We start from the raw sequence: 144,179 nt of genomic DNA on the forward strand, positions 1-144,179 counted from the left end.
CTCAGTTTGTGAGCCTCCATCCTCTGCATCACTGGGGCTGAATAAAATCCACAGGCACCAAATGACAGAGCTTCAAGTAAGAACACAAAGTCATCTGTCATTTGACCATATTTACCACATTTACTGATGGCAGGAAGTTGCCCATTTTGGGTATCTTTTAAAAGACCCTGGCAGGCAATCTCCAGTGGTCACATGCACGTTACCTTTCTTATTGGAAATAAGAGCATCATCATCCAGATCTTCATCAAAGATTTCCCTTCCATCTTCTACATAACCTATTCCATCTGTAGAAAAATTGTTTAAAAACTGTGGTTTAAATTCTGTCTTCTGACATTCCTGAATTTTTTACATATTAAGCACTTTCCTCCCTTTAATACAGAGCAAAAGTTACAAAAGCAAGTATTAAATACAGCACTCTCAGCTGTATCCTCTATTAGACTAAATATATTTTTACATGTTTAATAAGAAATTATCAATAACAGTGCTTTTTTTTTTGGTAAAACTGTAACACTGATGACTGGAAATAAAATTTCAACAACAGGTCTTCATGGGAAAATATTTTCATTATCATACTAACAGACTATTATGAGAACAATCCAAGATTAATTTCTATTAAAAGAATGCCTTTCTCTTGTCTCCTAAAACAAATTTTAAGAATATACTAACAATAATTTATCTCAAAGCATGAACATTATGAAACCTAATTGAATTATAACACTAGAACCAAAATAACTCTCCAAATTAATTTTAACTTACCATCATCAACAATCCAGTCATCATCCTGACGGTCTCTGACCATCTTGGAGTATTCATCCTCATCTATTTCATCATAAACACCTGAGAACTCTTCAACCTACAGTTAAGGTATACTGAGGATTAACAGTTTCCATACCTTCAATATTGCAGATCATCAGGCAGAATGTAAAAGTTCCCAAGAATGCATGTAGGGTTCCTACACTGCTACACTGTTCACAACTTTTGGCAGTGATAAAAGACAAGTTATCAATTCTTAAAATGATCACAGTATACTGAAATTCAAAATCTACTGAAGCACTGGCAGAGTTTTATTTGAAAGCTACTTGCTTTATTGCTCATTTCATTACCAAAAACAATTTTTAAAAAATAAAAAACCTAGCAGTGAAAACTTGTGGCCTTGGCTCTAGTCTCAAACTCCAATCTGAGCTCAACAAAAAGGAAAGGGATTTGATGTACCCAAGCAGAGTGTTCACAGAAAATTTGCATGTTAATGATCTAAGGACTTCTGGTTTCTTTACATTTATTCACCTCAATGAGGAAGTCACTTCCTGTTGGCACCACGACTGGACAATGTTACAGTATAAATGTTACACTGCCAGGTTTTACTTCCTCCACTTAAATTGAGGTCTATTTGTGGAAACACAGCATATAAATACTAATGGATTTCAGTCATGTAAAGTTCTGAAATTAAAGTTTCATATCATTTGAGATTTAAAAACAAAATACTTCCTCTCATACCATTAATTATGTAATTTTAAGAATTGGCCCTTCCCTGTAGCATAGTTCTCAAGCAATGGCAGTTAACAAAACTGGGTTGGTTTGAAAACAGAAAGAAACAAATAAATTATATTAGAAAGCAGAAAACTACAGCTACACTCAGAAAAACATACACTATTAAAAACACAAAAGCTGATCTGAAAGGCTTATTTTGTTTCCTCTAACTTTTACATATCTATAAACAGTGATTAAGCTGCTCAGCTCACATTCACTTTTAATTAAGAAGAAAAGATGAGGAATTTTCACCTCATATTTTAATTTTTCCCCAGCTTTGGCTTTTTTCAGACGTTCAAGTGCTTCTTGCTGGCCTCTTCTATTCTTCCTCTCACGTCTAGAACGTGATGCTGCAAAACTTCCAGACTCACTCATAGCTGTAATTAATTAAAAACAAGAGAAATCAGTTTAACAATGAGCTGTTAGCTTTGGTGCTTAAGTGTCAGTGATGCATTAATAGATTACTCCAGTTTTGCTTAAAACCACAACTTACTTGGCTAAAAGCTCAGTCACAGATGGCTAAACCAATTCTGGAATGATACTGAGGGCATGGCCTGACAGGGAGCTCAAACAGCCCTCTCATGCCGCTCACATTCAGCATGAAGCTATCACCTAGATTTCCAAAGCACCTCTCGAATCCCATCAGCCTCTCCCTGTAAGAAATCCCTCCACCACTCTTTCCTTGGGAATTTCCAGCTCCTTTTATTTTGCATGTCTCCATGACAACTCAGGAACACCAGACCTGGAGAAGGCCTACACTGCTACAAAGCAGCAATGTTTTTAGGCGATGTTTTTAGGCGGTTTCCACAACGTTTGAGTGTGACCAGATTGAGACAAACTAGAAATCTGTTGACAGCTGACACCCCATTTCCTCTTCCACTTCCTTCCCTCCCAAATGCTCTCCCCAGAAAGATGCTTTCTACTTCTCCAGATCTTTTTTTCTTTCCCTTAATTTGGAGAGGAACACTTATCTGACCAGAGGGAACAAACGGGGCCAACCCAAGTCCTAGCAGCACACAAGCACCCGGGGACAAGGCTGCGGGCTCGGTGTGAGGAGCTGCACACCCCGTGCAGGCACAGGAGACCCAGGTGGCCAGAAGAGCAGGGCACTCCCCTCCTGGGGGCAGCAGGACATCGCCCTGTGACCGGAGCTGCACCCCGGCAGCGCGGCTGAGAGAAGGCCGGATCGGCATTGCTAAAAAGGGCATTTGCACTGCCTGCTGCCCCGCGGGGGAGAACAGCATAGACCGCTCTGGACGCGTTTATCTCTGTTAATGCTCCGCCTTCACTGCCAGCGCCTCAGGCAACGCGCTCCTCTGGGACACGCGTGCTCCAGCCCCAGCCGGGGCCACCGCTGCCCGCCGCTGCCGCCTGGGCTGAGACACGAGCGGGCAGAGCCGCCCCAGCCCGCGGGGCTGCACCGCCGGCGCGGGGCCGTGCGGCCCGAGCCCGTCCCCGGGCGGATCGCCCCGTTCCGCGCCCGCCCGGAGCGGGTCCCGCCGCTGGGGCAGCGCGGGCGCGGTCCCGCCGAGCCCCCCCAGAGGGACGCGGGACCCTCGCGCGGCGCTGTCCGCCCCCACCACGACCGACCGACCGACCGACCGACCGACCGCCGCGCACGCGCGCCCCCGCGCCCAGTGCGCGCGCGCTCGCCCTCGCCCCGCCGCCGCTGCCCGGTCGCCCCCCGCCTGACAGCGAAACGCCAGCGCCTGCGAGGGACGAGGACAGGCAGGAGAACAAGGACAGGAGCCCAGGCCGCCCCGCCGCCCCCGGGTCTCACCGTCCGGGCCCCGAGCGCCGCTCTCGGCCATGGCGCTCGCGCCAAAGGCTCCCGAAAGTGGCGCGAGACGCGAGCCCCGCGCGCCGCCGCCGGGGCCGCAGCCAATCAGCGGGCGCGGGGGCGGGGCCGCCCCGGGCGCGGAGGGAGCGCGGCCCGCGGAAGGGCCCGGCCCGGCCCAGCCCGCCCCCGCGGGGCCCGCAGCGGGAGCGGCGCTCGGCGCCGGGCGGAGCCGCTTCCTGCGGGAGGCCTGCACCGCCGGGCACGGGCCTGGGCTGCGCTGGGCCCGCTGCTGCGGCCCCGGTTTTGCCGGCGTTCTTTTGGCGCCAGGGCCCGCAGTATCCCGCGAGTCTGAAGGGTCTGAGCAGGGCTCCATGTGCTGCAGGGCCCATAGCCCGTACGGGTCCGGTGCCGCAGTTGGGACAAAGCCATGTTTAAATGCTTTGTCATAAATGTATCTCGTCTGAATGTCACGTATAAAATACATCTCCTGAGCTCGGAGAAGGCGGTGGCCGATGCCAGTTGATAAAGGCTGCAGCCAGGCTGGAGCATGAAGGTGAAGAATCACCTGCAACAACGTTAAAAACGGGGATTTCCCACACGATTTCCATCGACCTGTAACCCCTGAAGGGCGAATAGTGATCATGACAATATTAACTTATGTAGGAGCCATGGTCTTCTTTTTGCATATTTAGGTATGATGCTCTATCACAAGTTTCAGGAACTTCTTCAGTAAATGACTAGAGTCTTTCAGAGGCTGGTCAGCTTAGTGACAAAATATGTTTGTTTATATATATATATATATATATATATATATATATATATATTTGTGTGTGTGTATGTGTAAATTTAACATGTAAATATAGTTTACGTATATAAAAATACATCTTTTTATATAATATATATAATATATATATTATATATAATATTGGATGCCCTCCTATTTTCCAAACCCTTTTTCCTTTTTATTTTCTTCTTCACTACAAATGGAAAGGAAAAAAAAATGTAGATTCTGACTGGATTTCTGATATCTCAAGAGGCCAAGTGTGTGTAAGGCTCTGAGAAAAGACCCACCAGACTTTTGTTCTTGCATACCCCTGACTTGGTCAGGGTGGGAAGGTGGGGTATGTTCTCTTCCTTTTGATGCTACAGAGATGCCTTCACTCAAATGTGTCAAGAGTACTTACATAACAGCCTTTAGCTGAAGAGCAAGGACTGTGTCCAGAAAATTACATATTTCAGTTTCAAGCAAAGATGGGAAAAGGTTTTAGAAGCTTCAATTAAGACAACTGAAGCATTACAAGTCCTCTCTTCTAGGAGTGTTCACATCTGTCTGTGTGGGCATTCAGAAACCCAGGGAAACTGAAACCCAGGGGTTCATGCTGTTTCACCACAGATTAACCTCGATATTTTGTCCAAAAACATCAGTGCTGGCTAGTCATTACTCAAAAAACCTACCACCATCATTTGTAGAATTTTGTGGAGAAGCATTTACTGCTCATGAAAATATGCAGGCAGTGACTCCAGCTTCTGGCAAAGGCAGGTGGCACCACAGGGCTCTCTCCTTAGGGCTGATATGCTGTTGCAGAAATGTGAACCAAAATTATTGGGTCTGAATATACTGATTGTTTTCAATGACCTGGAGATAATTTATATGGTTCTGAAAATGAAAATTACTTTCCTTCCTTCTCCACCGGGACTCCTTTGCTTTGGTAAGAGAAATAAAAATCCTCCCAATCCTCCAAACTTACATACCCAGGTGCTAGTACAACATTATCCCACTGCTGGACCTAGTCTAGGTAGAAGCAGAAGAATGACCCCAGCCACCTGTGGCAGCTCCCTGGTGCCAAAAGAGGCTGGACACTGACAGCCAGAGTGCCCATTGCAGGGAGAGTGACCCCTCTCAGCTGTACCCAGTTAACAGGCTTAGCTGTAGCAAATGTGCATCCTTGGAAACACTGACAGCCACATGAAGAATGCCTCTCATCTGCTGTCCTGGTTTCCACCACAATCGAGTTAATTTTCTTCTTAGTAACTGGTACAGGGCTGTGTTTTGGATTCTGGGAATACTAATGCTGATAGCACACTGATGTTTTGGTTGTTGCTGGGCAGTGTTTACACTAAGCCAAGGGTTTTTCAGCTTCTCACTCCACCCTGCCAGCAAGGAGGCTGCAGGGCACCAGGAGCTGGGAGGAGGCACAGCCAGGACAGCTGACCCCAGCTGATATTCCATACCATAAGATGTTGTGCCCAGAATATAAACTGGGGGGAAACTGGCCAGAGGCCACCGCTCAAAACTGTCTGAGCATCAGTCACTGGGTGGTGAGCAATTGCACCGTGCATCACTTACTCTGTAAATTCTAATTATTGTTGTTCTTATTTTTTCTCCTTTTTTCTCCTATTAAACTGTTTTTGTCTCAACCCTAATACTTCACTTTTGGTTTTTCCCCCAATTCTTTCCCACATCCCACTCAGGGGGTGGGTGGGAGAGTGAGTGAGTGGCTGTGTGCTGTTTAGCTGCCTGCCAGGTTAAACCAACAACACCTACACACAGCCTCTCCTTCACAGGAGTGTGGCACTATTTGCTTTACTTCTTTTTTTAAACATGTGCACAATCACCAAGAGTGATGTGGGGCTCAAAATCAGAAGTTACTCAATTTTTGAACCACAATACATAAACATTTATAAAATAAAAATATTTCTAAATTCTTCAGTTTGAATAAAAATAGAATGCCAGTGCATTTCACATTTACCTAGCCTTCAGATGCTTTGGATTTCTGAATTGGCTGGATTTTATTGCTTTTGATTACAATTAAACAATACCCTTTGTCAGCTGTCATGTGAACAGTGGCATGTTTGTCGTTCAGGTGGTGCTGTGCTTTGAACACAGTGACACAGTGAATTTCCCAAACGGAAGTTGTTGCCACAGCTCCACTGTGGGACAGCGCAGACCAAACAAAAGACTTTTTCATGGATGCTCCCTCAATCCTGACATTCATCTCTGGCCATAACAAAAATGCATCTGTTTCCCACAGCACAGCATAATAAGCATATTTAAATGTTGCAGGGAGAAAAAAATAAAAGATGGGGGGAGCAAGGGACGGGCTTTGCTTTGGGAAGGAAAAATAACCCAGCAAGATTTGGGACTTCCTCTGCTAAAGGGTTTATCACAGCAGATTGCTTTGAGCTGATCTTTACCCTCCCTTTGGCCAACCATACAAGAACAACTTGGCATGACCTTTGCTCAGTTGTCTTTTAAGAACAAGAAGTGGGAATTCTGGTGGTCCAGAGCCAACAAGATTCCCTTGAGGCAAGTGTGATAGCTACAGAGAAAAGTGCAAGACAAGCATAGTAACGAAGATGGTAGGCAGCAAAAAACACAGTACAGAAGAAGAAGCTCAGGAAACTCCAAGATTTCAACAACAGGTGACAAAGATGTATTTTTTGTTTTGTTTTCTCAGAGCTGTAATTTAAATATGTAAGTTATTAATAGTAAATCCTGTAAACTCATTGCAAGCGTTCCAAGATAATATAAACAGCAGTTTACATTAGCATAGGAAAGTACAAATGTAGTATCAAAACTAAGTTAAAAGGACAAAATAATTACTGTATTGAAGATTATTTTTTTCTTCCTTTTAATGACTAGAGTGTGCTTGATCTGCTGCAAAAACAGTAGGGCAAAAAGTTAAAACTTTCAGATTCAGACATGCACATTAGTTTATGGTAGATAACACTTTTGATGATGAAAAAAATCTGTTAAAACTAAGAGTAGTGGTACAAAAACAATGCCAGTAAATCATGAATGACAGCAAAATAGCAAATTCAGCTGTACTATGACTACCTCAAAATGCTTAAATATTATTATATTACTTAGTTAAGTCTGTTAAGTACAGACTACCTTTGTGGAGAATTGTGTGTGTGTGTGCATGCTACTCAAGATATGAGTGTATATGTTCTATGTGTGTGTTTCCTACAAAAATGGAGTATTTAATTATCTTACTTTTAATATTTACATTGATCTGAATTAATGAACATTATCACTAAATTAAATTAAAGTTTTACCTTCTAATTTCATCCAGCTCTGACCACTTCTGCAGCTGCTTACTAAACTGTGCTATGCATGTGACATTTCAACAATAATTATTTAACTGTTCAGGGTACTAAACTCCTAAAGAAACTAGTTTTATAAATCGAAATGAAATCTCAAATTACTACCTTGCAAGACGTCTTTCCTTCAAAACTCTTCACATATAGTTAATTGACAGAAGTATGAAAGAATAGATGCTTCTCCTTGTGTTTATCAATAATAATAATGCAGACATTTATGTTAAAAGGGTAAATTCCTTACTTAACAGGCCTCTAAATGCCTTTTGTTCACTGCACAGCTCTTTTTAATTTCCTACCTGAGTTACTTGCTAACAACAGGATGAAGAGAATAAAGTTGTTATTAGGATGTTAAGGCTCTGAAATGAAAATGTGAAATGGAAAAAAGAGCACACACTAATCTCCATTACAACAGAAAAAGTCTATGGAATGAACATTCAGAGACACTTTTTTCATTTTTAAACAAACACAAGTCAATTCTGATTGCAGTTAAATTACAGCAAATCCTAGTAACTGGACCAGAATTGGTGAAATTATGCTAACTGGAACAGAGAACAGAATCTCATCACCTGCTTGCCTAATACAATATTCCTATTCAAGCCTAGAAGAAAAGTACAAAATATTATCATGTATATTAAATAGGGAAGACAAGTGAGAGCAAACTCACAGAAAATGAGCCCTCACATAATTATAATGTCTAAGAATTAAGTCTGATACCAATGGTATTCAAGAGCATACAGTTATTGCCACAGCATGAAGGTCTCTGTTTTAACTGCTTTCAGCACTCTCTCTTTACAATTGCACAGAAATGAACAATTAATGTATAAGCAGAACATTATTGCAGAGAGGCTGTTACATTTCAAGACCTGGCTGAAGATCAAATGTGCTTCCATGGGTGAATATTCTCAGCATTCACTATTTCAGATCCCTTAGGCAGAAGGGAGGACAGCATCATGAGATGCTGCAGAGTCTTGTTGTAACCCTGACAGCTGTGGTGCTGGCCTGGTGCTGGGGAAGGCTGTGCTCACACTGTGGGGAAGCAGCAAGGGCCCTTGCAGCAGGGGAGCCTGGCAGGAATCTGGGGCCTTTTCCCCAGCCTGAGGACTGTGAGCAGGGCAGCCTGGAGATGGGAGTCAGGATCAGCTGGGACAAGTCCACGGTATTGAGACTGGTCTCAAAACAAACCAGAAACGCAACTCAGAGTCAGGTCCAGTGATGGTAGCCTGGGTCAGATGCAGCCCAGTGATCACCAGGCAAGTTGCAGAATGATCTGGGTTTGAAGGAACCTTAAAGGTGATCTAGTTCCCACCCCTGTGTCACAGGCAGGGACACCTTCCACTGGAGCAAATTGCTCAAAGCCCAATTCAGTCTGGCCTTGAACACTTCCACTGGGGACTCACCAAACAAGGGCATTAAACAAGGCAGGTTCCAGGCCCGGCTAGGGAGGCAGGGGCATGGCTGTGGCTGAGCTGGATGGAGACCAGCACTCCTACAGCTCAGCTCCAGCAAGGACCAAGAGCACAGGCCAGAACTCAGAGCCGTGAGCAGAGGGCAGGGGACCCAAGTGAGGCTTGGTCAGGACTGTCAGTGCCCTCACAGCCTTGACAGCAACTCCATTCCCCACAAACAAGGTGTGTCCTCACACCTGAGAGCTCAGAACAGGAAGAGGGATTTAGTTTGTGCAGGCTGTCAGTGGATAACTTTAAGGACACTCAACCAGGGCAGGGACAATGCCTGGAAAGGGGCTACAGCAGATAGACCTAGAGGGTGTCAGAAACCCTATAGACCAGCCCCAGGGGGCTGCCAGGTGGGTTCTGAGAGGAGATTCACTCAGGAACGGGGGCTGGACAGGGGGCCAGTACAATGAGGACACCAAAGCCAGTCAGGCTGATGGCACAGGAGGAATTGCAGAAGATCCCACAGCCATGGGCCAGGCCCCACTGTGTTCAACTCAGGAAGGCCTGATCCAGCTGTGTCAGGGTGTAGCAAGGGGCAGCTGCTCCATGAGGACAAGGAGACAATGACATGATAGGGCTGGTGGGGGTGGGGGACTTGACACCCAAGGCTGTGTCCCACAGACCCAGGCAGGGCGAGCTTCAGGCCCAGCCAGGAGTCCCCAGATCATCATAGAAGATTCTGGACCTGCCTCATCATTGCAGGCAAGGTAGAAACACAAGTTAGGTCAGGCCTAGTGGTGGTGTCTCCTTGTGTGTCCCTGTTCCAGTGCATCTGATCTTGCTTTCCAACACTAGCGAGTCAAAAATTTTTAATTTCTTTCAAGTCCAGCTTTTGACTCTTCCTGTGGACACTAGCAGGAAAGTAACTGTGAACCTGAGAGAAAAGGTCTTTCCAGTTAGGTTTGGTACTTGGTCTACCTTAGGTCAGGCAAAATGGGAGAAGCTGTTACAGGAAGAGGCATTCAGATAATAACTAGTAAAACTATACTAGCTCCCAGATAGCCATTTTACAGTGCATAAAGTAGTGTTTGGCTTTAAGTAAAGTGTGTGTCTTTACCCAGATTATGAAACTCTCCAGTTATTAAGTTTTTGGTACCCAAAATATTAATGTGAACTCCTAACAATCACTCAAATGCAGTTTACAGTATGATTTCTCATGTTTCACTTGGCAGAATTGCATTTGGAAGAGTATGGGCAAAAAGCTGTGAAGGCCCTTGCATGAAACATTGACAAATGGAAAGATAAAGGTTGACAGGAACAGTGGAGAGGAAAAAAAAGTATTGGAGACTTGTAATCTTGGAAAAGATAGCATGACAGAATACTGCTGATCAGTCCAAGAAGTTTGAAATTGAGCTGGTGGTAAAGGAAGGCACCAGAGAGATTGAAAATGGATAGAAGTGAGTGCAATACAAATATGTTCAAGAAAGGTAGTCTTAGCTTTGTGTGGATTCAAGGAGATTGGAGTGCTTATCTGGGAAGCCAGAAGAAGAGAAAAAGGGATAGAAGGGATAACAACGCAGTTTAAATGTAAATATTAAAGAGATTTTTCTTAAATTATATTTTATCTGTAACAATAAAAGGAGGGCAGAGAATATGAACCATTCAGACAAAGTTCATACTGAAATATGTAAAGTAGAGAGATCTGTAGCATTCAGCATTATATTTTTTGTATTTCTAGCAGTAAAGTTGCAGCTGTAGTCCTGTGCTTGCACCACTCTGTAAGAAATCTACAGAAAACCCAAAACAGAGCAGGGAGGATAATGGAAAGATTATAACATGGGACCTATGAGAAATTACTGCAGCTGGGACAGTTTAGTCTAGAAAAGTCAAGAGACATGTAACAAAAGTACCAGCCTGCCTGCTGAATATCAGCTCTCTGCTCCAAATCCTCAAACTATTGTTTCAAAATCTTAACCACAGTAGTCATACAAAAGCCAAGGAGAGGAAATCTGTTCTCTGTGTCCAGTAGCAAAAGCAAGCAGTGGCATTAGTTTGCAGCAATGGAGGTTCAGATTCAATATTGAGAAAACCTTTCTGGTAAGAGTGAACAGTGTTGAGTGGATTAAATAGATAATTTGGGCTCTGGGAAGGGAAGGACCAACAGAGGTTAGCTAATCCAGTTGCTTTCTAACCTCTGAGCATCCATCAGTAAAGTGTCACTGCTGAGAATCCCTCAACCTCCCCTAACATTATTTATTCAATAAGTAAAACCTCGATTATTGAAATTAGCAAGGACAATCTAATAACAGGACATTTCCCACACGAAGTGACCACCTCTCTGACTCAGGAAGAGTGAAATGAGGACAGATACCCTCTTGGTCAAAACCCAACCATGATTTCTCCCCATTTTCTTCAGAAGTGCTTATAAAAGTAGTTCATGAAAGAGCAAGAACACAAAGAACCTCTACCAAAGTGGATAACCCCACTTATTCAAAGCAGTGCTACAAAGCACAGATGAATGGCATCACCAAAGGCCACTATTTTAAAGAATTTGTGCATTTCAGATGATTTACATGTCAACTATATCAGAATTAATATGACATTTTTAGTTATACTCTTATATAAGACTGACTAATTTGATTCTATACAAGTATCCTGAGAACATAGATTTTATTAAACATCACATCTTCACTAAAGAATTGAGGGAAAAAAACAGGTATAAAATCACACTGTACCAAATACTGTTTTTACTTTTCATAATTTATGGACTGTTATTGCATATAGAAAAAATTGGTGGATTTAATCAGCATACATTTTATAAGACTATTTCATAAATAGTAAAAAAATTTTATTTATTCTGACAAAAAGAGTATAGTTTATAAGCATTGTGCATTCCACTGGAATGATGAACTGCTCTTAAAAATTAATTAAAGCTACAGTATCAGCCAACATTATATGGAAGCAGCCAAGAGATTGGTGTTGGAGGCAATGAAAACCTATAGGTTTTATTTTAATTCATATCTTTCATTCTCTACCTTTTTTTCCCACCTACACAGGAGGGAAAAAAATATCAACCATTGTGGTGTTTTAATCTCAATCTAAAAATATGTGATTTAACTAATTGATCATCTCAGCAATAAGGTATCTTTTTCTGCTATTTTTGACTATTAATTCTAGGATGTCTAGAATTAGCATGACATCGATGGATACATAGATACATAAATGCAGGGATTCATGCATGCACATATACATACATAGAAACACAGAATTTTAATAAAGCTGGTCCAGACGTAAACCATTCCTTTGTCTTACAGTCTTGCAGCTGACCTTATGAAGTCTTTCAGTTAAAACCTTCAGTATCCAAAATATATCCATTGAAGCAAAATTTATTCAAGCCCATCAGTTAAATATTCAGTAATTTATTCTGTTTTCTTTTAGATGCTTGTCTTTGAAGTCAAACACTATTTAACCATACAGGGTTTTTTTGTTTCCTGACGACTTTTGAACAGAAGTTATGTGAGGGTCTGCTTGTCTTCATTTTGACTCAATTATAAGTAAGAAGACTTTTTCAGCCTCTCTCAGGCAAAGACCATTTTAAATGCAACTTCTGCTGTGCTAACTGGTGCTTGAGATCCATGTAGCTCAGAGAGGGATCATAGTTTCAGTTTGAGAAATGAGAGGATTTAAATGTAATATCTAAACAGATTTTTTTTAATCTTTTATAATTAATTGTTGCAGTTTGAGAACTGAAGTTCTGTATTAAAAAACCCCAAACCACTATGTATCAGGTGGAACTGGAACCCTCCTAATAACTGAAGTTTTTCCCTGTTTGGTGCTTATTCAATTCAGACCTTGAAATTAGTGGAAGGAGGATTGGGATCATGGTTTCCTGGCTTGTTTGCCTGTAATTTGTACACCCTGGGACAAGATTTTGATGCACCAGATGTCTATTAAACCCAAGCCGCTGTTGCAAAGGGCTCAGTCATTAAAGCCTACGGTGATATGTCCCTGTAACTTGTGAAGAAGTGGCAGGAGGCTGCCCGGGAGACCATGATCAGCCTGGCACAGGATATTGATTACAGAAAAGAAATTAGATGCATGAACCTCCCCACTCATGCCTCTTGCTCCACTGTTCTTTTAAAAGCTGGCTGACTTGTAAGGATTCACAGAAGACCATCTGTTGAGCTTTTCCAATCAAACCTAATTTGTATTAATTTATTTTCGAGAGCAAAGAAGACACACTCCAGCCTTTTGAAAGCTCATTTAGCCCCAACAGCTAGAAGAAGCAGTTTAGGATATGTTATTCAAGATATCCAATATGTTGACTAAGATTTTTAGACAATTCTATTTGGACAGACATGACAGACCCTACATCCTTCTCTCTGCCATTATTTCAACTTCCTCTCTCTCTTGTAATAAGGTACACAATATTTCTTTTCATGCTCTTCAAACAGAAGGACAGAATACATGAAGCATTTACCAGAGATAGAAATTAAGTAAGCAGCATGAAAAGTATTCCACTTCCACTTTGAAATTCTGGCCTAGCTTAGATAGGTAATAACACTACTGCAAGAGAGACATCACATGTATATGGAAAAAACTATCATTCTGTAATGGTACATGTATATGGAAAAACCTCTCTGTAGAGAAGATAAATCAAAATGCATCTGGAGTGAATAGCACACTCTCAGCATGAAAGCAAAGATGAAATTCATCCTTTCAAACTCAAAAGAAATAGAAGGCAAGGGAATTTACATTTCCAGTATATTGGCAATCATCCAACTTGAAGAAAGTCTGCTTTCCTTTCATCTCTATTCCCATGCACCTGCCTGATCAGGGAGGGCTGAGCACTCACCTGGATATGTCCATACCTGGTGCTACACCTTCAGGACACCAGCACCAATCCCTGAAGAGCTGGCATATGTGCTTGGGTTTATAAAAGGGCTGCCTGCTACCTCTGGCTGCTCCAGTCCTAGCACTGCTCATCTGTGCTGTCCAAATATTCTTCTAACAGCATAACACTCCTGCAAATATTTCTCCTAAGAAAATGAGCTACAAATTTCAGGCCGAGTGCTGTATTAATCATGGTTTAATCATTTCCCTTGAGTATGCTTTCCATAATGTGTGAGTAGTTCTTGCAGAATCACTGATAAAGGAGCTTAGTTAATAGGGAAAAGATTCAGCTGTGAGATTTGCTTAGTTTGGCTACCTGTTTTTCTTGCTTAGCCACCTCTTTTGACATGTATTTGCCTTTTTTCTTGACAGCTGTCTCATTCTTTCTTTTGACATTCTCTTTTCTTTCTACTTTCTTTCTCATCTCCTCTTATTTACTTATCTACCCCTTTCCCTTTCACCTAGTTCATACATTTTTGTATTATACTTGGTTTTCTTTGAAGATGTGCAGAAGATAAATTCACTTGAAATTTAGGTCTCAAGGGGAAAGACCCTGAGGCACAATTCTCTTGTAACTCCTCATGGTCTGGATGGCCTTAGATGCTCGTGTCCTCTGATGAAGTCTGATTTTTAAAAACAATACTGACAGTGCCCACTGAAGCTAAGTATTACTGAAATCTACTTTTGATTCTATCAAGGTTATCAACAGCCAATGGAGCCTCTCTGTTCTAAAATTTTTTTGCTTTATATTATCTTGGTCATATTCTCATGCTATTTAGGAGAAGGAAGTATGGTAATTTCACTTCAGCAGTGTAAAAGCTACACTTGTGTGTGTTGAAGCAGCTGTACATCACAACCAAAGATGTAGCCGTGGCTCCTGGGCAGGTGTCAGCCAGGTTCCATGGGAAGGGCCTGGGAACTCTGAATTTGCTATGATTAGAGCTGCTACTATTACAGCCATGTTCTTTATCCATCTCTCGGCAGAACAGAACGACGCTTTCGCCAAAACTGTTATAATAGCTCTCACTAAAAGGCAATTAATGTTTTCAGCACCAAGAATTTGGTACTCCAGCCCCGTGCTCCTCCCCGGGAGCGGAGCGGGCAGGCGGGAGCTGTCCGGTCAGCACCGCCCCGCCTTCGCTGCTTCTGAACCCATCAAACCTCACCGCGGGTGGCTCTGAGGGGTGACCGAGGCCGCAGGGCCCGGCTGTGCAGCCGCGCCCGGGCTCGGGGCGGACACAGCGGTGCCGGCTCGGGGTGCGGCGCTGCCCGCCCAAGGCGCCGGCCGTGCTCGGAACGCGGTTCGGGCTGGAGCCAGCAGGGCCCTGGGGCCGAGAGGGCCAGTGGGATCCTGGGGTGCATTAGGGACAGCAGTGCCAGCAGGGCAGGGAGGTGATCCTGCCCCTCCACTCAGCCCCAGTGAGATGAGTGTGTCTGGAGTGCTGTGTCCAGTTCTGGGCTCCTCTGGACAAGAGATCCTGGAGTGGGTCCAGTGGATGGGAACAAATATGATTAAGGGACGGGAGCACCTCTCTAACAAGGAAAAGATGAAGAAATTGGGCCTGTTCAGCGTCTAAAAGAGTCGACTTACAGGGAACCTCATTAATGTGTATAAATATCTAAAGGGGGGACGCCAAGAGGGCGGAGGCTTTTGGAGGCTCCTCTGCTTAGAACAAGAGGCAGCAGGGAGAAACTGATGCACAGGAAGTTCTACCTGAACATGAAGAAGAACTTCTTCAGTGTGCAGGTGACCGGTCAGTGGAACAGCTTGCCCAGAGAAGTTGTGCAGTCTCCCTCACTGGAGATGTTCAAGAACCTTCTGGTGCCATGTGCTGTGGCACGGCACGGCCCTACCCGAGCCGCTGCCCGCGCTTCCCTCCGGCCGGGCCCATTCCGGCCCCCTGAGACCCGCGGGGGCGGGGCCCGCCCGCGGAGCCGCCGTGGGCAGCGCGCGGTGGCGCGGCGGGGCAGCAGCCAACCAGGAGCCCGCATGCAAATAACTGGCCCCGCCCCCGCGCGCGCAGAGCGGGGCGGGGCCCGCCGGTTGCCGTGGCGACGCGAGCGGCCGAGCCCCCGGGCGGCTCCCGGGGAGACCCCCCGCGCCGGGCGGGCCCGGGCGGCGGCCATGCCAGTGCGTGCGGCCGGTGCTGAGTCAGGAAGAGGCATCCCCAAATCCCGGTCCGAGACCATGGAGGAGCTGGAACACACCTGCCCACAGCCGCGCCTGGTGAGTCGGGCCCGGCCGCGGCCCGCCCGCTCGAGCCGCCCCGGGTGCTGCGGGGCCGCTGGGCCGGGGGCGAGGGAGGGAGCCCGCGGGCGGCCGGTGCCGCCTCACGGCGGGTCCCTTTGTGCCACGCCAGGGAAAGGGCCAGCGAAGGCTGTCCGAGGTGGGCTGTGCCGTGCCGTGCAGGAACTCGGGGCAGTGCGGTGACAGCCAGCCAGGATCCTTGGTCCGCCCGTTAGAAACCCGGATCCCCCGCGCTCCCGGCGGGTCCGGGCGCGCCCGGGCACCGGCGCGGCTGCCACATGTGTGCGGGTGGCGGGAGCGGCGGCGGGAGGCGTGCGATGGCCGAGCCGTGCTACGATCTCGAAAGCTGCCAGTTTCCAGTGGTGAATGCAGAGGAGCGGCCCGCGCTCCAAGGAGCCGGCGGCGGGGAGCGATGGCCGGTCCCGGCCGCTCCGGTGCCGCTCCCGCTCCCGCCGGCAATGGCAGCCCCCGCGGGCTCCCCACTGAGCGCCCGGCCCCGCGCTGCCCTGCGGGCCGGGTCCCGCACGGGTTACTGCGCTCAGAACGGCAAATCCCGCTTTTCTCAACTTTAGGAGTCCGGTGAGGAGTTGCCGGTTCGATTCAGGATGTGTAAGGAAGAAGAGTCTCGGAGAGCTGCGGTTTTTGGTGGGACAGGAGAATGAGGGAGGGCCGGGAGAGTGATACTTAAAATAACTCCTCTGATGTTCATTGCTTAAAGACTCCCTCAGACCATGTAGGCAACTTTACGAGGATGCTGTACCCCAAGAGTTCGGGTTCTGAGAGCTGTCCTTCTTTTCATGTGCTCATTTAAAATTTGGAGTGTTTCCTTGCTTCTTGTTTAAATCTGTTATTATTCCCACCAGGAAAGATCTCTCCTTACCTCAGCATGGTATGCACCATTGGCAAGGTGGTAGAAAGTTAATAACAGCAATACATAAATGCAACCACAGAATTGTGGAGGCAGTGTCAAGATGTGAGAATGCATGATGTATGCAACAGTTTAGTACTAGAAATTAGATCACTTAACACCAGAATTCAGTCGCAGGGCTAATTAAAACATATTTAAACATCAAACTTCAGTAATTAAATTTAACACTATAGTTGAGACATTGTTCTGATTTGACAAGAAATAGCAACAGTCATTGGAGCTGACCTAAATTAATGTTTTCTTCTTGCTCATGTTATAATTAAATTCAGCTTTAAAGAAGACTGTTAATTTGTTCATGGAAGGCTTTTGCAGCTGTTTTAATAGGGAAAGTTAGCTCAGATGTAGTTGCTGCAGTGTGTTCATACAGGCTGTCTGAGATTTCTCTGTCAAAAGCTCAGATATAACAACCTGTTTGAATATATTACCCTGTATAGTCTGACATTTTAAAAGATTTTAAAGAAAGGAGTGACAATATGATACCAGTATTTACAGTATCATGCATTCTGGTATAATTTCTGTGGAAATTAAGGTGACAGAGTACATGAATGAAACAGGAATTCATTATGATGTTTTAGATCTTCCCGAGTACCAATAATGGACAATGGAGGCATTTTCAATAAATATTTGTGGAAAGTGTGTCCTTATGAAGTGATACCACATCAGTCATCAGATCTGTGTTATCTTCAGGCTGAAAAAAAAAAGGTTGCCTGGTGAAGTATAATGCAGTACATGAAGTCAGAGTATAGCAAGTGAGGCCAACAAGTGTAGTCAAGCAGTGTCTGAAGTGAGAAAAATTAAGGCTGGGTGTTCTGAAGAGTTAAAGTGAATCACCCCTTGACAGACAGTCTAATAAATGACATGGACATCAAGTTCCTATGAGATCTTTTTTAAGATCTTCAGTACTTGATCTGATCTCATCCTGTGAAGGCAGCATGTGCAGTGGTGGGCCAGTAACCTTGTCACCTAGATTATTAGTGTAAAGGAAAAAGGGTGTCTCAGGTAACATTTTAATATTGTTTGGACCTCAAGGATGGCTTTGGTACTTTAGAATTATATAACTGGTGGCAAGTCTGTGATATTTACAGATGGCTTCTTAATGCTGTTCATTGGTTCTCACACATCTCTAAAATTAATTATCTGGGCTTTCAGGTTATATATAGGCTAAGTTGAAGGAAGCAGTTTTCTTGAGAAATCACCTCAAATTTTAGAAGGTGAAAAGGGGCTGGTTCTTTTCTGAAACTCTTGTTGTCCTTTTCATTTGAAAGAGGAATTATTTCTTTAAAGCTGTAAAACTGTGAATATTTTTAATGGATATGTGCCATTAGACCTCTGATTTTAGGCTATGAAGTCTGCTAGCTTGTCAGGAGCTGTCACATTAGCACTAAAGAACCTGTGTCCTTCAAAGATCAGGAAATCAGGGGACATTGAAGGCAATTCTAGGGTAAGTTTCAATGTGTATTGAAACCTGATATTTTCTAGTGCCCGGTACTGTTGTCATTATAAATTGCCATTAATTTTTTCCCAAGACACTCTGTGCATTTTCTTAACCAGCTGGAGCATTAATGAGCATTTGTGTTGCTTCAGTCAGTTCCTCTGCTCCATCTTTGACTTAATCTTTGCCTTCTTTATGCTCTCAACTTCCCTGTATCTTAATGCCAGGAGGATGTCTCTCTGAATGACCCCACAGGTCTTGGTCTCAATGCACAGCAGAGAAACAAACCCATCAGAGTCACAGGCTTTATCCATAGTGGTGACTTTAGGAGTTTTGTGATCAAGAAAAAAGCCCTCACAAATAGCCTTTCTCCAATCCTGGTTTGCATCCTTTTGCATTTATCCCTTTTCTCATCTGGACCAAACTGCTATGTTAGGCCACGTTCTCATCTGCTGCAGTCCCATTCATATTTTTAATCCTCGGAATACCCGTGGTCATGAGGGCCTTCGCTGTTTTCAGTGGGATAAACATGACCCCTGGTCATATCATGCACATATTGATGGCATGGCAGTTGTCCCTGGATAGCTTTCAGTAGGCTGCAGAGTGCTGCTGGGCTGTGGATCTCAGCCTGGGAATCCTGCCCTAAGGGTTTGCCCACGTGCATCAGTACTAAAAAGGAAAGCTCTTAGTGTAACTGAGAGATACTACAGCAGGAAGTACCAAAGAGGAAGTACAAAACCTTGTGAAATGATTTGCTCATTTTTTTATAATTTATTTATGTCACTTGGGATCAAGAGTTTCACTTTGGTCCCAGGTGTGTGTAGCTCTTGAAGGATTGGTGTGTCCTTTGAAAATTACTGATCTTCACGTGAAAGAGACAAACAGGCATTTCAACACTTTGTTCAGGAAGACAGTTCCATGCAACATCTTTCATAAAAGAAAACAATGGCAACTTATAAGGACAGTGCTGCAGATAAAGCAAACCCAAATAGACATTGAAACTTACTTGAAAATAAACTTCAGAATGCACTTCTTGGTCTCATCTTTCCCTTGAACACACTGAGAGCTTCTTTTCCTTGTATTTCATGTCTCTGTCTTCCAACACAGGCATCAGTGGAAATGTGATAAAGCACTCTTAGGACCAGGGAACCAATGTCTTATTTTCAAAACTGTCAGAGCCTAACTGAGGGTTAGATAAGTTGAGGGAATGCAGGGCAATGAGACATACATTTCCATTGCAGTACTTAATTTAAGAAACCAGATAAGCAGAAACCCACCTGAGTTAGCTGGGGTGCATTATAGGGGAGGAGAGGGAGTAGCTAGGTAGGTATGTGGTTGATTTGGCCTGTGCTCACAGGTACATCAGGGGGTAGAGGGCAAGGCAGGAGGAATTAAGCAGCAGTTTGCATTCATTTAAAGTGACTCTAAGATGATGTAAATAAGCAGCTAAGTGCTTTTTGTTCTGTCTGCTCTGCCCTAGGTAGTGCTATCCCCAAAATACTGGGCTGTTCAAGGCTATGTGACATCCATACTACCCTTGGATGTCTGTTCTCAGGCTGCTGAAGCTGTGGCCAGCTCTCATTTCTTGTGCAGGAGGTGGCACTGGGGCCCTGTGTGGAAGTACCCACATAGTTGATTGGGGGCTTTTTTCCATCATCATTACAAGGACAGACTAGCTGGACACTTCATCTATCCATATGGCAGATAAAACGTGTTCTGCCAAGGCACTGCAAGTGCCACAGCCCCTTTTGGTTCACCCTTGCAGTCCCAGCACTGCTCCAAAGCCCACATTTACTTCTGTAGTGTTGTGAGATTCAGAGGCTACAGCTTTTACAGGTCAGTAGGAATTAGGGATTTAGTATCTTGGGGCCACTGAATCTACAGTACTTGGAGAATGAGACTCAGGTACAGCTGAATGTGACAGATCACACATAGTTTTAGATATCAGCTGCTTCAGCCATTTTGTTTATTTTCTTGATTTTTTAGGAAAAATGAGACTACATTAATTCAATTTTTTTTCACTTATTCAAGTACATTTGGAACACTGTTATTTTTTTATTTTATTGAAGAGAAGAGGAGAACTTTTAGTGTTTACACACACTGGACCTGTATAATAGTTCAAAGAGTCACTCTGCTTCTTTAGACAATTTCTTGTTGCTGCTGTTAAGCAATGAACTCAAACGCAGAATCTGAAATAATTGCAAGGAAAGTGTACATGCCTTGGATTCCTGTATTTTCATCCCTTCATATTTACAAAGAAAGTTCTAAGAGGTTCTGATGCCATCCCTAGAATAATTGCAATATTTTATTTCCATGAGCTTTCATAGATCTTCATATTCATCTTTCCTATATCACTGGAAGGCAGTTTTAATCAGAGGAGCCAATGATTAATGTAGGGGAAGTTTATTGTGGTTAAAAAGTGTCCCATGCATCTGTTTCTCTCTCACGTGATGATATGACAGGGGGTCTGCCATCTGTTTTCTTCAGTGTGGAATTAAGCATAAATAAATATGTAAATAGCTTTACATTTAAGGAACCCAGAATTGCTTTATTTGACTAGATATTTATTTGGTCCTTTAGAAGTTTGGCTTTTGCTCTGGATTAATTTTCATTTTCATAAATGTTGGCCAGTATATAAAACCACAAACCCATAAAAACGTGCCAAGTGAAGTTTGTGCTTGAGGACATGTAGCAATTTTTTCTGCACTTAAAAAAACCTAAATTGCTCATAGACATGAAAAATCTGCTTAGATTTCCCCCTATTACATCAGAGGACTTGCAGTTTATATACCTTCTGAAATGCTACATTTTCTGCAAAAAAATGTTGCAGTACCTATTTGTCAGGTACACAGAACTACAGATACCTTTTCAGGAATCAGAAATCATTCATAAATACAGGGAGAAAACACTACATTCTATATATTGCATTCTCTGCTTGAAATGCAATGATATTTTAGAAACAGGTTTTATTAGGAGAATATTGCCAAGTTCTTAAACTGTGCTGTTGCCATTACAACAAAGGTTTGTATCATACCTTTAAAAAGGAGTGGAAAAATACTGTAAATAGATTCTCTCTGCTCCCTCCTCAGGAGCATAGACAACATTATAATATAACATATGTATAAAGTGTAAAAAGAACTCAGCACATGCGTGGATATGGAGCAGAAGAAATACAGAATTAGGAGGCAGATTGACTACACAGGCAAGACTATGTGTAGTGTATACTCACACATCCACAATCATGCACAGACATTCACTACAGCCATAACTGTCTGTCCCAGTGTGTCCTTTGTTTCCATGTAATCTGCTTCCCTGTTTTACACACATACAAACAGATGGTATAAGGTGAAAACCTCTTGAAAGGCACTGGATGAATCAGGGATCTTGTAAAGAAGCCCATCACCCTCCCTATGGGAAAATAGATCTTCCCAGAGTTTTTCTGCTGACAGCTGAGGAACTGCAGAGTATGTGTCTCCTGTGCAGGAGGAAAAAAATGTTTGGGTTTTTTTTGCTTCTTCGTAGCTCTGTTTCTGAGTAATGGTTTATACAAAATGCTGTTCTATGTCTGACATTAAATAATTGATAAATGTAAAGTATCTCTGTAAAGAAGCACAAGTAGAGATTGATTATTTGGCCAAATTCACCCAATAGTTTAGCAATATAACTGAGTTGCTTTCAGAAGATTAACCCTTGCCTGTGTTAGAGCAGAGTTGGGTTCTTTTAGCCATATATCAGGTGAATTTGCAGATGACACTATGTGAGGTAGGAGTGATGTTCTGCTTGAGGGTAGGAAGGATTTACAGAGGGACCTAGACAGACTCATTAATGGGCTGAGGACAGTTGCAGGAGCTCAGTAAAGGAAAGTGCCCTGTCCTGCACTTGGGTCACAACAACCCCATGCAGCATTACAGGCTGGGGGAGGAGTGGCTTGAGAGCTGCCCAGCAGAAAGGAACCTGGGGGTGCTGGTCACCAGCCAGCTGACAATGAGCCAGCGTGTGCCCAGGTGGCCAAGAAGGCCAATGGCACCTGGCCTGTGTCAGCAAGAGTGTGGCCAGCAGGAGCAGGGCAGTGATTGTCACCCTTACTCAACAATGGTGAGGCCACACCTCGAGTACTGTGTCCAGTTCTGGGCCCCTCACTTCAAAAAAGATACTGAGGTGCTGAGTGTGTCCAGAGAAGGGCAGTGAGGGTTGTGAAGGGTCTGGAACGTGTCCTGTGAGGAGTGACTGAGGGAGCTGGGTTTGTGTACTCTTGAGGAGTCTCAGGGGGAAGCTCATTGCTCTCTCCAGCTGCCCGAAAGGTGGCTGTGGTGAGGTGGGAGCTGCTCCCTTCTGCTATGCCTAGAGTGAGTGCACCAGAGGAAATGGCCTTCAGCTGAGACAGAGGGGATCCAGATTAGATATTAGAAATTTTATTTTTTCAATGTTAGGGTGGTCAGACATTAAAATACGTTGCCCAAGGATGTGTGGAGTCGCCATCCCTGGAGGTGCTCAAGAGGCATCTGGATCTGGCACTGGGTGATGTGTTTTGGTGGTTTAGGGGTTACAGTGGTAGTGCTGGGTTGGAGTGGATAAAGCTCTTTTAAAGCTCTTTTCCAACCTTCATGATTCTGTGATTTTATACAGTACAAGTAAAAAGAAATGTGTAATAGACATTGAAAACACAGGAGCTGACGTTGTCTCCACTGAATTGATCAGTAAAACACAGAGTGGCATTAGAGCAATGGTTACACGGCTCTGGTCTGTTGACCGTGGCCAACTTTCAGCATTCCTCCTGGGTCAGCAGGCAGTTGCCACTGGTCATTGAGTTGCAAATGCTCCACAGCCAGTGTGGTTCTTGGTGATGGTGTCTGCAGGCTGATGATTGACAACTGGTGCTCCTTTGAAGGAGCCACAAGCTTCTTTATCCTGGAATGCTGTGTATCCTTCCTTGGTGCTGGGATGTCTGACAGCTTTCCTGTCTGCAGCCATCAGGACAGGAGAACATCCAGGCTCAGGGGCTGCACAGTGCCCTTGCTGCAGTTTGCTCTTCGAGTGAGTCCTGCCTGGATCACTGGCATGCAGAGCTCCTCCCATCTCCTTCTGGCTGTGCCAGGGGAGCAGGCTCAGGTGGATGACTTCCCAAGGGTCACATTTCACTTCTAGCTGGTGTTCATGGAGGTTGAGGTGCTTCATTGGCAACTCTTTCACTTGAACTCTGCTTAACTTGGGGCCCATCCTACCTCTAGGGATGATTTTGTTTTCTAAATAATGTGTTCCAGTTCAGTCAGAAGTCATGGCTGTCATGCAGGAATCTTGTCACAAAATTCTTTGGCCTTTTGCAAATATTACACTCAATTACGTAATAGTTGTTCTAGTTTCATAATCTATGAATCTCTACATATATACATCATTATGCTTCTTGAAAAGGCAGTGGAAGCTGCTTTTCTTCTGCAGTATCTTCAATTTGTAATTACATCTTGCACTTAATAATTACTTAATACTAATGATGAGCAAAGTATATTTGATTGAAGATTAAGCCCAGAAAGAGCAACAAAGTTAATTTGAAATGTTTGCAAACAGAATGCTGAAGTTACTGTTCCTATGAGGTTAGTTTGCCATATTTTAGTTTACATCCACCTTCCTGAGTCAGCAGAAGTCTGAGAGAAGAGGATAGACTTTTTTCTATACTGGCATTGATAGTAGAATAGTTTGTAAAAAGTTTACTAGGAGACAACCACCAGTAACATTCAATTACAACTTAAATGCTCATAAATTTAGGCTACTGACCCAAAGAGGTAGGAGACAACATAGTTTTCCTTTTTGACAGTGTTTGCTCCCTGAACCTTTAAGAGAAGACTTGGCAGGTCCTTAACGTGGCCTTTCCACTTACAAAAAGTGTTCATACCTCAGAAACTTGGCACGTATACTTACTTTTCAGTAGTTTTGATTGGGCTTTTTCTTAAATATTCCTTGAACTGATGTCATTGTTTCCTGCTCTGTAGTTATTGTTTCCCAACATCAGGAGCAGGTTCCCAAAATAATTGTTCCTCATATGAGTAGACCTTACCCACGTTATTTGTTCCAGTGAAATCACTTACCTGTTTTAAATCCTGCCTCTGAGACAGAAGGTGGTTACAGCATCAGACCTCCCACAGAATTTCCCTGCCAGTTTCATTCTTTCATTAGCACAGGCCCAGCCTGCTTTATCAGGTGTTGCCTCTGTAGCTGTGCATGATTGGAAATTTCATTGATCTTTGTTGATGGCAAAATCTTAGATGACAATGCAACTTCACCAAGAGGAGGAGAGAAGGTACTGTAGTTGCATGAATTAAAAAAAAAGCAGTAGTCCCTTCCATTAGATGTATTTCCTGCAGTCACCCTGCAGGCAGAGGTATAAAGGCAGGTGCATTATGTCTTGGATGGGTCTACATTTACCTACTTAAAAGAATGTTTCTGTCTTCCTTGCTTCTGTCTTCCTTGCTTCTGTGTAAAAAACCCAGCCCAACTACCAAACACAGAGAAGCAAGCAAGCAATAACACAACAGGTTGTAATCAAAAGAGAGCGTGTGGAGGTGCTTATGTCCTTGACCTTGTTATTTCAGGACTCCTCTTTCTCTACAAATCACCATCAACTTTCCTTTTAATCATTAGAAAGACAAGCATGAGTGTTTATCTTATTCCTAGGAGCTAAGTTAAAGGGCTACAGTAACTTAAGAGACTGTGAAGAGAGATAATAAAAAGGCAGCTTCAAGATACACCTGAAAATAAGGTGCTTCTAGCTGTCATGTGGGGTTTCTTCATGAAGTGTCCTGGCCCCAGAGCCAGCTCAGGGATGCCAACCACACTGTGGTCTTCTCACCAGATAGAGCTGTGGGTTACAAAGACATTGCTGGTGCATGTGGGGCTGTGAGGTGCTTGCTGGGAAAGCCCCCATTATCCACCTTACATCTTTTAGTGTTCTGATGTTTACTGAGTATCATTCAGTTCTTCTGCAAATTTCCTAGAAAGCAAGTAAGACACTATTTAAACTTCTCATAGAATGAACAGCTTCTGATATGCAAGGGTTACCAAATATGATGATTTCCTGTACCCTCATTTTACTGAATGCTGTGTCTTAATTTCCAGGAAACAATACTCTTATTGCAAGAGCTTTTTATCATCTTCTGAAGTAAATATCATTAATAAGTCCTAGTATAACAATGACTTCTCCATTTGTGACATGTGATAAGCTTTCTCTCACATATTACTACAGGATGATGCAGGTCTCAGGAGCTTACCTTGGTCCAAAATACAAGGCTAATTTCCCTTGCTTGAGTAATTGCAAAATGTAAATGCCTAGAATATGAGGAAGGCAGAGATGAAGGGAAAACCTATCAGAGAAAGACAAAGTCTTTGTCTAACCATATGATTGTTGGCAAAACTATAGCAAACTTCCAAAAGAAATTTAATGGATTAACCAAAATGAAAAGCTGCTATATACATTATTTGCTGTTTTCTCACAATTCTAATTCTTACCATCAAGAAACTGGAAAGAATACAAGTAATTATATATACAAACTGAAAAGGTTTGATAAATTATTTCTGGGTTTTAATAATTTCTTGAAATATTTTCTCTTATGGGCTTTTATACAAACCAAATGGTCTCATTTTACTCATAAGATGTTTTTCTTAAGCTTAGCAATAATTTTTCTAGGACAGATAAAATAAAATAGTAGTGAGTAGTCATTTGGAAGCTATTGCTATAGCTTTCATCTGTCAGCACATGGTGTTTATGCTTTTCTCTGTTCAGTTTTGACAGAATATGGCTGATTTTAATATATTGCATGTGATGTATTTTCATATCTAGTAACTGTGAGATCAGAGAGTAGAGGGAATATTGACAGGTCTGGTTCTAAGCCCTGATCTGTAAAGTGAGCTTTAATGACAAATATTTATAAAAGCTGGACCGATGGGAAGCTGATAGAGGTTGTTCTCCATTGAGCAGAGACTGAAAGAAAAATCTCAGTGTTACAAAGGTGGTTACATGGATGAAAAGCACCACTGTGTTTGCCTGAGGGGAAAAAGAGATATCTTCCTGCAAACCAGGTCTATTTTCTTCAAATAACCTTCAAGGAAACAACCTCTGCCAAGCTAGGAGCTGATTACCAGTTGCAGGGCTCAGACCATAGCCATTATTGTTTTAACATTTCTGCCTTCCTCTTTATCTCAGCAGGAACCAGGCTGTATGGACTGCCGTGTAACTTGACTTTTCTTGGAGATATAAAGACAGATTAGCACCCAGCAATAGCAAAGCCAGAAGCAAAAAGACAGTATTTAGAAAATAAAGGAAAGAGCTGGCACTGTATGATTATGTGTAATGTTCTACACTGTGCAGCGTGGGTGGCCTGATGAACAGTTCCCCTCCATGAAACCCAGACAGAAACTTGGGCTTGGTAATAGTTTCTCCATTTTTAACCTTGTCTATGCAGAGGTGCTGTGATTTTCATCATGAAGATGCTAATGATGATGATTTCCTTTAACATTTGAGAGTATGGGAAAAAAATAAGGAAAGAAAAATGGAAAGGAAAAGAAAGAAACCTACATAAAATTGCCTTACTTGTAGTAAACAAAATGAATAGCAAATCAGCAGAAAGAACTTGATCTGAATCTTTAAGTCTTTGTTGTTGTTTTACTACTCTAAACTTGATCTGAATCTTTAAGTCTTTGTTGTTGTTTTACTACTGTCGTCTGAGCTTTCCATGCAACAAACCAGTGAGCCCAGAGATCAGCCAGCAATTAGGCATGACATGCCCTAAAGTCTCTCAGGGATACTAAAGAATGCTAAATGCTCGTGATTAATCATTCAGCATCAAAAATCTGAAAAACTGTGTAAAGGCAGAAATGGATGCTGTTATGATCATCCATGGGTACTCAAACTGGTGTGACAACTGTACATCAAATGGTCACTGTCAAAACCCAATCAAGCCACAGCTGCACAGCCATGACCTCCCAGTTAAATCAAGTGACAGATTTCCTTCTCAACCACCACTTCATTTCAAAAACAAAGCAAACCAAAACTCAGTTATGTTTTTGTAAAGATTTCAAGCCAAAAGCTGTAGAAGCTGTTTTTCCTATCAGACTATATGGCAGATAATAAATACCTGAGGGTCTGATGGCTGATAACTTCCTACATAGACATGGGCAGAAAATACAAATTCAGTAATCAAGTTTCCTGACAGATAATGCCATGTCAGTCTTCACACATCCTCACACTGTCTCATGTATCTTTAGGTTATAAGCTCCTCAGAGCAAGTACCCTTGTGGTGCTCTGATCACAGGTAGAGTGTTTTAGTACTATTACAGAATGTGTCAGACCAGAAAGGAGTTGCAGCTCAATCAGCTCTTGTTAAATGGGACTTAAGGTTGCATCCTTGCCTTTATTTTGAATGGCTCCTCAAAATTATAGGAGATTCTGACTAAAACCACAACAAAAAAACCTCCACTGCCAATTATTTGTACTGATGCCAATGGCAGGAAAGGGTGCTTGTTAAGAGGTGGCTCATTTGCAGCTTTCTAAGTCCCAAGTAGTTTTTCCAGCTGTTACTTACAGGTAACAGAATACATTTTTCCTTAGGCCTTCAGAGTCACTGAGAAGTGTTAAGCTGCTCACACCATCCAACCTGACTTTGTTCTGCAAACAAAAAAATTGTGTGCCTTCACCCACCTCAAAGATGACCAAGCTTCTCTAACAAGAGACAAAGAATTCAGTCACATGACATGTTTAAAAAGCTTTATTTTCCTCACCATTGTACCTTGTGTGAATTGTGTGTGCTCAGGGGTGGCCAAAAAGCAAAAATCCCCAGAGAACAAACCGGCATGAAGTCTGGTTACAGCATTCTGCCAGAATGAAAGGGTTCTTTTATAACTGCTTGGTGGTGAAAATAAATTTAATTTCTTTGTGCTTTTTCCTCCTCCCAGACTCTGACGGCACCTGCTCCATTCGCTGATGAAACAAGCTGTCAGTGCCAAGCACCCCATGAGAAGTTGACCATTGCACAAGCGCGCCGGGGAACACCAGGTATGTGGAGAGAGCTACATCCACAGGCCATGGGCACTCCCAAAGCACTGCTTCTTCCATACAAACATCAATTAATGATTATTTGTGCCTTCTACTCAAAAGCAAAAGCCTAATGTCTAGTGCTATCAGGTAATGGAGAAGAAACCAGCAACTACAGTTCTCTTAGAAAAACAACAAGAAAAAACATTTCAAGTTAGAGTTTGATGTATTTGTGGATGTTGGTTGGAAGGAGGGCTTGCCAGCCCACTTCAGCCAGTATGAAAATTGTGTTATGTAGTAGCTACCTTCTGGATTCTCATCTCTGGAAAACTTTTCTTTCACTGATGTTCCTGATGATCACATCAGACCTTCAGTGGCCTTAAAGGTTACTTGCCAATTTCTTTGTCTGGGCATCTGTGATTGGACTGGGAAGCAGGATGATTTCACATGAAGTCCCAAATGTATTCTTCAGCCCCCCCCATATTTGAAGAGCTTATTTTTTAAAAGGCTCTGTTGACTTACTCTACTTATTTAAAATAAGCTTTCAAAGTATGTCCACATTATAGGAGTAAGCTGCAGCTTTCCAGTCAGCTGTGCAAGGAACAGTGCTCTCTCTCCCATGGACCCTTGGATGTCCTGACTGCAGAGACATCTCTCTGCTGTCACTGAAACACAGTCCATGGAGGTTTGAGCTCTGTTGGTTTCATCTCCACTGTGCTTTTGCTTGGAGGTGGCAAAGCATGTCATTTGAGAAAGCAAGTCCTTTTTCATTCTGGAGGCTGCTGCTGAAGGTGCTGTACAGAAAGATTTATAAGAGTGATAGCATGAGAAAGAGAAGTTATAGGCTCATTAGAGAGAAGAACTTGGGGAAAGTCTGGAAAAAGTGAAGTAAAAGGTTTGCATAGAGGAGGTAAGCAATTGATTTTTATAGCAGTAAGCTGTGGAAAAAGTCAAGGCAAGAGGGAAGGAAAGGGAAATGATGGGAAAAATCCATAAGGCATATCTGATTAGAAAGGCAGAGAGAAAAGAACAAGACATATGGTGGAACTCTGAATGAGGTAGAAAGATGACATTTTTGCTAAATTAGAATATGGGGATGATGGATGATAATAAATAGGGTAAGTCTGAGAGAAAACAGCAGAGAGTACAAAGAACAAGTAATGTGCAGTATCAAAAACTGCAGGTTCACCTGTGGGGCTTTTGAATATCAGAACTGGGGTAAATCTGTGCAATCATCTGATCTGGGAACAAAATGCCATCCAGGAGAATTAAGTGCAACTTGTTTGAGATCTGAAAAATCACTGTTGTGTTTCTTTTTCCACAGTTGACAGACCTGTCAGAGTGTATGCAGATGGAATATTTGACCTCTTCCACGCTGGCCATGCTAGAGCTCTTATGCAAGCCAAAACTCTATTCCCAAATAGCTACTTATTAGTAGGAGGTAAGATCAGAGTTATTTATTGCACTGGATTTTTGCTTCTGTGCTTCACTATCAGAAAGTTATTGCTGTGCTCCCACCCCCAGCTGTTTATACACTATGACTTGAATGCTGCTTTCACTCAGGGGCTTTCTATAGGTGATTTGCCTTGAATTACATCTTACAATTGCATCAATTAAAGTAAAAGTCAAATTCTGCCCTCAGCAGCACAGGCACAATTCCCATTCTAGTTAAAGCAGGTGCCTGCATGGGCTCTGAGCTTAAAATAGCTCCATATGAATAATTTACCTTTTTCAGTTATTTGCTCAAAATTGTTCAAAGATGGAGATGAGTGAATGAGAGCAACCATTATTTATTTCTGGCTCATTAGTCCCTTTGCCAGCCAGGCACAGACCATGACCTCTGCCTGCCAGGCCCAGACCCAGTCTTCAGCATCATCACAGAAGCTAAGTCTGGCCCATTGTCATTGAAGACCCAAATGTAGGTCATGAGTGGAATGTCATTTCAGTTCACAGGTGTCCCCAGGCAGGTTACTTTCTTAATCCTTTTTTTTTTTTTTTTTTTGGCTAAGAATATCTTCTTTTCTTGGTGTGTGCCTGGCTAACAGCTGTTCAGCAGTTGGCCTGTGCCAGAGGAGTCACTGGAGGGTGGCTCTTTCCTACCTAGTTGGCTGTGCACGCCCTGCTCTCATGAAGCCTCATAAATGTGCAGTTTGGTTCCATTTTCCTTGCCCCTCCAGGGTTGAGATATTCCTCGCAGAAACATTTCACAGCAACCTTCATTCAGCTGCTCAAATGCTTTACAGTGAACATGAGTGCAACCTTCAGGTACTATAAGGTGCATTATTTTGCATATTTGTCCCAAACAGTTGCGGGGGCGGGGGGTGGGGGGGAAAGACCCAACACAGAGGAAAACCAAAATCTCTTTATAAACATGTATTTTAGTTTTACTCAAGTTTATGAAATGTGGCAATTCCCACGGAGCTTCCTGTGAGGTAAAGGACAAGTCCCTTTGTTAGGAAGGAAACATTAAGGATTCTCTGGTTTCCTGCTGAGCCAGACAACTTGCAGAAGCAGCAAGTGGAAGCACAAGACTGTGAGGTTTAAAAAAACAAGCAAGTTATGTTCATTTTGTTGTTGTTTTCAAAGGATATGGGCTTGCCCCAGATAAGAGAAGGAGCTTTGGGGAAAAAGCCTGGCTCCTTTGAAATTCATGGCATAGCTTCACTTTGCCCCTATTTTTGGTGTGAAGGACAAAGCAGCCAGCACTCATCAGCACCTTCTCCCAGCAAGGCACTGTGTGTTAGCATGTTTAAAAAATGGACACCTTCCCACACCCACATAAAATTTGTGCTGCAAAAGCACCGGTGTCATATGTCTTTGTGGGCATCACAACAAGCCCCTTCTATTTTTCTTGTGAAGACAATTATTTAGACCTAAGATCACTTTTCTTTTTAAAATGGACATTTATACCTTCCCAAATCAGTTATTAGAGCAGGATGACAGATTCAAAAGAAGTACAAAGTAAGATATTGTGTCTGCATTGTACATGAACAAATAGTAATCAGAAAATAAAATCAAACCTTTCTTCAGAATTCAAGCAAAAATTACTATTTCCCAATAATTTCAGTAGACTTTTTCTTCCAGGAGAGGGTTGCCTAAAGATGTCATAAAGGCTGTAAATAAATACAAGTACAGTCTCTGAAGGGATTTTTCTCCTGAAAATGCTTTGATCACCATTAAATTTCTTGTCAGCAGGCATCAAAACTGACATAATAGGACAGAGTAGCATTTTGCTTGCTGAAATTCATACGTATATTATTATGTGGCTTTGAATTTTGCACAAGCTTCAGGGCTATCTATGCCTTTCTACATTTTTCCTACTTTGAAAGTCCTTAATGACCATCACAGCAAGAACATCCATTTCACATCTCAGAAAAGGCTGTATCTTTGCCAGCACCTTGCCTGATAGGTTGATGTTTTCAAATTAGAAAGAAGCAGCAACTGTAGGGCTGCTCTCACACTTCACTGCGGCACTGGTAATGTTACATCTATCATTTGTCAAGTACATTTACAGACAAAGATCCAAAGGCACAGGTTTGACCTGTGGTGAAGGACAACCACTGGCAACCCAGCTATAAACGGGTATCACATTATTCCATGTGGGGTGTCAAATGACTGTTGTAGATGTAATGTTGGAAAGAGGTGGTGGTGGAGAAGGTCACTGGTTTTTACACAATGTTATGTGGGTAGAAAGACAATACCTAACTTTTACAGTCCTCTGGTAATGTGGGTCTTGCTGCCCCTCATTTTAAAAGCAATGTGACAAAGTATTGGTGCATCCAGAGTTAAAGGTGCAGGATTTCTGGACCTTTAATCTGCTCATTTCACTAGAGTATATGGCTTCTCCCAGTCCTTTCCTTGGGGCTTCCTTCAGCAGCTTTCCATTTGAACATGGCACAAGCCTTACTCTCCTTTCTGTGAAACCTGCTGAACTCAAAGCTAAGCTTGGAGACAGATTCCTATAAAGTTTTCTATTACTTGTTTTCCATCAGGATTTATTTAATGAGAAACTGTCCCACTGTGATTTTGAGCTTTGTTGGCAAATTTACCTTTTAGAGTGTTGTTTATATAAAAATAAAAAGCAGGAAGTGGAGGCCCAGAGAGGCTGAGGGGTCTCCATCTTTGGAAACCAAACTGGACATGGCCCTGAGCAACCTGCAGTTGACTGTGCTGGGAGGAGGGGGTTTGGATTAGGTGATGTCAAGTGGTTTTCCTGCCTCGACCATTTTGTGATACCTGAAGTTAGTAAGCACTCTGTGATTGTGCTCACAAAGCACGCTGTGTTGTTTGTTTGGTTTCAAAGCATTGGCCATCACCCCTGGAATATCACAGCCCATGAAATCTCCATTTAAGAGTGGGATTGGTTTACCTTAGCATGTAAAGGATCCCACCTGAAGTGTCTTAAAATACCATACTTGGCCTCTGGCTGCAGCTCCAGAAGGAGAAGATTGTCTCATTATTACACAGTTGTATCTGCCAACTCCAAGCAGAACTCTTAGATGCCCTAGAACACCCCCCAAAATTGCTAAGCTAATAACTAAGTGCTTGATGGATTTACCTAGAATAATCAACTCCTGGTCATGCTAATTTTACTGAATGTGGAGCCATTTTGCTCATACTTCTATATTTTAGTTTGCAGTGATGATTTAACTCATAAATTCAAAGGCTTCACTGTGATGAATGAAACGGAGCGATACGAAGCGCTCAGACACTGTCGTTATGTGGATGAGGTCATCAGAGATGCACCCTGGACATTGACACCTGAGTTCCTTGAAAAACATAAGGTACCTTTGTTCCCTTGTCTCCCCCTTCCCCTTTGTAGACTGACAGTTGAGAATGAGCAAGTCTGAAATTCTATTAAGTGGAGCAAATTATTTTATTCAGTTAATTCCAGTTGCTGAAATTAGGTACCTAGCATTCCTTGCCTCCATCTCTGTCAGAAAACATGATGTTTATTTTGCCTTTTTTTCTCAATATGCTGAGATGATTTCTCTACTGTGATTTTTGAAAGGTAAAATAACACTGAAAAAATTACTGATAAATTGACTTTCAGAAAAGGAGATGGTAAACCAGGAAAGTTGTCACCTAGTGACTGAAGTCCTAAATTAAAGACATGATTCTTATTAATGGCAACAGGTGCAATATGTAAAAATACCATGTGCCCTCTAAAAGGCAGGATAGAGTGTTTTACATGCTATTGATTGCCTTGCAACACATATGAATCTTAACAAAAGCATAATTAAGTGGGATGTATTTTAGTGTATACATCACTGGGTGACAGAAGGACAGCATGACAGTACTAGGTATACATGTATATATGCACAGCCCTAAGGACCCAACATCAATTATCCTGCCTTCATGGTTTTGAAAGCCAAGGCTTCACCAGTTACTTTTGCAGTAGGAATAAAAGCAGGAGCCTGTGTCTTGGGTTTTGTACTGCATATCACACTGAGCCAGTCAGAGTGATGAGGTAGTGGCAGTGCTTTTGGAGAGAAGATTTCTGGTTTTTTATAATTGATCATACAACACAGCAGTTGCAGGCCCAAATCTAGTACAATCCACTAGGTGACGGCTTTAGGATGAGAATGTCAAAAGCAAGTTAGCTAAAGTCAAGAAAAGGGATAACTCTCTGTAACAATCCCCCAGTGAACCAAAATCTGGTGCTGGTGATGTGATTCCTCTTCTGTTCCCTGGCAGATTGACTTCGTAGCACACGATGACATCCCCTACTCTTCCGCTGGATCGGATGACGTATACAAACACATAAAGGAGGCAGGTAAGGGCAACTTCACATTTTTAGCACCTTCCTTTTCAGCCTCAGCTCACATTCTTTTATTGCCTTTTAACCAGAACTGCTGGGAGAGGAGCAATAGAGGTAGTATCACATTGTCTTACACCCTAATGGTAGGTACTGCTGACTTGAGCAGAAAGAAAACCTCAGAGGACATCCTTGGCTGAATTCCTGCCATAACCCCAAGAAAACCATTCAGATCTAGCACAAAATAGACCCATCTGCATTTTTAAAACAGTTTTTGACAATTGTTTTTTTTAACTATTTTCTTGACTAAGAATTTTGAATGGATGAAAATGAGTTCAGTTCCCACAGCAGGCCAGCCAACTTTATTCAGTTCTTGATAACCACAAACTGACACCTCCTTGACACATCCCAGTCCTAAATATGGGTAAGCACAGGCAACCTTCAGGAGCCATTAGGATCCACTTGCACTGAGGGTTCTTTTCATTACACTGGCAGAGTGTTTAAATCAGTATCAGAGTAATTAATTTCCCATGACCATTTAGCAGTTTGGTTGATACCATTACATTGAACATGAAGATGCTGAACTCATTAGGAATTTGTGTCTCTTCAGTTGAAGGCAGATGAATTTGAGGAGATAACATTAAGCCACTGCTTGCCAGTAGTAGCTAGCCTAATAGAGTGAACAGTGGAAAGAGGAGGAACAAATCACATCCTTCTGCTGCTGCTCCCTCGAGATCCTGCTTTGAGCCTTGGCAAATCCAGCCTCTCTGTTCTGCATAAACATGTATATTGGAGGCTTGAAAAAATTCCAGAGCAATCTGCCTGATGGTCTTATGCCATGCAAAGTGACCTCAAACTATACTATGACAGCCATAGACCAGCTATTGACCTGAGCTGAAGGAATAAGCTTTTTATGGCAGCAGTTCTTGATCTTTTTCCACTTGTGAACCTCCCTGTGGTATCAGACTCACAGCCCTCCTTTGGGAATGACTGTTCTATAGTTTCAGAGCCAACACCAGCTTCCTTCAGTAGGCAGTGAAAAAAGGTCCCTCCGGTAAGAATGGGTCACCAGGAGACATACTGAACATGTGCTGGATAGGCAGCTATTTTACTTTTCTTCTGTAAGGTGCTGAGTGCACAGGACAGCACAACAGGAACTCTTGGTGTCACTGGATCATTACCAGACTTGGTGTGAGAGTGCCCAAACCTGACACACCCTTGTCTGCTGTCACTGAGCATGGGCACAGTGCACACACAACCCAATGAGAAACTCCAACTTGGCAGAAGAGAGTACAGACTTGCAGCTTCAGGGAGCTGTGGTCCATTGTGTCTGTCACCATGAGATACCAGAGAAGCATCTTGGGTCTTGTATGGCTGAATTTTGCTATGTATAAACTGGGAATAATGTTAACTTATTTGTGATGAGTTTTGAGATCTAGTGCTGTTAGAGTCCCTAATGCTCCAGAGCAGCATTATTACAATAATGAATTTCCCCTTTCTCCCAGGGGTTTTGTTTGAAATAGACCAGGGCTATTGATGCATTTGCACATTTTTCCATAGTTCCAGTACTCCCATTTTTCCACATCAGGTTGTTGGAGAGCAGAAAAGTAGATGGGAAGCAGGGAGCTCCTTGGGTAGATTCTCATGGGCTCCCAATTCCCCACTACCTTCAGTGGATGGGAGGGCATATGGGCACTGGTGAGCTGGGTAACAGTGCACTGACTGAAATTGTGCACATCTGTGAACAATTAGCTTGGAAAACATGGATCAGTCCAACACATGAAGCAGATGAAAGCAAAGTCAGTGACTAAGGATAATGCCCACCTACAGTTCCACTTTCAGCTTAACAAAGGTGGGGTTTGGATTTTGTCCATGTATTCTTGTAACTCTTATCTATAAAGGTTTCTGGCCCAAAGTGGGTTTCATTGCTTCCAAAAATAGTTTCCTGAGTGACTGGTGGAAGCCTGAAAACCAACAGTCAGGGAAGCATATCTGCTCATGATTAAAGTAATCTATTTTTTTAGCAGAGTATTAATTAGAGATCAGAAAGAAAAAATATCACATAGCATTTAGTCACAAGAGGCTGCTAAGCTTCTTGGTTCCTTCTCTGAGTCTTTTTCCAGCCCTGTAAAATTAGGTACCAATGCCTGCTTACTTTAAGTGAACGTGTGAGGATTAATTTGCCAGGAGCTATAACACCATTTTAAGACAAAGCACTACTTTCTTTTCCCAAACCATCTCCAATCTTCTCTCTCTCTTTCATCAGCAGCTTCATGTTGCAATTACGTATAAGTGAGAGTAGCAATTTTTTTTGTAGCCCTAAATAACTACTAAACCAAGGTGTGCCTGCACTCTGCTACTATTCATTTGTGAATTGCAGTAAGAGTTCAGGTGCTCCTCCTTTGGAGGGGAGCAATTAGAAAGCTACATATATCTCAGTTGTGTTGAGGAAAACATGGGCAGTATTGATAAATGGCCAGTTTTCTTAGGGACTGATTTGTCAGAGCAGGGAGGATGGTTATGCAGCCACTGGCATGGCTGGATGGACACGAAACACTACACTTCATACACATGACACTTCATCTTTCTGTTACAAACCACTGGCACCTCCAGGGTGTTTCCAGTTAACTGTAATGCATCTTTTTCCTGGCTTTTGTCAAGGCCAGAGGCTGGTCTGTTCTACTCAGCAGAACAGAGACTGTCAGGTAAAGCACAAGAGTGGAAATAAAGGAGAGCAGCAAACGTCCCTGCTCCTTTATATAACATTAAATAAGGGCTGTGCTTATGGAAAGAACTGCTCAGTGAATTGGCCACAGCTGTGAAGCTTGGCCTTCCTGGCTCAGGAGCCCCTGCCAGTCTAATAACTTCCACATCACAGCTGACACTGTACAGAGGGAAATTTTAGTCTTTCTAAAGACTTGAGAGAAAAATGAGTAGTATAGCAACCTTGCCTTCCCCAAACTCAGACAGGAACAACAGGAGAGAACTCGGAATAAGGCAGAATTGCAAGCCTCTTACCTTTGTCAGGCATTTTTAAGTTCATCCTCAGCTATGTGCCACAGTGCCTGGTCCTGCCAAGCTTTATCAGCAGGCTCTCTTTTCCCACTTTGCTCAGGAATGTTTGTACCTACGCAGAGAACCGAAGGCATCTCCACATCGGACATCATCACGCGCATCGTGCGCGACTACGACGTGTACGCGCGGCGCAACCTGCAGCGAGGCTACACCGCCAAGGAGCTGAACGTCAGCTTCATCAACGTGAGTGCTCCTCAAACACTCTCAATGTAAAGGAAAGGTTAAGAAATTATATCTTCCTCATGCTGCTTTTAAAAGAGCTGGAAAGAACTTAATTTAAAAGACACTGGTAAGCTGAGAGTAGTTTTAATTGCTCCTATTAATTAGCAGCTTAGTTTTCATCTTACACTTCTAACAAAGGTGCTGCTCCCCTTTCCTCCTTGAGCTATAGGTGACAATGACACACTAGGAAGGAGCCCACCCTTCCACCAGAAGCTTCTCAACCATTCACCCAAGACATGGTTTCTTTCTATATTCCTATTCCAAGAAGGCAGCCCAGAGAGCATGGATTTTGAGATCCAAAGTTTCTCTACAATGTGATAGGATTAAAAAACCAACAAAACAACAAACAAACAAAAAACAAAACCAAAAAAAAAAAAAAAACACCAAAAAACCAAAAGCCCTAACAAAGCCAATCACAGAGCAGCAGTGAAATTACTAGGGAAAGTTAAAATGGTTTTCAAAAGCCAAGGAAGTATGCTAGGAAGCTGGTACATAAATGATGCTGCTGTAGAGCTCAGAAACCACAATGGCAGGAGAGCCATGTGAAAGGATGGCTCAGATTATTCATCTTCCACATACAGACCTGCCCTTCCAATGAGAAGTAAACACTTCACGGAAATCAGACTTCACCTCCTTCATTTTCTGTTTCAAGTCTTGACTTAAGACCTCAAGATAACCCATGTAACTGAAAACTCTGTTGTGATCTCTGAGATGGCTCACAGCAGGACTTCCCACCTCCCTCCCTGGAGCCTGGAAACTCCCTTGTGAAGGACTGAATTGTGTCATTTCATTAGAGTTTATCTCTTTCTTATTTTGAAGCTGGCAGATAAACCCCAGATCACAGGGCATAAATATTTATTTCACTGTGCTTTTTTTGAGTCTTCTACACCTGTAGAAAATCTTGCTTATAAGTACTCCACTCAGAAAGATCACTATTGCAAATATCCATTAAATTAAGGCATGCTGGATGCCTTGGAGATTCTCAAATTTATCCTAAATTTATCCTTGAGCAGCTGTGAGGTTAAGATACTGTTGCATAAGTCATGCTTGCCCCCATCTCACACTATGATGTCTCCTGAAGAACCTCCTGGAATGATTGTTTAGCTTGCAGTAATTTAAATGCAGAAGTACTGATTTGTACTGGAGGCTGTTCACCTCAAAATGAAATCCCCAGGATTTCACAAGAGCACTGGTCTTGTTTGCAGAAGGGCACTGGTTTCCTCATTAAAGAGCTGATCATCCTTTAGGTACAGAGGAAGTAAGGTTTCTTTGGACCTTGGGGATATTTTTTTGTGCTTGTGGCTTGCAAAGACAGTTCTTCTAGTGATTTGTGAGCTAGAATAAACCCCCAGTGCTTGCTTTTTTAAAATAAATTCAAGTGGCCATTAAATGGAGTTAACAGAAAATTAAAAGCCAATAGTGATATGCGCTTCTACACAGACCACTACACCTTCAAGAGCACAGCCTTTGTTATTTGCTTGTACCAAGCACATAAGCATTTCAAGACAAAAGCTCTTTATTCCTGAAGTATTTCAGAAGCTTTTTCCAGGAGCTCCCTAATATTATCTTCTCTCTCTTTTTTTCAGTATGACTTAGCAATTAGGAGTTCTCTCCTTTCTGTGAAGTTTGCTGGCCACAAGCCATTGGCCTACACACATCTCTGTTGCAGCCAGAAGCTCCTGTATAAGCCAGGCTCAGAATTTATGAGAGTTTTCCTTCTGCTCTGCAGAAATCCACCCAAAGAGACATTTTAGTCCAAGTAGACATCCAGGCTGGCAAGTCAGCAGCATTTGCTAGGGAACATAGGGAGATTTACCTTTTGCCTACTCTTAAGTTTGAGCTGTTAATTTCCCACTCACGTCCTTCACAAGATTCATATCAATTTCAAAGTGCATTCAGTTTGAAAATAGACAAAGATTCAGGTAGTGGCTTTAACACAGTAATCACGCTAGAAACCTTTTCAGTATGTACCTTCTGCATTTCATTCCACAAATGATAACCTTGCCTTTATAAAAATAATGTGGGAATAGCTAACCAAGGCCATATATATTAGGATGCATTAATGCAATTTTTTTTTCTTCTTCTCAACTGTCTGTAGCTAATTATTTCTAAGTTTTTCATTAATCATTGACCACACTTTTAAAACAGGAGAAGAAATATCGCTTTCAAAACCAAGTGGACAAAATGAAAGAAAAAGTCAAGAATGTGGAGGAAAAGTCAAAAGAATTTGTTTACAAGGTGGAAGAGAAGAGCCATGACCTCATTCAGAAATGGGAAGAAAAGTCCAGGGAATTTATTGGCAACTTTTTAGAGCTGTTTGGACCTGATGGAGCTTGGGTAGGTATTCTGCCATCCCAGGAAGTCTGAGTGTTTTTATTTCTCTTCTCTAACACAGGTGAAGAGCAGATACTTTTGCTGCAGACTTTGTCTCAAAAGGCAGCACAGCAGGGTAATGGCAAACCTGGCTGCTGAAGCCATTAATGCATACCAATACTGCAACAGCAGGATTTGCTGCTTCTGGCTGTTGCTTGTTTGGGATATCTGTATTTTGTGAAGGTGTGATGATGAATTTAATACTGCATTCAGCAGAGCTGCATCGCAGCACCACACAACACAGTCTGTTGGTACTGTTAGCATTAAATGCAACCACTCCTACATCAGGGATGTACACTGGAGGTAGTGAGGAAAAACAGAACCACTGGAAAGGTTTTCAGTAGTTCTCTTCCTGGTCTGTATGCAGCAGTAGAAGATTATAATTTTCTAACTTCAAAAACTGCTGATAAAAATTCCAAGAAGTTATTTTACTTGTCAGGTTCAGGCTCCTCTAACTGATAGCAGGGAAGGTTGAGGTGGGACTGTAGCACTTACAAAGCTCTCCTTGGGATGTGCTGCCTTCACAGAGCCGTTTACTAAAGGTCCCCAAGTGCCTTGGAAAGGCAGTTCAGAATTTGCAACAGCATCTTTCTGGAGAGAAATCTGCTCAGACCAAACTCATGCACTGAGTGGTGAGCTGGTGACACTTCAGAGCCCCAGAAGAGTCCTGGCCCCCATCTGTCAGTTCTGACAGCTTGCCAAACCTCAAGAAGCTTTGTTTGCTTCTATGACTTTTCTTTGCTGCACTGAAACCAGTAACAAAGCTGAAATTGAATGTAGAGTTTGTCTGTGTTGGGATGAAAGCCCAGACCCTCCAGTGCAGGCACCATCTCAGACACACTGCTCTGGTTGCAAACTCTGAGTGAAAAAGGCACCTTCTGCTGGAAGGAACTCGGCAGGTATTTTGTTTGTAAACAAACACGTAGCAAGAGTCACAAAGCTTTTGTGAATTAAGTAGCTCACATCAGTGCTGTGTCACAACTCAGTGCTACCAAGTCATGCAGTGCCTGCCTCTTACTGCAGTTCTCATCTTTGCACTGACTTGCCATGTTGATTACCACTCTGTTGAGAAAAACACAAAATTAGGTTGTGGAGGCTTCAGAACAGAGGCTGTTATCATACAGCTACTTCTGTCCACCCAAAGGCAGTGATCACTTACCAACACGGGCCCCAGCCACACGAGCAGTGAACTTATAACAGATTGTTCAGTGACACTGGCATGTTCCTGGGGGAGGGCAAGAAGGCAACTCTTCTGGTTTACCTACATTGTCCACATCCAGATGAGCTTCCTCTGTGAGTTAGCCCACAGAGCTTGGTGTGTGTTCCCCCTATGGGATGGTCCTTTGGCCATATGTGCTGAATAACTAAAGCTGATGCTAACAGAGTATGTGAAATTCACAGGAGGTGAGAGAAGTTTAGCTGTGCAGAGACAGGGAAGGAATTCAAAAGCATTGATCCTATTTCCTGGCTCTGCCCACTCAACAGTGCATACTAATGGCATTTTTAAAAACCTTTGCTGATAAAACATTTTACCAAATTGAATTAAGGAAAAGGTGCTCTGCATATGTCTTTTAAAATTAGAAACTCTTGTTCCCTGAGTAGTGTTTGACCACAGAGTAGGAAGTCTGGCACAATCACAGGGACCTTTGCTAAGAACAAGAGGAGTGAAATCTCTTCACAGTGTTGTCGGAAAAGCATCAGTGACAGCAAGCTGAGAGGTGGTGTAGCTTTTTAAAAATCAGTTTGAGCCTTGGCAACAGGAAAGACTTTTAAAAAAATGATAACTTACTATTAGTGTCAAAACTGTTATTAGTGCTAATTTGCCTTATCACTGTTAGTTAGAAGTTGCTTTTAATGTTGACATTAAAAGTACAGGAATCGTTATGGGCATGCTGGATTCCTAGATCAGTAATTTGCATGCCATTAATATGCTATTATTATTTCACAAATAATTATTATAATATACTTTATGCTAGCATCAATTTTCTAAAAGTAAGGGCTATGTAACCCACAGAAAAATGCCTGCTCGTGAAAGAGGTCAAAATGTCAGTTTCAGATGTCTGGATGTCTGTAATTCATTGGCAATTTTGCCCACCTGTGCAATCCCCCTGTGCATATGTTTTCTGCAAGAGAGTCAGAGAGGTCAGAAACAATGATTAGTGTGGCATGAAAGTTCTCTGTGATGTGAGACAGGACCACCACACAGTCTGGCACACAGGGCCTGATGGCAGAGACACCACTCCAGGGTGCAGGAATCCATTCCAGCTCCTCTCAGACATGTACAACAGGCACCTACAGCTGAGGGCAGAGGAGAGAAAGCACAGCTCACAGGGCAGGGTTTCTGTGCCAGTCTCTCTCAGAAGTGTCCCTTCAGATGAGGTGTCCCTTCAAGGGGCTGGCTTCCCCCAGCTCAGCACACAGGGATATTTGGGGAAGGTTGCCTTCCAAACAGCTGACACACCTCAGACATCATCAGGGGCTCAGGTAAGACAGGTTGCAGCTGGAACTTGGGGATGGTGTTCAGGCCACACCACCTGTCTGCAGCCTGGACCTGAAGTGGCCTTGGAACCATCAGAAGCTCAAAAGCAGACACCCAGCTGGTACTTGCTTTGTAAAGCCAAGGGGTATCAACATACAGGCAGTAAAATTCAGAAACAGGCAAAGTATTTTTCCCAGTTGCGAGTTTGCCAAAGACAAACCCTAAACTGGTTGGGTGTACCTGAACTTGCTTGAGTCAAGGCTTTGGAACTATTTCCCTACCTGTGGTAAAGGACCACAGTGCATCCAGCCTTGTCTAACCCTCCAAGGAAGCCATTAACACTTGTTCTACTTCTTCAGCACCCAATGGCCCAAGGAGCTCCTTGCCTGCAAAGGGCATGGCTTACTGACCCTGCTAGGGCACAGCTGGAGAGAAAGGTGTTCTGAGGCAGGTGAGTGACACCACCTCCTCCTCCTGCAGAGCTGTGCTTTTAGCCAGCAGCCTGGTGGTTCCAGCTCTAATGCAGGAGGCAACGTGGAGGGGCTGGGCCCTTGCCCTGCTCAAGGTGTGAGTGCATCAGTTGTTTCAGCAACGAACTCTTCCCTGAAGGCCTGGGAAGCAGGTGTCCTGCAGCCTGGCTGAGGGACTTAGCAGGAAGGTGGGATTCTCCTTTCCAGACCTGGCCTCTGTCACTAAGGCACAGTCAAGTACTCCCTGCCACGTGGGATGGTGCAGGCCAAGCCAGGCTGGGGCACTTGGGTGTCCTCCAGCACTGCCACCACACCGCCACAAAGCACCACTGTGCCACTGAGGTGTTAGAAGTGACAACAGAAGGAAGTCAAAGTATTTTGATTGGCCAGGAAAAAAATATATTTCATATCAAACATGGGTTTTTTTTTGTTGGGGATTATCTTCAGTGAGAGGGTGAAACAAGCCAGCAGAACCTCAAATTTATGTGATCTCAAGAGAAATTTTGCACCCCTACCACTGAATTACAAACAGGCTCTGGGGCTTTGCCAGCCCTGGTGACATCCTTGCAGCTCTCAGCTGCAGAAATCCTCCCCCAGCCGAATGCTTCCTGGCACCATTTATCAGGAGCAACCACCATCTGCTAACTATTGAGATTTTAGAAGTCTTGGACCTAGCAGTAGTTCAGGGGTAGGTTACACACCATGGGTTTTTTGCTCAAGAGCCTTGAGAAGTGTAGCTCCAGGCAGGAACTGTTCTGCCACTGTGTTCTGCAGTGAAATCCAGGCTCTAAAACTAAGTCAATAAAGGCTAATGTGATCAAGATGTAAATTAGGAAAGGGAGCTCACAGAGGAACAGCTAAGTTCAGTATTTGTGCTTGATTTTTAAGCCCTGGGATTTAGCAAACACCCAGAAACCTGAGGGAGAAACCAGCTTCTGCCTCTCTGCTGGCAGGGAATACTGAGTTTCAAAGAGGAGGAGAAAGAGCAAGATGAGCAGCCAGATACTGTGTCAGCACAGGGCAGAGTCACTGCAGAGGGAAGGGGAATGGGAACAGGATGAAAACTGGGCAACTGCAAGCTGGATCTCAGCTAAAACAGGCAAACCCATACATTTTGCACAAGTATTTTCCTCTCAGACCTGAGTGGTAACTTAACTTTGTCGGGGCTGGATCTTCCTTTCAGCCAAGCATCGCCTGTGACTCAACTGCCAGTCCTGCAGCCAAGGTTGAGGCCTCTTACTCCCCATGCCCAGGAGGAGCAGCAGGGCACTCGGATTTGGCACTTCCCATGTGAAGCCTGCAGCAGCTGCACAGCACACACCATGTCTTCCGTAACCCAGCGTGATGCAAGGCCACATTGCTGCTAAAGACTAGAGGCACTTGCTTTAGTGTAGCAGATTGCTTGACTGCAGAGGTGGCTCTTCCACCCCACCAACTCTGGCAGGTCTCCACTCAGCTTTCCAAAGCAAAAGTGACAATAAAGCTCCAAGCAAAACATAGAGCCTGCAAGTGTTTTCTCTTTTCAACAGACACCCAAATTCTGACACTCCCACCCTCAATTTATGGGTTTGGGTCTTGCCTGCTCCAGGAAGCTGGGGAAGTGGCTGCCAGTACGTGGCAGGCACCAGGCTGTCTCCCTTAAGAAGGGACAGAGGAATAAAGGCTAGGAAAGCCAAGAAGCTCAGGAGGAGAGGGGTGGCCCTTCCCAACATTCTAGAAGGAAAAGGCTGTGGGAACTGGAATACTGGGTGTTCAGGCAGAAAAGTGACCTTTGGAGACAAGAGCATGACCAATACATGCAAAAAACACAAAGGGGGTCCCCCGTGCGTGGCTCAGGCCAGTACACATGGTGTTCCCACACTGGGGGTGGCCCAGCTGAGGTAAAAACTTGCATGCAAGGACCAGGTTATCATGAGCACAGCAGAGCAAACCAGCCATGCTCCAGGGCTCTGGCTCCCTGCTCGCTCCCCGGTGAGAGGCACAGTGCAGCCCCTGCCTGCCCCCAGCCTCCCCCTCTGTGCAGTACTCACAGAGCATCTTTTCACTTTGCTTTTGCAGAAGCAGATGTTCCAGGAACGAAGCGGCCGAATGCTCCAGGCCTTTTCTCCCCGGCAGAGCCCCAACAGCAGTCCTACGCGAGGCCGCTCGCCGTCCCGTTCTCCATCTCCACCCTGGGTCATCAATAAGACCTCCCCTCCCTCTTCTCCAAAAGCTGCCTCTGCCTCCCTCAGCAGCATGAGCGAGGGAGACGAGGATGAAAAATAAAATATCTATTTTTTTAACCGTGAGACAGAAGAACAAGCTATGAACTCAACCACCGGATGGGGAGAAGCGTGAGGAACACCAGGGGTACCTCTGGCAGCAGGGATCGTGCTCTGGGAGATGTCAAAAATGAACTGGAGCACTGCAAGGGAGATCTCAGGAAGAGCTTATCCCATCCCCACTCCCTCACGGGGCTGGAGGCCCAGCCAGCAGCACTTGCCAGGCACAGCCCCAGGGACTGGCAGAAAACCACCCATGTGCAAGTTCCTGCCCCTGTCCTGCTGCTTTCCAGCTGCTGCTCCAGGCACCGAGGGGGGCTGGCAGGAGGAGCCCAGCTGGCTCCCGATCCAGACCCAGCACACAGGCAAGGGCTGGCTGCAGCCTGCAGAGAGAGAAGATGCAGTTGTACCCTGCTGACCTTGAGCTCTTCTGGCACGTGAAGGAATGGCATTGCTGCAGCAAATATCTTGAGAAACTGGGAATAAAGATGGGGTTTTTTTTTTCTTTTTGAATAACATCTACCCTGGAGCCCAAATCATGCACTGAAATGAAGAGATCGCCAGGCAAGTTGGTGGAAATCCATTTAACATATTCAGTGCTGCTTGTTGACCAAGCCTCTGTGTGGGGTGTAGGTATGGAGTCAGGCTTTTTGCTTTATCAGATCACTTTTCATGTTCCTAGTGCCTGAACAGCTGCCTAATCACTTCTGGTTTGCTCCCTGGCTTTGCACTTTGAAGGCAAGAAAGTAAATGAAAAGACAGCCATAGCTGGATTGTGGTGGTGTAGGAAATAAGACAGTTTCAAGATGCTGATGGTTTTTACTGATGAATTGTAAAAATATCCCAAGGCCTTTGGACGTGGCCTCCTAGGAAAACCTGCTGCTCCCAGCTATGTATCAGCAATGACAAGCAAACAGTGCTGCTGTGGTACTCAGCCAGTACAAACTTCTCATCAAACTTTAAACAAGATGTGTTCACAGACACACTGCCCCTGCAGAGGATCTCAAGGCTATTCCTCTACACTAATATGGAGAAAAAAAAATGAAGAAAAGAACAAAGAAACTTTTTGAACAGGATTAGGCACAACTGTTTTCTTTCTCTGTCCATGACAGGTGTACAGCCTCAAGCAGAAACACAGGTGAAGCTCTCCCCTCAATGCTGATCTTCCTAGCTGGCAAAGCCGTCCTGCCTGACATCTGGTTCCACGTTCAGTCCCTCAGCTGACACCTGCTGGGGTGGCTGCAGGAGCTGGCAGGATTCCTGAGCCCTGGGGCTGCTCTGCCCCACAGCTGCAGGAAACCCCCAGCACTGTGGTGGGGCTGTGCCACTGGTGCCACTTGGCTCCCCAGCTTGCCTGGCACAACTGCCTCAGTGCACAGGCACGTTTGAGGCTCTCCAGCCCAGCAGCAGCTTTGGTGCCAGGCCAGCAGGTGACAGCTGCCACTGTCCCTGTCTCGCAGGCAGCCTGCTGGGCACAGCCTCAGGCAGCCTGGGCAGGGGGCTGCAGCCACAGCAGCACTCCTGTGCCACCACTGCCTGCAACTGCAACCCCACCAGGACACGCTGGCTGCTGGGGGCAGCACCAGTCAGCATTTGCTGGATCCCTGCACAGGCAGCACAGGAAATGCTGGAGGAGGGAGGGTTCCACGTCTCTCTTGGGAAAAAGCGGAGGGACCCAGATGCCCAAGCATGTGAGGTGGCTGTGCTTGCTGGCAGCAGCACCCCCTGGCTGCTGTCCTTACCTCCCTGGGTGACCTGGTTGATAGGTAGAAACCTTTCCAGATACTCTCCTGGGCAAGTAAATTATAAACCTTGGTACCAGGCACCAAATTAGCCCCACACTCTGCTCACTCCCTACAGCTTTCATCCCTCCTCCACTACAAGGTAACTGATTTACTTTGGCAACGTTTTGCCAGACCACCACAAGACCAAGTACAACATCTCATGCATTTTGTCCTCTGGAGTCAAGCTAGTTCCTTCACAGCTGCCAAAACAGGTGAGCAGGAAATAGGGTGGAATGTGCAAAGGGACAGCCACAGATATTTCAGCTGCCACCAGCTGTGTGCCTGATGGGACGATGCAATTAAGACCTTTCTCAGCCTTAGGCAACCTGTTACTGTAATTTCATACCTGGGATGCACTTGTTAGTTTTTCTGATCCTTTGCAAGTCTTAAGTCTTCCCATCACAAACCACTCCTCCACCACAGGAACTGTCTGCTTCTACTGGTGCTGTTGATAGACGAGCCATATCCAAATGCAGTGGAGGTGGGCAAGGATTTGTTGTTCTTGGCTTTTACCGTTGTTTCTTGTTCGTTTTACTTTCCTAGCAGTTCCTGTTCAGCAGCCCTTGCTCAGTGGGTTAAGTGGAGACAGCACCACGACTTGTACATGGGAAGTAGAGAAAAACTCAGCAGTGACCTGTTCTTAACAGAATGTTTGTCAGGGTCACAGGTGGCTACCCAGCCACAAAGCCATATTCTGTACCAGGTGTCTTGTTTGCATTTAGGATATCACTAAGCTGAAGCCTTTGCCCTGCTGGTACATTCATGTGCTGTCTCCTGCAAACCAGAACCTCATGGTGTCTGGACACGTGGAAGACAATTTTGCACTTCTGAGTCATGGTTGGGTTTTCCTTTTCACAAGTATTGCTTTAATTTAGTCCTATTTATCAGCCAAGCTCCACATGAACAATAAAGTGTATGACAGACACAGCTGCCTCTCCCCTTCATTTTACAGCATCTTTGGACAGGTGAACACAACCTGCAGAGGAAACCCCAGTGGTGGCACAGTGACTGTCATCCCCATCCTTGGTAGCCCAGGGCTTTAGGCCTCTACAAAGCCACGAGAGCAGCTCTGCCAACATGCCCAAAAAGCTGCTGCTTGTTCTGCTGCTCTCTGCACTAACAGGATCACCTCTCCTTGCCTTTACCTTGCAGCCAGAAAAGTGTGGGGGAAGGTGAGGAAGTGCTTGTCCCAGCTGGAAAGGTGCAGCATTAGACATGAGCAGACTGATACCTTCTTTACCCTGCCCCAGCACAGTGGAATCAGGAGCCAATATTTTAATTCTTACTTCAAAGTGGAAGAAAGAAATAATGCTTTTGCAGCCATTCTGGTTCCACTGCTGAAAACCATCCCCAGCAGCAACTGAGTTGCTCTCGTGGGTGCCAAGATGATGTATGGCTGTGCCAGATGGAAAATGGCAGCAGCAAACATGAGCCACAGGGACAAATCCTGACACTGGCTTTTGGACTTGACTCTTCGCTGAACCAAGTCAGTCTGGTGTACAAATATTCCTGCTTTGCTCTTTCCCATTTGTCCTTTCTGTAAGAAGTCAGTACCTGCAGCAGCTCTAAAGATTATTTATTCAACAGTCCTGCCTCAGGCAGGGAGCAGCTGAAACAGCAAATGGAGGCTCAGGACTTCCCAGCCAAGACATTTTTAATTACAGAGTAAGCAAATTTCAAAGTCATTGAGCATAGGAGATAAACTATTTAATGGCACAGAGTCTATACCAAAACACTCCCAGATAATACAAATTCCCTGTATCACCTGAGATGGATTTGGGTCTGTTCCCAGCAGTGCCTTGGTAGCCCTTGGGAGATGTGTAAGAACATCCCTGGGAGTGAGCTTACAGTGTGCAGCCCAGCCCAGAGGGGAGCCTTGTTCTGGCTGGTGGCAAACCCCTGAGGAACAAGGCAGTCCCTGAACCAACATCAGGCCTGTCAGCCCAGCAGCAAGGAAGGTTTGAGGCTACAGTAAATCTCCTTGTAAAAGGGCACCAAATCATCATGGAAAGTCTCCTGTGTGATAGCACGTAACTCCCTGACCTTCTCATGAAACAGAGCTGAAAATGAGGCAGAAAATGGAGCCAGGGCTTTGCCTCTTGCATGGAGACCCTTTCAAGTATCAAACCATCTTACAAACTCCTCTTCTGTCTGGATTTTCACAAGAGCTCACTTTCATCTGGCAACACAATGTGTGTTCCACAAGCACACACAGGGTGTTTTCTGCCCTTTTCTTTCCGAAGGGAAGGCCCTTTCCTGGTGTAAGGAGAGACAGCATCAACATTTCTAAACCAAATGGAAATCAAGGCCACTGCCTCATGGCTCTTCCTGAGGGGAGAAGAGACAGACAGACTGAAATAAAAATAACTGAAAGCCTTTGGACAGGCACTTCACTGTGCTAAGTGGGGAATGTGGGACTGAGACTCCAGCAGACCCTGAGGTGCTTGCCAGGACCAGCGGAATGCAGCAGGTTCCTGTGTTACACAATTCCTCAAATGTGACACCTGAGCTCCCCTGCCCCAGCAGGTACTCATGGCCAGGTCAAACGGTTCTTTCACACCTGGTATCTCCATCTCCTTTTAGAGGCTCTCTTCAACAACATCAATCTCTGCTTCAACAAGAAATGGGAAGTTCTGAGCCAGGTGAAGCAGTTTTGCCTTTCACAAAAACACAATTTTTTTTTATGTTTAATGGGATTAATGAAGACAAAAATGTTCCATTATCTCAAAACAATTATTCCTGTGCCTAAGCACGTGACAGCAGGAACACTCAAAGGGAAAATCCTCCCTGGTGGCACCAACCAGGCTGCATGTGCACATCAAGTCTCACGCATATTTCAAATTCTAGAAATAGCTTTGAGAGAATAAATTATGTCCTCTTCAGCACATTTTGTGGGTATTTTTTTTACCATATTCCTGTGATTCTCATAATTAATAATTTCATTAATTATGAGAATCACAGGAATACGGTAAATGAGATTAATAATATCTTTTTTTACCGTATTCCTATGATTCTCATTATTAATAATCTCATAATAATATTTCTCTACAAACACTGGTTTTCCATAAAATAAAGTGACTGTGAACTGCAAAGGCATCAGAGATGCAGTCAGAGCAGATTAATTATAACCTGCTCTTTACAAGTGACCACTTCTGATTACCAACAGAGGATGTTATTTTAATCTTCTACACACCATTCTGGGCTCCAGCTTTTTCATTTCAAAACTAACACATGAACCAGTAGGGATCCAGTTACTCTGCTACTTGGCCATACTTAAGATAGTTTATATCATCATCAGTGTAAAAGTTAATGAGCTTCATTTTTACCAGTGTCCTGAGCTTGCACTTCTATGGTATGTCATTAAAAGCCAAAGGCCAAAACAAAACGGGAAACTATCCCTTGGGGGAAATTTTCATTTGTTCCACTCATCCCCCCTTGGTTATCTAAAAGGCCTCTCACAAATGAGTGCATTTATTCTAGAAAAGAACCAACCTAGCATTTTAAATATTCATATTGTTCACATGCAAACAAAACTGCATAAAGCCATATCCTGTGTAAGAATTAACAAAATGCCCCCAGAATAGCTGGTTCCAAATTAAATATAATTCAAACAGCATCACAAATCTTGGGTGGCTTGTTTTAATTTCCTTTTTCCTCCACAAGAGAGCCTTTTCTTCAAATGACCCACAGCACTAACCTGGTACCACAGCCAAGAGAACATGAAGAACTGTCAGAAAACCCATAAGCTCACAGTCTATATCTTTTAGAGAAAGGGAAAAAGAAATAATGCTATGAGGTCAAACACCTCTATTCTGACACCTTTAAACTTCCACTTGGGGAAGTCAAATAAATTTGTCCTTCAGAATGTAGAGCTAAACCACACAGGAGCTAATTAAAACCCAGCCATTATGCAATGAGTGGTGGTGGTACCATGCCATCAGCAGAACTGACTCCAGCCAGTCTGACCTGAATGAAATTGCCCCCACAGAGAACCACCCAAGACATCTTGCATGTTTTACCCAACTGTTTACCAAGAAGCCAAAAGTTGAGATGCATTATGTATTTCAGCACTAACAGCAAAACAAAATGCATTTCAAAGGAGCAGAATAAAGCATAAGTCCAGCCTCTTCACCCATGACAAATGGCTATTTGTGAAGCAGTTTGTGAGTGGCAGCTGTGTCCATTACAACCTGCAGGCCCCAGCAGTTTTATACAGGCAGTTCTCAAGTGCTGCCTCACACTGACACTGACACCCATTCACTGAAGGGACACCCAGATCTGAAAACCAAGAAGGAAGATTTGTTCCCCTGGGGGGAAAACTTTACCTTTAATGCAACAACAGAGAGAAACTACCCCACAGCTGTGACACACACTTGGCACACACAGAGCCACCTTCCTTTACCTCAGTGCAAACCTCACCATGCCTCGAGTGCTGGGCCTCCACCACCCCAGGACCCCCTCTCAAGCATTCCATGCACACAAAGAGATTTATTAACCAAATAATAATTTATTGACCACCTGGATCAGGCAAGGGAGGCGCTCAGGGGCAGCCATGCACACCCACAGGCCTGGGTCTGCCAGGACAGCTCATGGCACAATGTGCAGCATCAGCTCCCACAACCACAAGCACTTCAATCAAACTCCTCTGGAAATTTCCAAATACCAGAACAGTCACCATGGGACCTTGAAAATGGGAAGAACTGAAGCTTTCTTCTGAAAATGATCTTTTAAATCAGTGTGTTTGCAGGTACCTGCACATTTATTAATTTCAGGAAAAGAATCCACAGTGGCAGATCAAAATGGAAAATTGTTTTACAGTGTTCAAGTGCTGGCTCCAGCTGCAGTGGCAGAAGCAGTGATGTGTCTACTGCCTCTGGACTAGGAGACACGAGGGGAGCAGCTTGGGCCAAAGAAATACAAAAATTAAGCAAGTCACTAGGACAGAAAAGGACTTTGGGATTGCTGTGGCACCATTTCTAAAGGCTGCTGCTCTTAGACAACACAAGCAGGCATTATTTACTACACTCCTTGTAACTCCCAGAGAAGATAGTACAAAAGCTTCAAGTAAAAACAGCCTCTGAGTTAGATCATGAATATAAACTGATCAGACATTTTAAAAACATTTATTTTTTCCTATCAAGCATGCCTGACATGTTTTATATGTCTCACTTCATTTAAAAACTGTCTACTGCAAGACTTCTTTCCACTGAAAACAACAAATTAAAGTACTTAGTAAGTCTGCAGCCATCTAAAAAAGGCATGAATTGTATAACAAGAAAGAGATCCCTTATTACAAATTGTTCTCCCACATATGCCTGTGTCCTAAAGCCATAAATCTTCATTATACTGCTGCTGCAACTGTTTGCTTTATCTTCCACAGGCAGCAACTGTCAAATATGCAGTACATGCTGACACATTTTGCAATTTTGAGCTACTTAATTAACTACTCAGCTCCTGTGAATACCCTGCCATGGCAAATGGTAAGCAGTGAGAAAGTACAACACACAGATTTCTTCTCAGCTGAAGTTTTAAAATAAATTCTTAATCTGAAAGAAAATTATCTCAGCTCTAGCAAAATTCTGGCCATCTGGAGCCTCATTTATTACTTAATAAGAAAGCTAACGAGCCAAGTAAGATGGGTCCCCAAGTCCCCAAGCATTTTCCTGCTCTGGAACTGCTTGGTAACAAACTTTGGGTTTTTTCATTTTCTTGAATAACTTATGAATGCATATAAAATGTCATGGAATGCTGAAGAAATTTCGAGGTAGAAGCCTTGGGTGTTATATATCTGTTTCCAACAGCTATTTTGGCTGTCAAGAACAATCTGAGAATTAGCTTTTGGGAGGTTTATATAGCAGAAAAAACCCCAAAGCCAAAAGGTGCTCATATGCTAAAATTCCTCTGAGCTCCCAAGTGAGCTGTCTGAGGATGCTCCTCTGTAGGCACGTGAGAAATTGACCTCGGACTGCCAAATCACAAACTGAGCTCCATATTGTGTGAAACCAAACCAGGCCCTTAAAAATGTCAACATGTAGTTTTTATGTAATTTTATTTGTCAACCACGGAAGGAAAAAGGAAAACGAGTACACACAAGTCAAATACACAGGTAATAGACTAGAAACAAGACAAGTATCATAAGATTCCAAAATAAATTTAAAATATCACCAAGTAATCTCATGAAAAAATACCTTCTCACCCCTCCATTACAGGTTTAGTAGATTCAAACAATGCCACACCTCAGAGGAAAGGCACCACAAGACCACTTTCCCTCGTGGATGCAACCCAGAGCAGCTCACCAGGAAGAGCTGTCCTGTACCTGACCCTGGGGACAAAGGGATTTGACTTCCACCCACATGACAAACTCATCACAGCCAGTCAGGGTCAGCACAGCCTGCAGCTCCCTGAGGACAATCCCTGCCCAGAGCATCCAGGGCACTGCCTGGCACCTGCTCTGCCTGATGTCACCTGCAGAGGGTGTGGATTTCAAAGGACTCTGTCCAACACCTCTTGGCAGTTTCAGTTCCAAGGAAAAATTCAATAAAACAATTAACACCAGAAGGACAATGTCAATTATCATACACTCATCAATCCTTCTAGTACCACATGAAAACCCCTCTGGATTTAAGAAGCAAACAAGTTCACTATGCTGATTTCTGAGGACTTTTAAGGCAACATAATGCTTCAATTAAAGCACATGAACTTTAAATTTTCTTATTTATTTTTAATTAGAAAGCCACTTCAATTACACAAATCTTCATTTTTTTAAAATTAATATCAACAGCCTGAGTCCTGATCCTGAGAACATTCATTTGAGTGGCATTCCTCTCATACACTGTTGACTTGTGCAAGTATTTGCAAGACTCAGCCCTGAAGTCACTGCACAATTTATAGCTACGTTCCTCATTTGTGAACAAACTCAACCTCTGAAGTCAGTAACACATTGTTCTGTCACGTGCCCTCATATTCTCTTAACTTCAGCAAAAACACATTTACATATGTGAATCCATAGGCAGGTGTGGATGCCAGGAAGAAGCAAGGAAGAGCTACCAGAAAGCACAGCAGCCTGGAAACAAGCAAGGAAAGGGACCACTGTCCAATGGGGCACGTTATCCTCAAGATAAATACTAACACTGAACATTGAGGCTGTTTTCTACAGAATTACTTCCATGAATCTTGACCACTTTTGCAGCACCTCACACATAAGGATCTAGAAGTACCCATTAATAAGGTGAGGAGGGAGGAAACCTCTTCCATGTCAATGAGGTCAAGGTATCACCTTAAATACATTGTCTGGGTGGAGGTGAACAGGAGATTGCACTAAAGATCACTCTTGCTCACTTCTTGGAGAAAATGAACAGCTGTTTCAGAGCAAATGCTACTGAGGACAAAGAAAAGAATGCTACCCAGTTGTAGCAGTAAATGCAGCCTTTCATGGCCAGAAAGTAGCCTGAGTTTTCCAAGAACACTATAATTAATATCCATGTTCTTTAAGCATGTGCCAATGGACCTGCTTTAAACACTGCCCAAGAGGTAGCACAGACTGCAGCAGGACAAAGATTTCTCTGTGCTCTCCTAGGTCATCATAGTCAATTACACAGGCAAAGACTGCACCTGAGTTGCAAAAGAAGCATTTTGGTATCTTCTGAATTTTTCTCTGAAAGACCCCTTGCTGCCTTGAAACAAAGCCTAAAGAGCAGGGAGCATATGTACACAATTTGGAGAGACTCCTATTAATATTAAACTAGGCAGAGGATTAATAAAATTACATTCAAGACACATACACCAGAAAAATGCACATTGGACAAAAAGTAAACTATTTGTTACACTATGACATACAGAAGTTGTTTGTAAATTCTCAGGAAGAATCAAGGAGCAAACATCTCTCATTCAGTTTGCTAATCATAAACACAACAGGTAAGGAACATTTTCACTGAAAACTTTTTTGTATTTCTGTGTCCTGTAAGTCAAGACAAGCAGGTTGCAATGACATCAGCAGGCCATAACTCTGAAAATCATAAAAATTGTGTATCATCAGAAAGTTTGGAATTAACAGCCCCAAGATATTAAAACATAGTTATTATAAGAGATTCCAATCAAAGGTGGAAGTAACTGAAAAAAAATCAGTATCTGTAATTAAACCAGCCATATTAAAAACCCACCCATGCTCATTTTTCAGGCACAGCTATTGAAAAACCCTCTCCTAATTGAAGGTCTGCTGTTGCTGCTTCCTAAAACAGCTTTCAGACTAAAATCCCTATGTAGAAACATGGCATAAGGACAATGGGTGGGGAACAACTGATGGCACTCCTGGGATTGCCATTAAAGCACAGGCTGCCTGGACAGGGTTGGAGAGAAGTTCTCTCTTGTATTCATTGTAATGCCCCCATAAAGACCTTGGGGAATGGAAAGAAAATTAACTCCTTGTGCTCCAGCTGTTTTGAGGTGTTTGTACAAGCTCAGGGTTCTTGGAAATGGGTGCCATTTCAGGGGAGTTCCGTTTTCAGGTACTGGAGCACTCCAGTCCTGCAAGCAGCCAGATGTTTTTGTGGATCAATGACATCACTAACACAGCACAACATCCTCCACAGTAACTTCAGCTTTTGTTCAGTTTCCATGGTTTACATCCCATGGCTCCCATGGCCTACATGGAAACAAGTCCAGTGTGTCAGCATCCTTCCTTTGCTTTCTGTTCCCTCTCCTCATCATGTATAAGGAGACAGCCAAAAACAAGTACCAGGTCAGGATTTATACTTCAAAATACAATTTCTAACAAAAGCTGAAACTCAATTTTCTTATGAAGACTACCTCATTCCTTGGAATGTTTTGGGTAATGTTCTATAAAAAACTGACCACATGCAACCAAGGAAATACTAGTTTCATCACAGGTTTCTATCTTTAAGCAAAATCTCCTCTGCAATTACTATAAAACAAACAACTTGAAATAATTTTAAAAACAGTATGAAGTTACAGGTGGGGGCAGAAGATAAATGACTGAATTTTAGTAGATGTGACTTGCAACCAGTGTTTCAGTCAAACCATTGCCCTGGTTTCAGCACAGCTGTATTGCTTGAATAACCAGCTGCCTTCTCTGCAGCAGTGCCTGCAGTGCTGGGAAGCTGCTGCTCTGGAGGCCACACATGTCACAGCCTCACTGTGCCCTGCCAGGATCCTCTGGCCAGGCCCCAGCAAGTCCAGTTTGGATCAGGAGGGCCCCATCAGCCCCCTCCTCTTCCTGCCCCTGGCAGAGGGGGCTCTGGGGGGCTCTGAGGGCAGCACTGCCCAGCTGAGCACAGGGAGAGCCTTCAGCAGCCGCCCTGCTGCCCCTGATCCGAGGGAAAGGCAGCAGCCCATGGACACAAGGAGCCAGTGCTCCAGGGCCTGATCCCATCCCTGTGTGAGGAACAGCCACAGGACCTCCAGCCCTGGGAGCTCAGCACTGGCACACAGGTCTGGGAACTCTCTGCAACAGGCAAGGCAAGAACTTCCACTGCTCAGAAATGGGGCTCTATGGAGTTTATTGCTCAAAGCACTTTATAATCCTTCAATGAGATGTGCTATGAAGTGCAAAGTACTATTGTAAAGTCAAACTAAGATTCATTTTGTTTTTTTAAAATACCTAGGAATTTCTCAGCATTTCCCTAATAAATCAGTTCTTTATAAAAATAAATACTGGGAGGACAAAAGGGACAGTTCCCCCACAATTTTAGCAAACAAGTTTCATTTTTCCATGCTAAAATCTCTATTATCTTTCCAAAAAATATCAAAACACCTAAGAGAAATTGAGGGTGCATCAGAGCTGCTTACAACTCATCTTCTTTATTGCCACAGCTAATGTATCACCAGAGCTTCTAAATTTCACAGGTTTTTCTGAAAGGCCATAGTATCAGAAACAGCATTTGGCAAAGACTTTCTGAAGAACAGTTTTCTAATAGTCAGCAATGACCCTTACGATAAATTTAAGGGGAAAATACTTGGATTTTTTTCATCTTTGATATTTTTTAACTTAAATCAGGTACTGGCCACATTTTGTCCCTCCCATTTCTACTGTATTTCCAGTTTCATGTACTTAGACCAATAACATGTTCCAAAGGCTGGTGTACAACATCTTTATATACACTACAAATTCAGATTACCAGACTGCAGTCAGACATTGAATGTATAAATAACTTTGCAAACTATTTACAGGTTTTAAACTAATCAGGTTTCAAACAACCAACACTCTTAAGGCAAATTCATTTGTGTGACGGCTGTCTGGCCTCTCAGCATTTCTCTCCCCTCCCCAATTCCCCTAAAATGATAAGCAAATAGGAACTTGAATTACCCCCTGCCCCTGTATTGACAGAATTTCTTGTATGAAGAGATGATCTAACTACTTAGGAGCTTTCCTCAAAACAAGGAAAAATGCATAGAAATGCATTTCTGTGTCAAGAAAATCATTAAGTTGCATACCAAGGAGTGGAAGTCCTACCATCTTATAACAACACAACTTTTGTATGCACATGACAAATGGGTTTGGGAATTTGGAGAAAGCATCAGTTTAAAGCTGCACAACCCTTTTTAGAACTATGCATTTATAAACTCACTAGAGATAAGATCTGAAGAGCTCAAAGGGATTTTCTCTTAGTGGTGACACTGTGCAATACAAATGCTGCATGAAGCACACGTTTAACTAGGTCAGAATTTTTCTCTTACACCATATTGCTGTGCAAGATACTATTCACCACTCAGGGGTTCTGCACACCTTACCAATCCTTACATTGGAATAAGAATTGGCCACTTCAAATAGTATCTTTTTGTTACAATATTGTGTTCCTAAGTGCAGTCACAGTGCAATCCCTTTTGTCAATGCATGACTGAAGCAACCAAGCATATTCTGGTGAAGTACACAGGATTCACATACCAAACGTGCTCAGTGCCCTCCTGCAAGTCCCAATCATCACTTTGTTCTTAGTATTTTTCAATGCCTTGATCAGGTCTTTGTTTGGAAGTAATTAGCTACTGTGGTTTGAAGGATTTTGGAACAAAGCAGAGACTTTATACTGAATGCAGAGGTCATCTCCAACAGAGACAAAAGGTGGCAAATTATCGATTGGCTTTGTATTTAGAAGCATCCCTTGGTTCACTGCTGGGATTGCTCCAGTCATCTGCTTCAGGTGTGGTCTTGTAGTGCCGCCATGCTGACTTATTAAAAACAGGAAGTCTTTCAAATGATTCACTTGAAAGGGCCTATGGAAAAACAAAAGGAAGGTTAGGTATCACTGGAGATACAGAGCAAGGTGATACTCTGGGAGTTCTACAGTTACAACTTCTGCACCCAATAAGTGTCACAGTTATCCCAGTGTTACATGTCACAGCACTACTTTGAAAATACTTGAGCTGGGACTAGTAGCTCTAGTTATACTCAAAGTCTCAGTCAAAGTTAAAAGAAAATAACAGCATTGAAAATTACTTCCCTTCTTTCCAGGGAGTGATGTCTACACAGATGGCAAGAAATAGATTTTTGGTCAGAAACATTTTAGTGGATTTGTCACTGACATAAAGCAGACAGCTACTCCAACACTTCCCCTCCCCAGAGCACTTGGGCTCTGCCAGCACACTGACCTGTGGGGGCTGAGCCAGTTCAGTGCCCTGGGCCACCTTTTTCCTCTGAAAAAGGCCAGACAGTTTTCCTCCACACATACATGCAGAGGATCAAACCCATCAGAAGCAGAGGAGTTCACAACTCACTTGCCATATACAGCAGGGCACAGTGACAGTGCCAAGCCAACAACCTACATGAGCTATACACTCTGTTCTTTTAAACTCCCTGATGGAATTCAAGCAGTGTCAACCTTTAGCCCCTGAGTAGCCTGGGCTGTCTCAAAAAATGACAACAGGATCAATAGTCTATTGCATCAAGAACTGCATGGAATAGAACATATTTGCTAGTCAGGAGCTGGCCAATAGCCTTGTCATTTCTATTGTGGCCAAAACTTAGAATCAAAAAGCATTAACCAAAATTATCTCTTATCACAGCTCTTGTAAGATTCACTACTTATGACAGATTAACAAAATGCAGCAATCCAACATAGGGACTGAAAAAAAAGCAAACTAACAAGTGTTAGTGCTAGATTACTATATATAATCTTGGGGTTTAGGATTTTATGTAACTGACTTAGGTAAAAGTGTCAAAGATAGCAAAAAGAAATTTGAAAACAAGCTGAAGAGTGAAGAGAATCTGCTACAAACAACCTGCACTGCATTACTAGTTTAAAAAAGGGTGAAATTCATACCTTCAAATAAATAACAGCATCTGAACCCACGCCTTCCATTGAGTAGAGTTTAAGGTCACCTTGAAAGTACCTCGCGTACAGACGGGAAATGGGCAATCCATAGCCAAACCCAGCCTGCAAAAGCAAGAGAACAAAGGTAAAAACATGATGAAAAGTTAAAAAAATGCAACAGACCTCTGCATTAATTTACAAGAGAGGATACCTAAATATTAGATTTGTATCAAATTCTTTTTGAAGCTTTCCTTTATGTCTCAGCTTATACTCTAAGTCCATATTCAGCCTTTTGAGCAAACTCCTTTTTTCCTGGGCATTAGTTTTTGGTACAAAAAGGGCTGAGTCCTTTGCTAGAAGTCCTTTGTCCATTTGCACTTTCTCAGAGGCAGGCAGGTACCAGACATGCTGTCAGTAACCAGCAAAGCAAACCAATGCTCTGCACAGCTTCCTCACTGTGAGGACCATTGCATTCTTTCTTTGGAAAAAATCAGAGTTTTGAAAGCAGATTTTTTCTCCCCCAAGCCTGCAATCGTTCTCTCAAATGTCTCCAGACTTAAAAACTACACAAGAAAGCCACAGACAACTCCTGTCTGCTTCATCTGGGTCACACTATTAAGTGACTGCTGATGCCCCAGTGCCACAGAGATCAGCAGAGTCCTGCAGAGAAACAGACTGACAGAAGGCAAATTATCCTCTCTGTTTAACAAAAGATCAGGATTCCACAGCACTGAATGATCTCCTGAGGACTGACATGCAGTACCATCCACACAATTTTCAAAGCATAATGGACTTGATGGGTCAAAAGTTTAGATTTTAAATTGACAAAACTAATATTCATAACCATGCCTGCAACAAGATCAATCACATGGCACCTCTTCCAACCCTCCCTTGTCAGAAAAGCTGTAAGAAAACCCTCCAATTCTCTCTCACTGGAGCCAGGGAGTAAGATTTTGCTTAACATGACTTTCAGATGACTGGCTGTGTGCTGAGAACCACAGAGGGTGGTTATGCACCCAAATCCCACCTGAACTTTTCAGGATTATCCAGTGCAATAAAGGAACTATTCCAAACACACAAGCATTTGGAAAAAATCCCCAAACATATACAAGGCAAGGTAGTATGGGTGGACTATGAGAAAAAATAAACACTTGAAGCTTTCAAAAAACCAATAAATTCATTCCACAATAATATTTCTACAAAAGCAACATGACAGAAAGTGATAAACATGCCCTGAATTTTATAAACAAAGGCCTAAAATTACACCAAAAAGAGAATGCTAAGAAGAAGGATTTGCAAGCATTATGTACAGCTAATATGTGGTATCACTTTATAGGAAATCCTTGAGGGAAAAGTGAACATTAAAGAACTTGTACTACAGTGTCCACCACAAATTCTCTTGCTGTCATCTACTACAATATCTTTAGGCCATTTTCCCCGTGTTTTTACAGAATTCTAAATTTAATATAAAATTGGTTTACAGTTGCTCACTTACTTCTCCTGAGCAAAATGAGACACTGAAATGCCCTTTTCACACTGCTTGTCATACCTATTAGTGTCCCTTAATAGAGTTAAAACAGTTGTTTAGCTGAACTTTTCCCAACATCATGTTTTAAATTTCTCAGAGAGAAATTTCATCTCCCACTAGAGACGCATCACTTTCAAACATCTGGCCTTGAAACTTCAGAGATTTCTTTCTTAACCTCTAAAAAATTTATTTGGCTGTCTTAGAAAGTACTAAAAAAAAATTAAAAGCTGATTTCCTCCTCTGGAGACTGGACAATAAATACAATAAAGAAATTATAAAGCACAGCAGCCAAAAGGCAACTTGTGGACAGTCCATAGCCCAAAGACCAGCTCAAGTAAAGGGCTGTATCAAACAATACTGAAAACACGTTATACTTTTCTCACTCCAGAACTACCCCTCCTTAAAAGCCAATTCTGTTTGTCTCCTGTTCCTTTATGCCCTGTGCTAGCCCACATCATTATTTCATACAGCCCTCTTTCACACATCTACTGTCAGCTCTCTGCACTGCCTTTAGGGTGCTGTCCAAACCAGGTAACTTACAAGAATTACAGACAAGAGACCCCAGATGAGTACCTTGTTAAATCCTGGCCTTGCAAAGGGTCTATTTTGCAGAAGAGAATTAACAAGAGGTGTTTACTACATAGATCTGTGCTTGACCTAGGGGACAGAACAGTCTGTGATGGCACACCTGCCTTGAGAAAGGAAAACTCCTTAGAGTAAATTTATCATTAAATGTTATGGTATGCATTAAACAAAAAGCAAGTTATTACATTTCTGTGTTACTAGCATGGACAGATTTTAATTAAAACTAATTTAAGCCACATTTCTCCTACTATAAACAAATGCTGTCAGAGAGAGAACCAATAAATTCCCTAAGAAAACCCACTATCATTACACGACCATGTGTTTAATCTCTACTCTGTGCAGTGGAGATGAACCTAAAACCCACTAGAATCTGAATGCTGCCATGGTAACAAGGTTTCTCAGCAGGATTTAAACAACATTTGCAATGACAGGGAGTAAAAAATTTTCCCCAATCAAGAGAAGGATACCTCTCTTCCACTGCCCAATTCCATGTATGTTTCATAAACTAGACAGGGGATCATATAACAACGGGAAAGAAGTTAGAACAGAAAAATAGGTCTGTTTACACTTCACCTCAGCTTAGCTTAGAATATTACCTAAATCAAGGATGACACACTATCAGCCTTCTGCAGCACTATAATTCTTTAGTGGCTTGGTCTTTGTCCCTAAAGAGACTCCTTCTGCATGGACATCAAAGAGGATTTATGTGGAACCTTTCTGCTGAAGGATTTTTATTTCCAGACTGACATACAAAGCACTGCGTAACTGTTTTTAACCGGATCTGGGCCATAACACATAACATGTCAAACTTCACTGGTGAGCCCTTGTTAGTGGCAAGATTTGGCACAGACTCAGAGTTTATGACTTTTTTCTTTCTGCACATACATATAATAATAGAACTGAACAGCTTTTCTCAACTTTCAGTCCTGTGCAGGCATTGGTCAGACTCACAGGGCAAAAGCTGCCAGACTCACAAGAGAGGGGGATCCTCTGTAGGTTTGACTACAGTGGCATAGACTGGGAAAGGAAAATAAAGCCAGAAAATGGGATATAGAAGAATAGCAAAGATAAACGCCACAGAATCAAAGTAAGCAGTTTTAAAAATGAGGAAGTAAATATAGCAATGCATTGCTAAAGATGCACTGAAAAAAAGAAAAAAGAATTGTGTCAGTCCTAAGATGAACACATTTTACAATCAGAGCTACAAAGGAAGAGACAGTTTAATAGTGAATACAAGTGGTAATCAAGGTGTAAGTTTATCCTGAGTATGGGTTTCAGGAAATCCTTGTAGACTGATAGGGTAAATTGCTGATCAAAAGTGAGACAGAACAAAGGCAGATTATGCATCAAGAGAGCTTCTACCATTTGTGACAAAGAAAAAAGCTTATATTTGAATTAAGGCCTGTTGCCTCTCACCACATTCAAGAAGATTTCCTATGAAAAAGCAGAAGCTTGAAACATGAGACTGACATGTGCTGTAGAGGTAGGAGCTGTGAAGGATCAGTACCAAGTAGTGCAGACACAGGACTGGGTTTCACACCTCCCACAGTGCAAAGGGCAGACCCAGTGCAATGCACTGCCATGCCACAATGGGGTACCCACTGTGGACCAAGGCAGCACCATAAAGACTTTCTGCTCATAAGCTCAGAGGAACTTTATTACCTCTGAGTCACTCTGAAGTGATTTTACCCTCAGTTTACTGTTAAATATTTTATACCCAAAATAGTCACATGGACAAGAGGGAACAGCCCCAAGCTGTGCCAGGTATGTTCAGGACATCAGGAAGAATTTCTTCACTGGAAGGATTGTCAAGAATTGAAACTGGCTGGCCAGGGAGGTACTGGAGTCAGTCACCATCCCTGGAAGCATTAGGAAACAACTGGACATGGCACTTGGTGCTGTGGTTTAATTCACATGGTGGTGCCTGGTCAAAGGCTGGACTCGGTCCTGGGAGGTCACTTCCATTCTTAATGATCCTGTGATTCCATACCCTGCCCCATTATCCATCTGAAGGCACTTGAAGCACAGAAGGATCAGCAGGGGAGAAAAAAACCCAACTACTTAGGAACATGCTAGATGAGAATGTTCCTAAGCAGGGAAAGGAAATTTCTTAGAGAATCAACTTCTCAACAAGCTTAGAGAGAAAGGATTGCATCAGCAGCAACAGACATCAGAAGAGGCAAAACACAGTATCTGTATTAATCCACTTACTGAAACCAGACAAGTGGAACAATAGCTATACAATTTTTATCACAATGAGCCAATATGCAATTTAATAAAACAATTTAGAAATAGTATTTTAATATTTTTTTAAATCATGCTTGCTAAAAGAATCTACACATTCAACACTGAAATAATTTCCCTGCTTAAAAGAAACTATGGGGAAGTATTTTTTTATTTGAAATATGGCCCTGATGTATCTGAGAAAGCAGTATCACAGAAGATATTTCCAATTTAATAGGAATATACCAAATATGTTCATACCATATGCAGGATTTGGTATGTTTTTTGATGTGTTTAAGTCCATAACTTCGACAAAAATTATCTTTAAGCTTCAGTATAAGCTTATGCATTGCCAGAAGGTGCTTCTCAAGTGCTGAGCAGTGTGGCCCATCTTTTTAATCCATTTATGATAGGAAACTTAGATTAAGAGTAATTTATACATCAAAGAGGAGCTCATTAGGTAATTCACCTGCTCAGTAACATAGCACTAATGATCCTGCCCATTAACCTGTGAAAACACTGTGCTTGTGTAGATTTTTTATGCTTGTTTCCAAGAATGTAATGTCAAGACAAAGCAAAGTAATTTTCTATTCTGTAGACTAAGTGATGATAACAGAATACATTTTCTCCTGTTCTACCTGGAAAGATTTGCTAATGATAAAATATTTCCTCAATGAAAACCTGATCCAGCAGATTGCAGTGAAGGGCACTGTAAAATCAGAGTATTGCAAAGGGACATTTAAACACATATTGCAATTGCTTACCAAAGGCACAGCCCTCGAGGGCTCCAGACTGGGCCTGGGTGCTGTTGAGTACATGTAGTTAAACAATCTGTCTATTTTTCTTAGAGGGACACCTCCACCTTTGTCACTTATCTGAGGAATGAAAATTGAAGAGTTTCAAACATTAGATTCTGGAAAAAAACCCACAAAACATCAAGAAGCATTATATAAATTACTTTAGAAATTAACTAAAGGAGCAGTTAGGGACTTTGGGGCTGTCTGGTTTGGAGAAAAGTAGGCTGGGAGTGACCTTGCCATGGTCTACAGCTTCCTGAGGAGGGGAACTGGGGGGGTGGTGCTGATCTCATCTCCCTGGATCCACCAATGGGACATGTGGGAACAGTTCAAAGTTGCAAGCAACATCAGGGGAGGTTTAGAGTGGACATCAGGAAGCATTTCTGTATGGGAAGGGCAGTGAAAGAGCAGAACAGGTTTCCTAGAGAGATGGTCAATGGCCCAGGTCTCTCAGTGACCAAGATGCACTTGGACATTGCCCCTAACAAATGTGCTTTGGCTACTGGTGAGCCCTGAAGTGGTCAGGCAGGTGGACAAGATGCTCCTTGTAGGTGCTTCCCAACTGAAAATATTCTGTTCCAATGAATATGAAGCAGGTGATACAATAATTAATTTGCTTTTTCAAATTAAAAGTCATTCTACTCTAAACCTAGCAGGTTTGGAATGTGTATTGTTTTTAGGCATTTACCTTAATAGATAGATCTTCTTTCCCCAAAGTGACTAAGGTTTTGATCGATGGATACGCTTCTTTCTTACCTTCATGCAATTCCACTGTGGCTCTCATTGAATTCTGAAGATAAAAGAAAACACAGTCTCTTTGATTCTAACTTTAACATAGAAGATTTTTCTGACAGGCTAGAACTTGAATTTATTTTGTAGCATCCACTCTGTCCTACAGTTGTGTACAAGATAGAAAAGCCTGTATTTAACACAAATTCAATGAATTGCCCAGTTAAATTTTTACATTTCAACTTATTATACATACCTTTATTTATTTGATATAGTCAGAAAAAAGAAAGCAAGGCTTTTTTTTTTTTTTGGTCCTGTGTGAAATCAAGTAAATATATCCACAGGATGAGAACATCCTTCACCTCCATCATCACCACACCAACAGTGCCATTCACCACAGAGAGCTAGTTTTGATTTTCTCAGCCTGGGTCATGTGTAAGTTACCATCTGTCCATCTGACTTCATGTTAAGAGTTTCCAGTGCCAGTCTCAGTTCTTTACAGCTACAACTTACTGGCTTCAGCCTGTTTCATGAATTCATTTCAGCCTGTTTCATGACTTGGACCAAAAACATACTCACATGTACTGTACAAATTCTCATCTGTTCTGCTCCAAAACTAATGTTACAAATGGCAAAATGGGAGAAGACCTCAATGAACATAGTTGACAAATTTCAGAAATCAAACCCCAAAAAACAGTACTTTGAAAAAGTTTCTCTCTGGCCAAATACAAGTTTTCCTCTCAATTTCTGGCATTCAGCTGCACCACCTAGAGACCTCCTCTCTTCTTTCAAATGATCTGGCAGCTCTCACATGTTCCATTTGCACTCTTGTTCCAATTATTCAGAAAATATAAAACCAGAACAAAGCATGTAATCTTCACCATTCAAAGATACAGGGCCTGTTTTCACAAAAAAGACACTGATCCTAACCTCAAATAGGTTAGGATCACTGATCCTAGTCCTCAAATATGCAATAAAGAAGCAAGCTCATAAAAACTGCAAGGTTATGAATATTCCATCACTGCAAACCCAGACTGTCATGAGTGTTCTAAGTTAATCAAAAAAGCTACAAAAGCACAACAGGAGAAGTGGGAGGCCAGGCAGTTTTTAAGTACACAGGGTCATAAGAGAGGGACTGAAGTCTGGCTTTTGAACAAGTGAAGAGTGTTTGAAACTTAAGGATAAGCTTAAGAAAGGAAAACTGAAATAATATTTAAGAACTGTAACTGAAAGGAATCAATTTCAACAGCAATAGGGTCACAACCCCCCCCCCAGCATTATTAAGTGCAACCTACCTTGAATAATTCAAATAACATATGAAACAAATGAGAAGGTACATAGACTACTTGAATAGGCTTGTTTGGAGCTTTAGCTAAAAAAAAAGAGAAATAAAAGCATCAAATATTTTTCCTTCAGAACAGTATTTTGTAGCACTGCTGTTTACCAGAATAACACACACATGTAGGCACAGACAAGTATGTAAGCATGTTCCAATTTTCCCAGTGCAAAATTAGTTCCATGAAGTAAAACCATAAGTTTTAGTCACTGCTATCACCTGAAAGACCACATTATAATTATGATCTTCAAATCCATCCAGTCAGCAGACTTTGTTTAGATATGAAATTTCACTAAGTAATGGTTGGTTTCCTACAACAATGTACACTAACCAAGAAAACATTCCTAATTAAGTAGGAAAATTTGACATGCTCACATAGTATTTAAGCATATTTGCTGCACAGAAAGATTCTTAAAGTAAAGAAAACCCCACTGTTTAAATATTCTGAATTCAACTACATATTTTCCCTTCATTAAAACACACAAAATACAAGTATTCACAAAAATTTTCAATTTTACTTCAAAAAATATCCCAGCTTGCATATTCCAAGCCATCACTGAATTGTTTGTCCACTGCTGTCCCACTGTGAGTGTTCTAGCAGAGGGGTATGGCTTGGCACAGGTCTGAATGCCAGAGTGCTCATTGATTGATTGGGCAGGAAATAATACAGCTGCATTTAATACATTCCAGGACACTTCAGGGGCTGAAGATGAAGTCATCCCTGAACATTCATGTATCTACTGGCATTAAATTATGCAGTTACAGAGAGTCAGACTGAAGGGAAGTCTCAAACTGTCTGCTTCATACAGAAAAATCTTCCAGGAAGATTTAAATATGCACAAAGAACATGACTGGAGTCAACGTCATTCCTTTTGGCACTGAGGGCTGGTAACAATCCCAGTCATTATTTTAAGAAACATGGTAATGAAAACTCCTAGGAAAAGGAGAAGACCAAAACAATGCTCTGCAAGGCAACTTGATATTTTATTCTGTTATTTTTGTCTGTCCATACTCCCATTCCCTCATGCTTCACTGAAACCAAGGCAAACTGACTCACACTTGTTAGAGGCACAGAGATAGAAAATGAGTCATTGTTGCTCTTGCAAGGTAATTTGCAAAGCTGCTTTCTTCATGTTGATAAGCTGATTTAAAGGAAACACATAATTCTTTATTCACTTTTTTTTTCTTTAAAGCTCCAGCAACTTGCTTTCTCTACTGCTGGATCTTTTTACTTATGCCTTCAGATGAATTTTGCATTGATTGAGTCCTCTGCTGCAACACTCAGTACTTCTATCTCTAGAATCACTCAGTTTAAAAGGGGAAGGCTGGGTCCTTTGTATTTAGGAGAGATGGGTGGCAATGCATCATTGCTGACAGCATCACCTTGTGTAGAGAAATATTTCTACACTGCTCAGTAGTACTTTGAGCAACACACATTCCAAGTACCACACTCTCCCATTGAGTGTTACCTATTTCTGAGACTTTTGCAATTCTTCTGCTGAAGTTTGGAACCATCTTAGTCTTATGTTTGGCTGCTGTCCAAAATCTGGGAGAGGATCACTCAGGAAATTTTTTTTAACTAAAACAAAATAAGCTCCCTTTTGTCAATAAAATAATGAACAGAAAGCAGCCAGTATGCTGACACAGCCTGTCTCATCAGTTTGGTGTCATCCAATTATCATCTCTGCAATCAACTTGAAACAGATTTCCATGTGAGAGATTTATGATAGGATTTAAAGTATAGACTACCTAATAAAAATCCCAATTTTGCCATCTTACACAGAAGGGCTCACTACTGTGTTGAGAATGCCAGTGGAATTCATGGGCTTATAAGCATATTTTGGAATAAAACAAGTTTGAGTTCTGTTAGAAGATGAGACAGCAGGCATATTTCCTTCTCAGTTATGAGGAGTCTTGGTTTATTTTCTTTAAAGTGATAGTGAAATTAGCAGATAAAGCTCTGCTTTCAGCACAAAGAAGTACACATCATGATGATAAACTATAGCTCAGGTGCCTACGTAGACACATTAGAACAAAAGTAACTGCATAGTTCAAATTATAATTTACAATTAAATAACAAAATTAGGAATCACAGATACCAGAAATTTATTTTCTTACACACATCAGTTAAATTAATTTCATAATTACCATTGAATTCTTCAACTTCCAGATCAGGTGCCACTGTATAGTACTGTTCACATAACATCTTAGCTGTTTCATAAGCATCTACAAAACAACAGAACAAACACGGATTTATCAAAATCAAGCAATGCCAGCAGTGTCCATCCTCCCTGTGAAGGACCACAAACAGAACACTCACTTTGAGCACCAGTTTACAAGCATAAAGCTGGTATCCAATCTAATCCCTTTTTTCTCTCTACACTCATAGCCCAGTTGCCAGGAAAGGGAAAACTCTATCTAAAGCTCTACAAAGAAAAGCACAGTACTGGAGAGAAACTATTTTTCTTCTTTGTTCAGGGCTTGAAAACCAGAAGGATGTAATCTTAGGCTGACCATAACATCTACTTATTTTTTATTTCCTAATCACAATTTAATACTTGTTCTTTCCATCCAAAATAAAAAGAATGACACTGCAGCCACAAATTCAGGTTCTCCAAATAAAATAAGTATTTACAATACTTAATTTTCAAGGTCTCTTGGGGGAAAAGCTGGAGAAGATTCTTTGTTTCTTCTCACTGAACCAAAAATGACTCCCCCTGAAAATACCTCCCCATAGACCAAATCAGGCTTTATGTATTGTTGAAACACAATCAGAAAGTGTAAGTTACCCTTTGTCACTAGAGGTGGCCCCTAAGGTTCAATACCAGGCAATATTGTTTAATTTACCCATCTATGACTTGCAGGAAGGGGCAGAGGCCTCCTCAGTGATCTCACTGCAGGCCCAGAGCTGGGAGGAGTGGCCAACACCCCCGAGAGCTGGGCAGCCCTTCAGAAGGGCCCTGACAGGCTGGAGGGATGGGCAGAGGAATGGTCTGGAATTCAGAAAAGGCAAATGCAGGCTCCTGCACTGGGGAGGGACCAGCCCAGGCACCAGCACAGGCTGGGGGTGCCCTGCTGGAAAGCAGCTCTGCAGAGAAGGGCCTGGGGGTCCATGGACAATGAGCTGTCCATGAGCCAGCAGGGCCCTGGGGCCAAGAGGGCCAGTGGGATCCTGGGGTGCATTAGGGACAGCAGTGCCAGCAGGGCAGGGAGGTGACCCTGCCCCTCCACCCAGCCCCAGTGAGGCGTGTCTGGAGGGCTGTGTCCAGTTCTGGGCTCCTCTGGACAAGAGAGACAGATTTCCTGGAGCAGATCCAGTGAAGGGAAACAAGGATGAAGAGATTGGAACATCTCTCTTATGAGCAAAGTCTGAGGGAGCTGGGCCTGCTCAGCCTCGAGAAGAGACAACTGAGGAAAGCCCATCACTGTTTAAAAGTGTCTGCAGGGGAGGTGCCAAGAGGATGGAGCCTTTTGGAGGCTCTTTTCTGTGATGCTGAGCAATAGGAACAGAGGCAGAAATTGATGCACAGGAAGCTCCACGTGAACATGAGGAAGAACTTCTTCCCTGTGCAGGGTAGGAGCACTGGCACAGATTGCCCAGAGAGGGTGTGGAATCTCCTTCACTGAAGATGTTCAAGAATCACCTGGGCAGAATTCTGTGCCAGGTGCTCTGGGATGGCCCTGCTTGAGCAGGGAGGGAGGTTGGACCACATGATTTGCTGTTCTCCCTTCCAACCTGACCCATTCTGTAATTCTGTATTTGAAAGATTTCTTATTGTTTTCTTAGCAAATCTGGGTCAAACACTCTGAGTGCAGGCTAACATTTCATCTTCCTCTAGAAGCCAATTCTCTAGCAGAGTCCTATGACTGTGGAAGAGACTGTGAAGTTCAAAGCATGCTTCATGGTGTGGATGGAGATTAAGCAGCAATAGCAGTGAGAGATTTATTGGTAAATCTAAAATCCTGGCTCCAGAAAAAACCTGAATTTGCTGTCAGCTCAAAAGTCTCATTGCAGGACAGACAGCGAGACAGAGAGAGCCAGCTCAGGCAGCACAGACACAGCACTTGGTGCAGCTGCTTGAAGCAAGATGTGGCTGTTTAAATCATTTCTACATTGTCTGAAGGGCACACAGGGCTTATAGCTGCCACATACATTACCAAAATCAACATTTTAACTGATCAACTGCTCAGAAGGCTGCCTGTGAACCAGAACATTTGGGAGCTAGCACAGCATACAGAACATAAATTAACCCTTCCACCAATTCTAGAAGGAAAAGGCCTCGATCACCATGACAGGACTGTACAGCCCCTGTCTTTAAGCCATTTTATTTTTCTGAAAGGCAACACTGGACACTGTTTGGTCAGTTTTGTGTATGATCTAGTTTAGCTACTTGTTTGAAAACTGGACTTAGCACTGTCTGACACTGTGCACTCCCCTGTCAAAGGCAGCAACTGTGAATCTGATGATCAAAATTGATTCAAATATTGCTATTAGAAGGCAAAGCTAAATAAACAACATGGCTGTAACCTACAAAATGCTGAGGCCAAAGTGGAATAAGGTCAATCAAAAGGAAAAAAAGCTGATGAAAAAGACCACCTCAGGAGCCAAGAAGGGGTAGAAAAAAAGCTGTAAGAGAGCTGTAAAAAGCATTACAAAGTGAGCTATCATGCAGGTCAGACTTTGAGATAAGAAAGGCTTCCCTCTCACTTCACCAAAGGTTGAGAGAAAGTGAAGAAACACATTCTACCCCCCTTTGCAGCTGCACAAACAGCAGCAAAGGACAGAGCCTGCAATTCTCTCCAACAGCACGACCTGCATTTGCAGACAGACACTCCAGAGTGTGAACCTTCCATGGAGATGTTCCTGAAGCAGGAAGCATTGCCTCATGCCTCCTTGCTAACGTTCTGAAAGCAGGTAAACATTCACAACACAGAGCAAACAGGACCTGCAGTGTGACTGTGCCAGGCCAGTCAGGTACAACCATCACATCCATGTCTTCTGCAGGAGACAGAACAGGCTGTGTATGATCAGGTGACAGAGCAATGTGGAGCTTCACCGGGATAGCTGCACACCTGAGGACATTTTACTAAAAGGCCTAGCTAAACAAAATTGAAATTTCACTTACTCTTAGTTTCCTGTAATACCTCATGTGATACAAAAGCAGTACATGAGAACCTGCTTCTAAGTATTTCAGGAAGAAAACACCTGAAGTTTAACAAAACATTTAGACACTTTATCTGATATTTCAAAGTACAAGTTAAAGCTATTAAAAATCAAATTGTGTTCTTAGTTCTGTTAACAAACTAAAAGTTTCTCTCTTTTCAATAATGAAAACATTAGAAAGGCTCAATAAGCCCCAGGCTTTATTGTGAGCAGTACTTTCATTTAATAAAATAAGAAAAGAAGAAATGGATCTAAATCACCTTCAGTTGCTTGTATGTCAATAAATTATTTCTGAATATTTTAAATTAGGGGATTTCAGTAACAAAAATATTAACTTCATCTTACCTTTAACCACCTCTGCCACATCACAATTAGGATCAATACTTCCAATATGTTTGGGATGAGCAGGATTAATATCTCCACCAAACAGAAGTGCTAAAATAAAAAAGAAATGGTAGTAAATTATTTATTACCCTTGAGGCAGGCCAGAAAGTTGGAATCTGATGGTATCTGAGATTTACTGGATACTGCATCATTTTGTAAAAAGATACTCCAGCAAGTTGCCAGAATCCTCCTTTAAGGAGACTACTTGTCTAACTGCTCATCTTCCCTCCCTTTTCTTTATTTTCAGTTTTTACAGTCAAGACTAGTTAAAACAGAATTCATGATGTGGGAGGGTTAAGGTGAAAACCTACATTTCAAAGCAGATCACAAAAATTAGATAAAATTAAAATATAAAACACTCCATTCATACTGTTATGTCAGAACAGAAGCACTCACAACAATGAAAACATTACAGTAAAAAGGACTGTGGAGCTGTAAGGCATCATTAGAAGCCTTTAACACTCACCTAAGCTGCAATTTCACAGCAGGCACAGAGGTCTCACTCACTCCACTCCCTGGATCTCAGCAGTATGATCCCCACTCCCTCTCTGTACAAGGGTCTGCTACTCACCAGACCCTTCACCAAGAGTTTAAAGAAAACTCCCAAAGTAGAAAGGTTTTGTACTTTATTTCAGGAGTGATTTTCTGCCATTTTAGCAAGTAAGTGAGCTCTGACATGAAGCAGGTGCAGCATGAGGTGAGCAAAAGTCTAAATCTGAAAGCTTTTCCTACCCTGGGCACAGCAAGCTCACACACTGGGCACTGTGTCCTGCAGAACAGTTCTGGAGGAAACAAACAGTCTGCCAGGAATGTAGGAACAGAAATGCAAACCATGCAAAAACCTGGATTTGCATTCTGCTTTCCAATTATCTTTTTCTTCAGTGCTTCAAGATTAATATTTGCCATTACAGACAGACCACACACTGCTAACACACAGACATTATACAAGGTTAACTAAACTTTAAGCATCTACAAGCAGTTCTAAGCTCCAAACAATTAAAGAGGAGGATCCACAGGAAAAGCTAGTTCAGTTGAATGACTCAAGTTTAATATTTTAGGATTACTGCAAATTACAGTAGCACTCAGCCCAAGAATTATACTAGGACAATGTTTGTACTCTATTGCTAGAACTCTTCTTTGAAAGCCTTTTAACTTGGTTTTATGTCTGTCATTTCTCTGCCCAGGTGCAAGTAAAGAAAAAGCTGTACATTTCTCTCATTTTCTGTGCTTTGCCACATTCAAGTTATCTGTACACCCACAGCAAGGCATTTGGTTAATTAGTCACATGAAAGGTTACTGGAAAGACACACAACTTGTAGTAAAACACCTCATACTCCAGCATTTGCATTATCTGCAGCATACAACAACTTCTAAGAGCTCAGAAAAGCAAAAGACTGAGCAGAGAATGAAGTTCTAGAGCTAGAAGGCACAAGACACACTAAAGCAGATCAGAAGACTGTCCTTAACTTTACACAGATCACTTTCTGCATGGTTACACATACTGGTTAATAGGAGCTGTGCAAGTAACTCCCTTCACTCTGTAATATGAATATAAAAAAGCGAGTTTATTAGTAACAACAAATGAAACAGAACCTAATGACAAAGGATGACTAATTCCAGCATTTATTCATAAATAGGAAATAGGAAGTAAGGGAAGACAAGAGATGGAATTTAAAACTTCAGTTAGAAATACTCAACCTTCTTTAGAAGGCAAGAAAGTCTAGATAACTTGCTGGAAAAAACAGGATGTATAGTACCTAACCTATTCAAAATGTATAGCATCTTTGCATTTCATTATGAAATAAATGAGCTCTACAAACTATGTTGAAAACTCTGTGAGCAGAAGATACAGCTACTCTACTACTACCTAATAATACTTTATGTATCACTTCACAAGCCATCTCAGCCAGTAAGACTAAAAAGCAACACCACACTAACAAAGACTGACAATTCTAAAAGAAAGCATACTGGTGTTTTGGATTCATTTCTGATCATTGCAAAGTACCAAATCAACAGCTGCCAGTATAGCTTTTGCCACAATTAGCTTTTGCCACAGAACAGTCATGAGTAAGGAAAAAAAAAATATAAAACAAAGCTTCATCTTCAGGTTTACAAGCAATAACTGAGTTTCCAAGGAAGAGAAAAGCAATTACTTACTGTGTTGGTTAATAAGCATACGGAAAGAGATGCGGTTGGTGTAGAATCTATCTAGGAAATACTGGATGTTACTGCTAACAAATGGATCAAAGCCATATTTTTCCTTGTACTCAATCACCCCTTGTGCCATGGTTGGAACCACGTCATTGTGTCTGTTCCTAACTTTAATTAAAACATCCAAAAAGCTGGAGGAAACAAAATTAGAAACAGATTGTTAGAAATAAAATTAAACTCAACAACAGCATAACCATATTATCTGTTTACTATGCCTCCCAGTCAGTAACAAATATCAGAGGGAAAATACAAAAATATAATACCTAAACAAGCCTATTTAAAGACAAATATTTGATCAACCTCTCACTCACAAGACCTGTGAAGCATTTAGAGCTCCAAATAAGTTATTTCTCCCACAAATATTCATTGAAATTAAATTAATCTCTCTTCAACACTGATGGATAGCAAAAGATTCTCTTTCACCACAATCATATGTACTACCATAACTGTCATCCCCTGTAACTCCTAACAGTAGCTGAGAGACTGGAAAGGAAACTCAGGGAAAAAAAAACTGACCCCCCTTTATTATTTCTTAGAAAAAATTGTGTTTTCTTCCCAACACCTGAACCCATGCAGTGAATTTTGAATGCATTTCCTTCACCTTCCATCTCGTGGGCTAAGTTAGAATCTCAGGACAGGTAATCGTGTGTGCGACTCGTGTTCAGTTTCCTCTGCCACCACTGGATGGCAGAGCGAATACAACGGAGCTCTCGTCCGGAGCTCGGCAGCTTTTAGACAAAACTCCCATTGCTTTTAACGAGCATTTCCTTTCAAACAGCTCAGAGGATTTCTGTCTCTCCTGCCAAGGCTGCTCAACACCTATGACCTTCAATGTGCTCATCCTTTTTTCCCCCACATGCAAACCCATACATACTTGAAATATCAATTAATAATAGCTTTCTAAAGAGGAACAGGTGGAAAATCAGCACTACTTAATCCTGCTACATTCTCCAATGTTAAATTAATGTTAAATTAATGTTAACACCACAATGTTTATATAATGCTGTTATAGAAAGTACAAATGGTGAAATGCAGCTTTCCAAAGAAAGCAGAGCTGGAACACTTGTTCAACCATGCCTGCGTCTACAACTCTACAGATCCTTTTCCAAAAAACATCAATAGAACATTCTTTGTAGATTTGTAACAAATACTGAAAATAAATGTATTTTATTTTTATCAAAAGCAGAATATACATTAGCTAATGAAAGAATCACAGAAATCACTGAAGGGTCATCTAGTCCAATCCCCCTGCAAATGAACAAGGGAAAGAACCAAGACCACAAAAAGTAAAAAAACCCAGCCATTGGTCACCACATATAAATAAGATGTTTTCTTCCTTTTCAGCACCACTTAGTCAAGACAGCAATTTTTTATACCATTTTTAACAAGTGATACACCTTTAAAATAATTGCCCCCACTCTACACTGCCATCTGCAAAGGAATGTAGGATCCCTTTTTACTAGTTTTTTCCTGATCCCAAGTCTAGCTAGCAGTTTTTGCCTGTGTGTTAACAAACAGTTCAGCAGTCTTTCAACAGTACTCTGTTGCATAAAAAAGGGGAAGTTTTAACTACCTAATTCCCCATTCTAAATACTATCACAGTACAGAATGACTGTTCTCTTACTTACCAGTCTTGCTGACTGGGCAGCTTAGAACATTTAATGCTTAAAAGGTTTATAGACCTGATGTGTTTACGGAGCCTTGGCTCTGTGGGATCTGTTACCTCAGAGAGGCGATGTCAGAGCCTGGTGCCCGGCTGTACTTGTGCTGCTTCTCTGTTTCTGAGCACAAGGCCCTGGCAAAGAGCAGAGCTGGAAGCAATGTTTACAGTCACATCTGAAACACAACTGACAACACTCTCTCCTAGCTGTTGTTTGCTCTGCTATTTGTTTTTAAATACCTCCACTATCCAAAATATATACCTGATGCCAAGAGGGCAAATTGTTCACTGATATCCCACTACAAAAGTGCTTCAATGCACAGACCATGCCAAAGGGCAAAGGACTTAGGTTTATCTGCTGCAGACCAGCAAAATCATAGCTGAAGCTTAGTCAGCATAAAACTAAATATATAATAAAGGAATGCCTGATTATTGCACTGATATGACAAAACTCCTGCTCCATCTTCCAAGATAACTGAGTTCACTCATGTGTTTCCATTAAGCAGATGTTTTTAAAGGAACAAACACAAGATGAATACAGGCACATTTCAAAGTAGCAGAGCAGAAATCAGAATACAACTCCTTAACCTTAACACTCATTCCTTACAGTCCCTCTACCTGTTACACCCCCGAAAGCCACAAAGCTTTTACTGTGCTCAAACTGTGGGAGACCATATCAAGGAATTTTTAAACTGTGTATGGGATTAACTAGGAATACTCCAGAACAGCTCTGAAAATTTTCTACCAGTTACATTTTTTGTCCACAATTCTGTGTATTTTCAAAGCCACGAAGAATAAATAATGCAGTTGGTTTGACAAAGGAGAGATATTAATAAGAAGCCACTTTAGTTCAGTGAGCTTCAGTGGTTTCTGCATTAACAGAAGAATACTTAAGGCATTACCAGAGGTGTTAAATAAATGAAGGCTAAAAAATTCTGCAAATACAAGAAATAACTTGTGTTGTGACAATCATTAATTAACTTCCTAATAACCTATATATATAATTCTGTTTTGATCCATCATTACAGTACAAGAAAACAAGCATAAGAAAGTCAATATAAAGACAAAGGGATTTTTTTAGTGTCTCTTATGGATAATATTACCTGAAACATGAAAAGCACAAAAGTGATGAGTAGAGTAAAAGCCCTTTTAAATACAACAAATGCAATGGTCTGAGGTTTTTCTCAATGGCTGCTGCTTTTTGAATCAGTGCTAACTGGCAGCTGAATATCACAAGAAAGAGAGGTGAAAGTTCACACTCTGAAAGATTTCTCTACTAGAAAGTATATCTACTTCCAAAGTTCAAAACTAATTAAAGTAGCATTTCACTTTACGTAAAAGTAACAAAACGGCACCTTCTTAATCAGATGTACTCCAACATTTACTTAGCTCAAACTGCTTACAGAGCCACTATTTTAACTGCAACTCTGAAGAAAGGAAGGCTCTTGTTTACCAAGTTCCTTGTGCACGTTATCTCAGACATGCTGGCAGCTGACAGCCTCAGTGGCTGCCAGCTCCAGGACACTCCCCTACACCCTCCCTTGAGAGGGCCACAAAGAGAAACTCGGGGGTGTAGAGGCTGCACTAAATGTCCTTTGAGAGCACATGTGAACAGCAGTTTTTACAAACCCTTCAATTTTGAAACACATCTTAAACCCATGTGTTTACTGGATAGTGACATCTTGGGAAATTTCCAACACTTTTGCCCGTTGCACCCTTCACCGAGCGTGGACACCTTATCTTGGGGCTCCCTGTTATCACACTGTTTGGCAGAACTGCAGAAAAACTTCCACCTCACCCCTCTACAGCTAAAGAAGATATCTGTGTTATCAAAAAGGTAAAAGTAACCTACCATTTTACAAATGCCCATGCTACTGACAGTGACAGGAACGTGGCAATGCTGCACTGGGGCTTCATGAGGTCTGCTAACCAACAGAAGGCAACAGAGAAACTGAAACACTTCTGAAATGCTTCATTAGAACAATGCCAATGGAAAAAAATCTCTTCAAAGGATTTTGTCCAACATTCACAAAAAAGATAAAACTCACGAACTTCCCAATTCATTCACTAGGAGCAGAGAGAAGTTGGGCCACTCTGACAATCAGCTTTAGTTTAGTCTCTGCACCAACTCCTATAACCACTCACCCTCTCTCTCCACTGCAGGGGCACTGCTGCCTTTGTGAGCCACATGCTAACATTTTAGGGAGCACAGAGCTCAAAGTGGGCTACTCTTCCACTACATCCATTTCCCAGTTCACTTCACTGTGTGGCCTCACACACAGCTGTGCCAGTACATGGATGACATCTATAGTACCATAACATTAATACAGAAAATGGTTTCCCCAAAAAGAGAGCCCAAACTCTGAGAACACTACAGCAGGCTCCCCAGACAAGCAGCAATAAAACCACAAATAGTCAGGGGACAGTCTTCTGTTCAACTGATAAAAGCATTGCACCATTTCAGAAAACAGTAATTGAAGAACTACTGCCAACACTGATAGAGAACATCTGTGGATATCCAACCTCCTTGAATGATCGGTTTAGCTCCCCTTCTCTCCTCTGCTACTGTTACCCTGATTAGCCAGAACAGAAACGTTCACCTCAGCTGACAGGAAGTCCAACAAGGCACTCTTTAATTTCTAAAAATCAACTGCCCTGTTATTCTTCATGTTTTTTGAGTGTCTGAGGTGGACAGGACCATGTTCAGCTCCAAACAGAAGCTGCTGGGATGGTACTGGAACAAAGGCACTTCTACCCAGGCAAGATTCACATCCTGTGACACTAGTTAAGGGAGAAGGGATGGGGGCCATCATGAAATGCCTAAATCACCTGATATCCTTGGACAAGGACGGGCATTCAGTGACCAAAGGATGCAAGGCTGGGTCTTGTGCACGATGAGCCATATACCCTGTAACATTAACAAGTAAAGTGTGCTGTTCTAGAGCATGTTCCACACAGGAACAGGACAGCAGAAAGGAGCCAAGAGATGAAGCTGCTCCAACCCCTCACAGGTTGCTTTTGGTAAGGTACTCAGAGATACCCCACAGCTACTGCCTGCAAAAAGGGTTTTGGTCCAAAGGACCAGACATACCTTATAATCTTCCAGGTTTTTCTTTAAGCAAATCAATCTGGTTAAAGAAAAGAACTATTTCTATTTATGCATCCCTAAAGACACTTAAACAAAGTGTCTTCTAGGACTTAAAGTCCTAGATAAAGACTAAAATTCCACACGCAATGATACATGTAGTCAGAAGAGAACAGAAAACTTTTATGCAAACTTAAATTAACTCAGAAATGTGGGGGTTTTCCCCAGTGAAAAGCAGCATTCCTGATTCTTCCTGACTATACTGATGGGCTTCTGACCACAAGACATGAAATTAGGATATGGCTAGGTAGCAGCAACATGGAATACTGACACAGGAGCTGAGAAATTTGTTAGATTTATCTGTATAATCCTAAGATAAATATAGACATAGTCAAGACTATTTTTGAAAGACATAGTTTGTAAAGAATATTTTAAAAGGTCTAATTACAGCTCAATATGCAATTAAATGGCATAGGCTTCAGTAAGTTAGGAATAGTTGACATCCCAGAGCAGGAAAGTAAATCTGACTTTCTAATCTTAGACAGTCTCTCCAATACTGCCAAAAAGAACAAATCTGCTTTTTAATCAGATAATACAGTTTTAATGTCTTTTCAAAGGTCAGATGTGGTATAGAAGACAGGTCTTATTGTCAAAGACCCCAGCTGAACTTCACCTCAACAGGTAGCAATAAATTCCATGCATACTTATTTTATCTACTTAATTACACAGAATACAATAAGTGCAAGATTTCAAAGCTTTTAACAAACAGTTATCCTGAATGATATTGATATTTGCTTCATTATGAAATATTTGTTCTCATACTCATTTAGAGCATAGCAAACAGTATTTGCAGTTGCCATGAAACAGTATCAGGAATGCCATATCCATACGGTAGAATCAGATAATTGATGTGTTAATTATGAGACTCTAAACTAGATCTCCAAGAGAACTACTCATCAGCCTTTATTTATTATACTGTGATCTACCTTGAACCTCTGAAGTTCATAAAAAGCTGAAATTCATCTACCTAAATACTGAAAGATGGTTTCAGAAGTTACAAAACCACAACCTCAACCCACATATCCTGGACATGACAGGCTTAAAAGGACCTGTGTTTCATTTGCCAAGCTCACTCAGGTGCTTAGGACAGCTCATGCCATCTCAAAGGGCAACAGACACCTAAGTTTTGGTAACTTAACCCCATAAAGGAAAGCCTGCTGATAAACTAGTCACAAACAGAAATTCCTGTGTCATCAGCAAACATGCTGATGATGTAAATACAGAATCACAAAATGTGACAGCTAGAGGTGGTTGAAAAATTGAGTTGATTTATCCTCTACAGAATAAGCACGCCTAGAATGTCACTAAATCTATCTAATCTACTTGTAAAAGCTTTTAAAATGGATGCTCTACAGCCTCAGTCTGTTCTCATTAATATTACAATCTTTACTTTTTGCTCTGCACACATTCTCAACTTTAATAAAAAAACAGACATTTTTTAATGCTCCAGTTCTTCAGTTAGAGCAACCCATTATGCTTTATTACAGTGACCTTACTTTTTGGCACATGCAGACTTCCAGTGTCTCCAGTATCTTTTTTTGCCAGTCTAGACAAATGCCTTCAGCATTATTCAGAGGTGGAAATATCCAAGGCTCTAAATCTTGTTCCCTTCACATCAGTACTGCCCGTGAGTGTTTTAATTTCTTAAAAGGCAGTACCCAGAACTGCAGGCAGCATTCCAGCATAGAACTCACTCTGAGTAAATGGTTACTTCCCCCTTGTTCAATAGCACTCCAATTCAGTCAGTCTTTAATCCATATGGCTCCTTCTACAGCTCTGCCACGCAGGGAACTTTGTACTCGTGCACCTGAGTTTCTCCTACGTGTATTGGTTGAAACACAAAAGCTAAAGTGTCAAGATCTCAGGTAACATGCTCACAACCAAAAGTGCACAACATTTGAAATGCAGCACCTCCCAAAGCCCTTATTTAACCTGATGTAACAACACAATGTATGTATATGAAGTTTGCTGAAGGCAAAACACCATTTTTGCACAACACAGGCTGCATGGTGCACAAACAGAGCAAGGCATTTGATGAAGCTCTCTTTAAAGCACTTCTTGATCATGCAGGATTTCAGAACTTAAAAAGGAATCCAAAAGACAAACTACCCTAAGAAAGATAATTAATGGAACAAAATCCTGCAATAAGCAATATCCTGAAACAAAGCTGACTGCTATAGGTACAGGGTAACAACAGACCCTCGTAATGGACAGCTGTCTGTATGAGTGTGTGTGTGTTTGTGGTTTAGTTATTTTGTTTTCAAGTCTCTGATGCATATGTTGCACCTGCTGTTCTCACGTGTGGGGTTCTTCTCTGTTTTATGCACACACATTTCAAGGAAACATTCTAATAGCAATTTCAATGTGATTTTGTTGATAAAGAAAATTGGCTAAGTCTTCCTTTCTTTTCAAGTAATGGTACTCATTAGGTAGGTGAACACCACTAATTGAAGTCCATTAAAAAAGCTTTTAGATAAAAACAATGACTGACACATCAGAATGCTTTCAAACTGAAAAAACCCCAAACTACGAATGTATTAACATACTTTATTTACAATAGAGCACTAAGCCCAATGTATACTAAAACAACACTTTAGTCTTAAGTATCTGATACGCAAGTATAGTCTCCCATCCATGTTGTTTTCTCAATACAGTCTTGAAGGAAGCATTTCATGCCATTTCTTAAACTACCAGTCTGCATAAATACAAAATAGACTGTTCAAAAGCACTTAAGATACCTACATTCTACTCCAGATTACAATTTTAGCTTTTGACATATACATTCTAACTTACAATTAAGGTAACTGTTTTCCTAGAGTATAAAACCACTTGGTATTTGAGACAGATTAACTTCTTTTTCCTAACAGTTCATTTTTAGATACTCACTCATCCAGAACATGAGGATCCTCAGGACTTTTATTTTCATATTCTAAAAGCTCAAGGAAACTCTGCATGTACCTGAAATAAGCAAAAATTATAAAAAGAGAATTAAAATACTTAAACATAAAATACATTTTAATTTCTTTAGTTTTAAGACTACAGGGTCATGTAAAAGTAACAGATGCACAGTACACCGTTCTCTTCAAAGACTAAAAGTAGGTGGGATGCTGCAACAAAGGGAAAGAAAGCAACTACAATATATTATATTAATTGAAAAAGTATTACTTATAACCTTACAGTCTGCAATTCAGGAAAATTTCTATATAAATGAAACTGGAGTCAACAGGAGCAAAATCTCTCTATGGGTACATCTGTAATTTCAGGTAGTTTGTCCCTGTATTTTGATTTTTCCGCTCATCTACTCTGTACTAACTAACTAACTAACTCTGATGTTAGTTTTTTCCCATATTCCTCAAGAGCAATCCAAGTTTTCTTTCAAAAGAAAGCTCAGGGGAACACTCCATAAAAGGCACAATAACAGGACTGCACCAAGCTGGTCCTACCAGAGGTCTCCAGGAGAGCACACCCATTCACACACTCCCAGAGCTCCTCCGTGTGACACAACCCTCGGTTTCAAATAAACCCCTCTTGCACAACACAGCTCTCTCCTGCTCAGACTTTTGGTTCACAGGAGATTAACTGAGGCTCAGAGCCCCAGAGGTACCACAGAGGACCCAAACCAGAAGCCCTCAACATGAACGTGGCCAGCCTGCTCTGTAGGACCTTGGCACCGCCAGTACAAATGTGCCACGCCTCAGGACCAGCCATCACCCCTGGAGCAGACACATTCAGCAGCACACATGGAGCTTTAAGGACCACAGAACCAGGACCTCTTTCCTGAGGTAAATAATCACACAAGGAATCAATCACACACATAAAAGGCAGGGTTTCAACATTACTCTCCCTTCACTCCTGGTTAAGTGTCACAGACATATTTTATGAAAAATCCTTTCCTTAGGATTTTTTCTCTGAGAAGCTGAGAGGCCTCAGGAACAAAATGTAAACAATGATTATCTGCTGCTGTGGAATGCAACAGGTGAATCTGTGATTGGTCTCATCTGGTTGTTTCTAATTAATGGCCAATCACAGTCCAGCTGTCCGGACTGTCTCGGTCAGTCACAAGCCTTTGTTATTCATTCCTTTTCTATTCTTAGCTAGCCTTCTGATGAAATCCTTTCTTCTATTCTTTTACTGTAGTTTTAATATAATATATATCATAACATAATAAATCAAGCCTTCTGAAACGTGGAGTCGACATTCTTGTCTCTTCCCTCATCCTAAGACCCCTGCGAACACCGCCACAGTTAAGTACTACCGCTCAAACTACAGCATCAACACTAATCAGGTGTTAATCACACGTGTGTGTCAACAGCTCCAACTCCCAGCAGCGGTGAAACAGAAGAAAAACCAAACAAACCTTTTTCTTTTTTGCACATGAAAACAACTAATTGAAAAGGTGTAAACAGCTAAAGCTAACACAAGAGAGAAGAGACAACCACAGAGCCTACACAAGGAAAAAGCAAAGCACACAACCAAGCCTCTCCCTTTTCAGTAGCAGCTACCCAGTAGATTAGGTCAGCTCAACAAAACGACCCATGCATAAGCTCTTTTGGTAGCAGTTCTATGTTAAGAGCAGCTTAATTAGGCTATGAAACTTCATCCTGCATCTTCAAGCAACAGTGAAGCTTGGGCCAGCACTGCTGTCTATGTGACTCCCTCCAGAACCACATGGCACCTGGTCCACCTCCTTTTCAAGCTTCAGCCACAGGTCACTGTGACATTCCTCAGGAACACTGACATTTTCACCATGTTCAGTACAGGAACAGCAGCTCCTGTCCCTCAGTGCATCTGTGGCCTCCTGTAAACATCAGGAACCATTACAGAAATCCCCCAAATATTTGTTACTTACAAGAAGGGCACGTAGCTCATACCTCTAGTAGTGCTTATTTTAAAAGATGTTATTTTATGCTGCTAAGAAATGTCACCAGTTCACAACCATCACACTCTGAACTTGGCTGATTCACATGCAACAATTAAATCATGATCATGCTCACTCATAGAGGTACATGTTCTTCAACCCCCACCTGTCATCATATAATACTATCAAAGTCCTGGTTCTGAAACTTCACCACACTTGAGAAGCAACACAAAGGTTGTTTTTAATACAGACCTCCTACCATAAATGTCAAACTACAGCAATCCTGTGCACACACAGGGATAAAACAGGAATGAAGGCTGCTGGTACTGAAGGCAGCTGATACCTGATTTTTGTACTGTGTGGATTTGACTGGTTGCCTGCCATTACTAGAGAAATTAGGGAAATAGGCAATGCTTTTCCTTTAGATTTCTCTCCTTCTGATTCTAAAGTAAAGGAAATGCTACTCTAGAAGTCAAGTTCATTAGCAAAAGCATGCTATCCAGAAATTAGCCTCGAGAAAAGGTGAACTTCAAACCAAAGTCACTCAATTTCTTCCAAGCCCATGATTAAACCAAGCTAGAAAAAAGTCACTTACTGTCAAATGGCCCTAACCCACTGCTCAGTGCCTACACTGTCCATCACCCAGTCTGGGGTGTTGTAATACCCTGTCTCTTAAGTCTCTGAATAGAAACTCAGCGGTGCAAATGCTGAACACCTTTTTCTTTTAATGCAGGTGTGATTTCCAGTTTGTATACCAAATTCAGCCCCCCACCCCACTCCCTCTCTCCCAAACAGCTCAAAATTAGAAATTAAGAAAAAATATGTTTAAAAGGAAGCTCATAACTCTGGTCTTAATGACCACCACCACCATTACACTCTGAGGACTGGTGAGCAGCCAGCAATACAGTCCATTCCTATAAAAGTGTGTGTGAAAATGTCATTCCCTTTTCATACAATCCATCTACTTCCTTGCATTTTGTTTTAATTTGAATTTTAGGTGCAGAGAGGGATAAATGAAGATGTTGACTACAGGGTTTGTAAAGCAAAAAAAAGCTTGTGATGTTTAAGCATAGTTCACATACAATTATCAGCCAGAAAGAACAAAAAAGTACCAGAATAATGCATGAATTACTGTATCATTAATAAATCAATACAACTATACAGAATACAAATCTAAAAGAAAAATTCCAGCATATGTGAGAAAAAGAGAATGTCAGTTATATTTTGCTATATTTGGTGAGTCATCAAAAGCAGAAATCAAAATCCATGCCCTTCAAACATATTGTCTTTCTGGTGTTTAATTTTTTATCACAATACACTACAATTCATTGGACAAGCTCTTTGGTTTCAAGCACCTTTTTGCCTTGTTCTTCTGTTAATTACTGCTACATAGATTGAATTCTTCTTAGTCTGCCAAATGCAATAATTTTAGAATGGCACATTTCATACATGAAAGCACTGCAAAAGCCCATAATGGCAGCTCTGGGTTTTCTTTTCGTAAAAAAATTATGCAAGACACTTCTGCTTTTTTTCCTGATGTGTATTTCACTAAGATTTTCCTTTACAATCATTTTAATACCAAAGCACTAAAATGATAAAACAAATCTCCATGGTAACACAATCTTGCTAGCATAGTCTCAATGTAGAAAATAGAAAAAAAAACCAATTATTAATCCCCAAACTGTACATATTTCTCTAATGCATCTTTCCCAAGAGAGAAATGGAAATTTATAGCATTTTCTAAGGAAAAGCCCTTGAAAAAAATAGAGAAATTTGTCTAGGGCTAAAAAAAAAGTGAATTTTACATATAACTGAGTAATATACTGTGCAAACCTCATGCTTACTTTTGATATTTTATAAGCTCTAACCTTATCCATTGTAAGGTTTTATTGTAACTATTTTCCCTCATCACATTAGTGACCATATCCTTTATTAAACAATTCTGCTATATATTCAGTATCCTACCTGCAGTTTAGCTATAGTGCCCTCTCAAAGCTGGCCAAAAACAAGCCCACTTCTTTGGCTCGAGCAAGCTGCCCATTGATTTTAGAAGCTGAAAACAAGGTGCTGATTGTTGATCTGTGTGCTGTTTGGAATCATTGCAGTCCACAGCCAGAACATATTAACTCCATTTCATTCTAGTGTCACTTTATTCCTTCCCTACTCCTTGCAAAAGATACACACAAATTAAGCTATGACCTCAAACTGGAACAGAGCTGATGTTTTAGCTTTACTGATATGCAAAACTATTATTTTTGGTTTGTTCAGAGTTCACTCTCTGGCTAATTCCAGCTTTATTATTCAGGAAAGTGTAGCTGAGCAGTACAAAGGAAGGAGAGTGGTCTTGCTCAGTGCTGCACACATCAGGCTGAGGAGCCCAGAAAGGAAGGAGAAAAAACCAACAGAGCACCTTTCCCAAGTGCAATCAAGCAATCAGTTGTAAAATCAGATAGGCAGCAAAGCACGGGAAGCAAAGTGCCTCCAGCATGGCCATGGAGATGGATGGGAGAAGGGGAGAACAGGCCTTGCCTGCAGCAGGGAGCAGCAAAACCAGGCTGCCTCCCAAGGGAACCTCAAGGGTGAGAAAACTGAGCAACCCAGAATGTTTGATGGCTGGAAGCAGAGAGGATTGATGGGAAAGGATCCATGCTGCACTGTAGGCAGGCCTGATTTCTTATTCCTCTATTTACAGAGACACTTTAAATTAGAAGTCTAATAAAACCCATCTTAAAGATTAGGACCGTTTTGTATTAATTTTTGGCATGCTGGCATTAATGAATAGATTGAGAACTCGAATGTTAAAGCTCCAGCTAATTTGGAGTCTCACCAAAAGCACACAAAAACATAGGTTTTCTAGTGTAAAATAATAGCAAAAATGAAACAAACATGCTTGTGACTAGATAAATTACTGAATATTAGCAAATAAATATATTAAAGTGAGTAAGGAATTAAATGTCTTTCTAACTTGTGGCAAATGCACAATAGAGTTTTGCTTGCCTATTAATGAACTGACAAGCTTTCTGAACCTATGGCATAGCAAAAACAAAGGATCATGAAATCTGACCCTCAAAAAATATTTTCTTGAAGTAGTTTTGAACTGCATTAAGAAGAGGTTTTTTTCATTTTACAAGCTCACAAAACAGCTGAAAAACTAAATTTATATTTATTTATTCTACTACATAAAACCCAGGAATCTCACTCTGATAGTATCTCTAAACTTTAGGTTAAGAAAGTATAAATGTGTTTCAAAACCTGTTATCAACAGAGCTACATAACACTCAAGGTCATTCACACTGAAGTTAATAAAACCTTTGGTTTGGTCTTTTTAAAAGATAAATTTAAAAGTAAATTTTTCCCAAGGGTTATCATCAGGACTTACAAACTACAGGTAAATGTTTAATTAAGCAATTTAAAACCTCTGAACAGAAAAATACAAACTAAGCTCTTTAAAATCCACACCTATAATCAGGGGGGGAAATGCTACAATTACTTTTATTATTTTGACATAAAATGATAATAGTATTATCACATAATCTCAATGAAGATACTCCTTTCCACAAAAACTCTTAGTTAACTACAGATCACAATCAGAAGAAAATTACAGAAAACATTTTGATTTCAAACTTCCATCTCTGGGCTTGATGTCCATTGCAACTTCTTCAGCACATTACATCTGGTGTTTTAGCCTGTCCAACAGACAACTACTGGTCTACAGCTGTGATGGTGCAAATCACATTGTCATATAACACATGCTGCTGCTTTTTCTCATTTGGAGTTTTGAGGGTTTTTTCCTTTTTTTTAATCAGTAATTATCTATTGTGGCCATATAAATCATCATGAGTCCTCAAATCTCTTCAGCAAAAATTCTGAAGGGGCCTCCCGTCTGAACACCCACTCAGTTCCTTTGCCAGAGGGATCCAAATGGTGCTTAGCTCTGTAGAGGCAGGGCAGAAGCACAGCACAGACATCTGGACTAGAAATATTATGCTGCAGTCACTACAGAAAAATGATTTCCTTTTCTTCATTCACCTATGTGTCCACATTTCATTAAAGACAGCTCACAAGCTCAACCAAATTAGAAAAGCCTAGAAGGCCTGCATATTATCTACTCTTTTCTACCAGCATAACAACTTCCTGTGACATCAGACAGACCGACAAGCCTTCAAACCTTGCAAGCTGCCACCTAACCACAAAGTGATTGTGCGGCTCCACAGCATTTACACTCACTTGAAGCACTTTATCACTGTACTTGAAGTGGTCATCAAGACATCCACTGTTACCTTGCAAAGACAAACACAATTCCATACATCCTAATTTATATTTTCTAAGTCTGAAGCTTGATAAATAGGAGACCCAAGCCAGCAGTCAACATACAGTCAGCACAGAAGCTCTTGGCTCAAGGGCTATGACTGAATTTAACACAAGCCTACAACATTAGCTGCTTTTACTGTTAAATAAGCTGCTACTCACAAAGAGACTTCTGTTGTATACTGCAAAAATATTTTTACAAAAAGTATTTGGAAAATATTAACAGGTAAATGAACAATAAATACCCCATGAATAACGATTTTTTTGTGCTTATACATCCAAGGCAGCAGTCTCTAATCTCACCAAACATGCAATTAGGCTAGAAATTAATTACTGTGGAAAAGAAGGGAGGACTTGGAATCACTTTAGATCCACGCTAGTTATTACAATGGAGAAGGTTGTTTACTAGATGACACCAGATTTTGACCTATTCCACACCAGATTTTTGACCCATTCCATAACTTCCACTGAATACCAGGTTGTTTTTAAAGATTTAGCAGTGAGAAAAACAGATGAGGTTTTAACTTTCTCTTGGTGTTTTTGACAAAGGAAGAATAAGGAGAAAAAGCAGCTGTTTCGAGAAGCCATGAATGCAACACAGTAAGGAATGTTTAAAAAGCTTGTTCTTGGAAGTTATGGACTCATTTTAATTACCTGGGAGACAACAGTATGTTTTTACTAACTTACAAATCCTTAGCTAGGATCCAGATTAGGGTATACTCAACATTAGAAGAAAATGAAACTTCACTTGACAAGACACACTATAAACAATTCAAGGCAGAAAACTGACCAATTCAGAAGAATTCAATGATTCTCTGTTGCAAGCAGAACAATACAAACAGTGTTAGTTTTACAATAACTTTCCAATCCACTTTTTTTTTTTTAAACTTACCAGCTCTGTACCAGCCCAACTGAAGGCCTGTTCAGTAAATTGTCAGGCAGCAAATTGACTTCCCTCATGGTGTTCGCCAGTCGCACAGGAAGCTCCTTCCGCAGGAACATGTACGAGGTCTTCTCACAGGCATTGTCACGACCTGGCAGAAGGAAGGAAAAACATTGCAGCAGATCCAATTTTAGACTTCTTAATATTAGAAGCTTTAAAAAAAAAACACTTGTGAAAATAAGAAGTTTTAAAGCCATTTCAGTACTCACCTTTACTTTCTTCTCACTCATGAGACCTATTCTAAACTTTTACCTTCCTAAAGCTTAAACCTTTTTGTTTGACATTCTTCCACATTTCACATCATCTCATTTTCTCTCCCATAAACAAAAATCCAAAAATCTCTCATCATATAAATAAAATTCATCAAATATCAAATACTTGATATTACCTGGAAATAAGACCTCAAAATACTAGCTTTTATCAATACAACTTTAGTATAAAAGTGAGCTTTTAAAAAGTAAATGCTGCGCACCTAAGAGAGGGTGAGCAGTGCAAACAAAAGGACAAAACAATGACAACAGTTTGTCGATGTTTCATGTCACAAGTTCTTCAACCTTTAGTACTTTAACATTTGAGCAGCACCTGGTGAGATCAGCACAAGCCATCATCCCTCCTAGCACTGCCCTGGTAAGATTATCACTAGAGACCTGGAAGGAAAGTCCAGTGCTTATCACCACACTCTCATTTGGAAAGGCCTCAGCTAAGATTATCTTTATCTTTAACTTTCACTTTTAAAACACTTTTTCTTCAAGGCTAGTATTTTGAAAATAAAACATACAAAAAATCCCAACCATACAGTCAGAAAGCAAACAAATGGATCCAGGAAAATAACAATACCTTCCTGCAGACCTAGAGGCAACAGCATTCATTCTCTGAAGCCATCCTATACAAACTGAAAGACTGACATGACTAAGAGCAATCTTTAGCTAAAGTAGTTAATTAGGATACTGCAAATATTAAAAAGCACAAGATATTAAGTCATTTGCCCAAGATGAAAAATCAGACTTTACTTAACACAGACTTTTGTGTTTTGCATCCTTTAACAAGTGGAGAAAGTCCTATCATAACTAATCTCTAAAGATTACAGGTGAATTAAATTTTTTAAAAGTCCATGTTTTACTTGTAATGAACAGCCAGGATTCTGCTTTCATCTAGAAAGAGAGCAAAGGTCTTTTGTGATGATAACCAGATCTACCATCTGCAAAATTTCTGAGTGAAGGCATAATGTGAGAGATAGAAATTATGTTCAAGCAAACCAGAAAGTGTTAAAAGCACTGCTAGGCACATAATCACTGAGATTTACAATTTGCAAGATTCAAATACAATGCAACCAGCACAATCAAGGAGATACTTTTTAAGACAGTCCCATTATAATCACAGAGTTTTCACCTTCTTTGCATAGGTAACATGCATTGATGGATTAGTTCCCAAACCCTAACATTACCTTGGGAAAATGCAGGAAGGATTAGGATTTCCCTTTTCTCCTTGGTCATTTAGGTATCATCAATCTGGGGTATCATCAATCATTAAATTCTGATAGTGCTACCAATTCCATTATAGTTCTTCCAGTAAACATTTGGACCTATTTTACTTGCTCCCATTTTCACACCTCAATTACAAATACACACATCCTGTCAAAATTAGACAAAGGAAATAAGACATTACATTGTTTTATGTGAAGCACAGTAATGACTTCAGAGTTCAAGCTTTCAAATAACTAGATACCAATTCACCTTCAAGAGAGGACAGACACTTGTTTGTTCACAAGTCACTGTATACAGCAGGTCTTTAAAGACTGAGGCTGGACAGCAGGAAAGACTCTGACTCAGCTCAGCCTAAACCTTCTGAGCAGGAAAGGACAAAAACAACTGCTTCTTCCCAAGAGTGACTGAGAGCAAGTGCAGTGATTCTCTAGGTGATAAAAAGCAAAATGAATGAAAGACAGCCCATGCAGAAAATCAGAAAATTTTGAACAAGAAGCCACAGCTCATGGGTTTGTGCAATGCAAACAAAAGCTGCTACACGCAAGTGTGACTGGCTGAAGAGACCCACATCCTCTCTTCCCACATGCAAGGGCACATCTCTATTCAAACTATCTCACCCCAGCAGCTCTAAGCCATCTCTTTTTAAGGAGCTGCCTTGCCCTGTTGGGCAAGGCAGCTCCATTTTAGGTACCTACACTTAGAGCCCTTTGGGGTCCCTTTGCATCTTCAGTGCAGGAAGAGGAAAGAAAGCTCTGGTTTTTAAGACTTCCCTGCTGACAAGCTTACTTCAGCCTAAGTTCAGCTCATGTGTTTGGTATGGAGCACATGTCCTTGTATCAGCTCCTTAGGTGCACTCAGTTTACCTGAGAGCCTCCACAGAGCTGCTTCAGCACTGAGCACCAACAGCACGTGCATGGCCAGAGAGGACGGCTGCCCACTGGGAGCAGCAGTAACTAGAGACCCTCCACAGCAAACTGTGTCCTAACACTGCTCCTGGGCTGCTGGTCTCACAGCAACACCTGTACAACCACTTCCATCAAAAAAGGGACATCACACTAAGTAAGAAAATCCCTTAGTCTGTATGTTAGGTATTTTCTTAAGGTACATTATTATAAATTATATTATAATTGCATGTATGATGAAGTCAGTATAAGTTCTAAAGATATTTCCAGAAACAGCATTCTAATAAGCTGCAATGAAACTTCTGCATGTTTAACCATGGTCAGTTTAATTTTTTTTAAAGGCTGGCTTTAATTTTGATCTAGTCATTCCATCTATTTTCAACATATACAGCAATCTTTCTTGATTTTGTTCTGACTCTAGCTGGGTCAATGCACATTGCCAGCATCAGGCTTTTGTCTGAAACAGCACAGGCTAAAGCCAGTCTAAATCTATCAGTTTCAAAGGAATTTTAAATCACTCTCTCAGGGTTAAAGTGCAAGTTAAATTTGTGAATAATCCCTCCTTGATTTACACCTCAATAAGTTATTTCAGAACATAAATATATGAAACAATGACTTGCTTACCTTTGTGTGAATTCAAATGGAAAAAGAAAAGCCATCCTATGTCCTAGTGGAAACTACACTGCACTAGGCACCAAGGGCTGTATTTAGCTTTATTTCAAAAAATTTAAACTCTTTAAAAGTATGCCTTTAAGAAACTGAAAATGGAAATACTAGAAGACTCAAATTGAAACACTTCCTATCCACAAAGCCAAGAAGGAAGTCAAGCAAGGCATCTCATGATATAAAGTTCAGAATTTTGCACACACCACCACCATTTGTTTCCTCACTGTCTCTAAAACAGCAATACTTGATTGCAGTGGAACAATAATTCAGTTTTGTGGCTTCAAGTGGAATAATTGTGCAGACCAAAGTCAGGCATTGAAACAAGTTTCTTTCAACAAGAATCACATTAAGACTACAAAAAGAACAAACCAGACAGGATGCAACTTCTTTGTTACAGGTCTGCTCTACTGCAGGCAACAAAGCAATCCCATACTATTCTTCCTGGTAGAAAATAACCCTATAAAGTAATTATGCTTTCAAAGGGATTAGGTGTTAATTCAGGGTCAAGAGGCTAGATTATCTTCAGATTTTTACTCTTAATCAAGTTACACTTTCAAGCTGATTAAAAACTCTTACCATCATACCTACAGTGCCTGCAGCTTAACCCAGAATTTGATCCAATGGGATAAAGGAGAAGCACACATAAAATATCCCACTCTACTGGTAAATTACATGAATTTTTGAGTATCTTCTGAAAGCATAGATGGATGCAACAGAAAACAAGATAACAACAATAAAACAGTCTGTGACACAGGAATGAGTGAATCTGATGGATTTGCCTAAGAAGAAATAACTACAGAACACAGCAATGCTCTCCAAGGTCTCTCAGTTCACCACAGAGAAGGCAGCAGTAACCTTGTCCATCAAGCTTTGGACTCAAACTGCAGAAGATTCAACTTTTAATTAGCAGAAACTTCCTGATGGTAAGGAAGAGAGCAACCTGATGTGATTTATACATGTCTTTTACTAGTGAAGATAAACACCTGCCCAAAACCACACTAAGCTAGTTGATTCAGTCTCTGAAATGAAATTAGACTCAACATGGCCTAACATCCTTTGCAGCCCTAATTCTCTCATGACCCAAGAGGAAGAAAGTGATCACCTCACATTTTGTTAACCACTTGCAAAGAGAAAGCAGTGCAAATTTGCACAGGGAAACAAGCAAAAAGTGGAAACTCTGAAGCAAGTCAGAGTTTGAAAAAACACAGCATAGACTGCATAAATTAAATTATACAGTAATAGCTACTTTGACAGAAAAATGACAATAAAAAGCAAGATATTGGTGAAGGAACTAATCCTCAAGTTATTACTATTGCATGGATAGCTAGCACAAAAACTGAAAGAAATGTCAAGTATCACCACAGGTTTAAAAAAGGAACTGTTTAATAAATGTTCTACCACCTTCAATCTTCTGAACCATCTTACCTATCTGGGCTCATCAGTTACCCTATGTAAAAGTGACACAGAAAAGCACATTCATGGCCTTCTCTCTGCCACTTTCAAACCTTCAGCTCAAAACTAGCACCAAGCAGAAACTGTGATGCCAATCTTGAGACTATTTTCTTTAAAAACAAGTCGGTGTAATGGACTGACAACAGACACAACCTTCAACATTGTGAAAATAAGAAAATACATCAGTCAAACAAAGATCTAAACAGCAATCTCCTGGACTTGACATCAAACTAAGGTCACTGAAAAATTTCCATTTTCTATTTTTTCAGTGTGGCAGCTTTACACATGACAGACAGAGGGTTTGTAAAAATACTTTGGGAGTGGTACCTGTACAAACACTGATGTGTTTGGAATGGTCACTGCTCACGAGAGTGAATGTTGGTGGATTTGCTTATGCAGTGAAATATGACACACCTGAAGAATGATGTGACTGCCACAGCAGAAGTTTAAGTTGAGAATATAAGTAAACTTACACATTAAAATTTAAAAAGTTCACCCAGAAGATGACATTTAATATTAAATCAATTTTTCCAGATATGAAAAAGCGTTACATGTTTCCACCAAAAATTAATCATGCCATTTATTCAACTAGACAAGTATCAGAGGCAGAAAAAAACCTAAGAAAAACATAGCAATAAAACATGACCCAGAACCTCTGAGGTAACACAGGTCACAAAAGCAGACTTGAATGCATTAGAATTTCTGAATGTAATGCCAGCAGAAGGGAAAAGATAAAAAGCGGAATGTTTTGGGGTTACACATGAATGTTATCACTGGTGGACCTTCCATTCAAAGGAAACTCAGGAAACAGTTCTAGTTCTACTCTCACTTTTCTCTGTTACTCTCTTTTCTCCTCTCTGGATTCAACTCTTCTCTAACATTTACTCCTCTCTTCTGTTTCTCACTTTTACTCCACAGTGCTGAGAAATGGAAAACAAATTAGACAACTCTTGCAAAGCTCCACTTCGACAAAACTTTTGTTCTGGTTCCTGCAACAAGAAGCATGAACAATGCAGAGGCTTTTCACACACATGCAGCAGGCCCTGATCCAATTCTGGCCAATTCTACCAACTGCCAGAGCAATACTGTACTGTCCAAGATCCACATTACAAAAGGATTAGTTCCATACAGAAGGCCCTACACAAATCTCCATTTTGCTGCAGAAGGGGGCAGAAATGCAGAACAAGACCATGAACCCTGGTTCCAATGCCCTCAGTTCAGCTGCCAGATTCCCACATTCATGAATACCCCTTTGAGAACAGACTCTAGCAACAGCCCTTCACAATGATGGTCAAAGTCACCTAGTTCAAAAACCTAATACAATTGCCACATCCCCAGGCTGTCACTGGACTGCCAAGGTCACATCATAAAAGCATCAGTAATTTCTGAATATTAACTCATCTGTCAGAGGAGGCAGGAAAAGAAGAAAGAAGAAAAAGAAGAAACAGTCTTTGCACTGCAGGCAAAGGTCTGGTTCTCTCCATTAATTATGTACTAACAGCAGAGACAGACACTGCACTCACTACTTCAAAACTCAAAAGCAAAGTCCCACCTGTTGTATACCAGAGACAAGGGACTCCATCCAGAATCTATAAAAACAAGATCAGAAACTACTACAGTTGCTTTTAGATAGAGCAAAATAAAGGAAGAAAGACAGGAAAGCAGGAGTGATCAGCCATATCTACTCTCTTCTCTTGAGCTTCCAGAATATTTCATAGCTCCTGTATAGGGAAACAAAACCAAGTGAAGCAGAAGGATGAATAAATCTTCAAAAGAATATGCAAAAATATCAGTGCATCAGAGGAGACTGAGCAAAAGCTAAAACTAATAACTTGCTGCTGAAGGTAGGAAAACAGAACTTAAGAATAATAGTTGAATTTCAATGATTACACACTATTTCAGGAACATGGGCTATTTATTAAAAGATAAACAAGCTATGCTTGCACAGTCCCAATAAATGTGGCTACAAAGCAAAACCCAGCAAAACAAGTTTAAATTTAAAATCATTCCTATGCTCCAATGGAAATTATTATATTTTCAGCATAGACTCTAGATATTTATCTCACCAAGCACTAAAAATACAAAAAGTATACAGGGTTTGTTTGCTTGCTACCAGACAGGGCCTTGTAAAACCCAATGAAGATGATGAAGCAAGTGGAAAAGGAGCACAGAGAATATAACAGCAGATTATATTGATGTTGATTCTTGCTGGCCCTCACTCCCTACCACAGACTGCATCTGAGAGATGTGTATTTTGAAACTGGACCTACACACTGTGCTACAGAATGGCAACCACAGCCTGCACAGCTGTTCCCACTCAGGTAGCCTGCAGACAGAGGATCTGAAATTTAAGGATCCAAACCTTGCTACCTCAGCTATTCAGATTCTTTTTAGATACCTCAGGATTAAGCTTTAGCCCAAGCTCCATCACTGCTCTCTAAGGCTACTTTCACCAAGCCTTGCAACTGTTTCATGCAAGTGTGGGTTGTAATGGCATGCTTTCACCCGGCACATTAAGAGATTGGTTCTATGCCAGTACAGAAATCAGAGAAATTCCAAAGTTTCAAAAATGAAACTTGAAGAATTAGAAACAAAAAATATTTTTATATCTAACCAAACTATAATAAACATATTAATTTTGTGAAGTCAGTTAAGTTCTGTCAAACAACTACTGCCAGAAAACCAGCCTAAAGCCAGAGGAACTGAAGTCTGCAAGTAATCCTTCCCAAATACTTGTTTGTCTTCTTCAGCCCAACTCCCATGACTAGCTGGGCCTTTTCAGCCTAGGGGAAAGCACACCAGCAGGGGGGCTTGAGTCTTCTCAATCAACAAGGTTTGTGTTCACAATGAGAATTCAGTTATTACCACTGTATGGCCCTTGATCTGCACTCTGTGCCACTGCAATCCAAACTAGGAGGCTCACATGTTATTCACCTTTCCATTTAAATTTTCCAACAGCCACATGACACAGCATATGGATAAAACAAGGGCTGAAGTACTGAAAGAGTTGAGCTTAATAAACAATTTCCAATTTATGCAATTCAAATACCATATTCAAGAACTCTTTGACTGGCATGGCCACTGCAATGCTCACTTTCTGCTCCTAAGGAAAATTTCACTACAGCATTCACTCAGGAGAATACACTAGCCTATATCCTGTTGTCTGAATGACCAAATCTCATTCATAATCAAGGTCCAGACTTTTGAACTTAAGAAGTTAAAAATTAAATACAACTACTCTTGAAGTTGTATACAGAAAAAAAATACTTCTCTCCAGTTATTTCCACAAGCCCTAAGAGTGAGCTGGTTTATGTCTCGTGTATTATTACTATGCCCATGTTAAGCAATACCACTGGCATAGAGAAAAAGTCAGTTCACACTTTCATATAAACACAGGTAAAGAAAAAATGCCAGCTAGCTGTCCTTAGCACAGCAGGACAGCTCAACACAGAGTGAATCATTACATTTACTATCATATTAGCTACACACTAATTTAATAATAAATAATAATAACAGCAATATATAACTTGTCAACTCCCGTAAGCCTGTTTCAAGTCAATGGTGCTCTGCATGAAACTGACTGTGCTGGAAAGCAGCTTAACTTACTGCTGATCTGAAACAGATCAACAGGAGGAATTAACAGATGCACAATACTCTAAAATCATTACATTTAACTCCAACAGCCACAGCCTTCCTGTCACAGAAAAGACCCAAGTGAAGACACATCTGTCCAGCACAGTCAGTTTCCCTCTCAAGAGGAATGGATCATCAGATAATCACTTGTCAAAGCTGTAAACCAGCACTGTGTACTGTCAAACAGAACAACCCAAATTAAAATAAAAGCATGAATTTTTAAAATAGGCTTCCCTGATCTAAAACTAATGTTTAGCTGCTTACCACTCACTTCTAACAAAATCACTTTTTGGGTATTTTAATGCATTTGCCAAGAGACAACACAATAATCAAAAGCATCTATAAAGTTAATGCAGAGGCACTCAACCAGTTACCAGTGTACTATTTTTAGACATATAGACCCAAGGCTGTATTTCCTTAGAGCAATTTGGGAGTAGGCTGAAAGTCAGGTGAATCATTTCAGCAGCAAAGCTCTGTCTCGCCATCATCACAGGCACTTCCCACAGATAATGACAGGCAAAGAGCCAAAATGTTCTCAGGAGAAACCACGGCCCTGATCAGGTTCTTGATCTTAGAACGACCTGTGCAAGCCAGACTCCTTCCCTAGGAAGGCACAAGGGGCTTCTAAACCAGACAAACAGAACCAAACACCGTGGCCCTGCAGGCTGTATCAGCTCCAGAAAAGACTGAGTTGTGCTTCTTGGTCTTATAACCACCTTTTCCTCCCATAAGAAGTAAAAATCTATATCACATTGAAGATTATAATTAGATGTTCCAAATTTTTAACACTCTCCCTAAGCTCTCACAACTTTGACAACTTCCTTCCTAACCTTTATGAAAAACTTCCATAATTCTCTCTAACCACTCCAGAAAAATACAAATCCCTGCTTTATCCTCTAGTTCCTGACAACCTGCCAAAGAAAAAGAGATTCCAAATCCCTGGCATAAATAAAATTAACGTTTATGAGCAAAGACTCACACAGTTAAAACCAGTTACATAAAAATACTGCCAATAGCACATGCTCCAGTTTCCCTTTAGTCTCACTGAGGTGAAATGTATTAGACTGTTAAACATCTTGTTTCAAAACACTTTTGATCATTAACAAACCACATTATAAAAAAGGTTAGAAGATTCTTCTATGTCATTGCTACTTATCAGTTTGAAGTTATTTTTGCAATCTATAAAAATCTTTCAGAAAAGCAAAACAAGGACCAAACCAAACAAGTACCAGTTGAAATGTAAATTATTTTTAGCAAAAAAAATTTGCCTTTCTCTCTATTCAGTCTTAAACCTAATTCTGAAAAATGCCAATTATTTGCACAAGCCTACTATTTTAATGAATTAAGTCAGTGAAAATATTTATAATACTGTGTCACTTTTTTTACATTGACTACAAACTAACAGAAAATTTAAACAGAACAAAGAAACATGGGAGAACGTCACATTTACATAGAAAGGTTTAAAAGGAAACAAGAGCCAATAAACCAGCCCCTTGTAACACACAAAGCATCAGAAAAAGGAGAACTATACCTTGAGTCACAGTTCAGTGCTCTAATTCATCCTTTCAATCTAATATTTCCAAAAAGAAAAATTACATTTAACTGACTCCAGAAAAACACAAAAACCCAAACATTTTTAAAAGGATAAGTAGCAGCCTGTAAAATATTTCAGCAGTTTTGAGAAAAAGGTGTTTTTTTTAAAAGGCCATTATATTAAGCATAACTGGTGACAAGTAAGGCAATTCTAATACAGTAACTGTGGAATTAGATAAAATAATTCCTAAATCTATGCCTAATTTTAAGATGGATTATGCTGATTTAAGGGGGACTGGAGACATACCATTCACTCTTCACATCACAGTCCTGTGGAGACCAAGGACTGCTAGTACAATGCAGAGTATTTATGCCATGCTCTCCACCAACACCTGTGTGAGCTGGCTGCTGGGGCCAGATTTCCTCTCGGTGCCCAGAAGGGGCCATTTGTGCTACGGCTGGACAGGACCTGCACAGCTTCTGAAGGGTTTCTCTCTCTCCTGCAAGCAGGACTGGGGGGGACAGGCTGGAGGGGGACAGGGCCAGGAGAGCTGACTGAGCTGGACAAAGGGATGTTCTATCTGACATGATGCCATGCCCAGCAATAACAAAGTGCTTGGCTTTGTCCCCCAAGGTGTCCATCACACAGTGACTGGCTGTGCACAGCTCTCCTTCTGGGGGTGGTGAGTGACTGCCTGTGCATCGCTTGTTTCCCTTCTCTTTGCTTTACTTAAACTGTCTTGTTCTCAACCCATAAGTTTTCTCATTTTTGCCCCCCTTTTCTCCCCCATGCCAGTGGGGGTGGAAGGAGAGGAGCAAGCACCTGGATGGGGTCAACCCACCATAACACTGAACATCTGATACAACAACCTCACCTCGCAGTTATTCCATTATTTTGTACATTGAGCTTTGTTTGTTTGTTTTTAATTAAGAATGTCACACGGGGTGGTGCCCAACTTCACAAAAAGCCAGGTACAGCACCAATTGTTATTGCCTTAGCACACACCAAATTAACATGGAAATTAGACCAGGCCAACACAATCTATTGTCTCTTTACTACCTCACTATCTCTGGGTGCTTATCTACGTATTACTTCATTATTAGCTCTTGTTCAGCTACTTCAGACAACCTGATTTAACTCTAATGTCCTCCTCTTCCTTTTCTCTGAAAGACAAGCAATGTATTTTCCCACTTCCAAAGCCCTGGGGCCATCACCATTCATTAACGAGCCGTGCTGCACCAGGCCACACACATTTGCAGGAGAAAGTGTTCAGCTACTCACAACACACAGAACTGATTTACTTCCACTGGAACCCACTAAGCCAGGAGAATCTAAACATATTTCAGCTTATCTAAAATTTGGGTCAGGGGAGAGTTGTGATTTCCTTAATGTTTCTGGATACAATTCTTCTTTTTCTGAAGACCAAAGCAAAGATTAATTCAACAGTCTTTATCATTATGTACTTACTTTCATCAAGTAAATGTTTCACTTCAGCATTCTCTGCAATTACTATAAATTATCTCAACATTTTTTATCTGTTTTTCTATCCCATGACTTTTCACCTTGGCTGTTATTTGTACTGCAACCCAAGACAGGATGTCCTTGCTTCCAGCTTTCATAGGTTTTTTAATCAACATTGCTCGTACACTGCTCTGCTGCTTTCCTATCTTTTGTCTGCATCAGAATTGCTCTTTCTCAAACTGACACATCATCTTATCCTCCTCCTTATGTCTGAGGAGAGACCCCATCAGCCTGTTTTCTTGGCTTGTAGAAGTTTTGCTATTTTTAAATCACTGGCTGTCAGTTCTTCCAGTCCAGAGAAGGAATGCTACCAAATTCATGTTCATTTCAATCAAAATTTAATTTCAGATTTTCAAGTGCCTCCTTATTAGTTTAAATCTACTCTAAAGAAGGCATTTCAACAATTTCTACAAGTTGCTAGAAGAAAAACATGTCCCAAACATTCTTAGATCTTCAAGAGCTACAAATCCTATCTTTTTGTCCCTCTAGAAAGAAGCTTCCCAAGCCCTCAATTTCTGTCAAGCAGCATTCTCCACTGCTTCTGCTACTTGCTAAAAAGAAATAAACAAACCCACTGGCACTGTTTATTGCTTCATGCAGATGGGGAGTTCTTGTCCTCTCTCTTTCACCCAAGGCGTTCAGCTGTGTGCTTACACACCACACCATCTTCAGGGAATACAAAAAAAGCTCAAGCACGCAGACACATCCATGTGCAGGGAAAGATCATTCCCTTCCCAGCATCCCAAGGCAGAGCATTGCACAGCTCCACTGATCAGTGGGCAAACAGAAACAAACAGAACCCAGACTGAGAAATTTTCTGCTGATATGGGAAACAAACATCAAGCAATTCCATCAGCTGAAGGATGCTCACTCGTAGACTACTAGTCTATGCTTACAGGCAAGAGTGGCCAGCCAAACCAGGTACTGAAGGCAGAATTTTCAATGAAAATAATCTTGGCGATCCAGGTTGATCATCTACAGCAATTTATGGAATTTGTACTGTAACTATACTAAAATACTGAATTCAGAATATATGAAGTCTCAATAACTCACAGACATTAAGTACTCCTTTATTGAATAAACAGCCTGTAAAAGTGACTGATAGAGAGGATTATGTGGATGAAATGCATCACAATCTAGTATTACACTATTATTAGCACTCCCACACACAAATATGTCTATCACACCACAGTTCAATAGTGACTGCTGAACAAAGTTACCTAACCACAATGACTCTTCCAGACCTTCCAAGCAATCAATACTAGGCCTTATAAAACCCCTCAATATTTATATATAGTATTGGAACATCACTGCCTGCCAGCAACTGGCAGTTGTAAATAGGAACAGGTTATAAATAACAGTTGCATCAAAAAGGCTTCCAGCTCACTTGCTGTGCTACAGCCCATTCAGAGGAAACCCTTTTTAATGTTCTGAGATGTAAACTTTATCCATGCCCGGACGTAGGGAATGAAGGACTGGACATGGAAAAGCGGTAACTGCAAAAGAATTCAAGAACAAAAGCAGGCAGACAATCCAGCCTGCACGTCCAGCTGTCACTGGTAGCCTTTCAAGGTAAAAACTAAACAGCAGTAGAACAATTTTATCCCAGTGTTCCACAAAACTCCTAAAGGGATTCTATTTAAAGTTCTAAAAGACGTATTTGAAGAACAATACTGAAAATGCTGGGAAAGCCACAAAAGTTAATTCCATGGTATTTTTGTAAGGCTGCAAATAGTTCATTTAATGTATTTATCTTTATGAAATCAAGAAAGATAACTCCATCACAATGTACATATACCACATAGTACAAATATTCCAGGCATCAAAGGATCCCAACCTACCAAGAAAAGCTCTAATGAAACTGCTGGATGGAAGCTGAAGCCAGTCAGATGAAAATAAAAGACAGTAATGTCTGACTAGCATTCATCTTCCTGATCCCATGCAGTGGCCAGCAAAGTAATGGTTAACATTCGTGCTAAGAGGACATTTTTGTTTTGAAGATGCATTTAAATCAAGTGTAAGGTTTTAAGAATAATGCCCAGAGAGCAGCAGAAAAAGCACAGCTGCAACCAATAAATAGCAGGTAATTATTTATTATCTTTTAGCCCTAAACTTTGCAAGTGCTATAGATGCACAGTCTCTCCACTAATGTTCTATTAAATAAAACCCCAAAAAACCAATAGAAATCTTCCAATATCTTTTTGTGTAGAAAAATCTTCCAAGAGCCATCTTCTATAGGAAGATTAATAATCATATTTGGAAACATGAGGCAGGTTTTGATCTCTACTTTCCTACCCCAACACATTGTTCAAATTGTATCTGCCAGCTACTGCTCCAGTGGCAGGCTTTCAGCTCAGATCCATGCCTCTACCAAGAAGGCAACGTGAGGGATAAATACTCTTTCAAAACCCCAATTTAATATTGCTCCTACAAATGGCAGCAACCAACAGCAATGCTGACACCTGGTTTGCTCTTTGTGTCATTTTGGAAGAGGCCTACATGTTTCTCCAAGATATGTAAGTTTAATAAGTATGACATAAACAAAACAATTCCGTACCAAAAATTGTATTTGAAAAATGAGAAGGATCTATTGATCATGTTTTCCTCCAGATATGCCCCAGGGCACAACAGTTCCATGCACTCATTGTGATTATCTACTGCCTGCTCAGCTGTTCTCAGTACAGTAAAATTACTAAATTACAGCCTTTGTGATATTTTTCAGTACCACTAACTGCAGCAGCCACCACAAATATTTTGATTATAACCTGCAAAATCAGGATCTCCCAAGTCACATTCCACCACAAGAATTCACTGTGATTCACTATCTTCTGTCTTCAGCACAAGCACAGCTTTTTTAACCAAACTCATTAGTGGTATGTGAACAATAATATATAACATGTTCAAAGAGCTAACAAAACACCAAGTTTAACCCCTTAGGTACACAATTCATCCAATGCATTTTGTTTGAAACATGAAACAGAAAGGGCTGGAATAGAGCTAGGTCCAACTGGCCAAGAGAGCTTCAGTGGTAAACAAGCCCCAAAAGCAGATGGTTCATATTTCTGACAAAACACACCTCAGACTCAGGTCTCAGACATCTGGTCAGCTGAGCAGCAGCAATGAGAGGATTACATGAGTACAGTATCCTGGCACACATTCACAACACAGCCCTAACACAGCTCTAAATGACTCTTTCATGCATGATCGAAGGATTACACCATTTATACTGCCCTCATCTCTTTGTGCTTAGTTATATGTAACCTCTGCAGTACAACCATTCATTTGACAAAACGTTTGTCAGTAACTTTACTGCCAGCTGAGTACCCCGATGTGAAGGAGCAGCTGTGTGCTTGCTGCCAGCTGGGGCAGGGTTCAGCACTCTGCAGCTCTCTCCATGCCAAGGACAGGCTGCAGGGCAGGCAGCAGCAGCTCAGTCTCTGGGTGGCTTTTTAAAATGCTAAGACACTCCTAGAAAAGCAACTCTGCTTTCCTCAGACATGTTATTACTTCCCCAGGCAAGGGATTGACCAATTGGTTACCCGTGTGTGTGGTTGCTGATTAAGTATTGGGTATTTTGGATTAACCTGTCATTGTCTGAGGCCCACCTTACATGCTGAAGCAAGGCTAAATTGAGATGCTCCATCAATATCAATCTCCAGAATGGGCACTTTTATTTTTCTCAAACAGTCTAGTCCCAAAATGTACAAAGATCCTGGACCTGAATGTTAGATGAAATCTCCATTTACAAGTTCATTTCAGAAAAGATATTTTAGTAATTAATTTAGTCTGGGTCGTTAAGGTACGCCTGCACTTGGAAATCTACCAAAAAACAACTTCCAGAGGAACTACCGAAGTTTGGAAGTACACAGCTGAATCCAGTTGGTAGATTTTGTATTTTTTCCCAGAGCAGAATAATTATGGAGGCCTGGATAAACCTGGAGTGACATGCTAGCATTAAACAAGGTCAAAATTTGTTTATATTGAAACACACTTACAGAAGGTCATTCTTTTGCAAAGGAATGAAATTGTACAAGAACCTTGGGATATGCACTTTGTAATAAAACAAACTGCCTGAACAGAATTCAGGAGTGTGCAAATAGAAAGTGTACACATAGAAAAAAAGGAAAATGCTGCAAAGAGTGAACGCTCAGACTTTGTGACACATAGGTCCCAGTAACCTCTGACACACTCACAGCAGCTACAGAGACAGCTGCAAGCCCAACAGAACATGGACACTAACAGGACTCAGCTGCAAAAACCAAGCAAGTGTCACTGCTTTAACTACTGCCTTCTGGTTTGCTTCACAAGCTTTTAGTACTTGCAAGCTACTTTAAACAAACTGGCTCTTATAGTGGTTTAAATAGCTGAATTAAGCAGAGAAAGTTTTAAAATAAATGTCATTAATTTATATCACTGGAAAGAAATAGAGACTCTACAGCCTCACTATGCACACAACTGTGTTCCATACAACCCACACTGCTAGTCAGTAATTTAGAAAAGCCCAAGCTGTACCTCAATATACGTTGCCACCAATTATCTTTGAAGAGACTCTTCAGCTCACAAGAAATACAAAGTTTCTCTTCCCCAGCTCACCAGAATTTTACAAATTTCTAAGTCAACTTAGTCTAAACCAATACAACCAATATAAAAAAGACATAAAGAACACATTGTAGTTTCACTATTGTCAGAAATTAAGTCAAAAAACTTTCTTCAAACAAATACGAATCACAGTAAGTGCAAATTCCATATGAGAAATGTGCATCAGACAACAAAATCAGAAGCCAGGAGAGGGTTATTCACCCACATTTCCTTTGAGCTTACTCTTCTTCAACATTTGTTGAAAATTCAGCCATGTTTTTGTAAAACTAGCACTACATTCACGTAGCTCAATTAAAAAGACCATTTCTTTTGAAGTGAAACACTAAGCAGCCTCTGTAAGCTGACCACAAAACAGTGTCTTCTTCCCATCAAACATTCTTACAAGTGAACAAACACAACTGAACTGCACCTTGAGTACTGTGCTCCTTATGCTTGGCATATTTTCTCTCTTGAATACTCGTGTCCTGTAACACCAGTAAATTCTTCTTTGGCTACCTCAGATATAAATAACACAGTTCCCTGACATGGTACATATTGTCCAGGCCTTCTACACCTCAAGTGGGAAAACTTTTGCACTATCACTTACATTTTGATGTCAATTTTTCCTCTAGGCCTATGAAGACCCCAGCTGAATTAGATATTACCCAAAGCTGCAAACGTTTAGGATCGCGTAAGTAAAGTAAAAAACTACATTGGGTTCCATTTATTTGCTTAAACTGCTGTAATTTTCCTACTTGAGTTTTCCCAAATAAATACAGGCACTAGAGGGTAAGTGGAGATGTTAAGTGGCCCATAAAACTTATTAAGATCAAGGTGATAGGTTTAGCAAGGTTGATACAACATAAGCCTACTAATTTTAGAAACTCCTGGTGACCTTTCAAGACTAAACCATAGACTTTTTTTTCTTCAGAGGTTTTAAATGTCAGTGACTAGATAGTTTCCCATCAGTCTTAAGACATGAAGACCCTTAAATACATAGCCACACACAGAGAAGATGCCAATGACACATCCAGTGACAACTGGAGCACGTCTAAAGACCAAGGCTGGCCAGACTGCAACGTCCTGTTCTCATTCTGTTCACTTCCAGTAACAGAAGCCAGACTTAAAATTGTAAAATAAAAATACTTCTTCTGAAGAATCACGGGACCATAAAGTAATAAAGGAACTACAATGTCAAAACAAATGCAGCATTATGAAAAGGCTGCCACAGAAGAGACGTCCAAAAGCAAACAGGAATGCAGGGCAACATAGAACTGTAGAAATCCTTACCAAAAAGCAAAGTTTAGTCCAAACATCCAAGGCATTAAAGCAAATCCTGAAATCTTTCCACCTCTTTAGTCACAACTGATACGGCTCACAATCACCAAAACTTCCCCAGCAACAATTTGCAAACCCAACTTTCAAACAGGCTAAGGTGACACAATGTGTTTAGTGCCAGGGCTAAAATAAAGATGTTCTAAGCTTTAGGCCATTGTTCTTGCCAGTACAGAAAAACACAGCATAAGAAGCAGCAATGCTAGAGAAGAAGCCCAGCAGCACAGGAAGGGGTGGGGAGGAGGTAACAAACTCAGGTGAGTGGAGACCAGAGAAAGCACAGCTTCCAGTGAGATTCTCCTTTAAGTGGAGACATGAGGTTTTGTTGGGTTTTTTTTAATGGTACAAAATCCTGTTCACTGAGACGATATATCAAGCCCATTACTGGCTTTCTGTACTTACAGCATTCTTTCACTAATACCATTACCATAACTGTGCAATTGTATTCACTTTTAATCACTTTCTGGCTGAACGTTAGCTTATTTTTGTCCTTTTGTACCCTTACTGTAAGAGTGGAATGAAGAAACACTCTCTTAAGCTTCAAGATGTTACACACGGCCTTGACTTTGACTATGCCAGCAATATTTACTTGATAATAAAATCTCAACAACTTTCGTGTCAGAGAGCAAGAGACAAATAACCTCCGATACAGATACGGGTTTATCGTTATCTAGATGGAAGCATGTTTTTTAACAACAACACAAACCACTCCTGGATTTCATTCCAGGGCTTCTGAAAAGAAAAATGCTATTTATGATCAGTAACATCTCCTGAAGTACTCCTGAATTTTACACAAACAGGTCTCCTATACAAGCGCGGATAAGAGTTCATGCCCGAGCTTTAATTAAGCCGATCTCAGCATGGCAGATTCCAATTTTCACGCTAAGACCATTAACTTACTCTCTCCTTCACTCGCTAAGCTCACAAAACGTCAGGTCAGGAGCCCTTATTTTGGTTCCCATCCCAATGGCACCGGTGTCAGGGGATAACGCTGGCGGAGGGGCAAGCCCGGCTCTCCCGGCCCTGGGCGAGGCGAGCAGCGGCTGTTTGCCGGCCACCGGCAGCCGCCACCGCGCCCGGGCCCGGGGGTGTCAGCGCGGGGCCTGCGGGGCCGGGCCCCGGCCGCGCTCCCGACGCGGGCCGAGGAGCCGCGGCCGGGGAGCGGGCCCTGCGCGCCGGCCGCCGCTGCCCGGGAGAGCCGCGGCGACCCCCACGCCCCCCCATCCCCGCGGCCCCGGCACTCACCGAAGTCGAGGAACTGCTTGATGGAGAGGGGCGAGGGGGAGAAGCGCGAGTAGTACTCGATCTGCTTGGGGATGGGGTTCTTGAGCAGCGCCCCGCACAGCCGCATGGCGCGGCCCGCCCGGCTCCGCTGTGCTCCCGCCGGCGGCGGCTCCTGCCCGGGCGCGGCCGCTCCGCGCTGCCCGTCGGCTCCGCGGCCCGGCCCGGCCCGGCGGGAGGGGCGAGCGCCGAGCCCGCTCCGCGCACGCGCACGTCGGCGCGCGGGGGACGGGGCGGGGCGGGCGCGTGAGGGGAGCGGGAGCGGAGCGGGGCTCGTGGGGGCAGTGCCGGGTGGGTCAGGCCGCCCTTGGAGTCACAGCCACTGTCCTCAGCCGAAACGGCCCTCGGAGTGACAGTCACTGCCCTCAGTCCAAATGGCCCTCGGAGTGACAGTCACTGCCCTCAGTCCAAATGGCCCTTGGAGTCACAGCCACTGCCCTCAGTCCAAATGGCCCTCGGAGTCACAGCCACTGCCCTCAGTCCAAATAGCCCTTGGAGTGACAGCCACTGTCCTCAGCCGAAACGGCCCTCGGAGTCACAGCCACTGCCCTCAGTCCAAATGGCCCTTGGTGTCACAGTGCCCTCAGCCGAAACGGCCCTTGGAGTGACAGTCACTGCCCTCAGTCCAAATGGCCCTTGGAGTGGCAGTCACTGCCCTCAGGTTGGAAAAGACCTCTGGGACCATCGAGTCCAGCCTGTGCCTGACCACCACCGTGTCAGCCCCACCATGACGCTGAGTGACACATCCAGTCTTTCCTTAAGCGCCTGCAAGGACAGTGACTCTGGCACCATGTTGTCCACAAAAATTGGATTCATGACCTGCTGTGTGAAAATCCAATAATAATACTCGAGAGAGAGATATTATTTTCTTTCAGGATTGGAGAAGCTTGAGTGCTCAGTGGTATTCTATGAATCAAATACACCAACTATCAAAACTTTTTACTAATTATAGATTTTAGCAAACAAAGAATTAGTGGTCATTGGCTACAAGTTACATAGCTCTCTTATTAATCAGTGTTCTTCTATTGGCTAATGATTCTAATTAGACCTCTCATCTGATACAGTGGCTTTGCAGGGTCGGTGGGCAGTGAGTCAGTGGTCCCAATCTCCCCCTGCCAGAATTACCTCTTACCCAGCTGGAGCTGACTTCAGCAGAATTGCTGAGTTAGCTTTATTAGTTTCTTCTTAATGTTGAGACTTCTGCCAGATGTCCTTGTGGCCCATAAATTCTGTATTCTTTGTCTCCACTATCAGAGGACATCCTTCTCCCCAAGCTTTGTTAACCTCCTTCTACATCTCAGATCATCACAGCATGTCAAGCCCTAAACCTTAACAAGGCAATTCAACCAGTCGTTTTTCTAATGTTGTTTTTCTGACAGCTGGACATCACTTAGAGCTTGCTTGCTAGCTGCTATCTCTTTCACAGATTAAATCTCCTGCTTCTTGATTAAGCTTGCACATATACAAAGATCAAACATCAAAGAACATCCTTTCTTGAGCAAATTTTATATATTTCACATTTTGCAACACCTTGGCAGTCCACTCCATTATCTAATTCCCCCTTCTGAGAAGAAACTCCTCCTGATGTCCAACCTCACCCTCCCCTGGCAGTTTAGGGCTATGTCCTCATGTCCTGTTGCCTGGGAGAAGAGCCCAAGCCCCACCTGGCTACAGCCTCTGTTCAGGTTTCATGTGGACCAGTTAATAAGTCCCAGCTGGTCCATCAGAGGGTGCCTGCCCAGCTGCCTTCCAGCCAAAATACAGCCCTCAGGTATCCACTGAGTTGTACAGTGGATGGGAGGCTGGCAGAACAAAGTTCACTGCATGTGACAATAGTTGAAATTTTCTGAAAAAGTCCCATTTTTATCTAAGAAAGCATCTGAATACAATTAGAATTAATTTTGATGACTAGAATCGAAAACAAAGCGAGGTATTGGAGAATCAAAATGTATCACTGAATGCAGTCACTGACTGGTTTTTGCTATGATGTGGTTTAGGTACATTTAGGACAAATAAATTCCGATTCCTTCTTTTTCTCCAGTGAATTCAGTGTAAGCTTCAGCAGGTACAAGATAGTATTACTCTAATTTTATAGCTGATTTGCAAAAGAAACCAGTACTCTTCGATTACTGGAAGTCTCTCTCTGTCCTTTCTGTCATGATTGTCCTTACAGAATTTGAGACTGAGAAATCTTGACCTAATGTACAAAATAAGTGGAAAGCATTTTAAAATCACTTCAATTGCAGCTAATAGGAATGACTGGCTTGAAGAGGCATGTCATGTAATCAAGACTGACAAAATGAATCATCTACTGTAATTCTGAAGCTTTTTTGGCAGGTGGAAAAAAGTGTTTTAAAACTTTGTTATATACTCATCAGGATTTGATTGTGATTCATTTAGAGCATAACTCTGAAATCAGTTGTGGAATTATCTGGCAGAAAACAATATCTTTTTTTGTTAAAGACAGAACAACATTTCCCAGATTAAGATGAAATTAGCAGCTTCAAAGTATGATTCATTATCAGCATTTAAAACACTTGATTTTATGTATCTTTCAAATTTTAAGTAATTCTAATGTGATTTTGGCTTCAAAAAGTAACAAGACAAGAGTTAACTATTGAGTTATCTTTTTAAACACAAAATCATTTTTGCAATATAAAGCATCACAGCATCACTTTTTTGAAATTTCTTAATCCTATGTTAGCCGACCCATGTGAAAAATTGGAATTGTTTTTGTCTATGGTGATACAGACTAAAACCACAATGAGGACATGCACAAAGTCACTGCAAAACAGAGGGGTGCTCTTCTCATCAGACTCCCAATAGCTTCTCTCAGCTCTGGAGAAATTGATGACATAACCAACTGATCAAATTCTCCAAAAACTGTTCAAACACACACTGCAGAGACATTCAAATCCCAGACCCACCCAGCAGCTCTTCATGGCCTTGTCCTTAAGAAGACTGCAAGACTTGCTTGAGAGAACAAAAGTGCACATGGGAAAAGCTATGGTTTTACCAATGCAAGACAGCAGGCATACACATAAACCTAGTTCTTAAACGATCTACCTAAATAAAGAGAAGTTAATGGTATAAACCATGAAAAATACAAAATGTCACTGGGATCAATAGGATTAAATGATAAGCTGAGTTTTGCTTTTTGGACCAGCTGAATTTCTCATACCTCATACCTGCCTTCTTTATGTATTTCAGAACATATTTGGTGCAGAAAAGCTTCCTGAATTCATTCTCTGAGAGCCCCCCTCCATCTTTGTTTAAATGTTAAAAAATTTCTACAAGCATACAGGAAAAAAATTATTTACCCCTTAAGAAATTTTGATTTTAACATTGATAACATCTAACACTGCTGAACTTCTCTGGTGTTTTTATCATCTCTCTTTTACTGAGGGTATTATTTTCATATTTTCCAGTTAGATTCAAATCTAGAATAACTAGAATTAACCAAGGGGTCAAAGATTACTCATGTTTACCTGGCCATTTAGTAGCCAGAACAACTTAGTCACTTGTTCAGTTAGAATCTGTGAGCATACAGGAAACTGGAAGGCTCAGCACCTGTAAGGGAATTAGGGTCTGGGTATGGACACTGGCCAGAGCCCTGCTCTGAGGACAAGATGCCTGTGGTGTCCTGGCTTAGGGAGCACCACCCAGCCCCACTGCCCCTGCCTTGCTCCCAGGGAGCCCCAGACACATCATGGAATCTGTTTCTGTTGGGCCATCACTGTGACAAAGGAGATGGATAATTAAATCTGAGTAAACAATCTTGCCTTAATAATTTTTGTTGGTTTTCTGCATTGGAGTTGGTATAAAATCAATGATTCTAACTCACAAACCACAGAAATTCTGAGATGGAAAGGCAGCAATATCAGGTTTTGCTGCAAAGTGATTCCCTAAACCAGAGGAACTGGTGTAAAGAATATTTGCTAAAACAAAGCTTTTTGGTGTTTCCTACCCTCAGAAATTTCAAACACTGACTGTTGACCACTGGATTTAGTAGCAGTACTTAAAAATTGGCCTCTCCTGTGTTTGTGTTTTAGCTATGATGGGAGGGAGGGACTGTGTACCCTAATGACAGAGTATACATGGGAGAGCCTTTGCTGTTCCTTGTATGGGACTTGTCTTTATATGTTAATTCATTGGAGCCAGGGAGGTAAGTAAGAGACACTTCTATGACTAGTAACCAGAAAACTAAGTTACCAGAAAATAAGTTTCTCTCTAAATTTGAGTTTTCTTAGCCCTTAAAGTGCTAAGAGAGGGAGCGCTTAAGAGTTAAAATTGGAAATTCACTCCTACATAAATTTGTAGCCAAACTTGGTATGGAGATTTTAAAAGATGCTTTTTTATTACATTTTCAGATCTTGTCTTTCTGGACCTTTATATTATGTGCACTTGTTTTCAGATTAAAGCTTTTGCATGTAGTATTTCACCCAAGTAACATTTATTTACAGTGAAAATTTCAGACCTTTAAAACACCAGAGCCATAATCTTCTTAACAAAGCTTGTTTTATTTCACTGCAGAATACATAGTAGGTCTGTAAACTAGCTGCAGGGGATTCAGTATAATGAACTTCTTTGTATGGATGTCAGAGGAGGGGAAAAGTAATGCTAAACTGTAAATCAAGAAAACATGGTTATTAGTGTTTTCTAGACACATTGACTTCATGGAATTCATGGGGGTTTTTTTAAATTTTTTTACCAAAAAAATAAACCTATATTGAAGTTAATATAACCCCTATTTCTTAAAGTTCAGAAGCACTCATTGAGAATGGGAATAATACAATTGAAACATGAACAATAATAATGACCAATAACAGTTATTTTGAAGAAATTTACGCAGAAAATTATAATCCCAAAGTACCTCTTACAAGATGACAGAAAAATCAGCACAGAACAGGAAAAACTAGTATAGAGGATGTTTCATACAAATTCCTGTTCTTCACAGTACTAATATTTGTCAATAACCCCACTGTATTTTCCTACCTGGCATTATGCTCTCAAGGGTAGATTCAAGTAGTGGATCAAGTAGTGGGAACACATGGAGTGAGAAAGGGATAAGGTTCTTTACTGAAGCTTTCCTGAGCTTCAAAAAGGATCTGGTTTTATTTTTAATAATTTATCACTTCCTAGTATTTGTGCACTCCAGTGGGTAACTTTGGAAGGACTGTTACCCACAATGTTCAGAAGATTGATAGTTCTTGCATTTGGGAATGTGCATGTAGTATTATCTCTTGTTGCTAGCATAGTCTACATTTTCAGCCATTCTTGTCTAATACCCAAGAAAATAAAGGGTTTTTTTACCAAGTTTCTTGCCAGCAAAAGCTGGTAGTCACTGCATTTAGTGTTTCTCATCCTAGTTAGTAGACCAGCAGAGTTCAGCAGTTTTTCTAAAGGAACCATCTGAAACTATCAAAGATTGCACTCAGCAAATCTAAGAGCTGGCAATTTGAAGAAAATCTTGACTCTGTTTGCAACCAAAAATACCATGGCTTTTCAAATGGTTTATCTGGTTTAGAAGTCTTAGATTTTTTTAGAGTATGCACTCCACAATTTCTTCAATTGCAGAGTTGTTCTCTGTAGTATGCTTTAAATTTTGCATAGAAGATTTGTTTTCCGTGTACTCAAATCTTCAATGAGAAACTGCTCTTTTTGTTTGAAAAACACAATCTCACAGGAAGTTGTTCCCATCTCTGCTGGTACTTGGCAGGGTATCGAGCAAGCTGGAAGATTGGATGAGCAGCTTTCCCAGGACTTTCACAGCTCTACCATACAGTTCTGAAACTGGGGTTTTTTTTGTTTCACTGCAACCCATGAGGTGAGAACTAAAGATTCCAGGAAACACCACAGTTTTTATTGAAACATCAAAACATTCTCCTTTGAGAATCCACCGATTTCATTGGATTCCTGAAATAAAAAGCATAAAAGTTCAGCTCCTGTGAGAACTGGGAAGAAGAGCTGTAATGCTTGTCATTGTGGGGCTTTCTGAATGTTAAAATTCTTTCAGAATGTAATTCCTGCCCCTGAGCTGCACTCTCCAGAGGAACCTGTGTGCCAAGAGACAAGTTAATAAAGAAAAATCTGAGTCCAAATACACATTTTGTAATGAATCATCAGCCATTTTCCTCTCAAAAACCAACCAACCAAACAATATTAGGGAAGCACAAGTGCATTTTCTGATTGCCTCCTCTTCCAGATCTTGGCAGTAGAAAATGGGTTGAGAAGAGCCCCTGTTCCAATAGAAGCTCTGCCCTTAGAGAGCAGTGATGCATCACTTTGTTCTGCATTGATCAATCTACTTTTCACCCCATTATATTTCCTTATATCCCATGCTAGTTTTAAATTCAGTGTCATATCAAGTGCTTTTCTGAAATCAATAAGCATTACATGCACTAGAATACTTTTATATAACACACAGGCAATTGCAGTGAGTTTGGGTGGCACGTTTGTCTGACCTGATATGTTTTATTAACCTGCGGTTCTTACTGTTCATTGGGCTTTTTCACTCTATAGATTTACACAGGAATTGGTGGGTATTTTAGTCTTTATTTAAGACCATGTAAAGTTTAAACAAATTATTGTAGTTTCTCCAATTTTTCTGTTAAAAACATTTTCCTGCACTTGTCCAAACAATAACCTTTATTATTCCTGTTTTCATATACTCCTTTTATTTGGTACTGATTTCAAAATGCACAGTAAGGAAACTTAACTTGTTTACATGGCTTAAGTTAAACATCATATTTTTGTGACATTCTGGACTTCAAACCTCTTGCTGACACTGCTTTTTTTGCTGGATTTTGGGGTCTCTCTTCCGTGTAAACAGCAATACATATTTTGCTTGATTTTCTGTTATGGTGTGCACACTGTAGCTTGTAGGCTGGTCTAGATGAGGGCAAACACAGTGTTATGTCTGTGTACACTGACATAGCAAATGGGTCCTAAGCTAAACAGAAAACTTGTCAGGGTTATAATAGCACTTCAGTTTGGGGTTAGAGAGAAGCTTTTCTGGTAGGCAATGTACAGGAGCTCTTGCATCATTGACCCTAATTTCCAGTTCCTCTTAACAAGGTGGAGTCTCATCAGTCTGCAGCTGGAGTTGCACAAATCCATGCATATAGTGGAGCTCAATACTGATGCCAAACAAGAACCTATTTTAATTTGTCTTTAAATACACGATCCAAGGGAGAATTAAATGCATCATGTTCATGTGGCATATCCATGCACCTGATTCTGGTAAATGTGGTAGCCTCCATTCAGACTTCTCCAAGCAGCCTTGAAGGCCTGCTGCCAGTCTCCAGCTGGAGACTTCTCCAGGAGCACCATTTGGCAAAATATCTGTGTCTCTATACACAGCCTTCTCAAAGATAATAGCTGGAAAAAAACTGTAATTAACAAGATAAACAAATAAATAGCTTTTTCAACTGTTCTACTTACAAAACATAACATGCATCTTATTATGCAAATTATTATGCAAATTATTTTGATGATCTGTGGAAAAGCATAGCACAACAGCTTCATGGTGGGAAGAAAACTTTTGCTCTGGTGTTTGCTTGCAGATGAGTGCTTTGAGATAACAGGAGTAATAAAATGGCTTTCTTAGGTGAAAAATGGATTCCATGCAGATTCCTGACAACCTCGAAGTTTTACTTTCTCCATGTTGCAACATCACTCAGGCCTACAAGTTTGTTGTAGGATGGATTAGCTTTGAAAGATTAGATAAGGATATGGACATAGATGTGGATAAGAATGGAACTACTGATGATCCAAAGTCATCTTTTCGCTTCATTAAGCAACTGAATGCTAAACAAGAGAATGTCACACTTGAATGAGCAACAACATTACCACATTTGTGTAGTTCAGTGCCTTTCTTCTCAGCTGCAGCTTGGAGTGGCATGTGATGGACACACTGAAAAGCAGAATGAAGAGCACAGATCATTCTTATTTTGAAGGCTGCTGAATGCTTGCCTTTAGAAGCCATTTCCAGTAGTGTTCAGCAGATGTTTGCCAGCTTAGCACTTGAGTACTGACTTCTGGTAGTTTGATCTCACACATGCATAATGAATGGAATTAAGTACAAGGTAACTTTTCTAAGTGAGAAGAAAGGAAAAAAGTGCAGAGATTCCCCTTGAGGCGCACTCATAGCTGAACCTGCATCATAGTCAAACCCAGGTATCTATACCCTCTACCTCAAAGGGACTCTCCTCAAAGGGACAGCTACAGCTGTTACCCATGGTGGAGCACAGCTGCTGAGTCTCACATTTCCAGATAAGATAAATTGTCAAATTTGGGCTGCACTTCTCTGCAGAAACACCTTCACTCCACACACACTCCTCTCTTGTTGGTATCATCTTTACTACCATCCTCCCCAAGGTGCAGAAGGTCAGGGAATGGGGGCTGCAGTCAGTTCATCACACCTTGTCTCTGTCACTCCTTCCTACTCACACTCTTCACCTTCTTCAGTTTGGGATCACTCCCACAGCAAACAATCCTTCATGAATTTCTCCAATGTGAGTCTTTCCCATGGGCTCCAGTTCCTCACCAGCTGCTCCAGCTTGGGTCCCTTCCACAGGATGCTGTCCATCAGGAACAGGCTGCTCCGTTGTGGATCCCCCACGGGGTCACAAATCCTTCCAGCAAACCTGCTCCAATGTGAGTTTTGCTCTTCACAGGTCCTGCCAGGAGCCTGCTCCAGGGCCAGCTTCCCACAGGGTCACAGCCTTCTTTGGGCATCCACCTGCTCCAGCAAGAGATCCTGCAGGTGGATCTCTGCTCCACCGTGGTGTTCCATGGGCTGAAGGGGGATAGCTGACCTGCCATGGTCTACAGGGGAATCTCTGCCTAGAGCACTTCCTTTCCCTCTTTGCTGACCTTGGTGTGTGTGCAGGGCTATTTCTCTCACTCCTTCCTCCATCTGCAATTGCTGCTGTTCCCAGAGCAGGTTTTTCCCCTGTTCTTGGAAATGTTTCCTCAGTGACATGATCAGCACTGCTGATGGGCTCAGCCTTGGCCAGCAGTGGGTCCATCCTGGAGCCTGCTGGCCTTGGCTCTGCTGGACATGGGGGAAGCTTCTCGAGCCTTTCACAGCTCACAGGAGCCCTCCCACTACAAAATCCTCCCCATGCAAACCCAATACACTGGCCATATATATGATATCACAGAAGCTTCTTTTTCTTTTTAGTAAAATACAGACATTCCACTCAATCTTTATGACTTGATGTAGGTTCACATAGAGACAAAGACAAATGTGAGGCATGTCTGTGCAAGGATGTGTGCTTGCAGTGTGTGGGGGAATAGTGCACTTAAAACTTTCAGCTCAATACAGCTCTGTATTCTGCCTTGCCACACTGACAAATCAAAGGTAGCTCTAAGAATAGCATTCATGATACATGAAAACAGATTAATACATCTCTTGGGAAACTATTTCAAGGAAGCTAAGAAGCTGAGACAGCTCTCAGGAAGATTCTACATCCTGACCCCAGCCAAAAGTCACTCAGCTGTCTTGCTAATGCTCAGGCTTAAGAATCCAAGGGCACCCAGCAGTTAATGGCTCTGGATAGGCCAGTCCTGAGCTGTCCTGTGTGCTGTCTGCAATGGCTGAGCTTTGCAATGCCAGCTAATTTTGACCCTCAGGTCCAGCAAGTGGAAAGTACAGCTGATGTCTGTATCAGGCTCACACCTTGCCACAAGCACTTCAGCTGCTGCCCAACCTCCCCCCATCCCTTTCCCAGGTAAGTTTCCTTGCCCATCTGAGGGCACAAACCCAGCCTCAGGCTGTGCCACTTTAGGGAGCTAATCTGCAGAAACAGAAGTGGGCCGACTTCCTGCTCATTATCAAAACAATGGAGAGAAGTTACAGATCCTCTCTAGAGCTGCAAAGGAACCAGAGGAGTTGTAGAGCCACTCCTTTCAGCATGGGACTTTTCAGCCATGTTTGGGATCTCATCTACTGTAAATACAGCAGAAGCTCTCTGATTCTCCATTAGACATTGAGTTCATTGAAATCAGCAAACAGTAAAGCTGATTAAGGAATGTGACACCAATTACTATCAAAGGACAGTCAGGGTGACTTCAACTGAAAAATGGCATGGTCTTTTCCACCAGCTACCACCTAAATTTCTTCTCTTGAGAAGATTACAGGTATCTTATGATAAATCCTTTTGGGAGACACTACATTTCAATACAAGGCAGCACCAACACCAGCCCTGTATGAATCAAGGTTTTCACTGAACTGCTTAGGAAACCTTTATTGCCCAGTAGAGCAATAAGACAAGTATACATCCACTTTAAAAACAAACAAAAATAAACAACCTTTGTAAACTTATGAGTGTAAACCCTTGTTTTGTTGAGTGACTTACCTTCCCCCTGTGGAGCAAAACAGATATTGCATCGAAGACTCAGTCATTTAGTCAGAAAGGCAAACACTGGCATTGCCAGCAGAAAGAAGAGTCTTACAGCCTTTAAAGCAGCCTGATATAACTGCACCTCCTGCTACCTTTCCAACTGGCAGTGCAGCACAAGTGGATGTTAGCCACCACTCTGATATTGCAGTAGGCACATCCAGTTGCTCCAGACCTCAGACTAGTGTTACTTCATAAGAGGAAGACAGCCATTACCCCCAAAAGATAAGAGAACTAAAACCAAAGCATCTCCATGTTATTGTCAAATACGATGTTATGTTAAAAATAATATGAATATAACTGCAAATAAAAGCAGGCTGGGAGAGGCAGGGAACATCTTGCCAAGTGATATTTGCAGGACTTGGCTTGAGAGCAGCCCAGAGCGGTCCAGCTCTGGTGTTATTACTTACTGCAAGCTCCCTTCTTTGCTAACAGAAGCACTTAGAACCAGCTACAAAGGTTTTGCTTTGCTTTAATCATTAATCAGAGACAAGTCAAATGCAATGAAGGAAGGCAAATGTGCACTCTATCACACAAATACAAGCAGGTATTTGAAAAGCAGAGCATGTTACCGTGGCTAATTTGGGGGAATGGAGGTGGGGAAGAGGAAGGAGGGGATCTTGGAAGGCAAAAATTTGCTTTCATTGGGGAATTTCAATCACAGCAGAGATTCCTGAGTTTTTACTTCTCATGAGCAAAAAATGTCATAGAGTCTGCTGAAGGTGGCTTGACTTGTTGCAGTATGGGATTAGGCTGTTTGAGTTGTGAGATTTTAGTCACCCAGATGCTGGAAACATTCCTGAAATTACCTCCCCAAGTCTCTTCCCTTTAATTCTCCTGTGTCACTGCAGTCTAGCTTTGTCAGCAATATACTGCTGCAAGCCCATCTTATTTGCAAGGAGTAAATCAGCACTGAAGGCAAACCACTCTGGCAGGGCTGACAGTGCAGTGCAGAAAAAAAAAGGATTTGATGAGGAAGGAGAGAGTCCAGGCTGGTTTGACATTCACATTCTTACTTTGGAAGTGTTTTCATAACCATCAGTCCTGAAAACTGAAAGTGAGATCCAAAAGAAGAATTAGGAAGGGGGAGAGAAAACAGGCTGTTTCATTGATTGCAAGATTTGTAGATTATGGCTATTAGTAAAAATGACAGCACCTCTATTCGATGGGGTACAGGCTCAAAGCCTATTAATGCACTACAAGTAACATGATTTGGGGCTCTGAGAAGGGAAAAATCACAGTGTGAGATTTAAATCCTACTTTGTACTTTGAAAGCCTCCACTTCAAGAGGGAGAAGTCCAATACTCCCCATTCACATGCTAATTCACTTGTTTCAACAAACTGGTATTCTCCTTCACCTCTTCACATTAGCATAAAATGAGAAGCTTGAATCTGCATTTTTCAAAAGACAACCAGATTTCAAAATTTCCAAAATGCAACTATTCAATGATGGTTCATACATGCTAAATGCCAGAGTATTGTAAATGCAATACTCATTTGCCTCCTACATCCAGAATGTAATTTCCATTTTTATTTTAATCACTAGTGATCCATTGTTCCAAGTTTCTTTAAATAAATGTCCCCCCCTGCTGCCCGTAGCTTCTGCAGAAACAATTTTGAATATTTTGCAGGCAAAAATAGCAGATGTGTTGAAATTTATGCCATTCCTCTCCAAAGTAGATGGCTGATGAAATGCATATATCCAGGCCTGTGGAAATATGAGTCAGAAATAAATAGCAAATGAGATTATCCTTAAATTGATTTCTCTGCAGTACATTCTGATTAACCAACAAATCAAAGATTTATTTTTTTTCCAGCTGCTCCACACAGATCACACTCTTTAATCTCTGCATGTGTACCTTCTGGTATGTAAGTTATTCTCTCAGTTATCAGATATGTGAAGGCTTTTCTGCTCTGCTTTCCAAAAAGCTTGGTCTTCTTCCTTTCTGTCTGAACTTTCCAAAGGTAGACTCTAATAGTCTCTTTGTTCTCCTCAAAAGACTCCACCACAAAATTTGTTGTTCAGATCTGTTACAGCCTGTTTCAAACCCAGCAGTCCTGCTGAAAGCATTCTGGTGCATTTGGTCCTTCTTAAGGCGTTAACAAAACCCCCAGGACAATATCTCTGAGCCAGCAGGACATTTTATATCACTAGATTTTTCAGCAATCAAAACCAGTTTGTTTATCTGATAGACCACCTGTGATACAGTGAGTGGTTACTTCAAGGACTCTGCTGCTGGTGCCATGATGAGCTGTCCAGCCTGAACTTCATAATGGTACCAAAATATCCAGAGCCAGTGTTCTAATCTGCCCTAATGATAATTTGACCCTGCCCCTGAATCTTAATGATCAGTATAACATCAGTCTGGGTGTCACAACAAAGAGCAATATTATGCCTTTACCTTGGTTCTGGTGCAAACATGCTGCTAACTTTCAGATGCTAAACACCAGCCCAGATGTTGAGCTGCCTGTGACCCAAGGCTTGCTTTTGCTGTGGCACAGTGCGGTGCCTTGGCTGAGTTTTGCTTAGAGCATTCTTGTTCAGCTGCAAGAAAGAGTGTAGGCTAACACCACATGAAAGTAAATTCAGTAAATTCACAGGCAGAAGTGAAATTGTAAAGGCAGTAACAGTTAGCTGGGAAATACTGAGGAGGGCAAAAGTTGCAACACTCTCAGAAAGAAGAGAGACTCAGCAAACAGAAGTTTGGTCAGATGAGGGATCATGATCCTCTCCAAAGAGTCATGGAAATGAAAACTCCCCTCCAACCAACAGCTGCCTACCTGTTTGGTAATACTTGTAATAATTAGCTGAAGTGGCCTGTATTTAAGAGCTTAAGTCATAGCTGACACTTGAGTACTACTTAGCTGAGTAGCCTCTTAGTTGTACCTGTGTAATGTATGTCTTAGTTGATACAAATACTTGCTGTGTTTCTAAACCTTGCAATCCTTTAGCATAAGAGAAGGTGCCCAAGGGAAAATGACCCATTGAGGAAAGGTTGCAGGTGTGAGCTCTAGTCCTGCCTCTCCTCCACACAGTCACACTGCGAGGCCTAAAGTTAGCAGATACCACCAACTAAAACAGAGCTGGATAACAGGCATCTCTAGCTACTGTTGCTATCTAACAGAAAGGATTGCTGTGAAGAACTTTTTTTCATGACTAAGTGGTGTCAACAGACCTTCTCTGTCCATATTTAGAGAGAGATTAAACCAGGGCATTAAATTCTGACAGGACTTCTTTAGTCAGAAGAAGGAAAGAATCAGCTCTCACTAGAGGGCACATTGAGCTTGGATTTTATACATCCTGTTACAAATCAGGATGAGAAGGTGAAAGGTGAAAACCAGCAAGGTTGAAAACAGCTACCCCGTGTGACTGAATTCTCCTAAAGCCAGCTTGCAGCATGCCTTTAAAATGCTTCATCCCCTTGGCATCACAGACTATGGGGTAGGGCAGGGGGTTCTGTTACTTCTCTATATGAAATAGAATTTGTCTTGTGCTTGGTACCATGTCCAGCAACATTGCAGAAGAACAAAACCCTGGGACAGTCCTGACTGGTACTTCATAGAGACCCAAGAAGAAAGGAGGGAAGAAAAGTATCCCACAGCAGGCATGTTCTTACTGATTGATGGGAAAATTCTCCACAAGGTTTAATTTAAAGGAAACAACATACAGTATAGAGATCACTGACAGAAATTCAAGAACTGCTCCTACATGAAGACTGGGAGAAATTTCACATTAACTATCAGGAACAGTATCTCCACATGCATTTGACCACTTGAGTTGCACCAATGGCTGTGTCTATACAGTGCAGGGGTTTGTTTTGTCGACAGGTATTTCCGATTGTTCACGTTTCAGGCTAGCTCTAGGCTAGTCCCGTGGGCACGGGCAGCCTGCTGGCAGCTGGGGGGAGCTCCAGGTGTTCTCCTAGACCACATCTCCCCCTGTAGTTGTCGGCATCCTGCTGGAGTGCTCGGAGGTCAGCCCCCCTGGGCAGCTCAAGGCATCATTAGAAACGCGATTAGGAGATTTGCTTCACACCCAGTAATCCAATTTAAACCGTTACTGTAGACACAATCAGACCGACAAGCTGTAAAAATGCATCCCTGAGGAGCTGTTTGCTTTGAGCCAGGCGGGGAGTGGACTTGAACACAAGCTGGAGAACCAGCGCAAGGTCCCAGCACGGTGTCTCCATGTGGAGAGCAGGGCTCAAAAGCTGCATGTGTTTATAGCCTCACATGCCATTAACTTACTTGTGTTGACAAGGACGAAATTCAAAGCAAAAGGTACAATAGGAGTAATTTCACTGAAGTTGTGATTATTGCGACACAAAGGAGCACTGTGTGCTGAAGGAGATGGAGTGTCCACCTGGCAGGACTAATAGAGTAGGGTCTGAGCAAGAACTGAGAATGGCACCTACCACCTCCTTTGATTTACTTTTTTTGTCTCCAGGTATGGTTAAGAGGCAAACAAGTCTTGATTCTTACTGCTTATAATATTGATGATAGCAATCTTAAATCCTTGGGGGCTGCAAGTGAAAGGATGGAAATGACAAAAATATTCTGTAAAAATTGTTCTTTCAGTACCCAGGAGGGGCTGCACCATGCATTATTCCCCACGATAAATCACAGATCCCCTGAACCTTCCAGATGTGTGACTGCTGCTGGAGCGGCAGCCAGGCTCCTATCACTGCTTGCAGACAGGCATTCCTTAAAGGAGCTGAAACAATACATCCTCCAAAATCAAAGATGGCAATATTTTATATATATATTTTATATTTTTATATATTTTATATATTTATTATATTATATATTTTATATATATTATATTATGTTTATTATGTTATATATTTATATTATGTTAATTATATTATATATTTATATCTATCAATATTATATATTACTTAAGGCAAAGAAATTAGTGCGCTAATAATAAATTGCAAGCCTGGCACTGAAGGCAGGAACCAGCCATAAAAGCGCGATCCGAGCAGAGCCAGCCGCTGTCGGGAGATTGGCGTGTGCCGTGGGGGCTGGGTGCCGGAGCGCAGGGCGCGTTCTCAGTGTGCCACCTAGTGCCCGCGGGCATCGGAGCCTCGCCTCTCCCATTGCACATCTGGGCCTGCCAGATGTTGGGCCGAATGCCTCAACCTGTGCTTGCTGGTAATCTGGTTATTGGAGAAGGTAAGAGGGAGTGGGCTCAGCCTGTAGGGACCACTTATCCTTAGGTGGAGTCCCTGAGCATTGCACAGGGAGATTTGCTCTGTAATCTGTGACATATCTTACCCTGTGGCTGCTGCAGTGAATTCCTCATCTGGGAAGAAATGTGGAAACCAAGGGGGATGTGTGTGTGTGCGACACAATTATTTTATCATATCCCCTTTTTTTTTTTCCTCTTCTAACAGGGACAGGGAATTATCTCAAATACACTGATTTTGACTTCATTAGCAGAATTAAGTTTCTTCTCATGGTATGGTACTGAAACCCCTGGAGAGACTGTGGAATAAAAATAAATTAAATGGGGATGAACTGCTTTTTCCATCATGGCACAAACAAACTTCAGCCTCTTTTGCTATCCCGGTGACCTCAGAAGTTGATGATACCAATCATCTCTCACCGGAATTTATTTAGTGCAACACAGTTGCAGGGGTTTCTTAATCCAGCTTCAAGTGGCAGAAGAGTACAGAAAGAAGATAAGAAAACTTTAAAATAATTAATTGCTCGATTTTAAAGAAAAAAACCAACAGCCAGCTGACACTTAGTCACACTTGTCTCACTGCTCTTTAGGAGAGAGTTTCAACAGGATTGCTTACTCACGTGGAGGAAGAGCACTGATAGCAAGTCTTAACTCAGCCACAACTGCTTACAGAGAGGATTTGCCATAGTGCCAGGGAAATCTGTTTAATCTGTTGGTGGAAATCCTGCTTGAGGATGGGATAAGGTCAGTAATATTAGCCAAATTCTATTAGACTAATAAAGGATTCAGATCACTTTCTCAAAAAGAGCCGTTCAAAGAGTGAGTTTAAGTCTAGAAAATTAAGAATGATAAATCCAAATGAAATATTTTAATCTCTCTCTATTTATCAGCATTCTTTTCCTTCAGGGAGAGACAGGCTAAAATTGATGATGGGTTGCTGGCAAAAGACAAGCATTGTCGCTTTTTTAATGTTACAAAAGCAATTCAAAATCCACTAAAATCATTACAAGAACAATTTTAATTCATTCCTTTGCAAAGGATGCATGAATGCAGCTTTGCTGCAGAAGCTGTAGCACAGGGCAGCAGTGATGCTCACCTCAGGGCTGGCTCCTTGTGGCACCTGGCTGCTGCTGGTTGCTGCCTTGCAACACGAGGAGTCACTTTGGCTGTTCAGGATCTGAGCAAAACACACACCTCCCTGTGGCCTTCCAAGGGATGCTGTCTGCTGGGACAGCACCAAACAACAGAGCAATTTATATTAAAAGCAGAGAGTGGCTTGAGACTGCTACCAGCTTCAGAAGCCATCTGGTTTTCTGACACAATTACACTGACAGCAAAGACCATCTTAAACTCACAGTTACTTACCTGGGGCTCAGAGCTGCCTTGGGCTCCCTGCAGGCAGCCAATCAAGGTAGCATCTCACAGGGGGACTTTGGCAGATATCTTCCATTTCAGTAAAGGCCATTTTCCCCAGGTGGTCTGGGGCAGGAGACTGCCATCTTTGGGCCTCCAATAAGAGAATTTCAAAGGGAGGAAGGAGCAAGAGAGAAGAGGTGGCCTGGTAGAAAGCAGCATGTAACCCAAAGGATAAGAGACAAAGAAAACTATTGGTTAAGCTTCGTCTCCTTAACATCATTTCCCTGGCTTCATCTGCCAGATGACCTAAAGACTTTGATCCTCCTTTGCTTATTCAGTGTGGGTTCTTCAGCAACTCCCAAGGCAGCTGGCACTGCAGGGAAAACTATCCCCAAGTGTTGGAACCCTGGATGCTGAGAATTTTAAACTTTCTGTGCTGAAAGGCACAGACCCACAAGACAACACTGCATTTGACCTGGGGCCATGGAGAAGGCTTCCAAAATTGATTGATGGCACTGGGATTATGGGTGTGTAGTTTCAATAGGAGTGTGTAATATCACAGGGTGGAAAACTTAGAATTTAAGGTTTTAGAATATAGCAATGTATATAAAGCATGGAGGTTTTAGGATGGTGGCTGCTTTTTCTTCACCTTCTTCTTCATGGGTTTGGGTGGTATTCTGTAATTGGACAGGAAAGTCCACATTGCGGGACGCGAGTTGGGTTAAAAGTGAAAATAATTTAGGTGTCATTTCTTAATTGGATAGTTTAGCCATAAAAGACTTTGTAGAGAAGGATAGCAAGCCATTTTGTGGCTTGTCAGTAGAATGCTGTAGAACTCACCACTTGTAAGACTGTAATATAGACAGGAAATAACAAACATTTGAGCCCAAACATGAAATGCCATCTCCAGTGCTTCAATCCCAGCCTTGACAGAGGCAGAAAGGAAGCCAAAAGCCAGCGCCCAAGTTGCCAGGTGAGTCTCTTGTAACACAATAGCTGCTCAGTAAGAATCAGAGTGAAATGGGCAGCATTACTTCACCAGAACTTGAAATTCAATCTTTTTTAAAACTAGAAGCTAAGGTACATAGGGCAAACAAATAGTTTCAGGAAAAGAAGCAATCATCTCCAATCTAAATCATGAGTGATAATGTATTAGCCCGTCTCACTCACTTGACCATGCTCTCTTTACCACATTAAATACAAGCAGTGTGGGGGATGCTCAACACAAGAGGGGAAAAGAAGGTGGTCTCACAGCTCTGGGTGCTTGACTTAGGAGATATTGCCCATAACCAAAGCAACCACATCACAGGTGAACAATTTCTTTTGAAGCACAGAAGACACAGCAGCTGATGTAATGAACAAAAGTAGGCAGTGAACAGAAAGAGAGCAATAGAGAAAGGGATGAGAATTGCAGTCCAGAATTTCACAAGCAATAGTAGTTCATAAGCAATGAGCTTTAAAAAGCAAAACTGACCAAGAAAGGGAGTAATCTGTTTGCATGAAAATGCAAATCCCTACCACCTCTGTGTAGCAGTTCTGGCAGTGTGAATGGGCATGGACACACATCACAAATGCTTCCTCTGTGAAAGAAGAAAAGCAAACCCTATTTACATTCATCAAAAAAATGCATCAAGAAGGGAAATCACCAAACCATTATGGTACTGGAAATGTTCAAAACACGTTACCTAAATGCCAGAGATACTGGTCCAGTTAGGGAATTCCTGAGAGCTGACTCACAACTACCTGGAACACAATTCCTATCTCGGTGCAAACAGTTGCCATAGATATCTGTGGACCAGCAAGAGGACAGAGCTGCCCAGAAAGAGCCACATTTCTGTCCCAGGGCTTCTTGAGGCAGCCTTTCTGGCTAAAGAATGCTGCTTGACAAAGCTTTGGAAGATCAGATGTCTTTTAAATCTTCCCTGCCTTTGATGGCTTTCTTTTTTGTGGGAGGCTCTGCTTGGGGGACTTAGGAGTTTAAAGGCAATGCTGTGACAAAAAGCAAGGCCCCATGTGCCAGTTCTAGACAAGCAGAGCTTAAGCACCACACTCTGTGCCACTGCTCCCCTGGCTGGAACTGGACCACTGCTAGGCTGCCTGCTCACATGGAGAGGGCTCTTCTCCTTGTCTGGACCTGTCAAGTCACACCCTGCTTGTCAAAAGCCACAGCACACTCACACCAGGACTAACTCTTGGGTGGAGTTGGCTACCAGAGATTAAAGTCTCTCCTTTTGAGCCCTGTGGTGACAGGTCACCTGATGCACTGAGTTGTCCTAGTGCCATGCTCTAAGCTATGAGAGTAGCACTGATTACCAGAAGAACTACCTGGTTTAGTAGCTGCTTTACCAGCTACTGTTATCCAATAACACAGAATCACAGAATATATTGAGTTGAAAGGGACCCACAAAGATCAAGTCCAACTCTCACGTGGATGGCCCATACAGGGATCAAAGCCACAACCTTGGCATTATTAGCACCATGCTCTGACCAGCTGAGCCATGTCAGGATGTTGGAATTCAGGGTTGCTGAAACTAAGGTAGAATGTTTGAGTTTTCCAATTACATTTGTTTCACTCATGTACACATCGGCTTTCCTAATTAATTGTCCTGCCTGGACATCCTTTCTTTCTAAGTACTACAGGGAATTCACATTTCTAGGAATGGTCTGAAGGATCAGAACATGGCTGTCTGGAGAAGGTGCATTTGAAAGTTTGCAGAACTCAGGCTAAAGCCCTAGTGAGTTTATTGTCTCCCTTTAGGGAAAATAGAAATGAGTAATTCTAGGAAAGTCTGCATTAACAGGAGGAAGAAGAAAGAAAGACAGCACTTTTCAAATTAAAAAAAATACTCACAATCCTGGAAGATAATAGCTTAATTTTACAAAATTATCATTAAAAAGTATAACTCTGTGGAGAAACAGTCTAAATAAATACAAGAACACCTTACAGAGCAGCTACCAAAACTGAAAGAAGAGCAATAGAATTCTGGGGAAACCAGGCACAACACTTTCATGCCAAGGAAATTAGTCCTTCTACCATTAGCCTTTACATAGGTTTTGATGTTATACCATGTGTTAATTATTTCCAAATCACAAGTGCAAACACTCACCCTGATTGCAAAATTAGCAGATTTCAAACTCAGGTAATTTCACCCTAATGAGGAACTTGTTGAACTGAATTTAACAATTAGCTCACACCCTTTGCTGGCTGGGTATGAGAGGCTACAGGGAGACAGTGAAACTCAAAACTCACCTTTTTCAGCAACTGGCAATAAAGGATTAATACAAATTTTAAAATTGTTGCCATGCTGCTTCTAGTTCCTGCTTTGGCTCTTAAGCCAGGGATTTGTCAGGAGTGATAGATGAGGATGTGCTGCCTATACTGAACAGCTCTCCCTTTTGTTAGGTACCAAGCCTCAGCAAAATGGATTTCACAGCTTAAAAGAGTTAAACTCCTGATTTATTGGTCAATATGCACAAGCCGTGGGCAGAGCTGACAAGCGAAGGTGCTCGCCGCCCTTGATAAGCACCGGAGCAGCCAAGAGGGGAAGGCTTGGCTTCTGTGCCTGCTTGGAGAGGGCTGAGCCTTGACATTGCTCAGCTGCTATTATTGGGCTACTTGGTGTTGCTTCTACAGAGTTTTGAATGCTTTTTTTGTGTTGTTTTTTTCCTCATTGGGAACCCTTGAGCTGCTAATTGTCTCTGTGTCAATACTCTGTCCCTTGGCAGCAACCTTCCCTTTCTCCCTGCAGCTCTGCTCTGCAGAATGTCTGGCAGCACTTTCTCAGAGCTTAGCAGTTCTCCAAAATGTCTGCACCATTTCAGCTTGTGTGGAAACTGTTCCTTAGTTTCCAGAAGACATCTGTGATCTGATGCCTGAATCTCTAGAGGGGAGACTGACACTTTTCAGCTGCTAAATTGCATTAAAGGAAACAAAAGTAATTTTATCCTACTGCTAGTTCTCTACATATGCTGTGATCCTGCCTGCATCAGGGATGTCGGGCAGGTAGGTGTTAGAGAAGGGGCCTAGGTGTGGTTGTGAAGGGAAAAGACACCTGCAAATGGAAATTGCCTTAGGACAATTCTCTCTCCTTAGAACTGACCAAAACTGTCCAAAATATTGTCAAAATTTGTCTGATTTCTCCCACAAAATGTAAAGGCTGTTGAGGAAAATTTTCCTGTTTTTCAGTGCACTTTCCACAGCAGGGATTTCTTTTCCTTGTTTGAAGAACAATAAAGACTATTCTGAGACTTAAGCAGAACACCAACTGCTCAATTATTTCTCAGGAAGAGGCATCAGTATAGGTGTAACAAGCTTTTTTGCATGCAAAGAAATGGCAACAAATAGAGAAATGGGAGGGAAAGAAAGAAAAAGATGTTCTGCAAAAATAGGTTTTGAGCTCTTTCAATCTACTGTTGTGATTATCCTCCTATTGTCAACCAGTACAATGCGGAGACAGACCTCTAGATTTCCCTGCTTCTGCTGAAACAAAGATGCTCATGCTGCTAGAATCACCTAGCTAACATTTTGTAAGGCATCTAAAGCAGTTAAGAGATCAGTGTGTTATCTCACCCTCTTCCCCTAAAAACTGTCTTAAAAATAGTCATCCATTTTACCTGGGAGCTAAGAAGGTGCAAGTAGATTCATGAGCTGTCCTGAAGAGACACGTGAATGGCTGTCAGCAAAAGCAGCACTCAGACTGTTTCTGAAAGGGTAAGGAAGCCAAATGCCTCAAATTATTCAAATGCTTGAATAGGTGGAGTTGTTGCAACAGACCCATTCTAGCATTTGCATTAGGTGTGTAGCAAATGACTGCTGTGTTCTCTGTTATCCATGAGTCTTCAGGGCTTCTTTACTGCTTGCACTAAATCCACCTATGCCCTAACTTGTCCAATTTACCACTGATTGTATTCCAACAGAATCACAGAATGTGCTGAGCTGGAGGGACCCATCAGGATCATCAAGTCCAGCTCCTGGCCCTGGACAGGACATCCCCAAGAATCACACCCTGTGCATGAGAGCATTGCCCAATGTCCAGACTTCTTCAACTCTGTCAGGCTTGGTGGTGTAAGCACTTCCCTGGGGAGCCTGTTCCAGTGCCCAACCACCTTCTGGTTGAGGAACTTTTTCCTGATATCCAACCTAAACCTCCCCTGACTCAGCTTCAGGCCATTCTCTTGGGTCCTGTCACTGTCACACAGAGCAGAGATCAGTGCCTGCCCCTCCTGTTCCCCTCAGGAGGAAGCTGTCACTGCAGTGAGGTCTCCCCTCAGTCTCCTCCAGGCTGAACAGACCAAGTGCCCTCAGCTGCTCCTCACATGGCTTCTCCTCAGGGCCCTTCACCATCCCCATTACCCTTCTGTGAACACTCTCTAAGAGCTTCACAATGTTACCCAAATCCTTCCCCTGCTCCAGTTCTGGGAACCATGGGATCACAATGATTGCTGTGGGCATTTTTTCTTGGCTTTTCTTTGGAAGCAAACATTGCATAGAGGGTAGGTTCTAGTTGTCCTGGGTGTGCAGGCATGAGCCTACACCCTTGCACATCCTCCCTGATGGGTGCCCACGTGATTTTTTCTAAAGCAAGGCAGAGGCCAGTGTGAGGGTGAGGGTGAAGGAGCAGACAGGACAATTGGAGGGTGGGATGTAGGGATAAGAGGATCTATAGCCAGCAGAGCACCCTCAACTCCTGAAACACATCCTTTGGGTATTAAGTCATGAGGCCACTGGTGAGAGGCCTGAGACATGAGAAACACGAAGGCATGGCAGAACTTGCCTTTCAAGGAGGTCTGCTGAGGGAACCTTTTCAAGGTTCCAGCACTGGCCACTCTGCAACCAACAGGAGCCCACACCACAGTGTTCTGAAACAGGAGGGATTCAGCTAGTGTGGCTTTAAAGTTAATAGCTTGAGGGACAGGTGGAAAAGAAGAGCATGGAGCAGCTCCTGTTTACTACCCCACTCCTGCAGCACTACAAGGTGTTGAGAGATTCCCCCCTCGTGTGGGCTGCATTCCCCTGCACGGCCCTCCAGGAGATTTCATGGCCAGTGCTCACCCTCCTGCCTGCATCTTTAGCACATGGACACCCAAAGCATATGACTCATCTTCTCCCATGTTCTAATGAATTCCTTCCACGTGTCTGAAGCCTCTTAAGCCTCAATCACACACCTCTGTGTATGCTTATCTCTGTTTAATGCTGTTAATCACAGAAAACACTGATAATATTACCTTTACCCTTCCTCACACAATAATCCCAGGCAAACACAGCATAAAGGTTGTGCACTCACCCTAACAATCATTACTTTACTACAGCTGTATAAAACCAGTTGTGAAATTTATCTTCTAGCTCTTGTCAACTGTTTTCAAATACTTCAATCATAAACATGTAGTTGAAAGTGATCTGAAAGGGATGGTTATCAGAACTGAGACTGAACAAATTTCTGGCTCTCTGTTTTGTTTTTCCATCCCCAGACTGATTAAGGTCCAGCTTGGAGGTGGTGACTTGCAATGTTTTCATTTCAGGAGTGCCTGAATGCAGGCCTGCAATGGAGTCCAGTTGTTTCCAGGCTCCTCCATTAGGCAGGACACAGCTATTGGTCTGAGCCAGAGGAGGGCAAGAGAGTCTTAGTTAAAAAAAAAAAAAGGGAAACAAAATTTGTAACAATAAGGCCCATATATTCTGCTACAGTCACATAAACTGTAACTCAGGAAAGCTCTTGGGCATGTGTTAAAGAAAATATATGCCTAATATATTTCTATATCTATATGTAGAAATATATATCAAATTTTATAGAGAATATATATTTATATAGAATATATGTCTAATTTTGCTCTGAAAAGGCTTCTGTGTAAGTAAGTGATGTCTGGAATGAGATCTCCATGACTGTACGCAGTAAACAGATTTGCTGCCAAATCCAAAGTCTGCTTGACAACCACCACAGTACATCTTATTGCTGAAATATGTCAGATGAAGGTCACAACAAGTGTTAAATACCTATCCAAAAGCAGAATAGCCAGTGACACCTGTGGCTAAATCAGGCCCACACTGATCTTTACAAGATACATTTAACAGACATGACAGACACCAGCCCAACAGCAATGAGTGAAGACTTTTGCAGCGCCCCAGCAGCCTCCTCTGGACCTACAGACACACTTCTTACACACTCCATCTGCTTTCAAAGGCACTCTCCAGCTACAGCACATGGGTCTGCTTTTCCATGCCACAGATCCCACCCATCAAAGCATTCCCTTGAACCACGACAGAAAACACAAAGATGCTTTACCAACTCAAAATATTTTATTTTCCAATTTTGAAGCTGATTGTACTTGCAGCCAACCATCCCCAATGCTGTTATGAAATTCAGTATTGCTCTTCAAGCCTGTGTATGGACCCACGGCCTAGATTGCACTGATATAAAGCAACATTAGGAATATGCTAATAGTCATAATGTTAAAATACATTAAGTAGATTTGTCATGTTAAGAATAAGTTAGCTGATCCCAGCTAACTCACTCTAATGCAGAGTAAAAATTTTCACATGAATTATTTTTCAAGGGAAAAGTGCAGATTCTCTCAAATTAATGCAGTCCAAGGGTCTATATTAATTTCCCAGACTGCCTACTTAGAAAAAAAGATTAAATATAAAAATTGCATCAACCATTTCAAAACAAAAACAATTCAAGTTTTCTACTATAATGGAATCCTTCAGTTGTTAAAGAAAATATTTTTTCTGACCTCAATTGAAAAGAAAAAAACCATTTTGAGTCAGCCCCAATTTCTACTTCAGGTGGTTCACTAGTTGTTTTTAGTATGTTTCATTTCCCACCAATTCCCAAACAGAATGCAATGTTTTAATTCAGTGTGAGCCATAAATAAAGCCCTGCTGTGTGTTGGAGTGTGTCCAGAGAAGGGCCACAGAAATGATGAGAGGGCTGGAGCACTTCAGCCTATGAAGACAGGCTGAGGGAGATGGGACTGCTCAGCCTAGAGAACAGAGGGCTCTGGGAAGAGGCCACTTTATTGTGGCCTTCCAGTACCTAAAGGGGACTACAAGAAACATGGGGACACCCTTTTTAGCAGGGCCTGTTGCAATAGCACAAGGGATAAAGGTTAAAAAACTACAAGAGCATAGATTTAGACCAGATATAAGAAGACTTTTTTACAGAGAGAGGTGTCAAATAATGGAATGGGTGGCCCAGAGATGTGGCAGGTGCTCTGTCCCTGGAAACATTCAAGGTCAGGTTGGATGGGGCTCTGAGCAACCTGATCTAGGTGGAAATGTCCTGCTCACTGCAGGGGCTTGGACGAGATGTCCTTTAAAGGTCTCTTCCAACCCAAAGTGTCCTGTGACTCCATCTGCCTAGCTTTGTTCTCTTGCCCTTCCCTGGACACACTCCAGCACCTCAATGTCCTCTTTGTCATGAGGGGCCCAAACCTGAACAAAAGATTTGAGGTGTGGCCTCACCAGTGGGACAGCCCCGCCCTGGGCCTGCTGGCCACACTCTCGCTGACCCAGGCCAGGTGCCAGGTCCTTCCTGGCTGCCTGGGCACACGCTGGCTCCTGCTCAGCTGGCTGGGGACCAGCACCCCAACAGTCCTTTCAATGACTCCCACCCTCACTGTTAGTGCAGGGATCCTGAGTGTCATTATCCCCATTTACCAAGCAGAGAACCAAAGCACCATGTAACACCACAGACCAGAAGATATCCCAGACTCTAACTCCTACCTTCCTTTTCCAGGCCATTGACAGAGAACCCCTGCTGTCTGCAGGAAGAACACCTGACATATTTACAAACAGTAACTGTGTATTTACCAATTTAGGAGGTGAATTGACTAGGAATGTAAAAAGTCTTGCCCTATAGAGATCATTGTTTCTGTAGATGAAGAGCCCATATGGGTTTGGGGATTTCAGAACAAACATGAGACTGTATTTACTGATCAGAATTAGCTATGGTGAGCTTGTGGTGTAGAGTGAGAGATGATCTATTGTGATGGATGAAGCATGGAAAAATGCTGTGTTGGACATATGACAGCAATCCAGGGTCTTATCTTAAAAAATCTTAAGATTTTTTAAAAGTCAAAAAAGATGAAAAATAATTACTCTGAATTAACTCTAAATCATAGCCATTCTAATAGCTAAAATATGAAATAAAATCATATTGTAAGACAGTTTGGCACCATCAAGTGCTCAGTAACAGTATAAAATGGTATAAAATCTTAGTAAATTACATGGTGTGAAAACCCTCACACCATGCACACATGGCTGGAGAATCAACAGGATTATCTTTACTGGTCTTTCAGTACTGCAGCTCACAGGCACTCATGCCATGTTCTGACATGGACAGTGGCTATTTTTGGTGCGAGAAGTTCCTGAAGCTGATCTTACAGCTCCTGCATAACAGGAGCACTTCTAAACCTTTGGCAATGCATCCTCCACAGCTGCACCATTCAGGATAACCTCAGGAGTCTGCTTCTTGTCCCCAGGTTCTTCAGCCATGCACTCTGGAGGCTCCAGGTCGTGGTATTTCCTCCGATAGACCACTCTGGAGATCACAGTTATCAGAAACATTTCCATGATGAGCAGCTGCTGGGCAATGTCTGCCAAAAAAAAAAAATAAAAAAAAGAAGAGAGATAAAGAAAAGCCCCCCAAAAGGGGAAATTACTATCAAACAAAAAATGAATAATTGGCTTATTAATTTTCACCTGTGCAAAAGGAACAAACTCTCTCATCCTGTCCCTGTGTTTCTCAGACTCAGCAATGACATCTGTTACAGAATACCAGTACTGCCCATCAATAAGAATGCAATAAATTATGCATCCAAAACACAAGAGATTTAACAGTAATTATGCATGTTGATTTCTTTTCCTCTCATTTCTGATTCCAGCTCTTCTCATTATCAAGTTATTCTCTACAACCACGACAGCTATGAAACTTTTGTTATTGTTTTTAAACTAAAAAATGAGATTCTCCAAATGCTAGTGATACCATGAAATTTGTGTTTTGGGAAAACACCACAGATTGCCATCAGCAACACTGAACTGGTACTTTTATAAGTCAATGAAGAACATTCTTCCCCCAGAAAACTTACATGATCCTCTTGCTGTAGAGGAGAGTGGTGGAGCACAGGGAATGATTTTTTGTGTAGCAAATATGTTGATAATAGTGGTCTGCAGGTGGTTCAGAATGACAATAAACTGCACCAGAAACAGAAAACAAATGCCTTAGCTACCAGAAAGGGGTTTATAGTTCACACAACAATTCTGCTTTGATAACTAAACCTCCTTTGCCTCATTCCTCCTTGCTTGCCCTCCCTTTCCCCTCACCTACCAGCAGGATGCCTGCCATTCTGCAGAATTCATCTTGAGGTCAGGATGATACTGCTCTGAATAGGAGTATTAAATTAATCCAGGACTTGAAAAGCATTTCTTCTCAGGCCTTCATTTGGGAGGTACATTATACACAGACCTCACAGCAGGGATTTCAATTAATACTGAGTTCTGAATAATAGGTAACAATGTTTAAAAAATGACAGTTAATTTGACCTATGAGCTTATGTTCTTCTTAATGGAAAAAAGACTCAACTTTTCCTTGTTGTCTCCTCTGTTTGCCAAAGCAGAGATATTGTGGTCCCCAAATTACGAGACTGGCTTTGCCAGAAGGTATGAGGGACTCTTCACAGCTTGAGTTCAGCAGCCACCACTTGCTCATCCCATTCCATTGAGCCAGACCTTTGCTGCCATGGAGTTATCCAAGTGCCTCTGTGGCTCCCTCACATCAACAGAGTTTGCCATCCCAAACCTGAATTCACACTAACACAGCTTTGCAGGTGGGACCATCCTGTTTTCTGCCTTTATTAGTGCTTAATAATTTACCTAACTCAGTGCACCAGCCTTGATGCACGTGCTGTGCAAGGAGGAGACATTCCAAGGATTCTGCTGGGCTCTATTCAGAGTGATGTGGAAGAGGGTGGCCTTGTCCCTGTGCTTTTTCAATCTAACCTATGTGGTTCTGTTCCTTACTGTTTAATGATTTGCAGCCAGTATTTTCACTATTATCTAATTCTGAAGTGCAGAATGGCCAAGAAAAATGCTATTAAAACAGCATATTGTGGAATGCTGGAACAGTTCAAACAACAGCTGCCTGCACAATGCAACATCTCCTCTCTGAGGTACACACCAGCATTTTAACATTGCATTTCAGGATACCACAGCTACAAAGCTTCCTTCAAGCCCCACAGAAAGTGCTGTTGTGATTTCAGTGGTCTAAAGATAGACAGATTTTACATGGCTTTCACATCTCCAGCACTCCTGAGACTAGAGGTAAATTGGCTCAAAGTAAAACTGAACAGCAGCCAAGGAGAGTGCTTGAAAGGGATTCAGCTTTAATCAGGTAAAAATATGGCTTTGCACAGTGTATTTAATGGGAAAAAATACCATAAATTTTCAGCAAAGGAGCAAGAACAAGAAAGGCAGAGTAGTATCAGCAGTTAAGAGAAATACTTATCAGAAATATTAAAGTTCTCACCTGATAAAGAGCAAACTTTGGGATAATGTTCTTACACTTAAGGAGAATCCTAACTTTTCGAAACATGATTCCTACTGCCCACAGAGCACAAAGGGTGAGGGCACCAATGAAGCAGCTGATCCACAGTGCAGGTCCTTTGGGAGACACCTGAGAAGCAAATCACACAACCTTATACAACCTTACTTCAGTGTTTCCAGGAAGAAGTTGTGAACTGGATGATGTTAAAATGCTTTTTTCTATCTGCATGAAAGCTGGTGGCAGCAGCAGCTGCTGGGTTTTGCATGGGGAAGCTGCCCAGTACCAAGTGGAGCATTGGCACAGGCTCTCTCCTGCAGGCACCAACACAGAGACGTGTCCAGCCTGGGCAGGTGCCAGTGACACAACCCCGCAATGTTGCAATTGCCAGCCATGGAGTGTTTGCCTTTTCAGAGACCCCAGCAGCACGTGGCAATCCTCAACAGCTCATGAGAGCAGGTTCAGCCTGACATCTCAGGTGGGTCATTCATTTTATACCGTGAAATGACAACAAAAATATTACTTCTAGTCTGAGTTATTCAAGAGGTGCCAAATTATTATCAGATACAGATTTCTCCATCATCTTGCAGGTTACATGGTACAAAGCAGAAGTACAGTACTATCTTTTCATTTTGCACAGATATAAAAATCACCATGTCTTGCTGAAAAACACAGAATTAGGCTTCCTGTTAGCATGCCAGTACATACACTTATTTCTTAGGGCTGTACCTTACAAAACACAGGGCAGATACATCCCACAGGGCAACTTGCAGTCCTGCTATTCTAACCATACCAGCTGGGAAATGTATAATCTGATGCCCAACCCCCTCTGATGCCCAATTTCTTTCCAAGAGAGCTGAGGAAGGCAGAAATCAAGGATGTCAAGAAATTATATGCTTCAGGTATCAAAAGAATACAGTAAGGACTCACTTGGAAATGGTCCCAGATTTCACAGTTAAGTTGTAGGTTAAGATAGTTACATCAGCCCTGAAACCTATGGATTTTGAGGACCTTCTCTGATTAAAATAGTTACTTACATTGTAAAGAACATAATTGCCATTAGTCCAAAGCACTATTGATAAAAATACGAGCACAGGCCGAAAGACAGCAAACTGAAAGGTGCCCAGCTTCAGCCAAAACAGGGTTTGCCTGGATGAAAAAAAAAAAAAGGCAACAAAAAAATTAGATAGGCCAAGATGTATTAGCAACCTTAATAACATTTTCTGGATACTGTCAACTGCAAAACTTTTCCACTCCTCTTGTAGCATGTGGCCAAAATCCGGGGAGGAACAGCTTCAAGATTAGAAAATATTTCCAAGAATTTCCCAGTGTTTATTTAATAAAGTCTCTACAAAAATAGAGGCACTTTAGTACTTTTCCTGCTCTGCAGAAAGTACATACTAACCAAGGCTGGGCAAAACATGATGTCTTTCTCTGCCCTGAAGCCAACCAGGGAGACAGGAGCTGCATAACCAGTTCCTGAGCAATGATGCTGTTTGCTCTTGCCTTGTTGCCTTATTATTGCAGTCCTCCCATGACATTGGACAAATCAGCCTGTTCAGCCACTTCCTAGTCCTGTGGTAGATCAAGAAAGGGGATCACACAGCCCTAGGTGAAAGGACTGGTGGTTTTTCAGTGCATTTTGAAGAGTACCATGTCAGATCTGGGCTTGCCTCTCTATGGTCTAACAGAAGAAAGGAACAGCCTCTCACTTGGCAAATTGCACAAAGCTGGCAGGAGAGCTCAGGATTCCTTCACTTCTGTCACTGTAAGTGGGTCCAGAGCACACCTGTAACCTGGCCAGCCAGCTCTGCAGCCCACCAGGAGAGGGGCAGATGAACTTTCTAACAGAGGGCATGGAAGCTGGCTGACCTGAGCTCTCCTTCTGCTTTCACAGGTGAGGCTGCAGCTGCTACAGCTGCCTCATGTTTTGGTCTGTTACTGTGCATTATTTCTCATATTTTCAGTGTTGTTTTCACTGGAGTTCCTTGGACCCTGCCATCAGAGATGTCTCACAGACAGGAGGCTGCCATTTAGTGTGCTAAAAGATACAGGAACCAGGAATTACAGGAATTGATCAATGACTATAGCTGGTAACCACAGGATTATCAACAGCACAAACCCATGTGGAAAGACCTGCAATGTTCCAGTGTGTACCTTCTCAAAGATTTATAATTCCCAGAGAGCTTTAAAGAATAATGCATATGACAAAGAGGGCAGTCCCTGCAAGGCCATGAGCTGTTTCCTGTGTTAACACAGGCCCACCTTTACTGATCACCAGACCTCTTCTGCCACATCTCTCCCTGTGCATGGATTGTTACATTGCCTCATCTGTACCTTGTTGTTTTCCCCAGGACTGCAGATATATATGTTTGGGTTTTTATTAAAGAATGAATCCCTCCCTTGAGGTAGCTCCCTGTTTCCCCATAAGATACCTATAGAAGGAATGTGAGACTGACTTTTCTCTCATATAGCTTGCCAATATTTTTTTTTAAAGGTACCCTGCAATGGGGAAAGGCTGGAGGTTAGAAGCAGAGAGCAGATGGGTTTCCCAGTGGTACAGACACTGGAGAAGGAGGCCTAAGCCCTCTGCAGAGCAGAAAGCCTGGGTTTTTTTTCCCAACAGAGAGCTGTCCTTCCTGCCAGCAGTAGCAGGCCCTGTGTAGCTCCTGAGATGAGGCCATATTAGCTGACATCATCCTGCATCAGCTGCCACTGGGCTGAACAACAGCAAGGCAGAGGAGGGGATGCTCTCCCAAGCTCCCAGCTGCTACAACCTATACTCTATTAAAATAAAATTATGGAAACTAAAGTTTAAAATCTAATCAAATGAGGCAGTTTAAAGAAAAATTATTGTAATAAAAGATTAGAATTTTTGAAAATGCATCAGAAACCGCTATGCTGTGTTCTGTTTGCTGCTTTTCTTTAAACAGATTGTACAATCCCCTAGGACCCTCTGACACTCAAGTCCACACCCTCACAAAAAAGTCTCATTTCAGTCCCTCAGGTTTTGCTTACAATGAGAGAAACAGTCTCATGCTCTATGCCAGTAGGAAAGCTGAGGGAAATACAGGAGGCTTCCAGGCTGTGGAGAGGTGTGTGAGTGAGGGGGTGGCACTAACCAGAGGAGGAGCTCCACCAGGCAGTGCTCAAAGGGGGGCAGGTTTATGTTACAGTATATTGGCTCCTGGAGCTCTCCATCCTTACCCCCCTTCTCAAAGATGCTTTAATAATAAGTTTAGAAGAAGAAAACATCTGCTTTTGCCTCACCAGACAATGCCATTTCATTGAGAACAAAGCTTTACAAGAATTATATCTACTTTTTGTTCTAAAAATTATTTTAACCTCAAGTAGTTTTAAAGTCAAAATCAGAAGGAAACATTTCCATTTTATCAAAGTGAGAGAAATTTTCTATCAAGAGAGCCTCCATTTGACAATTCTGCTTGTGAAAAATACCCAATCTCAAGATATTTGTTCCCTTCTGGAATGAAAGGAAACTGAAATGTCAATTATTAGGTTTTCTAGGGTAGAAATTTCTCCTCCCACACACCTCTGCATTATAGAAACGAAATAAATTAGTGGTGGTGTACAGCCCCAGAGTGAGGATGCTCTTTAAAAGAAACAGTTTGAGATGTCTTGAGACTGACTTTTGGGATGCTTTGCTGTGAGCCTGGCCCTGCCAAGCTGGCTGAATTCCAGCAGCCGTTTTCAAGCTCCTTAAAGGGGAATCCTAAAGGGGTGACTCACCTGGTGATGGGCACACGAGGGAGGCAGAGGCAGCAGCAGCAACAGGGGCCGGTGGTGATGGTGAAGTGACCATTCTCAAACCGTCTGAGGAGCACCTTCTGCCCCCCACACTCTTTAATCATCATCATCAGGAACTTGTGGATAACTATGGCAAAAAATCTAGGAGAGGGAGAGAATTCCAGCTCAAACTTGCCTGTGTGTCTCGTATGCCTGCGCAGAGCAGGGCCACCTCCCGTACAGGGTTTTTACAGCTTGTGCTTCCCAATCAACAAAAGTTCTGGCTGTGTCTTTGAGACACCTTCTGCTTTCCATCACTTTGAGGAGCAGAACTGCCCTACCCTCACTGAAAGAGGAATGAACTGAGGCACAGAGCAGGTGTGGAATTTCCCAAAGCTGCTCTGGGAGCTGGTGGCAGAGTTGCTGTTAATGCACAGGCTTTTCTGGCCCCTTCATTCTGGCTGTGTTTGTCCATAAGTTATCTAGTTCTCACTAGTCTGAACCTTTTAGAACAAGTCCTCTTGCTCCTCAAACGTGGCTTTCAACCAACAAACATGGCTAAGTTCACATATTGAATTAGCTATTATTATATTATTAGCTATCATTGAATGTGCTGGCCCAGGCAGGGTGGGGTTCCTCTGCAGACAAAGCACCTACTGCTGCAGCTCCACCTCTCCCTCCTGCTCCAGCTGCACATTCCCAACCCTACCCAGGAACTGCAGATTATGCCACCAAACATGGAAACCCAATCAATAAAAGAGGTCCTCTGCTGCACTGCCTGCAGCTTGGGCAAGGCAGAAGAGGGAATTTAAACCTGCTTGAAGTTCCATAGGACTGGATTGTTGGAAGTTTCTGGCAATCTGCACTACCTGCACACACTGCCACATGCCAACAGTATTCCCTACTCCAGTGTTGTCCCTCCTCTTCTACTCATCTCCAGATGTGGAGTGCTCAGGGCCATGGCTCAGCCCCACTCAGCCCTGCCCACCAGGGCTGTGCCATCACCTCCAGAAAGCAGGGAGCACATTTCTCCCTTCTTCTCTGCGCATGCCAGAGCTGTCATGCTCGCACAAAAAGTGCTTTCATCAGGACAACTGTGGAACGTTTTTGCACTGATGTGCTCACTGGGGGCTCACTTGGCACCATTAATAATAGACCTCCGTGGCTCATCATTAGTAAAAGTGCAGGGAAGAAGTCACAGGCCAGACTCTCATCCCACATGGCATGCAGAGAGAGGAAAGACAGACTGCTGCTCCAAAGAGGCTGTCAGTCCAGGGAATCAATTACATGTGAGTCACAGATCCTTCACACTGACGTTCCCACACTAGGGGACTGGAGCACTGGGAACTGTTTCAGCATTTTCCACCTCCCAGGAAAGAGCTGCCAAGAGATTTCAACTCAAACAAAGAAATTACTGAATTGTTAAATTTACAGAATGACTGTGTTACCAAGAGCAGCAGATGTTTAAAGGGAAGAAATTCAGGGTTTGGAGCAACACCTAGACACAAGCAGAATACTCACACTCCTGCTGTGAAATCTGTAAACATTGTTGAGCGAGGAACCCACATGCCAATGCATGAAGTAGTGGAGATCACCTACAAAGAAAAGGGAAGAAGGTTGTATGAAGGGCAGAGAGCTCATGTGGTTCCTGTGGATTTTCAGGGAAGCCTTATTTTCAGCACTGAACTTTATCTCGTTTCCATGTTAACTTACTGGAGCTGCAGCATTAATCCAAATTATGATTGATCTCTTGGAGGAGGGGATTTTCCTGTAGATGTAGACTGCTTCCTCTATAAACACCAGAATGGCAATGAGTGTCATCAGAGTCAAGATTGCAAAGAGAAATCTCCCTGGAAGGTCAAGGCCTGCAGAGAGAGAAAAGCAAACTGACAGTTCTGATTTATTTCATGAACTTCTCAAACATTAATGTAACAACACCATCTCTGAGGGGCTTCTTTGCCTTATTCCTGCACATACTTGCACTCATCCCTATTTACACAGGCAGACACTGACTCCACAGAACCATTCAAATACTGAAGTTCATGACTAAATCTTTCCAGGATCCACAGACAGCAGGCAGGAAGAATACGCCTTCACCTTCTGAAAGCATTATGCAATAGTCCCTTTCAGAAAGGGGGAGTTCCAGGACAAATATCCTTAGATGAATGTAAATATGTAGCAGAAATAAATACATAATCTGGGAACTTTTCCAGGCAGGCTACAAGCAAACATATTCACTCAGTATTAGTTCTCTGCTTCCAGCATATGCTCATAGGCATGATACATGTCACTTCCTTAGGCAGGCAAGCTTACTAGGAGCTCAGTGGAATTTTGTAGGGCACACGAGCAATGTAAGGGAAAGTCCCTGATATCCCAAGCCCGAGATAAAACTTGGTGTCTTCACCAAAATCTTTTTTGCTTCTCCCTTAAACATTTCAACATTTACTCATAGATTATAGGTTTTATCATTGACACTGGGTATGGGTATGAACTTTGACCCACAACTGACAGTTGAAGTGTATTTTCTCCCAAGGGATGTGTTTCCAGAGACAAAAAAAAGTGGAGTCATGCTCAGTTCAGGAGAAGTTCGTGCTCATCATCAGTACTAACTCCTGCCGGACCCGCCGCCTATCGGAAGGCAAAGCAGAGCCCCTGCCCCAGCCTCTTTAATCCAACCTGCTTCAAAAAAACCCGGCACTTCCAGACTTGGCTGCAGGCGGGGCAGTGCACGTCTCAGTGACACCTCCACTCCTTAAATCTCGCCGGAGGGAGCCCGAGACCCGGCGCGGCTCCAGGGGCCGGTTCAGCGCTTGGCTCCCGCCGCACCGCCCCGTTCTTCTGAGCCACCCCAGCCGAGCCCGGGCTGGGCCGTGCTGGGCTCCCGCCCTGCCCCGGAGCCCGCTCGGCCCCCAGACAGGCGGAGGATCGGCCGGGACAGGCGGGTGCCGGCCTCCGAACGGGGATTTCCTCGCCGGGGAAGAACGGCGAGGGGGCACGCAGGGACAGGGACGGGGACAGGGACAGGGACAGGGGAGGGCAGGGACAGAGGCACGGACAGGGACAGGGGGACGGACAGGGACGGGGAAGAGGGACCGACAGGGACAGAGGCACAGGCAGAGGCAGCAGCAAGCACAGGGGCAGGGGCAGGAACAGGGACAGGGGATGGGCAGGGGCAGGGGCAGGGGCAGCCCCCGCCATCCCGCCGCGCGTAGGTGCCGAGGGCGCTGCCGGGCAGGGGCCGCCCCGGGTCTCCGGCGGGCAGCCCCCTCTCCTCCCGGCCCGCACTTACTCCGGAGAAGCTCCTCCGAGTAGGGCGGCTCGCTGGAGCCGCAGGACGGGTGCAGGGTCCCGTTCGCCTCGCCCTCCATGGCTGCGCGGAGCCCCGGCGGTGCCGGGGCCGGGGTCGGTGCGTGCCCGGACGCCGGTCCCTGCCGAGTGCGGGCGGCGATGCGCGGCGCGGTGCCGGCGGCCGGGCCCGGTTAATGATTACCCCGAGCCGGGGCGGGCAGGCACCGAGCCCGCGCTGCCTCCTGGCGCCCGGCACGGCGGCACGGGCAGCGCCGAGCCCGGGCAGTGCATAGCCCGGGACGGTGCCGAGCCCGGACAGTGCATAGCCCGGGACAGTGCATAGCCCGGACAGTGCCATAGCCCGGGACAGTGCATAGCCCGGACAGTGCATAGCCCGGACAGTGCATAGCCCGGGCAGTGCATAGCCCGGGACAGTGCATAGCCCGGGACTGTGCATAGCCCGGGACAGTGCATAGCCCGGGACAGTGCATAGCCCGGACAGTGCATAGCCCGGGACAGTGCATAGCCCGGGACTGTGCATAGCCCGGGACAGTGCATAGCCCGGGCAGTGCCATAACCCGGGACAGTGCATAGCCCGGACAGTGCATAGCCCGGGACTGTGCATAGCCCGGGACAGTGCCGAGCCCGGACAGTGCATAGCCCGGACAGTGCCATAGCCCGGGACAGTGCATAGCCCGGGCAGTGCCATAACCTGGGACAGTGCCATAGGCCGGACAGTGCCATAGCCCGGGGCAGCGCCGAGCCCGGACAGTGCATAGCCTGGACAGTGCGTAGCCCGGGCAGTGCCATAACCCAGGACAGTGCATAGCCCGGGACAGTGCATAGCCCGGACAGTGCCATAGCCCGGACAGTGCCGAGCCCGGACAGTGCATAGCCCGGGACAGTGCATAGCCCGGGACAGTGCATAGCCCGGGACAGTGCATAGCCCGGACAGTGCATAGCCCGGGCAGTGTCATAGCCCGGGACAGTGCATAGCCCGGACAGTGCATAGCCCGGGCAGTGCATAGCCCGGACAGTGCATAGCCCGGGCAGTGTCATAGCCCGGGACAGTGCCATAGCCCGGACAGTGCCATAGCCCGGGCAGTGCCATAACCCGGGACAGTGCCATAGCCCGGGACAGTGCCATAGCCCGGACAGTGCATAGCCCGGGCAGTGCCATAGCCCGGGCAGTGCCATAACCCGGGACAGTGCCATAACCCGGGACAGTGCCATAACCTGGGACAGTGCCATAGCCCGGACAGTGCCATAGCCCGGGACAGTGCCATAGCCCGGGACAGTGCATAGCCCGGACAGTGCCATAGCCCGGGACAGTGCATAGCCCGGACAGTGCATAGCCCGGACAGTGCATAGCCCGGGACAGTGCCGAGCCCGGA

At 42.3% G+C, this 144,179-nt stretch overlaps 4 protein-coding genes across 5 annotated transcripts in view; 1 reads left to right on the forward strand and 3 right to left on the reverse strand.

Annotated features, from left to right (window-relative positions):
* POLA1 (DNA polymerase alpha 1, catalytic subunit) overlaps positions 1 to 3,385 on the reverse strand; it is a 185,327-nt gene extending 181,942 nt beyond the window's left edge. Inside the window, 4 exon segments of the mRNA XM_036382543.1 lie at positions 204 to 284; positions 757 to 853; positions 1,780 to 1,904; positions 3,308 to 3,385. Coding sequence (XP_036238436.1) covers positions 204 to 284; positions 757 to 853; positions 1,780 to 1,904; positions 3,308 to 3,338 — 334 coding nt within the window. The 5' untranslated portion in view covers positions 3,339 to 3,385.
* A 12,370-nt stretch (positions 3,386 to 15,755) lies between these two features.
* On the forward strand, positions 15,756 to 47,671 carry PCYT1B (phosphate cytidylyltransferase 1B, choline). 2 transcript variants are annotated; one of them, XM_036382388.2, is made up of 8 exons: positions 15,756 to 15,925; positions 28,246 to 28,345; positions 29,649 to 29,765; positions 32,957 to 33,108; positions 34,022 to 34,100; positions 37,198 to 37,340; positions 39,528 to 39,716; positions 44,760 to 47,671. In XM_036382388.2, exons 1-8 carry the CDS (start codon positions 15,824 to 15,826, stop codon positions 44,964 to 44,966), a joined length of 1,089 nt encoding a protein of 362 aa, XP_036238281.1. In that variant the 5' UTR covers positions 15,756 to 15,823; the 3' UTR covers positions 44,967 to 47,671. The 2 variants fall into 2 exon arrangements, with proteins under 2 accessions (XP_036238281.1, XP_036238298.1); XM_036382405.1 differs by lacking the exon at positions 44,760 to 47,671 and adding an exon at positions 43,885 to 44,200.
* A 5,107-nt stretch (positions 47,672 to 52,778) lies between these two features.
* Positions 52,779 to 107,406, reverse strand: PDK3 (pyruvate dehydrogenase kinase 3). The gene is made up of 11 exons (XM_036382374.2): positions 107,231 to 107,406; positions 88,830 to 88,971; positions 81,658 to 81,729; positions 73,913 to 74,097; positions 71,717 to 71,806; positions 68,356 to 68,433; positions 66,167 to 66,243; positions 64,831 to 64,932; positions 64,110 to 64,220; positions 59,019 to 59,132; positions 52,779 to 57,972 (listed from the first exon to the last, which is right to left on the reverse strand). The coding sequence occupies exons 1-11, from the start codon at positions 107,334 to 107,336 to the stop codon at positions 57,829 to 57,831; spliced, it is 1,221 nt and encodes a 406-aa protein (XP_036238267.1). The 5' UTR covers positions 107,337 to 107,406; the 3' UTR covers positions 52,779 to 57,828.
* A 25,991-nt stretch (positions 107,407 to 133,397) lies between these two features.
* Positions 133,398 to 142,865, reverse strand: LOC118691430 (organic solute transporter subunit alpha-like). Its single transcript, XM_036390606.1, has 8 exons — positions 142,787 to 142,865; positions 141,211 to 141,362; positions 141,019 to 141,092; positions 139,501 to 139,659; positions 136,791 to 136,902; positions 135,739 to 135,885; positions 134,303 to 134,408; positions 133,398 to 133,810 (listed from the first exon to the last, which is right to left on the reverse strand). Exons 1-8 carry the CDS (start codon positions 142,863 to 142,865, stop codon positions 133,623 to 133,625), a joined length of 1,017 nt encoding a protein of 338 aa, XP_036246499.1. The 3' UTR covers positions 133,398 to 133,622.
* Between the last annotated feature and the right edge of the window lie 1,314 nt (positions 142,866 to 144,179).

The sequence above is a fragment of the Molothrus ater genome, chromosome 2 (genome assembly GCF_012460135.2).
Source record: "Molothrus ater isolate BHLD 08-10-18 breed brown headed cowbird chromosome 2, BPBGC_Mater_1.1, whole genome shotgun sequence".
NCBI classification, from domain to species: domain Eukaryota; kingdom Metazoa; phylum Chordata; class Aves; order Passeriformes; family Icteridae; genus Molothrus; species Molothrus ater.

Coding starts and splice junctions, on each gene's coding strand:
- PCYT1B (XM_036382388.2), top strand. CDS start 15,824: ATGCCAGTGCGTGCGGCCGGTGCTGAGTCAGGAAGAGGCATCCCCAAA. Junction 34,101..37,197: donor CAAACACATAAAGGAGGCAG/GTAAGGGCAACT, acceptor CACTTTGCTCAG/GAATGTTTGTACCTACGCAG. Junction 39,717..44,759: donor TTGGACCTGATGGAGCTTGG/GTAGGTATTCTG, acceptor TTGCTTTTGCAG/AAGCAGATGTTCCAGGAACG.
- PDK3 (XM_036382374.2), bottom strand. CDS start 107,336: ATGCGGCTGTGCGGGGCGCTGCTCAAGAACCCCATCCCCAAGCAGATC. Junction 71,807..73,912: donor TATGCTTATTAACCAACACA/GTAAGTAATTGC, acceptor TTTTTATTTTAG/CACTTCTGTTTGGTGGAGAT. Junction 68,434..71,716: donor TGTGGCAGAGGTGGTTAAAG/GTAAGATGAAGT, acceptor GTTGTTTTGTAG/ATGCTTATGAAACAGCTAAG.
- LOC118691430 (XM_036390606.1), bottom strand. CDS start 142,865: ATGGAGGGCGAGGCGAACGGGACCCTGCACCCGTCCTGCGGCTCCAGC. Junction 136,903..139,500: donor CCTCGTGTGCCCATCACCAG/GTGAGTCACCCC, acceptor TTTTTCATCCAG/GCAAACCCTGTTTTGGCTGA. Junction 135,886..136,790: donor GCAATTATGTTCTTTACAAT/GTAAGTAACTAT, acceptor TTTGCTTCTCAG/GTGTCTCCCAAAGGACCTGC.